Here is a 136,329-nt window from a genome sequence, read left to right as displayed (position 1 = left end):
CACTAATCCGTTCATTATCTCCCCAATTAACTTTTCAAGAAAATATCGCCCTTTATATATCCAAAGTATAGAAGACGAGAGAGGAAGAGAAGGCGTCGGTATTGAATATCTCTAACAACAAGGTCAATTCCCACCATTTCTGACTGGAAGAAAGTGGCCTTCGATCGGTGGGTGTTCTCCGTATGAGTGAAGCACCGATCATTAAGTTGGTTGGAGAACAAACCTTTTTCCGAAACATAAAGAATGAGAGAGAAAAAACGTCACTGTGAGGGGAGAAGAGAGGCGAGGGAGATCAGGCCCACCTCGATCAACTTCAGTACGCTAATGAATAACTTCATGAGATCAGCTCGGAGAAGGTTAAGATGAAAAAAGTTCCATCAATCGTTGTCCGAAAGGCGTCATTGGGGTCGTAACGATGCAGGCATGGATTATCTGATCGACATCATTTGAATAGCACGTCTTATTTACTTGGAGACCCTATTATGATGAATGTGGACACATAATGCTCCAACAGTAGGACATATCATCCGGTTATCATGGTCGGCTCTCCATGACGTCCTCTTTCAGAATCTTCGCTCCCTTCCCATTTGTCCGTTCCATCTACCCGAATTACATGCGCATCGATCAAGCATGCACTGATGTGAAACTTCAACCACGACTGTATGAGCACTAGCAGGAGACCAAGTCACCGTCATGCATGGAGTTTCTCTTCACGTTTGTTAGAGCATCACGTTTTTGTTTTCGCTCTCTTCCTCATTAAAATAGTCGAAAGATAAGTCCAGAGGGACGGATGGATCGCTGAACCGGGGGGAAGATTCGTCAGAATTGAGTTTTCGAGTTTGACTCGCAAGCACGCGACGAAGAAGCTTTCCTCGCCGTTGCACTGAGGTGGGCTCGAAACGGAGACACGCCCTTCACCGGTCGAAACTGGCCTGAGGCGAATATTTCAGAGGATAATCATTGATGCCGGGACCTCCCATCCATCTAATTTGACTTGAATCATTCAAAGCACCGAAATATAGACCCGTGCGTGAAGATAATAATATACTATGTTCGACAAGAATCTAAATTGTTGATCTCTCCCCATTGATGTCATTCACTTGACCATTAAGCTGTTGAGAAAGCAGCTTTGATATTGAGAGGCCTACTATTTCTTTAACGGCGCGCCTGATTGCAATGTTACCTTGGTGACATACGATGCAATTAGCACAAAAAATATTCTTAAAATCATGCCGATGCATTTATAGTTCGAGTATCGGAATGCATTGAGCTCACACACACCCGGTTCATCCAAGAATATGAAAATTCTTTCTCCTGAGCGGGCGATTGAGTAGATACTGATCGCAAATTCAAATGTTTAATCCTCTGCGTTCTCTGTTCCATGGTGCGCAGATGTAGAGATAAACCGATTGTCAACCACTCATTTGCAAGGGAAAAACAGGGAATGGCAGCACAACGAAAAACGAAGTAGAACTGAATTTTCTCTTGCCCCAATCAATCAAAGCCCAGTTTCAAGATTCCCAATTGGAACCCAGACAGTGGAAAAAAGAATTAATTGAATATAATTAGAATTTTGGTAGGAAGATAAGGTAAATTAAAAGAAATAAAGAAAGAAAGAAGGATGACCAAAATGCAGTTGCCATGAACAAAATTTCAACAGGGTGGCTGACCTGTGGGCACCTGCTTACCAAAAAAAAAAATGAAGAAACAGATTAAGGAGAAGAATTAATATGTACACGATCCTAACGCTTTATTTCCGATAATCCGTATGAAGAAAGCTCTCAAATTGCGTTCCTCTCAGCGTCTTTTCAATCTCATTCCAGTTTTCAACTTGATTAGATAAGGAGCCCTTGTGTATCTTGACCTGGCGACTCTTCAGATCCAGGCGTGGAACCTTGAGAAAATCTTGAACATCTAATAATTTCTGCACACAAGAGAAATGGTTCTTCCCTTACTCTTTTCCCGATCAGGATATGTGTCATGAATTAAATTCATCCATACAATCTGGGATGTCAGCAGATAACACAAGCAACAACCAAAAGGAAAACAGTTTTCCTTACAGTGCGGTTCTTCACAACATCCTCATAATAGAGGACGATATGCCTGGTGCTCTTGAAGTACTCCAGGGCTTTCGCTGTCATCTCTTGCACTTGCCTCAGGTCGGCTATAAGCAAGGTAGAATTCAACGAAGGCTTATATCTTGCTAGTATCTCAGCCTGAAAGCATCACACATCCACTAAGTAAGACTCTTTCTCTTTTATGTCGCTTAGAGATATCCATCACAAAATAAGCTTTGTTAGTGTATGTACACAGACGGTTTGAGAGGAAGGGAGGGACAAGACACCTCATGGGGTGAATGCACATGAGATTTGTGAGTGCCATTTAGTAGCTTGGCATCTCGATCATAGGAATTTGCAAGCACTGATATCATTCTGCGCAAAAGATTTCTTCTGAAGAGGAAAATAGCTGAAACACCCCGGTTTCTGAAGTAGTCTACTATTTCTTCATGATGCTGCATCAGACCCTGCATTACGCATTGGTAGAAAAATACCCTTAAATCCCCAGGAGAAAGTCAGGCAACCTCATAAGAAAACAAAAATTCCATCCAGTGCAAGGAAAGAGCAGCTAATAATGGAGGCAGAAAGAAAGTCTCTTACTGTCTCATAAATCATCACAAATAAAAAAGACAACTTCAAGCTATTTAAATAGAGCACAAGGATATGCTTGAATGCCGTGAATTAGCAATCGCACATTGATCAGCAAGTAACAAGGGCCTGGTTTTGCCCATACAGATGTGCGAAAGATAGATGAGGGAAACAAATGACCAATCACATTTGTTCCCATCAAATCAGTTTTACATGAATAGCGGTGTTCTCTGCAGAATCTTAAAGGAGATACAGGATATTCTACACAGAAACTACAACCCTTGCTTTTTATACAACAATATGCTACTTAATGAAGCAAAAAAGGTACATGGCTTACGACAATAACTCTTCTGCAGTATCTACATTTTAATCATCCGAACATTAAAGAAGAAGTGTCCTGATAGGTCTCAACTAATGCAGCCCCAAATATTACTGAGGATCAGAAAAACAAATTGTATCACATCGCATTATCAAGCTAATTAAACCATTTCTACTTTAATGACTGAATTCTTGATTTGGAAGAGCACATACTTGGTGCGCCAAAGTTCCAGAACAGGAAAAGCAATGGCAGAAAAAAGGCTGCAGTTTCTTTTGAATCAAAATAAAAGAAACATCGTGGCTGGAAAAAAGGGTGAAAGGAACATATAAATCATTCCATCTCATGAGAAAATTATAACATTTCTATAAAGCATATCTTCAATTGGCTATTTCCCTTGTAAATGCCATTTTGGCATTCTAGACGCATGGCAATCCTTCTAATCTGAACAGGGGATTCCTGATCAGGTAGTTGGAGGAAACTAAGACGTAAGGTCACTGGAAAATTCCTGGATTGTTTTAGCACATCCATTGAGGATTTATCACGTTCTTTGTTTCTTGAGAATTCAAATCATACTCAGAAAATTTTCTCGAGCATTTGTAACAGAGCAGGAAATTGAAATTTACTCATTGGCCCCTCTCAATGGTATCAATCCTTGGAACCAGGCACCACTTTAATGCACATACTGGCACTGTCACTAAGATTGACCAAGATTTGCCCTGATTTCTTTAAGCAGTATTTCTGGGCATAAAATATCTCAGTTTGTCAAACTAGGAATATCCGAATATCAGAATCTTTATAACGAGCCATCATAAAGTGCGGATGATAAATATAGATAGACAAGATTGAGTATGAGAGGAGATTCTATACCTCTTTGAAAAGAAGTATAAATAACCAACTAGAGAAGCAAAATAAGAATGGAAATTATACTTAATAAGTTTATTCACATTAAAGCACGCATTGTTGACTAGAGAGAATCTGGAATTTGCAGCTGGAATAAGAAAAACCGACAATGCATGATTTGCCAAAAGCTTGTATAACTAGGGCTGGATTATATCTATTAAGAAGTTCGCAGGTGCTACACGGACGGTACAATATCCAAGAGAAATCGGCTTTATTACAGATACATAACGGAGATAAACACTGGAATAAAACAATACTTTATTAGGTGCAATCACCTGATTAAGCATCCATTTTAAGCCAACTGCAGCCGTGCACTCGTTCTTTGACGCGCTACTCATCCAGTCCAGGTTATAAATTTTATCCAAAGTCTCAGTTATCATGGAAATGTTGCTCCTTCTAATCTTAACAGAGAAAATTTCCCCATTCGAGCTAATATTCGTGTGATTGTTCAGCAAAGTCTCGAACCACCCACTACCGGACCTCTGCATCGAGAAAATGGCAAAGTACCGTACAGGATTGCACGAACATTCAGCCCTTTATGCATAAGAAGCAACTGATCAGTAAAAATTACATGAGATCCGAACCCAATCCACCGTATGCAATGACGTACCTACTGTAAGTTTGGGGCTTGGGATAGTGCAGATAAGGAATTTCCCACGGCTCGATCATCGGCTCCGGACACGGACGATTGATCACTTCCACATTCAAAAGGACCGACTTGGTCTGAAAGCCAATTTGCTTGATGCAAATCGAGCAAATGTAAACGCCGCAGATGGTCGCGAAGGCCAGCACAACCATCCGCAGCACCAGCGGGGATTTCTTCACAGACTTGATGCCGAAAGATTCCTGTACATAAAAGCCGACGCAAAACACTTAGGGTTACGCAGCACGTAGGAACTCCATTCATGGGGACTCCCGACAGAAAGAGCAATGCCGGGACGAGGATTTATGCAAGCGGGCGGAGGAACATCGAATCGGACTCGATCGAACGATTTATGGCCAAAAGGGAAAGCCACGGAATCAATCGGGAGCTGGATTCGCTTGCTTTAAATGGATATTAAGGGCAAAAAAAAAAAAAAAAAAAAAAAAAAAAAAAGAAAATTTGCGAGCTAAATTATCAGCTGCTCAGATCAGGGGAAAATAAGAAAATCATCAATCCGCTCGAAAAACGTCGGAGCTCTGCCGACACGGACAAACACCACGTGCTCCGCGCACGAAATCCCGCCGGCGATTTCCGCCGGAGGCACTCCATCGGCCGTACCTTGGTGAAGGAACAGAGATCGTCGGCCATCGTCGCGGGAGCTCGAGGAAGCAGAACGAAAAAGCATCTGGCAGCTCGGGGAGTCTTCTCTCCTTCCTTTCTTCCTCCTTGGTTATCCGAAGCTCGCTCTCTTTTTTCCCTTTCGAAATGTCCTCAGGCTTCCTTCCCCCTCATTTTCTCGAGAAAATACGGGAGCGCGGAGAGAGAGAGAGAGAGAGAGAGGGAGAGAAACAGAAAGAGAGAGAAAGGAGGGGGCAGCTTTTTTCTCGTGAAGGAGTGAGGGGAATGATTAGGTGCACCGAGGCGAGGACCGTTGCCCGCTCACTTCGCTTTGTTGCTGCTTCTCGGATTTTTAACAGATCTCTGTTTCGCAATCTGAAGTAGTAGGTTTTTTTTTTTTTTTTTTTGGTCTGAGAAGCAGTAGTTCGTTCGTTCTGTTTTTTCTTTTCCGTTTTTTCTTTTGTTTTTGTGAGCTGTGTGGCAACAGCTCGAGAAAGGAACGAGAACGAAGGGGGGAAAAGAGACGGTGCAGGACGACGTCGTTTTCTTCCTCGTGCCACGTCGGCGTTGATTCTCTCGGTCCTCTTTTTTTTAGTTAAAATGTCCGGAGCACCACCTGACCGTGCGGCAATTTGGGCTTGACTTTTCCCTTTTTCGGGGTAATTTTTTACTGTTTGCCGATCGATTGCGTGGAAAACTAGCGTCTTCTCTCTCACGTTGTCCCGCTTTGAATGATTCAATCGCTCGTGGAAAAGTGGCTCGATTTTTCTCCTTTTAGGCGCAAATATTTTATTGTGGTTAAATGGCCAGTACCGTTGTCACACAACATTGATCGAAATAATTAGACAAAATCTTAATACTCATGAATATGGGATATGATTGTGAATGATGAATAATCTCCTACCCATCTAAATAAAGGTCGAAATCCAACTTTCAATTTTATGGATAAAGACGTGATAATAGATAGAAAACCCTATGGTATTAATCTTTATATATATTAATAACAAAGTCGCCTGGGAATTTAGATCTAGAAATGAAGCAAAAACAAAATTCAGCGTCTGTTTGTCGTGGGAGGTTAAAGAGAAAAAGGGGAAGAGGACCACCATAAAGAGATTTTCCCATTTCCATCCGCACTTTTCTTTAGATCGCTTCAAGCACACTCGATGGCCTTTTCATAATGCTTTCCGATTTGAAAATAGCAACAGAAAAGAAGGGGAAGGAAAAAACATAGACGATTGCGGAAAGATCCGCTCGGGATACAAAAACTTCCCACGGGTCCGACGAGACTTTTGGGCCTTCCCTGACAAAGACGAAAAGGTCGTGACCAGCCGAGGCTTTCTTCTGAGTAGGTAATTACGTCTGGGCTTCGCTCCAACCAAACATGTCCTGCCCGATCCAACCAACCAAACTTGAGAAAATATTAAACTTGGCCCGTTCCCCACGTTGAGGTGACACGTCAACCGTTTCGCCGTTGACCACGGCACGTCGCCGAAACCAAGGCAAAGACACCAAAACACGACATCCCCCGACCCGACCCAGTTCCGTCCCCCTCCCTATTGACTCCAACAGACGATCTCCAGCTGCTCTCTCACTCGCTCTCGCCAACCATGGACTCGACCCCCGGCGCCGGCGAAATCGCCTTCGACTGTCCCTTCTTCCGGATCTACAAGGACGGCCGAATCGACAGGTTCCAGGGCACCGACACCGTCCCCGCCTCCCTCGACCCCCATACCGGCGTCCAATCCAAGGACGTCCGGTTCTCCTCCGACCCCGACCTCTCGGTCCGCCTCTTCCTACCCGGGCACTCCGATCCGGCCCGCAAGCTCCCCCTCCTCGTCTACATCCACGGCGGAGCCTACTGCATCGAGTCCCCCTTCTCCGCCATCTACACCAGGCACCTCAACACCGTCGCCTCCGCCGCCGGGGTTGTCGCCGTCTCCGTGGATTACCGGTGGGCGCCGGAGCACCTGCTTCCCGCCGCCTACGACGACGCGTGGGCCGCGGTCCGGTGGGTCGCCGCGCAGGCCCTGGGGGAGAGAGGGGCCGAGGCCGAGCCGTGGCTCCGCGACCACGCCGATTTCGATCGGGTGTTCCTCGCCGGCGACAGCGCCGGGGGCAACATCGCTCATCACGTGGCCACGCGGGCCGGGGTGGAGGGGCTGCCGGGGCTGAGGATCGCGGGCGTGGCTCTGTTGCAGCCGTTTTTCAGGAACGACGGGCCGGATAAGCTGATGGAGATCATATACCCTTCGAGCTCGGGCGCGACGGACCCGCGGACGAACCCGGCGTACGACCCGAACTTGAAGAAAATGGCGGCGCAGAAGGCGCTTGTGTTCGTGGCGGAGAGGGACCATCTGAAGGAGAGGGGGCGGTCGTACTACGAGGCGTTGAAGAAGAGCGGGTGGGAGGGGGTGGTGGAGATTGTGGAGACTGAAGGAGAGGATCACGTGTTTCACCTGTTCAAGCCGGGTTCCGACAAGGCCGCGGAACTGGTGAAGAAGTTTGCTTCTTTCCTGAATCAAGATTCGGGAGCGAGGCAGTGTCTGTAATTCGTCGTTAAGCGTCTACCTGATCTTGGTTGGGTTAATAATAAGTCATCGATCATCAGTTGACAGTCGTCGGAAGTGAGAATTGTTCTGAAGTGTCTTTTGTTGTTGTGTTATCTTTTCAGTTCTGACTCGTGTCTGCGTTACTAGATCAAAGCTTTGGTGGGTCGAGTCTGCTCTGTTACTTCTTTATCCCCTTGCTGAGAACAGGGATGTTCGATCGCACGAGAAGCTTAATTCATGTATGCATGTGTTTTATCAGCTTCTAAATACCACATTCGTGTGATGTTCTACATGAAGTGAATTCAAGGATGATGACTACCGCATTCTCTATCTCGTTCCCCGTGTGTGGAACTATTATTGCTCGTTGCCATCGGGACGAACAAAGATGTAATATTCATTTTGAGCCCTTTGTGGATGTGGATGATCCTTTCGTCCAAGCGGCAATGTGCTCGGGAACTTGGATTGGGATAGGCAAGAGTTCTATCGAGGAGCAGATTGTCAGCTGCAACTATTAGATTAGGTCAGGAACCAGATGCTTCTCCCACCTAAAATGCCTCGAGAGTCTAAAATTCTGTTGGCGCATGATGTAGAGAGATGCCACTTTAACTCAGATGGAGTTTCATTTTCTCTAGGCTCTCTACTCAAGTGAACTCTCAATACAACGTATGAATCTTTTATGCGTCAAATTCCTAGGGAAATAATTGACGAGGGTGTAGAATTTGGTTGAATCAGAGCAGGTAACTTCCCACCTCAACGAAGTTTCCTCCTTCATAGGAACTCCTGACTCCAACTTTGACCGACGGGTGAGTACTACATTGGGGGTCCCACTGTCCACTTCCCTACTCAATTATTACCTGGCCTCCTCCTTCCTCAACCTCACTTCGTCGAGCCTCGTCCATCCCCAAATGGCTTCGGAAACCGACGAGGTGGTCAGAGAGTTCCGGTTCTTCAAAGTCTACAAGGACGGCCGCGTCGAACTCTTCAGGCCTCCCGTCGAGAAGATCCCGCCCTCCGATGATCCTAACACCGGCGTCCGATCCAAGGACGTCGTCATCTCATCGGACCCGCCCGTGTCCGCTCGGATCTTCTTGCCCCGCATCTCCGACCCGGGCCGGAAGCTCCCCCTCCTCTTCTACATTCACGGCGGCGGGTTCTGCATGCAATCCCCCTTCTCCCATCGCCACCACAACTTCGCCAGCACCGTCGCGGCTGAGGCCGGGGCGATCGCCGTTTCCGTGAGTACGGGCTCTTCCCGGCTCGGCCCATACCGGCCTGCTACGAGGACTCGTGGGCCGCGCTCCGGTGGGTCGCGGGCCACGCCGACGGAGACGGGCCCGACCCGTGGCTGAACGAGCACGCCGACTTCGGGCGGGTCTTCATCGGCGGCAACAGCGCCGGGGGGAACATATCGCACACGCTGGCCGCCCGGGTCGGGTCGATGGGGCTGGCGGCGGGCGTGAGGGTGGTGGGGGTCATACTCGTGCACCCGTACTTCGGTGGCACCGAGGACGACCATATGTGGCTGTACATGTGCCCGGCGAACGGCGGGCTGTCGGACCCAAGGCTGAAGCCGGCGAAGGAGGACCTGGCGAGGCTGGGGTGCGAGAAGGTGCTGGTGTTCGTGGCGGAGAAGGATCACCTGAGGGAGGTGGCGATTGGGTACTGCCAGGAGTTGAAGAAGAGTGGGTGGAGAGGGAGCGTGGAATTGGTGGAGCACGTTGGGGTCGAGCATTCCTTTCACCTGGCCGATCCCGAGTACGAGAAGGCCGTGGAATTGAAGGACAAGTTCGTCTCCTTCATCAAGCATAATTGATCTCGATTACGTTGTCGTAATTAACTACAAAACATCGTTTTGAACTCGTTATAATCCAGAGTATATGCCTTTTTGTCTTTTCAATCAAGCCTTCCAAATTTTTATTTTTCAATTGGGTCTTTAAATTGTGTTCTTTTCCCAATCACGTCTCCACGCTCTGCCTTTGATGTTCCATCTCAACGCCGCTCCTCCGTCGCGGTCGCCGCCGTCACTGTGGTACCCCCCTCTCTCTCCCCATCTGTGTATTTGTTCACTAAGGTTGTTAGACGACGTTGTCTCCGAAGTTGGGGCCCTCCCTCGACCTTACATTGACCACAATCTAAACCGCGGCCGCCGTACTCCGAAATGATCAAAAACCAAAACCACTAAACCTACCGATGTGCCAATTCAGTCCTAAACTTTTTTTTTGCAATTTAGTCCTAAACTTTTTTATAAATATGCCAATTTAGTCCTTGGCCAAAATCGGAATGAGTGAATGGCCGGCCGAGAGCTGGCCGGAAACCGATTTTTAAATAATTTTTTAATTTTTTTCGATTTTTTTAATTTTTTCGATTTTTTTGATTTTTACCTCCTTCTTCTACGGCCGGCGAGGCCGACTCGCCTCGCCACCGGCGAGGCTCGCCCGCCGCCACCGGCGAAGGCGAGCCTCGCCCGGCCAAGGCGAGGCTCGGCCTCGCTCGGCCATGGCGAGGCGAGCCTCGCCGGATCTCGGTTACGGCCAGTGGCCGGCAAGCCGCCGTCGCCGCGGCCCGGCGAGGCCGAGCCTCGCCTTGGCCGGGCGAGGCCGCCGTCGCAGATCCGGCGAGGCCGAGCCTCGCCTGGCCGGGCGACGGCGGCCTCGCGTCGGGCGAGGCTCGCCTTCGCCGGTGGTCGGCGAGGTCAGCCTCGCCGGCCAGAGGAAGAAGAATGAGGAAAAAAATAAAAATAAAAAATTCGAAAAAAAATTCGAAAAAAATTAAAAAAATCGAAAAAAAATTATTAAAAAATTGGTTCGCCATTTGTCTCCACGGCGTCCACGCCTGGGCCCGGCCCTCCGCCGGCCAATTTTGGCCTCTAAAGACTGAATTGGCATATTTATAAAAGGTTTAGGACTAAATTGCAAAAAAAAAAAGTTTAGGACTGAATTGGCACAATTGCAATAGGTTTAGGATAATTCTCCCAAAACCACTATAAGAGCACCACCATAAGCTCGAACATCGCCATCACTGTCAAAGTACGTAACCACAGACTGCCAAGAAACGAGAGGAACATCACCACATAATCAAAATTCAACCTTGGCAACAATGTCCAAGCCTATCAACTTGCGAAGCTACAACGCATTCGAACTCATCGAAATTAATCAGCGTGTCTTGGAAAACTCGAGCTTCGTTCTCTGAATTTCATCTACAATCCAATAAAAAAAAGACATTGACACAAAAATGGTAGACAAGATGCAAAAGCGTATGTAAGGCTGAAAATTAGAATATTCGAAAAGATAAGTTAGGGCACAAATTTACAATACCAATCTTGCGACAAGTTCATACTTGCCATTGTCACCCACAAAATCAGATGAATCAAACTATTTTTGAGATATTGATTACAACATGATCGATTCATTATGACTAAGATGAAATGAGCAACATGATGAGCTAAATTACATATATATAGCATTGAGTAGTAAGGAAGTACTAAATAAGGACGACCTTGGCATCATTTGCGCATGGTGACCGGTGTTCTCAATAGTTAACATGCTCGATTAGAAGAAAAGCATTGATCCTCTTTGATAATCCAATTAAAGGCAATTTGCTCCGGACGGGAAACCTCGATTGTAACCCTCATTCTAAGCAAGCTAGTCTCATTGGAAGAGGCAACGACCTCACCATCACCCGAGCACGAAATTCCAAGTGATCCACAGCAACATCTAATGGCTTGATCTGTCCAAACAGGAGGCGGACATCATTCAACCGACAAGAGATAACCTAATTCAAGAGGTAATATACCCACACTCCAAAGCCAACAAAAATAAGAGTAATGACATGGTACCTACTTGAAGCACACAATCTCAAATATAATCAATATTGACCCATTATCAAATATATCTGATAAACCGTAATCTGATTGAATGATCAAACTTTTAAAATTCATCACGTATATATACATATCTAAACTCAATTGAACCCAACAACTATCCATAGGCATATAAATCTATCTCATCTCATACCCGTAAGTCCAACTAACAAAAGATTGCCAACATAGCACTCTCGTCCTACTTGCCCACTAACTAAAAAACCTAAAAAACATTTAAAACAAATGCTATGGGCAACATTATACATAATGTATCTAATCCTTTTCATTTTTTCAAAATATGAAATTAAAAATTCAATGAGTAGATAGCATTACTTACTTAGGAATGTCCAATACCAAACAACATAACTATTCGAGCCAACAATCTAACAATCTTGTCAATTAAATGAGAATTGTAAAACACTATTTTAGCTATTGAATTGACTAAACTATGCTTATTCATCTATTAATTGACTCCTACGCAATAACGAAAGGCTCACTGCAGCATGTGTTCACTATTGTCCCTTACGAGCTGCTTGTGCATCAAACTTATTCATGTCACAACTCTCTCCATGGAACTTCAACTCTAGCAAATCTACTATCAAACAAAAGCACTTTCGAGATACTTAGATATCTTAAGCTTGACTCCCAAGACAGTGAAAGACAAGCCAAAATCGTCACTAAAATAGGAACTTTGCTATTGTTCCAACATGTACGCCTAGCTTTTAAAATTTGTTTCAAACAAATCGTAAGTCTAAATCAAGTTTTGTAAAATCTCAGGGCTGCACAACACCTTAAAATATCAATCCTCCATAATTTCTCATCTTAACTCCTAGATTTAACTCACCAGCTCAACAAGGATCCAAAATTAGGACTCGGTGTTGAAAATCTCTCTAATTAGATGAACAAAGGGTGAAAATCCTTATGGACACCGCAAAATGAAGTTAATCCAGCTTGAAGAGATCTTCCAACGTGTGATGAAAAACCCTTTTTTCCTTCTTTCTCTCTTTTATATTCTTTCTTCTTTTCCCTTAGTAGGTGCACCTATCTTTTGTAACTCTTCTTTTTCTTTGTCTTTTTCAATTCTTTTTAAAACCCCACCTCTTTTAACTATCAATTCATTTCGCTAAAAATATGGCGTTTTGAGCAAATATTTTTCAGAAAAATATAATTATTTTTAGATATTTGACTAAAACCTAAAAATAAAGTGAAATTTTTTTACTGTTCAGTAAGTAAAATCTTTTGTACATGCACTTTTTAAATAATTTTTTTATATTTTATATTTTAAAATCGATTTTTTAGTTATTTTTAATTTTTAAAAATCAATTTAATTTTCTTTTCCTTTTCTTTTCTTTCCTTTTATCTTTTTCTTCTTTGGCCAATCACCAGCCACGACAACAAACATCAACTTGTCTAAGGCAAGCTCGAGCTTGCTGCTTGCCGACCTTAGGCCTCGCCAAATCAGCCACTAGTTCACCTATTTGGTGAGCGACAAGCTTGATCTCACTAACCTCAGGCCTCGCTAGATCGGCAAGCCAGAGGCTCATGTCACCGCTAATTCGCCGATCTAGTGAGCGGCGAGCTTAAGGTCGGTGAGCCTTGAGCTCGCCTATGGCGGTCGGCGGCCATAGCTATGGCCAACGACAGACCGAAGAAGAAGGTCGAAAAAGAAGAAGAAATAGAAATAGAAAAATAATTAAAAATTCGAATTTTTAAAAAAGAAATAAAAGAAAGAAGAGGGGCTAATAGAGTATGAGATAAGAGAGAGTGAGTAAATAAACTATTTTACTCAATTTGAGAAGTGGAAAACGTTTTTACCTATTTTAGAAGACTTTTTTTTTTATGGAAAATATTTTCCCTAACTAATTAATTTTCCGTGAAATGAACACCGAAAAATTCGGAAAATATTTTCCTAATAGTTGTTTTCTACAAAACGAACAGAATCAATAAGTCAAAAGAAGGTAATATTACAAAGATATCCTATAAATTATGCTCCCCATCCTAGCTTTAATATCATCAACAGTCCCTTTTTATAAAAATCAAAATCGTTTATTTATTGTTTTCTTTTCGAAAGCGTCAAATAATTCCGAAAAGGGGTCATCATCCTCCCTAAGTCGATTTAAGGGCGGAATTTACTAAGGTGGTGTTTACACCGCTGAGTATCACTTAATGCGAACTTTTTTTTTCCCTCCCAAACCAAAGCTGGAAATTTTGCTGGCCGGAGATTTCTCTTTATTTTCCCAAAACCAAAATTGACGACCTGACTTTATCTAAATCTCAAAATACTATTGGTAGTTTCATTGAACCAAGTTATAAGTTGACGTGGCATGCATTTTTGTTAACATCAAATAAAAAATTGCTACAATTTGTGGACATAATCCCACTCCGTTCCAAGCCATACATAGTAGGAGCGTACATGCTAAAGACCAATTTTGAAAAATTAATACTAGGAACCACTCATTAATTGCATGAATCCATTTAGGATCTGGATCGCTGGTCCAATCCGATTCCTGAGTTGATCCATGAAATTGGTCAAGAAACTTTTTCCTCCGTTTTTTTTTATCTTATTCTATTTCTTTCTCAAATTCTTCATCCTATTACCAAGAAATAGGATATTAAACCCAGAATGCCACAGCTCTCGAAATATTATACACTCAAACAAAAGACCCATCGTTAGACCTCCATCTCTGGTTGCCTTCGACCACCATATGGGAATTTGCCGGCATTCATCCTCATCATCATCCATTCAAGACTTATGATTGTAGCCACATCACAAACACAAGGGACATGAGACATGGCCAAAGCACAAAGCAAAGGTAACCAAAGATTGAAGAGATACAGACTTAGTAGAGATGGAATATAATTGAAAATATACACAGTAATCCACAAAAAACTTATACCGCACACCATATATTCATGTACTCCTTTTGACAATTCAGAATCATAGATTAATCCTAACAAATTCGGTTTAGGTTTCTTCAAACACGTGGTGGACATGGACCGAGAGAGAGATGTTGCACATCTTTTGTACTCAAATTCAGGAATATCTCAAAATCAAAAATTAATTCTGACAAATTTTTTTAATATTGAAATTAATATATTATTATGATATAATCAGTCCAATCAAGATGGACAAGTGGGTAGGTTCGGCCATAAAATCAGCAACCAGATCAGTACTCACCGATTTTTAATCGGATCGGTTTCCTTAATTCTGGTCTGATCCCAAACGATTTGGACGGTTCTCGGTTCTTTTACACAGCACACAGCTTAATATGCAGCCGTCCACAAGGGGCTCTCGGATTTCCACATCTGGCCGACCGACACGAGTGTCAGCGTCACCCTGTCAGATTTTCAAATTTACCCCCAATCTCTCTCTCTCTCTCTCTAATAATTTGCCCTTTTACCTTCGTCCCTGCGCTTTCTTCCCTCCTTTCGATGAACAACGAAGCCACTAGCCCACTACAAGTTGCTAGCACAGTTCGTGCTCGACCACTCGTTTCTTTTGCGCATTTCTTACCGAGCACTCTTTTTTACCTTTATTCTGGGAAAAATTACAAATTTCGGTCCTTGAGCCCAAGCTTCGTGAACGAGAAGCCCGACCTCCTCCTTCCTCAATCTCATTTCGTCGCTCCCCCAAAGATGGCTGCGGAAGCCAACGAGGTGGTCGAAGAGTTCCCGTTCTTCAGAGTCTACAAGGACGGCCGCGTGGAACTCTTCGGACCTCCGGTCGAGAAGATCCCGCCCTCCCATGATCCCAACACCGGCGTCCGCTCCAAGGACGTCGTCATCTCATCGGACCCCCCCGTGTCCGCTCGGATCTTCTTGCCCCGCGTCTCCGGCCCCGGCCCGAAGCTCCCCCTCCTCTTCTACCTTCACGGCGGCGGCTTCTGCATACAATCCGCCTTCTCCCTCGACCACCACAACTTCGTCAGCACCGTCGCGGCTGAGCCGGCGCGATCGCCGTTTCTGTCGAGTACATGCTCTTCCCGGCTCGGCCCCTACCCGCCTGCTACGAGGACTCGTGGGCCGCGCTCCAGTGGGTCGCGGGCCACGCCGATGGAGACGGGCCCGACCCGTGGCTGAACGAGCACGCCGACTTCGGGCGGGTCTTCGTCGGCGGGAACAGCGCCGGGGGGAACATATCGCACACGCTGGCCGCCCGGGTCGGGTCGATGGTGTTAGAGAATCAAGATCAGAAGCCAAGTCTGCAATATTGAGAAGTCAATCACAGGAGGTGAAGTCCTCGACAATTATAGATGTGGATCACCAGAAGGCAGTCAAGAAGCAAAAAGAGTTGAAGAAATTGATAACTCATGGATAATGAGTTTCATCAACGGTGGAGATCATACAGATGTCAAAGACACGGATTACCAAAGTCTCAAGATTGCTGAGTCTCAAGATTGCTGCGGATTACCAAAGTCTCAAGATTGCTGTTCTGTTTTGCTTAGCTGTAAAGTTTGTTAGCGAAAGTTAGTTAGTTTGTTTTTCTAGTTGTTAGTCCTCTGTTTTCCGCATATATACAGAGAGGTATTGTAATCGGTTGATGATTATGGAGAACATCTTCTTTTGTTCAATTGAATGGAAATACAGAATCGAAAACTTCTTCACAGATCATCTACTGTCATTCTTCATCTTCATCTTCTGTATGAACAGCGCCGGGGGAACATATCGCACACGCTGGCCGCCCGGGTCGGGTCGATGGGGCTGCCGGCGGGCGTGAGGGTGGTGGGGGTCATACTCGTGCACCCGTACTTCGGCACCGGGAACGACGAGATGTGGCTGTACATGTGCCCGACGAACGGAGGGCCGTCGGATCCAAGGCTGAAGCCGGCGGAGGAGGACCTGGCGAGGCTCGGGTGCGAGAAGGTGTTGGTGTTCGTGGCGGAGAAGGATCGCCTGAAGGAGGTTGGGATTGGGTACTGCGTGGAGTTGAAGAAGAGTGGATGGAGAGGGAGTGTGGAGCTGGTGGAGAGCGTCGGGGAAGGGCACTGCTTTTACCTGTTGGATCCGAAGAGCGAGAAGGCCGGGGAGTTGAGGGACAAGTTCGCCTCCTTCATCAAGCACACCTGATCCATCAGGCCAGGAAATTCGAATAACGTTCGATGTGTGGGATCGATTGGGTCTCATTGTTTAGTTGTTTCAATGGCTCGTGTGAGATGAAATTGGATGTCTCGACAATCTCGTTTATTTATCTAGTAATTTGGCTGGTCGTCAGCTTAAGCTCGAACAGCATGGCCGCCTCGATCATAGAGCTTGAACTCACGGCCATGACGGGATGGTCAACAACCTATGTGTCTCTCTCAATTTCGTCGTCGTTTAAGATTCACGTTGCCCGAGGTGATTAGTTCCTTCGGTTGGGTGAGGAACCAAAATTCATCACGACATACAAGATCAAAACCCTTTATTCTACTAGATGGACCACCTGAAATCTCACGAGCGAATAGAGAGGTTGATCTACATTGAATCTCTCACCTAAATCGTCCCATTGGTCCTCTTGAGGAGAGGTAGGTTCAAGTTTTGGAATCTCTTGTTAAATCATACAAATTAGTCATAATCCACCCCCGCAAATGTGATCATGCAATTGCTTGGGCATTTACCATGAGAAGAAAAAGGAAAAGTGTTTTGTTTAAGCCATGCTTGATGAGGCCACTCTGGCTTGGGCAAGAGTCGGCCTCCCCAAATCTAGTTTAGGCAAGCTAAACTCTCAAGAGGGCTTGCCCTTGCCCTAGTGAGGCTATGGGTAGTCGGCCACCGTTTGTAGCTAGTGGTTGGCCATAAGTAAAAGGAAGAAGAAAGCTTAAAAAAAAAGAAAGAAAGAATAAAAACAAAATAAAAATAAAAGTTATTAAAATATAATTAGAAATTGGTAAAATTAAAATATTTAGAACTAAATTGATAAAAGTATCATAAAATTAAGGCTTTTTTGACAATTTCGCAAATAACTAATTGCTTATGACTATGAAGTGTTGCAATTAATATCGAGTTAATACTACAAAAAATCTCAAAGACAAATTTATCTCAAATTAAATTTTGAATTATTAAAAACCTTAAATTGGTATTGTGACAAATTTACCTTAAATCTCATAAAAAGTCTTAAATTGATATATTTGTGATAAATATATCATTTATTAATTTATGTTAAATTAAATTAATATCACCTATAACAAATGAAAGGCAAAACTTCAAATTAATAAATTTGATAATAAGATTTAACGAAAATTAATATAAGATAGATTTGTCACAAATATAGCAATTTAAGATTTTGGTAAATTACTTATCGTCTTGATAACGATAGTTTGGGCTTTCTCCTCGCATGAAGGGGAAGAGTTCGAATCCCTCAGGTCATTGGAATCTTAAATGGGACGCCGGGGGTGATGGGTCCTCCCGCTTACGTGTTCCTCAGATTTACTATCCGGCAGCCCGCTATACCTGGATAAATATATATATTCGATAAATTTATCTTTATGATTTTTTTTTTCATGATAATAGCCCATTAAAATAAAGAATTGTTAGGAGTCACTTTCCCCATGCCCAATCTGACCGGTAGCTGAAGAACGTCAGATGTCCACTCACTCCTGATCAGCATCTCTCATGCTTGACACCTCGCTTTCCTCGTGGAAATCGACAAAAGTAACACGAAAACAATAAAAGCTTAACCGGCCTCGTTCCTCTCCATCATAACAAGGACCTCCTTCCTCCATCTCGATCCTCGTCCCTCGCCCGCATCGCTCCCCAGAAATGGCTTCAGAGAGCAGTGAGGTGGTCTTGGAGTACCCATTCTTCAAAGTCTACAAGGACGGCCACTTGGAATTCCGCTTTCCGCCGGTCGCGAAGATCCCGCCCTCCGATGACCCCGACACCGGCGTCCGGTCCAAGGACGTCGTCATCTCCTTGGACCCTCCCGTCTCCGCCCGCATCTTCCTGCCCCGCATCCCCGACCCGGCCCGGAAACTCCCCCTCCTCTTCTACGTCCACGGCGGCGGGTTCTCCATTGAGTCGGCCTTCTCCCGCAACTACCACAACTTCGTCAGCACGGTCGCGGCGGAGGCCGGCGCGATCGCCGTCTCGGTCGAGTACGGGCTCTTCCCGTCTCGCCCCATACCGGCCTGCTACGACGACTCCTGGGCCGCGCTCCGGTGGGTGGCGGGCCACGCCGGCGGGGACGGGGCGGAGCCGTGGCTGAACGAGCACGCCGACTTCGGGCGGGTCTTCATCGGCGGGGACAGCGCCGGCGGCAACATATCGCACACGCTGGCCGCCCGGGTCGGGTCGATCGGGCTGCCGCAGGGGGTGAAGGTGGTGGGGGTCATATTGGTGCACCCGTACTTCGGCGGGACGGACGACGACCAGATGTGGCTGTACATGTGCCCCGCGAACGCCGGGCTGTCGGATCCGAGGCTGAAGCCGGCGAAGGAGGACCTGGCGAGGCTGGGGTGCGAGAAGTTGTTGATGTTCGTGGCGGAGAAGGATCACCTGATGAAGGTCGGAATTGGGTACCACGAGGAGTTGAAGAAGAGTGGATGGAAAGGGAGTGTGGAGCTGGTGAAGAATGTTGGAGAACAGCACTGCTTTCACCTGTTCGATCCCAAGTACGAGAAGGCGGTGGAGTTGAAGGACAAGTTCGTCTCCTTCATCAAGAACAACTGATTGATCTGAGCCGTGAAATTTGAGTAATGTTTCATGCGCGGGATCATTTAATTCTCGCTGCTTGGCTGGTTTCTATGGCTTGTCGTGGTGAATGTGGATGATTGGATATCTACCAATCCTTGTAAGTCCATCTAATAATTTCCGAGATCTTTTGTTGGTATTTTGTTTATAAAATAAATTACGTGGTGCATTATCCCATATCGGAAGAATGTGAGTGTGTTTGTTGTGTTCTGTTAAAGTTATGATTATTTCATTATTAGTTAATTTTGAATCTATTGTTTTGGTCTAACAGTTATTAGGCGTTCTTATAATCTTTAAAATGTTTTGTTTGTTTGGACATAACTTCTTGACATTTGAAAAGTTGGGTCTGTTCAAACATAACTTTTATAACTTTTACAGCTTGGAAAGGTTATATCTATTCAAATATATTTGTATTTGAATATAAGTTCATGAGAAGTCATAAAACTTGTCATGAAAGTACAATTAAATCCTAAAATTTGAAAAAAATTGCAATCAAAATTTAAAACTTTTCAAATTGGTTCAATCGAAATGCTGACATGTCTTGTTTTATTACTTTCTTAATACACATGATGATGATGTGGTGCCCACCAAGTGCCATTTTAGAAAAATATTAAAATATGAGAAAATATAAACAAATTTAGATTAAAAAATAAAAAGGTAAAAATTGAAAAAGAAAATGAAGAAGAATAAGAAAAAGCAAACTCAAGCTATGGTCAAGCCCTCGTTGATGGTTGCGACCACTATCACTAGGAAGGGGCGATAAAGGTTGCTCGGTGACCCTCACTGGCCTTGAACGAGGCGTTGGTGGCCCCTAAAGAGGGCCTACTAGCCCGAATTTTGAGAAGGTGAGGGTCAGCACTAGAGAGGGCTGTCAACCATCACTTAGATTTGGGGTAAGGGTCATGTTGTCCCCTACCCTCACCCTAAATGTGGACCAGCAGGCCCTGGGGGCAATGAGGGTTGTTGAGCTTTGGGAAGGCCCGAGCGAACTTTGCTGGCCCTTCTCGGCAGCTATGGTAGTGGCCAACAATAAGAGCTTGGCCAAGCTGCAAGTAAGAATTCTTTTTTAATTGTCTTATTTATTTTTAAACTATTTTTGTTTGTATTTTTTAAATTTTTCTGACATGGCACTTGATGAGTGCCACGCCATTGCCATGTGTCTTAAGAAAATAATAAAATAAAACATGTTTGCATCTTTCATTAACTAATTGGACGAAATTGACGAAAGGATTCGATTAAATTAATTAAACAAGTTTTAAGACTTTATTGTAATTTTTGCAAGTTGCAGGACTCAATTGTATATTCTTGACAAGTTTTAAAATTTCTAATGCACATATCTCAATATATTTTCTATTCAACATTTCTATTCAATACTTTCAACTTCTAATTGTTTCCTTTTGAGAGATTTTGGAAAAATACTAGAATTGTCATACAATATTGTTATCGAGATTTTATTGTATCATAGAGGATTTTTGCAAATAACCATTAGTAACATTGCAAGGCAATTAATTCCTTAAAAAAGTGTTATCACGGCTCCAAATCTGACTTCATTGTTTTTTAAAAGGTTGTATCTGTTCAAATATTTCTTTTTCAACATTTTTATTCAATACTTCCAATTTCCAATTTCATTTTCTTTCTAATATATGCAACTATAGTTTTCAATTGTTTCATTTTGAGAGATCTTGGAGAAATATCGAAATTGCTATTTATATTCTCATTGAGACTTAAGTATTTTCTAGTAACTATTAGAAACATTGTAGGGCAAGTAACTCCTTAAAAAGAATATTATTACACCTCAAAGTTTGACTTTGTTGTTCTTCTCAATTGGTCGATTTTCCCATCATCTTGTACCATGACGAATGTCCGATTAGCCATCCATCTATAGTCTACATTCATCATTTATTCTATAATCTCTACGGTGGGCTTCATTGATTCGATGCTGCGCAATCATCCCAATCAAAATCAAATAGAATGATACTAAAACTGGTCGAAGATAATCCCAAACCGAGACGTCTCATGTATAAATGGCCGAAAGAAAACTAAAAATGGGGTTTGGCTTGAGTTTCAGATCGTTTCTCGGGTATCAATTGATCTGTCGGGCATCAATCTCAATCCGTCACTCCCCCAAATGGCATCGGAAGCCAACGGGCTGCTGAAAGAGTTCCCATTCTTCAAAGTCTAGAGGGACAGCCGCCTGGAGGAGCTCTTCGGACCTCCAGTCGAGAAGATCCCGCTCTCCTCCGATGATCCCAACTCCGGTATCGGTTCCAAGGATGTCATCATCTCATTGGACCGATAGTGTCCGGTCAGATCTTCTTGCCTCGCGTCTCCGACCTAGACCGGAAGCTCCCCTTCCTCTTCTACCATCACGGCGGCAGCTTCTGCCTTCTCCCTCGACCACCACAACTTCGTCAGCACCGTTGCGGGTGAGGCCTGTGTGATCGCCCTTTCTATTGAGTATGGGCTCTTCCCAGCTCGCCCCATACCAGCCTGCTACGAAGACTCATGGGTCGCAAGCCGAGCCGATGGAGATGAGGCTGAACGAGCACGCCGACCTGAGGCGGGTCACGTGCTGGCCGTCCTGGTCTGGTCGATTGGGCCCTGCCAGCAGGCGTGAGGGTGGTGGGGGTCATACTCGTGCACCCGTACTTTGCTGGCATTGGGAACGGCCAGATATGGCTGTACATGAGCCCGACGAACGGTGGGCTATCAGATCCAAGGCTGAAACCGGCGGAGGAGGAAGAGCATCGCTTTTACCCGTTCGATCCGAAGAGCGAGAAGGCCGTGGAGTTGAAGGACACCTGGACAAGTTCGTCTCCTTCATCAAGCACAACTAATTCATCACGCCAGGAAATTCAAATAATGTTTGATGTGGGGGATCAATTAGGTCTCATTGTTTAAAAGTTTCAATGGATTGGGTGTGACGAACCTGGATGACTGGATGTCTTAACAATCTTGTTAGTTTAATCTACTAATGTGGCCATGGTGAGCTTGAGCTTGAACAACATCGCCACCTCCATTGTCTCGGCAGCAATGAGACTCTCTCAATCTTGCTATTTCTTTAGATTTTATGTTGCTCGATGAGATGCTCATTTGGTACCTTATAATATTTTTAGCGAACTATAAGACGACACGTGTATTCCCACAGTCTATATTATAGGATATTTTTCAGAGAGTAAAGAGACAATGTTGATAGAATCAAGATCAAAACCAATTGTCTCAATTTTTCCACAGGATTTTCTTTTTTCCAGTAATGTGGATCACCATAAGGCAATCAAAAAAAAAGCTGAAGAAAGACAATGTGGATGACTTTATCGACAAAAGCAAAGTCAAAGACCACCAAGAAATTACTGTTATATTCAGTTTGTCTTCCAAAAGACTAAAAGAACATAATGATTCAGAAGCTGTATTTTTCATCTCTGCTATCATTCTTCATCTTCATCTTTTAAATAAGTTCTCAGAAGCCATCTCTGCCCTTTAAATACCAAGTCTCTCCATTGCTCTTCTCCGATGACCAACTTAAAATTTCGATGGCTAATCGGTGTCGCAAGCTTGAAAATCATTTTTCTTGCAAACAGGAAGTATTGCAACGTACTGCAATTAAAATGAAATTGTTAGGAATCACTCTGCCAAATCCCAATTTGACCGACAGATGAAGAACATCAGATGTCCATATAAACGTAAGCTACATTTATCACGCTCGACACCGTCCTTTCCGCGTGGAAGGGGACAGAAAAGAAAGGTTAAAGAAATAGAAACTTCAGCACCGTCGCGTTTTCCTCCATTTATATATCACCCCCTTCATCTCAGCCCTCGCATCGCTCCCCAAAAATGGCTTCGGAGAGCAGTGAGGTGGTCAAGGAGTTCCGATTCTTCAGAGTCTTCAAGGATGGCCGCTTGGAATTCTTCATGCCTCCCGTCGAGAAGATCCCGCCCTTCGATGACCCCAACACCGGCGTCCGATCCAAGGACGTCGTCATCTCCTTGGACCCGCCCGTCTCCGCCCGGATCTTCCTGCCCCCGATCTCCGACCCGGCCCGGAAGCTCCCCCTCCTCTTCTACGTCCACGGCGGCGGGTTCTCCATGCTGTCCGCGTTCGCCCGCAGCTACCACAACTTCGTCAGCACGGTCGCGGCCGAGGCCGGCGCGATCGCCGTCTCCGTCGAGTACGGGCTCTTCCCGTCTCGCCCCGTCCCGGCCTGCTACGACGACTCCTGGGCCGCGCTCCGGTGGGTGGCGGGCCACGCCGGCGGGGACGGGGCGGAGCCGTGGCTGAACGAGCACGCCGACTTCGGGCGGGTCTTCATCGGCGGGGACAGCGCCGGGGGCAACATCTCGCACACGCTGGCGGCCCGGGTCGGGTCGATCGGGCTGCCGCAGGGGGTGAGGGCGGCGGGGGTCATATTGGTGCATCCGTACTTCGGCGGGACGGACGACGACCAGATGTGGCTGCACATGTGCCCCACGAACGGCGGGCTGTCGGATCCGAGGCTGAAGCCGGCGAAGGAGGACCTGGCGAGGCTGGGGTGCGAGAAGGTGTTGGTGTTCGTGGCGGAGAAGGATCACCTGATGGATGTCGGAATCGGGTACTACGAGGAGCTGAAGAAGAGCGGATGGAAAGGGAGTGTGGAGATGGTGAAGAATGTCGGGGAAGAGCACTGCTTTCACATCCACAATCCCATGTACGAGAAGGCGGTGGAGTTGAAGGACAAGTTCGTCTCCTTCATCAAGAACAACTGATTGAGATCTGATTCTGTGCCATGAAATTCGGGTAATGTTTGATCCGCGGGATCGATTGATTCTCACCGTTCGGCTTTGTTTCAATGGCTTGTCGTGATGAATCTGAATAACTGGATATCTATCGATCCTTGTAAGTTCCTCTAGTAATTTGAATTTGACTGATCTTCTGCCAGCTGCGAATATCAGATTATCCAGCCATTTGTAGCCTACGCTCTGTATCTGTTTTCTAGTCTCTACAGCGGGTTTCATTAATTCGGTACTGCCTATTCGGAGACAATTATCCGAATCAAATAGAATGATGCTGAAACTGATCGAACATAATCCCGAACCGAGAAACTGAAAATGGGTTTTGGGGTTAGCATGTGATCCCTTTTTTTCTTTCTTCCATTTAGATAAATGGATCACCTCAAATTTAAAGTGCGGATTATAATGGGTTTTAAAGTTTAAAACCTAAAATGAATGGATTTTAGTGGATCTGTTATAAACCTGCTTGCGACCCATTTAATAAAGAGATCAGAATCAGTTCACTTTGATCCTTCTTGGCTAGTCTCTTCTCTACCCCTTTTCGATTTCGTGACTCGCGACCTTCTCCTATCGTTCGCTTTGCCTCCGCCAGCATTAGTTTTCTTCAACCTGTAGCTCGTAATTTCACACTTCAGTGGCAAATTGCACTTCTCTTCCCGAAGGTATGGCTTAACTTCTCTTTGTTTTTTCTCGCAAAAACGCAATTGCTGGTTGTTATTGAAAGGTCTGCGTTTGATTTCTTTGTCCTTTTCTCCCTTTAGAGCAAAAAACAGAAGAAAAAAGAAAAAACACCTTCTTGAATTGCACTCAAAATGTTCCCAATCAATCTCAAAGTCGCTCCAAATCCATAGCTTTTCATTCTTGGAGATATAAATTAAAACTATGTGTTTTGCATTTTGGTTCTAAGTTTGCGCTTGAGAACGCTCAAGTAATTCTTGATCATGGACAAGCTTGGCACTCGGTGAGTTCCGATTTTTCAATGCTCTGTGCATTTTGAGATATCGTTCATGTGTAAATAGTTGTGCTTTCTTCTTTTGAACAGTCGTTGTAGATTAGATTAAGCTTTGAGCAAATTCAAGAAAAAGCTCCAATTTTATGGCAGGAACTCTAAGTCCATTGTTCTATTTAATTGAATGAAATTTGATGATTTTTCGTTTGTGTAGGGGGAGTCATGGAAATCGTTACGATAATTTAACTGTCGCATGACAGTGACCTTTTGCTTTTGTAATGGATTATGCATTGTGTTTTCTTTCTTCCTTTTATATTGGGAGTGTCCCTATATGTGAAGCGAAGGCCTATTCTTTTGCTTTTATACAGAGGTTAGAGACACCGTAGCTTCTTTGAGTGCTAAAAGTCTATTGGCCTAAGGTGAATAAATTTGGAAAATGATAAAAAAAGATAAAATAGCATGGATGATTTTTTTTTCAAGAGAAATGTAAGTCGGGCTTTCATCAAGCCGAACACCTTAAGATCGCTAGTATATATTTAAAAAATACAAAACAAAACAAAACAAAGCATGAACCCATTTTATGATTTCTAGATGGGTCAGGTCGGAATTCACTACCACCTTTGCCTTCTCGTCCATAATCGGATCCAGAACTCTTTTACCAACTCGACAAGTCGGCTCATGGAACCACCATTCTTTAAAGACAATAATTTAAAGAGAAAAGTTGCTAAAAAATGGAGTACCTTCACTTCAAGAAATTCAGTGGTTTTGGAGCACCTTCCTTCTACATCTGGTCAGTTCAGTAATGCTAATGACACAGGTGAGATTTTTCCACCTTCCATGAGGATATTGCAAACACTTGAAACTCCAAACAAGAATAATATTGGTCGGAATATCCAAGACTTGTTTGGCCTTGTTAATAAAAATAATCAGAATAATGCTTGTCAAAATAATTGAAATGGGATTGATGACTTGGCAAATCAGAAAGATCGGCAAATAGGACCGATGCCAAATGCTGAGAATAAAGGCCACTTGGTGCAACCATACCACCAAATGCGATAAATATCCCATGTAGGTCAAATGTGCTGATTAATTCCAATATGGATGATCAAACACAACCAACATTTCCACCTAGGAGCATAAAGGCCAATATAACGAATAGCGGGCCTCAGAATTGTTGAGGTTGTACTATAATAGATAGGTATGGATAAGGGGAACGTTAGGCCCGTCCACAAGAAAGTATGTCCTGAATGGGTCAACAACCAGCCTTTTCAAAGGGGTTCAAAATATCAAACTCGCCTTCTTTACTAAGAAAGATGGCCAATCAACCGTTGAACATATTTGCAGCTTAATGTGGTGAAGTAGAAACTAACGAGTTCTTAGGAATTAGACTATTTCTTTTGTCTTTATCACAAATCACCTTTACATGGTACACTAACTTATCACCTAATTCGATGTATAAATAGACAGAGATGGAAAGACAATTCCATTATTAGTTTTATAGAATGATACGTTAGATAACCGTGATACGTTAGATAACCGTAGTAGATTTAGCTAAATTCTATCACCATAATAGTGAATTGGTTGATTGATTTATCTTTCGATTTAAAAAAAAAATAGAAATAGATGCCTTACTTCACTCTCGGAAGAAGAGTTGGTAGATTTAGCTTTCAATGGTTTGAAATTTAATTGGAGGGAAAAACTTCGAAGGGCAAACTTTAATTGATTTGTTCCAACTGACTATAACAGCGTACAATTATGAATACTTGTTGAAAAAAACAAAAATGCAACGTAAAGACTTTAAGCAAAGTGTAGCTTTCATTGAAAACTATGAATCTAAGACTATGAATCTAAAAGTGAATTAGACCAATAGGAGAACATTAAAGTTATTGTGGCTATAATGATGCCCGACAAGTCATATTGTTGTCCAACTTTAAAACCCCGTTAAGGTTATAAAAAAAAAAATCATGACTCCTAAAGATACTCGAATTTCACATTCGATGTTCATAGATTAGATGAGATTTTAGGCTTCATCTTAAAAGAAGGCCTAATAAAATTAACAGAGGTCCAAATTAGCTCAAATAAAGAATTTTGGTAAATAAGAATTTTGCAAGTGACATAATTCTTAGAGTCATAATATAGAGAACTGCATTGTCCTTAAGAAAAAGATTCTGGAGATTATTCGATAAGGAAAAATAAGGTTGGCCAATGATGAAATAAGAGTGAAAATGGAAATCGATGTCGATTGTTGGCCCTTGACCATTATAACAATACATTAAAAAGAATGATAACGGAGAATAATTTGGATGAGTTTTTTTGTGAAACAAAGATAAATTAAGGATGTTAACGCGTCCTATGAAGTGAACTTCAAATTTATAGGTAAATGTGTCGTGTTGAAATCAGTTTGAGGTTGTCACTTGTCAGGATTACTCCCTGGATGCGCAATTTGAGCGACGCGTGAAGATATTTCCCTTGGGTCAACGAAAAAGGAGAGGAAAATCAAAAAGTCTTCATCGCCATCGCTTTCTCCATTGTTTACAACGACCTGCTTCCTCTGTTTCAATCCTCGTATCGTACTTGCCATCATCACTCCCCAAAAATGGCTTCAGACAGCAAGGAGGTGGTCAAGGAGTTCCCGTTCTTCAAAGTCTACAAGGATGGCCGCTTGGAATTCCTCATGCCTCCCGTCGAGAAGATCCCTCCCTCCGATGACCCCGACACCGGCGTCCGGTCCAAGGACGTCGTCATCTCCTTGGACCCTCCCGTCTCCGCCCGGATCTTCCTGCCCCGCATCCCCGACCCGGCCCGGAAACTCCCCCTCCTCTTCTACACCCACGGCGGCGGGTTCTGCACGCAGTCCGCCTTCTCTCGCAAATACCACGACTTGGTCAGCACGGTCGCGGCCGAGGCCGGGGCGATCGCCGTCTCCGTCGAGTACGGGCTCTTCCCGTCTCGCCCCATACCGGCCTGCTACGACGACTCCTGGGCCGCGCTCCGGTGGGTGGCGGGCCACGCCGGCGGGGACGGGGCGGAGCCGTGGCTGAACGAGCACGCCGACTTCGGGCGGGTCTTCATGGGCGGCGAGAGCGCCGGGGGGAACATACCGCACACGCTGGCCGCCCGGGTCGGGTCGATCGGGCTGCCGCAGGGCGTGAAGGTGGTGGGGATCGTATTGGTGCACCCGTTTTTCGGCGGGACGGTCGACGACCAGATGTGGATGCACATGTGCCCGACGAACGGCGGGCTGTCGGATCCGAGGCTGAAGCCGGCGAGGGAGGACCTGGCGAGGCTGGGGTGCGAGAAGGTGCTGGTGTTCGTGGCGGAGAAGGATCACCTGAGGGAGGCTGGAATTGGGTACTACGAGGAGCTGAAGAAGAGTGGATGGAGAGGGAGCGCGGAGCTGGTGGAGAATGTCTGGGAAGAGCACTGCTTTCACCTGCGCGATCCCAAGCACGAGAAGGCCGTGGAGTTGAGGGACAAGATCGTCTCCTTCATCAAACACAACTGATTAATCTCAGCCATGAAATTCGAGTGATGTTTGATCCGCGGGATCAATTTACTCTCCCTGTTTAGGTTCTTTCTAATGGCTCGCGCGTGATGAATCTGGATGATTGGATATCTACCTATCTTTGTAAGTTTCTCTAATAATCTAATGGGTTGATATTCCTTTTGCAGCCTACACTTAGTATCCGTTTTCTAGTGTCCACGGTGAATACATTGTTTGGTACTTCATATTTAAAAGAAGTCATATCCATCGTGCAAACTGATATTAAAAAGTAATAAACGCTCATAAAGTGGCAACAACAATATATAAATGATTTGGCGGTATCGTGGGGGGAAAATGGATAAAATATGTTGTGGGGGAACATGAATCGTTAACCAAGCATCAATGCTATTGTAATTGGTTTGTATATAATGCTCATTTTGCTATTGTAAATCCCTAATCAAAGATGATCCCAAGTTGAGATGTGCCAGTAGTATATGGCCAAAACAACACAAATATGAGTTTCAGTTGAGTTCTCAAATTGTTTCTTGGGGTATCCAATCATTCTGTTTAGGCATCTATGGAACCACAGGTGAAATTGTAATCACCACCATTTTGCTTTCGGTTAAGTGAAGTCCACACAAAAGAACTGTAACGAACATGCAAAATCGGGTCTAACCACCACGGAAACAGGACGACCCTGACCCGATCATTATCGGGCCGGATACCCACCCACCACCCAGTCATTTTGCCCATTAGGCCGATCCGAATCTGAGCCCACCTTCGTCTCCCCCAAAACAGTCGCAGAAAGAACCGCACCAAACTCAATCCTGCTCCCCTGCTTCCGCCGCCTCAGCCGCCCGAAAATGGCGTACCTCTGTCGCCCCATCTCTCTCCTCCTCCTCCTCAGACAAAACCGCATCTCATTCCCTTCCCGCTTCAGTCCCCTCCCCAACTCTATCTCTAATCCACCTCGAAGAATCCGTTGCCGCAGCATCAGCAGCGGCGCCGTCGCCGGCGAAGTAGCCCACGAGTTCCGATTCTTCCGGGTGTACAGAGACGGCCGGGTGGAGAAATTCCACCAGACCCGCAAGATCCCTCCCTTCGACGACCCGGTCACCGGGGTCCGATCCAAGGACGTCGTCATTTCGCCCGAACCCCCCGTATCCGCCCGCATTTTCCTTCCCGAGATCCGCGACCCGAATTCCAAGCTCCCCGTGCTGCTCTACGTCCACGGCGGCGGGTTCTCCTTCGAATCCGCCTTCTCCCCCGACATCCACAACTACGTCAGCTCCATCGCCGCCAAGGCCGAGGCGATCGCCGTCTCGGTCGAGTACCGGCTGGCCCCGGAGCACCCGATCCCGGCTTGCTACGACGACTCCTGGGCCGCGCTCCGGTGGGTCGCGGCCCACGCGGGCGGGGCCGGGCCCGACGCGTGGCTCAACCGCCACGCCGACCTGGGCCGCCTCTTCGTCGCCGGGGACAGCGCCGGGGGAACATCGCGCACGAGTTGGCGGTCCGGGTCGGGGCGGGCGGGTTGCCCGGGGACGTCGGGCTGGCCGGGATGGTGCTGGTGCACCCGTACTTCGGCGGGACGGAGGACGACGCGATGTGGCTGTACATGTGCCCGGAGAACGGCGGGCTGGAGGACCGGAGGCTGAGGCCGGCGGCGGAGGATCTGGGCCGGGTCGGGTGCGAGAGGGTGCTGGTCTTCGTGGCGGAGAAGGACCACCTGAGACGGATCGGGGCGTGGTACGCGGAGGAGCTGCGGCGGAGCGAGTGGGGAGGGAAGAGCGTGGAGCTGGTGGAGAACTTCGGTGAAGAGCATTGTTTCCACATAAGTGATCTCAGGTACGAGAAAGCTGCTGAGTTGGTGGACAAATTTTCATCCTTCATCAAGCAAAGTTGATTAGTTCGTTCTCATTGGAAATGCTATATTTAGTTGGTTTGGTGCAATCATTGCTCAAACCTAAGTTATATTTAGATGGTTTGAATTTATTTATTTCTAAAAATTATCATTTATATCATTTGAAATAATAAATTAAAATATTTGATATTGAGATATTAAAATGAAAAATATTTAATTATTGATGATATTTTATATTTTAATTTGTTTGTAAATGATAAAAATATTTCTCATTTATTTATTTTTATAGGATATACAAGTGTTCATAAGTATAGTTTTTAGGAGAATATTTTTTAAATTATTCATTTACTTGAAATAAATTACCCTTACGTGAACTTGATTATAAAGCTAGATCAAAGCTTGCCGATAAACCTACCTTTATTAGAGTTTTGGGGCTCTCGAATTTAGTGATTTTGCCATTTAGATGCATAGAAAAAAGGAACGTTTTCATTATTTAGATTGCTTATAATAGGCGGTTAAAAATGATGGAGGAATAGACTCAATAATAGAAAATCGGTTTCACTTAAAAAACAAAGACAAGAAAGAAACATAGGTGTTTCATTCTTTTGAAAAGTCTTCCAAAGAGAAACGCAAGTGCAACTACAGGTCCTCCTCTCTCTGTCCCTGAAGATGACAGAAATGCTTTCGAATCAACTTCCTACAAAGGGACAACAAGAAGCATTTCGCCAGCAATTAGTATTCTATACATGAATGGCGATTTGTGCTCGGTTGCATTCGGGAGGTGTCCTTTTCGCTGCGAAGGTGAGTTTTTTGAGTCCAACCTAACGGATTTCCAAATCAAATCCCATTTCCATGAATTCGCATAAGAATCGCGACATTTTGTTTTCTTGCTCCGTCAAATATTAAGCATTGGTCCATGAAAACGGAATACAACTAGTTCGATTTAAGCCTGTCGGATCAAATCGTACGGAACTCAGACACTTAGAAACTTTGAATGGTACTACCAGCAAAACCTCCGAACCAGATTCTTGCGAAAAGCAGAAGCAGCCAAAGCCATGTGCAGCAGAATTAGGTCGACGAGGCACGGTGGAAGGTGGTGGTTTTCAGACCCAAGAACTGAAACTGTGGATCCCTCCAATGGCCTCATTGCCGAACGCATCAACTCGCCCGAGTCTAACAAGGAGAATGCTAGCAGGTGCGTTCACTAATTTGTTCCTAAATAACAATATCAGTTGGTAAACACCCTGCTACAAACATATTTCAATGCCATTTTCATTGGACCCACGGAATCGGGTCCATTTTGCTCATTCCTGATGTACATGGTTAATGGTTAAGATGGACATGGTTCAATGAATTCAACTCCAGATCCTGAACCAAAAAAATAAAAATAAAAATTGATGAAAATATATTCCGGTGTTCTCTTGTAGTGGAGGCTAAACTTATAGAAAGGCTATAAACATATTTCAATGTCATTTTTTTCCATGGAATCGGGTTGGATTATGTCCATGGAATGGACATGGTCCATTTCGCTCATTGATTATGTGACCGGCCCAACCCTGCCGGCCCTGGTCCGGTTCCCAAGGGGACTGGGTCGGTCCTGGTCTGGAATTCTAGGACCAACACCGTGCGGGGTTGGCCCTCTGGTCCCGAGTTTTGGGTCGGTCAACCCCTGACGTCACTCGTATATTATATTATATTATATTATTTATAATTATTTTATATATTCAAACCTAAGTAAAATGTCATGGTTTAATGGTTAAGATGGACATGAGGACCAAGGTTCAATGTATTCAAGTAAATCTGATCACGGCTACGTTCTCTTCCACAATTTGCCAAAAAAAAAAAAAAAAAAAACTGATCGAAAAAATCCATTCTGAATATATATTGGTATTTATAGTTTAGTTGCACTCTTATAGTGTAATTTGAATTTGAGGCTAAAAAACAAGACTTATAATAAGGCTAGGGTCGGTCTCGGTCCTAAAAAATTGAGATTTCAATGCCAATTTTCATTGGATCAAAATCCATTCCGGTGTTCTCTTATAGTGGAGGCTAGACTTATAATAAGGCTAGAAACAGATTTCAATGCCATTTTCATTGGATCCACGGAATTGGGTCCATTTCGCTCATTAATCATATACATGGTTAATGGTTAAAATGGACATGATTCAAGGAATTCAACCCCGATGATCTTGAACCAAAAAAAGAAAAGATGATGAAAATCCATTCTGGTGTTCTCCTATAGCGGAGGCTAGACTTATAATAAGGTTAGAAACATATTTCAATGCAATTTTCATTGGATCCACAGAATCGGGTCCATTTCACTCATTGATTATATACATGACATGGTTAATGGTTAAGATGGACACACATCAATGAATTCAATTCCAATGCCCCTAAAAAAAAAAAAATTGGTGACAATCCATTCCAATGTTCTCTTATAGTGGAGGCTAGACTTATAAAATTGGGTCATAGACCTCTTTTTAACCCATAATATGATGGTTTGAATTATCATATGGACTAGTTAAATTTAAAAAATATGTTTAAAATGGCAAAACCCAAAAAAATATAAATGTTAAATGGGTTTGTGTTTACCTCAACCCACATTTATGACTCTTTTTTCATCTTTTATTAGAAAATAATGGTCTCATTGGGGTATTCTAAGTTTAGAGAAGTCTTGGTGGACCCGCAAAATGGGCCTAACTTTATCCTTGTTAAAAATATTGAGAAATATCGAGACTATTTCTTTTTTCCCACCATTACTTTTTATTTTTATTAATATCATAAATTTCATCCATTAGTTATTGAATGGTTATTGGAATATATTTTTCCTTGATTGTATTCGGCATTGAAACTTTTATGTGATATTCTAATATTAATTCTTGTTATTGCAATCAATGATCATTATAAATCATCTTATTCAAAATCTAACTTCCATGTAATTAAAAATTCAATTCCTCCACGTTGCCAACTATATATATTGTGAATGAATACAAAAATTGAAAAATTTATGCTATGTTAAAAGCTAATTCTTTAGAATTTTATAGTCGAAATAGAGATTTTTATCTAATGAACATATACAAATGAAGAGCTTAGAGTGAGTTAACTAGATGAATATGGATTTTTATGGGTTAAATTAAATATGAAAATATTTTAGTAATATGAATTGAGAAAGGGTCGGATCGAATTAAATTTGTATTATATATAAATAGGTCAAAAATGGTTAAATAGATTTTGGATTTGGCCATTTTTGACTCTGACTCACTTGTTTGATAGTCACAAGGAGCCTTTTAGTTCTATCTCAAAATACTTTTCTTTGATGCAGAAAGCTAGCCAATTTCCTTTTTGTTTTTTTTGGTCCAAGAAAGCTTTTTTTTTTTTTTTTTTGGTCGGTAGTCAAAGAAAGCTAGTTCAACAGGTAAGTAATTTTCAAAATCCTGTTCTAGAAGACCATAGAAAACCGGAACGAGATCCTCCGACCGTCCGATCGCGTCTAAAATTCTTCACAACGTGCCTCCTCGATTATTTGGATGGCATGTCGTCCGTCCCGCATATCATACGCACTTACGTCATCCCCAAGAGGACTGGGCCCCATCCACGTGACCGATATTTTCAATCGGAGAATTTTCTCCTTCAATCGGCAACCACGCACGCTCACTCTCCAACAACGAGAACAGTCAGTCGTACCACCAAAAGCAAAAACAAAAGCACCACCATTCTCCATTCTCCATTCTCCATTCTCCCGCGCCCACGCCCTAAAAAAAAAAATCAATGGCTTCCGAGATTTCCCAGGACTTCTCCCCCTTCCTCCGCATCTACAAGGACGGCCGCATCGAGCGCCTCATCGGCACCGCCACCGTCCCCGCCTCCCTCGACGCCCCCACCGGCGTCGCCTCCAAGACGTCCCCTCTCCTCCCACCCCGCCTTCTCCGCCCGCCTCTACCTCCCCGCCACTGCCCCCGCCCCGGGAAGCTCCCCCTCCTCGTCTACTTCCACGGCGGCGGCTTCTGCGTCGAGACCGCCAGCTCCCCGACGTACCACAACTACCTGAACGCCGTCGCCTCCGAGGCCGGCGTCGTCGTCGTCTCCGTCGACTACCGCCGCGCCCCGAGGAGCCCCTCCCCGCCGCCTACGACGACTCCTGGGCCGCCCTCCAGTGGGTGGCCTCCCACGCCGCCGGGGACGGCCCCGACGAGTGGCTCAACGAGCGCGCCGACTTGAAGAGGGTGTTCCTCGCCGGCGACAGCGCGGGGGCCAACATAGCGCACCACATGGGGCTGAGGATCGGGCCCGACAGGCTGGACGGCCTGGCGGTGGCGGGGATCGTGCTGGTGCACCCCTTCTTCTGGGGGAGCGAGCCGGTGGGGACGGAGACGGCGGACGCCGGGAGGCAGGCGTGGACGGTCAAGTTCCTGGAGGTGTTGTGCCCGACGATCAGCGGGGCCGACGACCCGATCATCAACCCGGGTGCGGATCCGCGGCTCGGGGCCTTGGGGTGCGACAAGGTGCTGGTGTTCGTGGCGGAGAAGGACGGGCTGAGGAGCAGGGGTTGGTACTACGAGGAGGTGCTGAAGAAGAGCGGGTGGAGCGGCAGGTCGGAGGTGGTGGAGACGAAGGGCGAGGATCACGTGTTCCATCTGATGAATCCGAGCTGCGATAACGCCCTGGAATTGATGAAGAGATTGGTCAAGTTCTTGAACGAGTGAAAAACATGGCGTCGCCGGTTTGGTAAAACGATTGGTACGGTGGTTCGTCGCTTTTGTACGCCTTTTTATTTTGTCTTATGGACTCTGCTTATTTATGGTTTCGTCTTGGTAAATTACTGGACATGTTTAGCTTTGTCGAGGTGATAGATTCCGACGCTGCTGATGTGATGCGATGGTAACTTTCGAGTTCAATAAGATTGCTTGTCTTGTGCAAATTTTTGTCGGTCAGTCCTATGTTGTCCGCGGTAGAGGCGAACGCTGCCGTGGTGGTGGTGGTGGTCGCCACTATCAAGCAACCCGCGGTCGAAAAACTTTCTCGGGTCGAAGATCTGAGACCTGCGCAGGAGGTTTTTCGTCCAAAGGTAACCATCCGCGATGGTTGCTCTCCTCTGGTCACTGGTCACGTGGATCATAGCGGGGGAGGTTTCTTGCCCGAATTCAGTCGCGGTCATCCAGTCGCGATAGAGGCAACCACCACCACCACACCTCTAATCGCAGCCACCTCAGCGATCGATGTGGTCGCCGTGTGGTCGCAAGAGATTAACCTTTTCATTTTCTTTTGATTTAGTAAAAAAAAATTTCAATCCTATCTTAGATAGTCTATGCGCGTGATGAGACTCTACGCAATTCAAGGAACTTCTTATGACTCTATCCTAAAATCTCTCCTAACCCTGTAGAAAGACGAACATGCATTCTGTGCCCAAAAAAAAAAAAAAAAAAAAAAAAAAAGGTAATATGGTACATGCATTCTCTCTCCTCTCGGATGGAATGTACTTCCGGCTGCATGAACTTTTCCAATTTTTATATTAAAGGACGGAAAAGAAAGGTAATCTGGCTTTTCCACCGGGATACTTTTTGTGCACAGTATTCTTCTTCATGACTAATTGATCATGGTTGAAGTTTGAACATCTTTTCGTAACTTCCATTACTTTGTGAGAAAAAAGCAAGCCTGCGAAAAAGAAAAAAAAAAAAAAAAAGGAAGAGGAGGAAAGTATAAATTGGATATGAGATTTTTTTTTTTTAAACCATAATTTTAGAATGCTATATGTAACATTTGAAATTTATTCGCTGTGACTAGCTAAAGAGATATATTTTTCGCTAGAAATCCTTGAAATATTTATTGAATCAAAACACAAGTGGCAATTAATTGATAAGTATTTGAATATAATTGGTTGCTTTGATATTTACATAATCTTTTCTCAAGTTTTATTTTGATCAATGCGCAGGAGTTGACACATCAAGTATGTTTAATAAGTCAATTACGAGCTTTACAAAGATCCACACTATTTCATTGAGAGAGAAGTAATGTCTACAAGTAATGCATCTCAAGTCAATAACAAGCGATCGTATCAATAAGTCAAAATTAGTTCGACAAATGGAGGGCTCCCCGTTATTTTTGTTTTAAAGTTTAAGCAAAGTAATCACTCGAAACCCAAAGATCTCTTACTTTGTCGGCACAATTAAGTTCGACAAATGGGATAAAACTCTCTGTCGGTCCGACCAATTTTCTTTTTATTCAACCCCGCTTTCAAGCATTCGCCCTCTAAACGGGCGACACGTGGAATTTAGAGAAAGTCGTGCAATCGAATTTATGTTACTCATTACCCCTAACGATTGTTCATCAATCGGACGATGGCCATCCGCCCCACCGCCTTGATCCTCAAAAGCCCTGCAACATCGAGAGAGCGCCTTCTTTCCCCATAACCGAAAATAGGAAAAGCCCCCAGAGAGGGAGAGAGAGAGAGGGGGAGAGAGATGGCAGATCTCGTGATCAAGTACGAGAGAATTGCAACGGAGCCTGCTCCTCCCACGCCCTGCAAAAGTACGTCCAAGAGAGCCATGTCACTCGTCGCCTCCGAAGAACCGCCGGGGCCGCCTCCTTCGGCTCCCGCCGTCGCCACCGGCCCCCCTATCTCCGCTTCGCCGGAGGGACCGCCGCCGCCCGGTCGCGGCGACCGCCCCTCCTGCTGCCGGTGCGGCCAGCTCCCCTCCGCCGTCAAATCCAGGGGAAACTCGAACAAGAGGAAGCGATCATCAGGTTCAGAGGTAACTACGGAACTTTTGAACTTCCGAAAGGTCGTTCCGTTTTTCTCTCGCCTAGTAATAACGGTCTCGAGTAGATTTTGTTTTTCTTCCTCAAAAGGAAAGCAAATGCATATCTCTGATCCAGGAGAAAGTACTGTCTCCTTCCTTGAATCGCTCGGGATTAGATCTTTTTCTCGCCCGGAATTTACGGATTCTGACCTATCGTGGGGGAACCTTTGTCATGTTTCTCTTCATCCGCTTCAAAATACGAGGGGTGTATAGTTTCCATTAGCGATTTGGCAAACGCAATCTTGCCGAATAATTTTCGAAACTCCATTTCCGGTTTCTTTCCATCATCGTGATCGTAGGGCTCTGCTTCACTGGATCTTCTTGGCCAGCAAGTGCGATTCTATCTGTTTTCCCAACGGCTCACACCGTCTTAAAAATTTGTGAACGTACCGTTGCAGGCCGAGAATTTGAAAATTGAAAGCGAGGACAAGACGTGCGCCGACGGCAACCTCAGGTTTATATTCTCCATCGTTTCTTTTCTGTTCTTTTGCTTCCATCGGGATACGAATCTCTCTTGGGTACGCATGGCTGAAGCTGAAATCCTCTCTCGTTCTACACCTCGCAGCAGAGAAACTCCAGCGTCGCTGGATGCCCGCAGAAGACAACCGGAGACGCAACCTCCGCCGGCACCCGGCGCCGACGCGGCGAAGGTGAAGTCGACACGCGCGGCGGAGATCGAGGCCTATTTGTCCGCCGCGGAGAGGGAGCAGCAGAGGCGGTTCGCGGAGAGGTGAGTGTGCGCAGGATAAGCAGTGCGCAGTTTAGCTTTCGCTTGGAGGTTTCATTACTCGAAACGAACTTAACAAACCCGTTTATTCCTTCCCTTTTCTTTTCCTTTTCCCTTTCTTTTTTTGGGGTTTCTTCTTCCCCAATTCGGCAGGTACAATTACGACGTCGTCAACGACGCGCCGCTCGAAGGTCGTTACGAGTGGATCCCCCTCAACGTGGGTGCGGTGGAGGAGACGCTAAAGTGACTGGCGATGGTACGAAATTAGAGAACGGCGAAGGAAACTCGCCACGCGATCGCTTCCTCCCTACCCTGGTAAAGGATGTACAGTCTTTCTTTTCGTGCTTCATGGAAGATGTCCCAAGTTGTTTTTCGTTTCAGTACATAGATCGACACGTACCAAAACGAAACCAACGGATGATGCCTTTCGTTACTAACATCCACACGATACCGATGTTCTGGCTTCTTTGACACTGCGTCTTTTTTTCTGGAAATGTTATACTTCGGATTCGTCTCTTTCTGCAGTCTACTATCGCTGTTACTCGTATTTTCTTGCCTTTGCTCCGATGCGTGTTTACGTGCCTGCTCGATTCACCTTCATTTTTTTGGGTCTTGGGGAGTTACTTGATGGGTAGAATCGAAGCGAGCACAGATCGCTAGGTAGGGGAATTGGAATGGTGGTGGTCTGGCGTCCTCCCGGATCGGATCGCTTTGGATCTGATGGCCGGTTGGCAGGTTGTGGGGATTGGGGGATGGAATGTTGCTTCGGGGGAAGCACGTGGTGCTCGAGTTGGCCACCGTTTTGTTGATTTCCATGCCGGTTTTGGTGGAATTTAGGCGTTCCACTGGCCTTCAAGCGACACCTTCCCAATTCCCACGGTTCTTCTGTGACCGTCCTTTTGTGTCACTGAAATAGAGGTTAGATTATAAAAATGTGCGAAAATCAAGGGTAAGCGTGCGGATTTCTTGACTTTTCTTTTGACGTATTCGCGCTCGATATAAATATAAAATTTTGCAACGATACGTTAGGATATGAATTTGTGACTTGAATTTGGCTTGTGATAGTATGGGTTTGTGGTAAGTGATGGGAGAAAATTGATTTGCTATGTAATGGGGAATCTCATTCTCAATTTTTGAAAATTTCTCTTTGAACAGAATATTTCTTCTATGCATTTTCTCTTTTGGGGTAATTAAATTTTGTAGCGTGGAGATAGGAGGCCAAATTGGTCCTGACATAACTAAAAGTCGAAAAAGGCACACATTTTTTAAACTCGATATAGAGAGTAATGAAGTTAAAATCTGGGAGATCTATAACAGATGAAATAATCTTTGGCTAGAAAAACAACATATGAAGATAGTACCAACAACAGCAGCACCTAAGTTGGGAAAAGTTCATGCATATGCATAAAGATGGACATTCCAGGCTTCCAGCACATGTAGGTTGTATTCCTTTTTTTTTTTTTTTTTTTTTTTTTGGGTTATAATGGAGGTTCTATTCTTATTGTCTAGTAATATTTTGGAGGTATTCAATCCAGATGTAACAAAAACCCTCAAAGCCAAAGTTCCCTTCCACTTTGAGACCTTGCATAAGGGCCCAACTACTAAAACCTCCACTAGTTTTTCGTGCCCTAAATTCAATTTTGATGCACTATTTTAATATTTATCCAAACTCTAAATGTTTTTTCGTCATTATCCCGCTGCCCCGTGTTCTATTGGAAAAGCTGTCGATTGCTAAAGTGATGCTGCAATGGAATGACTATGGATGAACATGGATGTAATTCAAAGTGCATGAAATGATCTTCGGGATGAATAATTAGTTTAGGGGATCATAATTTTTTTTTTGGAGCAACAATGCTAGATGTTTCCATAGTAAGTTAAGTTTGATATTATCATCACGTCATCCCAAATTTCAATGATCACCTAGCTATATACTAATCATAAGGTGAAATCAAATTCAATATGATTTCAATAAGGTGAGAAACAATCTGAGTTAAGAAAAAAGAACGGAAATTGTTTTGAAGATTATAATGGAGTCAAGTGAGTCCATCAACATCAATAGCCTTTCAAAGTGTTCAAAATATGAGGTTTCCGTTCATTTAATTTGACACCACCGCGTGGGAAGTATTATCATTGACAACACTTGACTTGTCACAATTGGTTTGAGTGGATGGGAATGTCATGTGTCAAGAGCACTACTCTTTTTGTGAAAAAAAAAAACAATTCGACTTTTTACCTAAGTAGAGCCAAGCGGAAAATGCTATATTTTGCCCAAAATCAAACTGTTCCATAAGCCCAGCAACCACATAGCATCTCGCTGGCCTTTGATGACAAAAGAAAAGTTGGCCCGATCTCTCAAGCGCGGCCTTTCGAAGTTGAAGAGGAGACTTGTGTTGATAAGGAATCTCCGAAGGTGCGAACATACCATGTTCCACAAGGCGGCTAGGCTAACACGCGATGGTGACGCGAGATGTGCGAGAATTCGAGTCACGTAAAATGATGTTTCCGACAGCATATGCAGTCGCTACATGAGATTATTCTCCCCAGTGTCATCTTGTTCGACTTTAATATTGATCTTCGGCCTGTTATTTAGGACGAGATCGTGTGTCGGGTTGCTGGTTCAAACTCCAGCGCTTAAAATGGCTGCAAAAAATCCATTATGGAAGAGCTACCAAAGATTAGGCGAAGTTGCTCGCATCGAGAAAAAGGATTAGGGTCAGGTATGTCCCTCAAATTTATTTTGTTGTAAGTTAAAACTCTCAACTGACACTACTAATAAAATATGTAGATACTCATACTTTATTGACGGAATTATGTGCCCACTTGCAATTGTTAAAAGTATGTGATAATTTGCTTTTAAATTCATGGCTATAAAATCGCTATTTCATTGTAAGTTGATTGAATTAATAAGTCATCAATGACTTTTCATTTGTCATCGATATGTGAAATTTTAATATCGATTACTCGAATATACTATGCACGGAACAAAACCCAGACATTGCCGCCCACGAAATTTTATAAATCTGCTAGGCCAAATGGACTGGTCTTTTTGATATATGTATATAACGTAAAGCAAGAAAGATGCGCAGATATTTCTAAGGTCCATTTAAATAATTAATAACTTGCGTAATAAGGAGTGTAACAGCCACCACTAATTGGCTTTTTATATGGGCTCCCCTTTCTTGTCCTGTGGGAATCTTTTTCTCCATGCTGCATCCTTGCTCTTGAAGCAAAGCAATAAAGATGCCCTCTTTTGACCCATTTCCCACACGTCTCCCCCTCCAAATGCCAAGTTCACTTATTTATAGGAAAATTAAATTTGGTTAGCCGCCGAGATCCAACAAAACGAGATTTTCAATTGGTAAATCCCACAAAAAAAATCAAAAAAGAAACAGAAAAAGAAAATCACGGTAAAAAATTGAACCAACAATGCTATTCTGAAGATATAGAATCTATTCGGTCTCCTCCTAAAACTATTCCTTCCTAACGAAGCTCTTTAAATTTAATTGTGCACCCAATTAGTTTATTATATTTATCTATTTTGGAGTAGAGATAATGGATGAAATTATACCTTGTCATTGGCTGCCAACTTTCTTTTCATGCATAACCCCCAAACCAAGCTATTGGGTATGGTGCATACAGTGCATTAGAAATCAAAAGTTGTTCTTTTTTGAGTACTAGGAAAAGTTTTGATGACAAAACATAAATTAAGTTGTAACTTTTTCAGGTTGAGAATCGCAAATAGGGGTGTTTTTATCATTTCGAAGCATGATTAATTCCAAAATTACACGTCGAATGGCCGGCAAATGAGTGAAACGACTAGGGATTAATTATTTTTTTCGTACGAAGACCAGGGATAAGGCGACATATATTAAACGTAATCTAAAAAACGTGTACAAAATCAATCTAGAGGAGGGGGAGCAAACCCCAGAGGCGGAACCCGACACGGAACCCAAAAACCCAAAAAAGCACCCCAAAAAGAAATCCCGTCAATCAAATCGAAATAAAAACATCGACCGACGACATTAACAAAAGCCCATCGATCGATCGATCAATCAATCACCTGCTTAATCTCATCCTTCTTCTCCGTCGTCGTCCTCCTCCCAGCATTCCAGGAAGCGATCAGCGCCCCCGGTTCTTCGCTCCCGATTCGCGCTCTGCATGGAGGCGGCTCTCGTCCCGGACCTCCGAAACCCTAGCTCCTCGCCCGCGACGCCCCTGAATTGAGCCCCCCTCGTCTCTCTCGGGGCGGCGCCGCCGCGGAATCATCGGAGGAGGGGGGGAATTTTATCGCCGAGGAGGGGGAGATGTTGCGGTGGGGCATAGCGAAGTCGGCGGAGGCCGTGTTCTCGCGGTGGGCCGTGAAGAGGGTCTGCAAGTTCCTCCTGAAGAAGAAGCTGGGGCAGCTCCTCTTGGGCGACATCGATTTGGACCAGCTCGATGTCCAGCTGAGGGAGGGCACGATTCAGCTCAACGATGTCGCGCTCAACGTCGACTATCTTAACAAGAAGGTGTGCGCCCTTGAGTTTGCTTGAATTTCTATTTATGTTGGCGAATAGAATGGAAGCTTTTGTTCTGTTTTATTGGCTAGAAAGTTTGAATTGTGCTCGCCCGGGTCTGATTCTGCATTGAGGGCGTGAAATTTGTCCCGTTAGAAGTGGAAGTAGAACCCTTTTTGTTTCTTCATGATCTCAGTAGCTCTTATGGCCAATTTAATATCGCATCGATTATTCTGAAAATGTTGATGTTTAAGGGTTGGGAGTTCTCGGTATACTGATGGATTCTTGAGGAAAGTGAAATAATTGGACAGGGCTATCTGCCGGTTCCTGATAGATAATGGCCTCCGACTTGTATTTATGATTTCTGACGCTTAGATTTTGTTGCTGATAAAAAGCGAGCTGCTTGAGCCTTTAGTGTAGACGCTGCATGTTATTATGGAATGACCTGCTTGCCATTACAGGAGGATTGAACATTATTTTCTTATATTGAATGACTAAGTTAGTGCTGTAGTTGAACATTGTGAAAGAGTGACATTTTGCATAAGCATCGAGTTTGCTCTCTAGGTAAAGCCAGTTCTTATATGTTCTTCTTTCCAGTTTGGTGCAGCATCTTCATTAATGATAAAAGAAGGATCTATTGGCTCTCTATTAGTTAGAATGCCTTGGAACGGTAAAGGGTGCCAGGTGGAGGTTGACGAATTTGAATTGGTGCTGGCACCTTATGTGGATAACTGTACGTCAGATGCAGTTGGTTCTCAAGGTTCCTGCCCGGATGATAACCAGAGTGTCTGTCCCAGCCAGAGCAAGCTGGAGAAAGAGACGATGGGGAATGCAGCTATACCTTCTTCAGGAGATGTTCACGAAGGAGTTAAGGCAATTGCAAAGATGGTGAAATGGTTGCTTACAAGTTTTAATGTAACGATAAAGAAAGCCATTGTTGCATTTGATCCATATTCGAGCCAAAATGGAGGAGAATATACACATCACAGATCTATGGTTTTTCGAGTTGCGGAATTGGTGTGTGGAACGTGTGTTTCAGAGGATTCTCATTTGATGGGTAACATAGGCGCTGAGAACTTCCTTGGAATCAGTCGCCTGACAAACTATGTAACATTTCGAGGAGCGATTCTCGAGCTGCTTCACATGGATGATGTTGATAGGCAAATATGCCCTCCAAGTGTATCAGGGACAGATTCTGGAGAATTACTTTCAAAATTACCACCAGTAAGTTCTACGGTGCCAATAATGATCGGTAGAGAAGGAGGATTTTCAGGGACTATAAAGTTAAGTATTCCTTGGAAGAATGGTTCCTTAGACATCAGAAAAGTGGATGCAGATGTTTCTATAGATCCTGTAGAGTTACGGTTCCAACCTAGTACAATCAAATGGTTTTTGTTTTCATGGGGAACATTTGTTAATTTGGGTAAGGATCGTCAATGTGGTATGCAGCATGATTCAGCAAATAATGTTCATTTCAGTTCCGCATCTGGTAGCCCTTCAGCAGCGACTGGGTCGTGTGAAGTTGCCACTAACAAAGCATCACCACTCTATGGTGGCTTATCTGTGGAGCTATCTTCCTCTCTGAGGCGGGGAATGGGGTCTGATCTCCACTTACCAAATGTCATCTCAGATTGGGTTCCTTTTGTTGCGGCTAAGGAGGAAGATGATTTTGGTGCAAGGTTGGACATTTTTCCTGTTGTTTTATTCATTTTGTGCTTATGGCCTGCTGGGGTGGATTAATAAATGCAGCAATTCTTCATTTGTCTTAAGTTGGCAATCTCGATCTTGTTTCTAACACATGCTTTTGATAAGATATACCTCTCCTGGGGAAATACATGCACAATAGTAGCAATACCCAACTTGCAAATTTCTGTGAAGGGACGTATAACTCCATCATTTAGCCAGTGAAGGAAATGGCGGTGGCTTATGAACTAAATTAGTTGTCCTACAAATTTCACCCTCTACTTGGTTTCGACATCTTGCTTCTCTCTATTTAGAATGCCAACACGTTTGGCATCCTTGTCCTTCTTTTTTTAAAAGTCTTTACAGTGAGAAATAGTTTCGGGATAATTTGAATGACTTTAATGTGCCTTTTGTATCCTCTTTGGCTTTTGTGCAGCGTGGATCAATTTTTTGAGTGCTTCGATGAAATCAGAAATTCTCAGTCAGCCCTAGGTGGGAGTGGGATGTGGAACTGGACATGTTCTGTTTTCAGCGCAATAACTGCAGCCTCCAATTTGGCTTCTGGGTCGGTGCTTATACCTTCTGGTATGTTTGTTTTGAGCTATAGCTATTATAGTATCTGATTGATTGCTTTATGTTGGGCAGGTGCCTGTAAGAAAATAGCTTATGTCAAAAGAAAGTAGACTGCTTTACTGTCAAGTTAGCTGTAAACCTCTTCCATTAGGAAACGGTCAAAAGATTCTTCTATTTATACATAGTGGATATAGCATTTGTGGTGCAATTGAACCTTCTCATTACTCTTTTTCAATGACGGTAAACGAATTATATCTTGCTCAGAAGAAATGCCTGAGAATGGAAGACAATCTCATAGAGCAAATGCCTGACAAAGTTCCACTTTTGATTGTCAAATTATGTGCAGAACAGCAGCATGTAGAAACTAATGTCGGAGTGTCTATTGCTGGAATGTCTCTTATGTTCTCTCTCCATGATGAAGATGAGGGGAATTTCCAGGAGTTGGGCAATGACCTAGAAAAAGTTGGCTTTGATTATCATTGTCTAGGTGCAGAATGCAGGAATGTATCTTTAATGGTCCAGGTAAGAATGAGGATTTTTGAAATTGTATGCCTTCTTCTTTCAGATTCTGGGCTATACACTGTTTATTCTGCCTAATTCCACTAGACTAATTTAAACTATTTGAAAGATTAACAGATACGTCCTCAAGATATGAAGTTTGAAGGAACAGTGAAACATATTGAGGTGAATGAATATGTAAGTCATCGAGAAAATGGCATGTTCTTTGGTGACGAGAAAATTAAGTGCGGAATAGGTGGCCAAAGCACTTGTATTCGGCGGCTGCAAGCAGAAGTTCTAGGCACTCTTCCTCCGCGTGCCTCTTATATGGATGTTCCTGAAAATGATCTGGTTGGGGAATCTGCTCCAAAAGTTCCATTTGCAAAGCGGAATGATGTGATCAGAATAATGCTGCTTAGAACTTCCGGACTTGTTCGTTTCCAATTAGCCAGTAATTCTTGCCTGTCTGATGGAAGCTCAAGAGGGCCATCGTCGTTCTCATTATCACTGCCACCAATTGTTTTTTGGGTTAACTTCCGGCTTATCCTCAAGCTGCTGGCTTTTGTGAAGGAAATGGAGAAGTTTCTCGATGTAAATGACTTCATGAATAACTCTCAATCTGAAGTTAAGCAAGTATCTCCTGAGGATTTGAACAGAGGGCCTAGAACTTGTATTAAAACCACATCTTCGAGAGAGAGACTACAGGGTGTCCTATCAATCTCTGATGCAAGAGTTATTCTCTGCTTTCCTCTTGATGGCAGAAATGACATAGGGAGCTATTTTGATTGGGATCAGTTCATTGCTCTTGACTTTTATTCTCCTCTTTCTACAAGAGAAGGGAAGGGCGATAGTTTAAAACCCTTTTGCAATTCAGATTCCAAGAAAAGGTTTTCTTCGATGGTCACAACTTCTGTGCATCTGAATGCCTGTAACCTTGACATGTATCTAGTCAGTACCGCATGTGAAGAGGTTGATGGTGGGGGTAAGTCCTGCTGCACTGCTAAAGGGTGTAAACTTTCTTCTCTGAAGATTCTGTCTGTTGCCAACTACACACCTTCTTCCATCCTCAGTATGATTTGGCAGGAGGGTCCTGTTACTGGTGCTTGGGTCGCGGAGAGAGCAAAGTCTTTAGCTGTTTCAGAGGAGAGGAGCAGAAATAAGTTCATGGGAAAAGGATATGAGTTTGCCTCCGTAACAACACTGAGAGATTCTGGTGATACTGCTTCCGAAATACGTCAAGAGATAATTATGAGCTCAAGTTTCCTTATGCATTTGCATTTATCCTCTGTTGCAGTTACTCTCCAGAGCCATGAATACAGAGTCTTCAACTGTCTTTTAAGTCAAGTGATAAAAGGGTTTAGTAGAGTGGCTTCTGAGGATGGTGATTCTTTGAAAGAAATTTCTGTAGGTCAGACATCAATACTCATCGAGTGTGATTCTGTAGAGATTGTTATTCACCCTGATAAGATTGACAACATCAAAAGCTCAATACAGAATGAACTTCCTGGGTCATGGTGTCAGCTCAAATTGAAAATTAGAAGGTTTGAATTACTGAATGTCTCAGATATCGGGGGTATTAATGGCGCCAATTTTTTTTGGCTGGCTCATGGGGAAGGCGAGTTGTGGGGTTCAATCACTGGTGTACCAGATGAAGAGTTTCTTTTGATCTCATGTTGCAATTCAACAATGAAACGGGGTGATGGGGGAGGTTCCAATGCTTTATCTACTGGATCAGCTGGTTCTGACTTTGTATACATGTGGGATCCGGTGAATTTCCATGGATTTTTGTCCATCACTGTCAGATGTGGCACGTTTGTTGCTATAGGTGGTCGATTGGATTGGTTTGATGCAATATCATCCTTCTTTACTTTGCCAGCTTCTGAAACTGAAGGTTCTGGTGAATGTTCTTCATTGAAAGGAAATGGCCAACAGCTTCCTGGATCTTCTTTTTCTTTAAACTTGGTCGACACAGGTTTGAGCTATGAACCTTATCTAAAGAACCTGATGCTCACCTCGCAAAATGTTGACCTTGGATTCAGTCATTCAAGTGTCAAGTCATCCTTGGAAAACCATTATGTTGCCTGTATTATAGCTGCATCTTGCTTCAGTATTTCTAATGCGACTTCTGGAGAATCCATTGACAGTGATCACGATATAAGAGTGCAAGATCTTGGGCTTCTCCTTTGCTCAGCATCAGAACTCCAGCTTCTCGGTGGCACTTACAGTGTGAAAAATCTTTGCGAGATTGGCTTCGTTAAAGTTGCTCGGGAGGCATTTGTCCTGGCAAATTTGAGGACTAACTGCAGCAATGGCACTTTGTGGGAGCTAGAATGTTCTAATTCTCAAATTGTTGTGGAGACATGTCGTGATTCAACTTTGGCTCTGATACAATTGGTCACACAACTTTCACAGCTTTTTGCTCCTGATTTGGAAGAATCTCTTGTTCACTTGCAGAGTAGGTGGGATAACGTTCAAAAGGAACAAGAGAGGAACCATTTGAAAGCTGAAGTAAGAACTTCTGTTGGTGATCTTGCCCCATCAACTCCTGAGGCGCACTCTTCGAGTGCAAATGCGGAGAGTCAAGCCTTGATGATTGGATTGATGGATGAGATATGTGAGGATGCTTTTTCTTCAGATGAGAGTAAGACTTGCCAATATGATTCTGAATCAAACGAGGACAGCTTTCTTGGAGAGAAATGTGATTTTGATACTGCAGCTCCTGAAACATTATCTCAAGATCTATTAGTAAGTGGGTCAGTGCCTTTGGTAGGATTGGAAAGCAGTCAGGCCTCATTTATTCAGAAAGGTTACTTTCCTGAATTTATAGAAGGCTATTGTATATCAGACCTATGCCCTCTATCAGAGTTATCTGCAGGCAGAGATCTTTCAGGGAATAGTGTCAAATGCACAATTGGAACTGGAGAAAATGTTAATGCTGGAAGAGGCGACAGTGGATGGTATAGAGATAATTCTTTAAGAATTCTTGATAACCATATGGTAGACATCTGTGAGATCTCCAGCACGAAACAATCAGCAGAAAGCAAACGTTGTAGTACTAGTTCTGAAGATACTGATATTCCTGGAAAGCTTGTGGGCCAAGTGACTGTCAGGAACATAAATGTCATATGGAGAATGTTTGCTGGTGCCGACTGGGATAACTCTAAAGTGACTGATGAACATTCTGGAAAAACTTGCTGGCGGGATACGAGAATATGCCTAGAACTTGCTCTATCTGGGATTGAATGTCAGTATGACATCTATCCGGTCGGTGGATTTTGCGTGTCTAAGCTTTCTTTCTCTCTGCAGGATGTCCATCTTTATGATAGAAGCAAAGATGCACCACTTAGACAGGTAATACTGGAAGTTTGACTCCTAAAGAATTACTCTGATTCTTTTCTTGTGTGCAATTCTAAATTTTTCATTGTTGAACTTCAAGGTGCTTGGATATCATAACTCAAAAGATCATCCCAGAGAATCATCTTCCAAGGCTTTTAAGCTCGATTTGGAAGCTGTGAGACCTGACCCTTTGATTCCTCTCGAGGAGTATCGGTAAAAAGGCTTTGAACTCATTTTATTTTAGTTTTTAATTATCCTGTGACTGACATATGGTATGCTATTCTGTTGATAGGCATATTGGTAAAAGCCTTTGTATAACTTGTTTTGTGCATATTTGTGGTTCTGTCTTCCACTGGGTTGATCTGCTTGGGATTTAATGACAGTATCTGTAGATAATTTTGTGCGCTTTAATCTTTATGGATTCCAGTGGTTTCATCTGGATATTTATAATGAGATTGAGCGGTGACAAACTCCCTTAATATATATAATTTAAGATTTACTCTCAACTTCGACAACAACAAACTAGGCCTTATCCATTAGGTGGGGGAGGGCAAATGTTCCACTTTGGACAAATACCTTTCTGGTATATTTTGGTGGAAATGTCCTTTATGTGGCTCATAAGCTAGATAGAGTATAGTATACAGAAGGTTTAGTGATGCATGGTGGAACGACTTGGTTGGATTAGTTATGCTGATGATGCCATTGCAACTTGGAGTTTGTGGGTTGCATATGCTAGAGATGAGATGACCCTGTGCAGTCCAGGATCTGGGAGCCTTGTTCAAAGGAAAGCCCTTTCGTCAAGTGCAGTGATCATGTTAGAAGAGTTCTGATGCTAGTTCAGTAGGAGTTTTTGTACTGTATAGCTGCCAAAGTTAGTTGGTAGCCTACTCACTGGTGCATAAGTTGGTTTTAGTCTTTACTGGTGTTGGTTTCACTTTGGTTTAGAATGTTTTTCGACTTTAATAGTGCATTGCTTCCCTCAGTTAAAGACAAAGCACGTATTCCTCCTCACTTGCTGTTCCTAATTTGACAAAGTCAATCTTTAGAAAAGAGGAAATCCTCTGTTGCGTATTTGTTCTTTCGCATTTGTTTGGGGGCACTGCAGGGATTCATTGATCATATGTATGCGCATTTTCTTATCAACCAGAGTTAGTGCATGCAGTGTTTGTGTCGTGCTCTCAAGTGTTGAGATATGTGTGCATGATGTCTGGGGTTTGAATCCATTTCTGATTCTAGAATCCTTAGCTGGTGCTTTTAATGTTATGCTGACAATCTGACAAACTGCTTTTTGCTGGTCCTCTTCTCCTTGTCATGCTCAAGTATTATTATATTACCTACTTAGACTTATCACATATTAATTGTTCGTGTATCTTTAGGTTGTGCATTGCTCTACTTCCTTTGCGATTGCACCTCCATCAGCGCCAGCTTGATTTCCTCGTTTCTTTTCGGAAATGAGGACCTTTCGCAGGACTGGTCTTCAGGTGTTCAAAATGATCTGGGTGGATCAGAAGTGTTGCCACAAAATGCCCAATGTGCTCCTATGTGGAATGCAGTTGTTGATGAGGCATTGCTTCCATATTTTCAGGTAAATGCATCCTTTCTGCTAAGTGCTCTTATTGTGGCCCTTGATGTTGTTAGCTAGAATAACTCCACATGTTGCTTTTCTGAATGCTGTCCTTAGTCCTTACCTTTTGCCTATGTGGAAGCATTAAATTTACCTCATGAGTCTTGATCTCGTCTTGGGTTTGGTTATGTACACCCGGGTCACCATTGGGCTGTTTTTGCAAATAATCCATAGTGGAAGCAGAGATACTTACCATATGACTAGACAAATACAATCGCCTATTGAGAAGAAACTGTTCTTCAGCTGTCTGCCTGTATACTCCTTGCATTTTTTGCTTTGTTCACATGGGCAGCTTTCATTATGTGCACCTTTTCTTTCATATAGTGAAACTTTCAACTAATACATCATGTTCTGAACAGAAATTTGACATAAAGCCTTTCAGTGTTCGGGTTGATTACATTCCGCAGCGTGTGGATTTAGCTGCACTAGGAGGTGGGAAGTATGTAGAGCTTGTAAACCTGGTTCCCTGGAAGGTAGGTCTTTACTGTCATGAGCTCAATGAGATTTTGTCTTTTGAATTGCTCTCCCGGGATAAAGCACTTTTATATGTCGTGGCTTCTTATGTGGCATATGGCCAAGTTTGTTGTTGATCTGGTACTTTACTGTCTTCATTTTAGCCCAAATGATAATTGTGGTTCTTTTCCTTTGGTGAATGATCTCATTGTTGTCCTAATGAAATGTAAGCATCCTTGTCCGCTTTTCACTTGCTCTTGTCTGATGTTCTTGGCCAAAGTGGTAATGCATGTACATGTAACCATCCCTCTTTTTTTCTCATGTTTCTTTTGATAGGTAATTTTCTTTCTTGTGTTATTATTTTCTTTGGGTAAAAATTGATTCATAAATGTGTGAATCTAACACTGGGTATGTCTTGTCTATGGATGCCAAAGAGATGCTTCCTTAGTGTTAGTAGTCACAATTTGGATTCTTTGTTTTGTCCTGAGATTGGTTATAAGGAATCCTGAGACCATCACATTTGCTTCTGTTGCTGCTGCAGCTGCTGCTGCTGCTGCTTGTTTTGCAATTTTTAAGCTCATTCTGCCATGTAATTTGTGCTCCAGGGAATTGAGCTACATCTCAAGCCCGTACAAGCTGTTGGTGTGTATGGCTGGAATAATGTTTGTGAAACAATCATAGGGGAATGGTTGGAAGATATATCTCAAAATCAGGTTTCATTATGATTTTTTCTGCTTGGTATAAATTTTTGTTTGTTTTTCTACCTTGCCTTTTGATATACTCTTGAATGTATAAACACGTGTAGATTCATAAAGTACTACATGGCCTGCCTACCATCCGGTCCTTGATTTCTGTCGGAAGTGCTGCTGCAAAGTTGGTTTCTTGCCCAGTTGAGAATTACAAGAAGGATCGTAGAGTGCTCAAGGGATTGCAAAGAGGTAAAGCTGCAAACAAAATCTGATTGGAAGCTTTGAGAAATAAGGAGCACAGTGTTTCCCCCTTCCAATAGACAGAATTTCTTATTAAAATGGACAGTAATAGCTGGAATTCTCTTAAGGAAGGTCAAATGCAAAAATCTTCATGTCTTTTTTAATAATTCTTTTCGTGTGACAATCTTACGTTAGAAATTTTCCTTATGTAATGCATTTTGGTGGAGCATTTGGATTAACGATTTTCTTGTTTGTTAGCTTATTGTGTCTCCCTCTTTCTATTCTTTAGCTAAATGCTTTTCCGCATGTTATGCTAAATATTATGGTAATTTAAAGAGGACATAAGTTCAGCCTCTAACGAAGCTTGTTGTTTGTGTTTCTCTATTTTATATTCTCTAGTCATGTTATTTGCCCAGTAGTCTTACTAATCATCTTCATCCAGGCACAGTAGCATTTCTAAGAAGCATATCTCTTGAAGCTGTTGGGCTAGGGGTACATTTGGCAGCAGGTGCTCATGATATCTTGCTGCAAGCAGAGTATATTCTTGCACGTATTCCACCTTCTCCGTGGGCTTTGCAAAGTAGAGCGAATGCAAATGTCAGATCTAATCAGCCTAAGAATGCTCAGCATGGAATAAAGCAGGTTTATATTTATTTGATGATTTATGGTTTACCTTTTGAATATTCTGGTGCAGCTTGTACATAACTGCTTAAGTTTCTTACTTGAATTGTTCATTCAAATCTACGAGTGAGGATTCATGGTATGTCATGCCTGTACTGGTGATGGCATCTCAGTTGATTCTGATGTTTAGATTTCCTTTGATTTGATAGCTTCAGTGCCTCACAGCTATATCCAATCTTCCTTTTGGCTGTGGTCTCATTAGTTGTGTTCAAACAATGTGTTGTGTTGTAAGCACCCCATGTAAGTTAATCTTTTCTCTGTTAGTTGATGACAACGCATGTTTGTGAGACCATCGAAGCATTCCTGACTTTGAATAATAATCTGGTCAAAGTCTTTGGTTACCATCGAGTTGCTATTGTAACGAATTGACCTTCTATTGTGTTGTTAATATTCTGCAAGTCAGAGGGCATGGGACCTTGCTTTACTAATGCGATTGGATATCACTTGCCATATACAAGGATTCTTATGTCTATTCATTAGTTTATTTTTCTTTTTTGGGCCCATATATCTATTCGATTATGACTTTGGCGAGAATATGAAACATGTGCTTAATTCTTGTTTTACATTAGCCTAAATGATGTGTACTCCATGCAGGCTTACGAATGTATTAGTGATGGCTTGGGCAAGTCTGCTTCTGCGCTGGTTCAAACCCCCTTGAAGAAATACCAGCGAGGAGCTGGTGCTGGAGCAGCTATATCGACTGCTTTCCGGGCAGTTCCTGCAGCCACCATAGCTCCAGTGTCTGCTTGTGCAAGTGCTTTACATTATGCTCTTCTTGGCATCAGAAATAGGTTACTTAAAGACCCTCTTTATATTAATTCTTTGTTATATAATTTTATGTTGAGACAATGGTTAATTTGTTGTCTAATGATCTCAGCCTTGATCCAGAGCACAAAAAGGAGTCTATAGAGAAATATATGGATCCTAATCAGCCGCAAGAGTAGATTCATAAGTGAGTCGGTATCTTTCAGTTGGAATATATCGATATATAGCAGTTCTAAAATTTCAACTTCTTATTCAACATGCAGGATTGAAGATTGAAGAAATATTGACAAGTTTCCTTACTGGGAGAAAGGGGACTGTGGAAGGGCTGTTCACTTGTCTAGACCAATCCCAAACTGTGAGTTGACTTATCTAAATTTTCTCATCGTTCATGATTTATGGCGGTAGTAGGTTCATAGCAGAAAGTTCGTCTTGAATGTGTTCTCTGACTTGGTGTCAACTTGATACTCTTACTTAAGTTTTTATTCTTGGCTATTTTCTTGGTTAGCACTGTACTTCAGCACCTCATGAACAAACTTATTGGTTGCAGGTAACATAGAGTGGATTACTGTCAACATTCTTTTTGCTCCCACAATACAAGAGGGAGGATCATTCCTTTATCTGCGATTGTGTACATTCTTATTGCTTAGGAAGTGTAAATATTTTTTGTATCCTAGTTTCACCCACATAGGAGGGCCTTGTAATTGCAATGCCTTGATTTGCATAGTTGTACATAAACAGTTGCCCATTCTTTCCAAAGCCTTAATGTAATGTATGATAGACAGTTTGTCATAATATCAAAATGTTATTTTTGATGCCACAGTTCTTCGTACCGTAACTGAGGACTTGTCAGTTTTGTTGGAGTATGTATCGATCCTTGGAGCATATCGCACATTGGAAAGGGTGCGTCTGGGGAATTTCTGTCAATTACTTGAGAAATACATGGCTTGCCGTGATAATGCTTTCGTTTGATGACAAAGCTGTCTTCTTGCGGCCATAGTGCATGTACGGATGTTTTGTTGTAGGCACTTCCCATGGAAAATGTGTTGATTTGCTCAAGATTTGCGGACAGCAAGTGCTTGATTCGTGATGTGTTCGATGCACTCCGTGAAAAAGGATACGAAGGCCAGCACTTCGAACTATTATACTTGGCATTCTAGTCGTACTAGCCTACTAGGAACTATTTGTTTTGGTCAACCATTTTGGTCTTGTTTAAAGAATTATGTCCATAACTGGCAACGGATTCCGGTTCCGTTAAGAAGAAAGTCCGATCGGTCATTATTTTGAAGAAGTTAGTGGTCGTTTTCTTGAGGTTGATTGTGTTATTTTTTGTACTTCCATGTCTACCGGGTGGATTTAGTCACTAGTATGATTAAAACTGGATAATTCAGTCACAACAACCGGAAAAAAAGAAAAAGAGAAAAAGAAAAATAAATGAGACTTCAATGCATAGAATTAACGAATGAAAAGTGATGGAAGGTGAATTAATGCTCGAGGAAAAGAATTTCCATTAGATCAAATAAATCAAAAATCAAAAACAGAAGTTAGAAAGTGCTTTCTACATATTCACCCGGACATAGCACGGTTGTGATAATTCACAAGCAAATAGACAAACGAGGCGCCTAGGGAAACCCTTCTGATGTCTCTCTCTTTGGTTTTCTTTCCTCTGCCCCAACTTGTTTTGCATCTGATCCTGCAAGAGCAGATGGTAAATTAGATAACTCAGTGTAGAAAATGAAGTACGAGGTCAAAACATAAGTACTGGCCATTCATCCTCGTTCTCGAAAAAGGAAGGTTTTCTAGTTCTATACACAAAATACTGTAAATGCCATGCAACAAACTGTATTATTCATATGAAACAGCTCTCCGAATTCCCTTCTTTTAAGAGGGAAGCTCAAGTTTCTGGTCTTAGTTGTGTCAACTTAATTGTTTCCGAAGATTAGAGACAACTCGATAAAAACATTTGGAATGAGAGATATTTAGAATGTGTGACTAGAAAAATGAAATGAGATATCCAAAGTCATTTTACTTGGCCCAAAAAATTTTCAAATTGGAATCAACCTCACGTACTGTTTTAATTGAGAGATTGTTTTCCCTCTTTGATTGCTGCAAACACCTTTTTGAGATCAACTTTTCAGGGAACACTCCCAAACATTACCTGTTGCTACTTCTTGTTGGTATAGGCAAAGATGGAAGCCTTGTCCTCCACCACTTTCTCTAGGGAACTTTCGCTCCTATCCCCTTTCTTAGATGCGAAGTGACTCCTCTTCAAGCCCCACCTCTCTCTCCACCGGCCCGGACTACTGGTCAACCTTGGCAATGCATCATTCGAGTCATCGTCATCAACAAGCAGCTCATCCCGAAGCGTCATCTTCCTCAAGGAGTTGGCCCCATTGCTCTTTAGAGGCAGTAACTTGCCCTTGGAGAAGATCTCATCGGCAGGTATCATGGAGTTGTTGTTCACCGAGAACTCGAAATCTGAAGAGACCGGTGCTTCCTTATAGCTTCTGCCTTCATGCCTGATGGGTGGTTGTTGTTGTGTGTCTGCAAAATCATGGGAAAATGAAATCCTTGGGCCCAACATGGTGGAGGAAGCATAGAAACCTTCCTGCTCATTGTTGAACATGTTTAAGCATGCACTCTAGGAGACAAGAAGATTCAAAGATCTAGGGCTAATAGCTAAGTTATTAATGTCTAAATTCCCTGTTAGAATTCACATGCCTATGTTAGACTTATATAGTGAGTGAGCTTGTTTTCGGGAGTCTGTCTAGGAGACAGCTCATGTTACTTAGATTTGTCCACATTGTGATAAAAAAGATGAAGGTCATAGCTTGCCCCTTTCCAATACCATATTTTAAATGGACCGTGCATTCACTATCTGAACAGCTTTATCTCCCTTTTCTGGATGACTTATAAAAACTTTTGAGAGTGACTACATAATATTTACTTCCCTGCCTCTTCAATTGATATATCCGATTAAAGGGTCAAAATTCTTATGATCATGTCGTGTTGGTATTGGCATTCTTAAAACTATGAAAGGATCAATTTCAGAAGACGTAATGTATAATAGATCGATTAAATTGTGTAATTTGTCAGTTTAATTTGCTCTGCAAATTTGAAATAGAGTAAAGTAGTCATACTAGCAGTCACTCCTCTAGCCAGCTTTTAAGTTGTAAAAACCAACTTGCAGCATCGAACCAAAGGACAGGTTTAAATTACACATGCACTCCTTAAGATAAATTGACAGTACAGAAACATTCTTTATGTTTGCACAATAACATTGATCTCTGTTAGAAGTTTTTGAACTTGCTGCAAATATAAAAAATCTACGGCATAGCTGCTCTCTGACAGGGTAAAATTGATCTCGAAAACACAAGAGTGTTCACATATTATATTAGCTGATGTCTAATGTGAATCCAGTAAAGTGAATGCAAAGTCTTTTGGAACCATATTCAATTTGACTTCTCTGTTCCCTTGTGTTCTGCTTGCTTAGCTGGCTCGTGAGTAGCGAGAAGAATGCTAGATTTGCATGAAGAAGAAGGGAACGAAAGAAACAAAAAGATCAGACAAGAGAAAAGCAAAACCGTGGGTAGCAAAGAGACAGGGATTACCTTAGATGCCTTCTTGCATTATATATGACCATCCTAGACAATTATTTTCAAAGTATTACTGTCCATAAATACCTTCATCAGGCTCAAAACGCTCATAAATCAAACAAGATTCCTACAGATGAACGAAACCATCTAAAAAGCCAACTGATAGAATAATTTTGATAGTTTCACTTCCTTGGATCCTCATTGTCTGCTCTCATGACAGCAAAGACCTGTCCTAGTTGCATGTCTCTTTTGCTTCTTCGTCTTTGTCCTCACAAGTTTCTGGATCACCCCTTCTAAATCCTCATCTCCAAGAATCAAAGGCTTTTTCATCAATCTGATTTCAGAGGATTTTATGATAGAGCCTATCTTTCCATGAGCTGCAATCTCTTCCTTTTGCGGCTTCAATGATTTAAGACAAATGTTATGCTCTTTCTCATGTCACCATGACATTGTCGAGGTACTTTTATGCACTAGATACACCTGACAACTGCTATACATAAGAAACCTTCCTTAGGCGGGACTTATTCATTTTCCACTTGATCAGATCGTTCTTGTTCGCCGAATACACATGCAACAACAGTGAGTTCATGTAAGTACCAATCCTTCTAGAGAAGGCCAACTCAGCCTAGGACTCTCCCTACTTCAATCTCCACAACCGCGACCCAAACACTAGCCATGAACGGCACATGCGTACTCGGAGTGGTTCACTATCAGAATGAGTTTAAAAATCATGAAGCTTACTGGATTCTTTACCGACACTAAACCAAGCAAAAAGCCAAAACCAAAACCCCCTTTTACTTAGAAGTGCGAATTGACTACTATTTTTCTTGATCTCTCTTGCAGAGAACTTAAATTCTAATACAGTTTTTTTTTTTTTTATAGTCGTAATGATCCTCACATGCAGTTTAAAGTTCCCAACATTTTTCAATTGCTCACTCATGGGACAGGTGGCATGATTCCCAAGTAAGAAATGCTTCATCCTTATTCGGCCAAGCTCACAAGGAGCGAAAGAAGCTAAGTTTGACTATAGACAGTGTCTGTCTTGGTCTCCCATTTGGTTAGCAACGCCTCCATAGTTTAATCCTAAACAGCACAAAACAAAATTTCTTAAAAAGCTGAAGGCTCGGTTTACAATGTCAGATCAGATGGAAAACACAGTCCTTGAGTTTTACTTAATTAGTCGGGTGCTTTGAATGTAGCTCAAGTTCCACATATGGCTATTGAGATTTGAATAGTTTTTTTCTCCACTTTTGCTCATTATATACCTAAGAAAGTATATTTATTTGAATGGGGTCTGGTCTTTGCGTGGAACTAGAAGATAAGAATGCTATTTCATTAGTTTCCACGAGCATTATTTGCGCAAAATATGATATTAATATGATTATAATTCCATTGACCAATGAAGGTCAATCTGTCATGATGCTTTCCCCACGTTGTCTGAGGCTCCTACTTTTTATTCATACGAGAGGTTTGCCTTTTCCTTGACTTTTTTCTTTTTGCCTGTCCAAAGTAACTTTCAAAAATGAATATTTGCATGCTCTTCCGTGCTTGTGATTACAAATGAAAGCTGCCATTAGCGATTTACTTAACCCAGAAATTAAAGGAAAACAAGAAGCTGAAGTGATGGAATTTTGACAGCTCTGTTTCAACTATGAGTCTGCCAAAGGAGGGATTCGGTTTTATCGAGTTTTGATGAAATTGAGTATGGCCCAAGATCCAATTCACTGATTTCTTTACTGGGCCTTGACAGATTAGTAGTTTTTTCTCAAGTGGCTCGTTAGACTTGTTGGCCCAGAAATGGGTTATCTAACTAACATAGCCCAATATCTCAAACTAGAAATTGTCCGATTTCTTGCCCATATTGTAAGAGCATTTTTCTCTCAATAACTTTTGCAAATGGGGAAAATTCTCCAAAAAGTCCTAAACCTATGTACTTTTACCAATTCAGCTCTAAACATTTCAATTTTTCTAATTAATGATCCATTCGTTTCGCGGAAAATGGGTCATTTTGAGAAAATATTTTCAAAAGTCATTTTCTAGGAAAATAATAATATTTTCTGGTGTTCGGCTAAAACCTGAAAATGTTTCGGAAAATATTTTCGGTGTTTGGTAAAGAAAATATTTTCTAAGACTTCATTAGTTAGGCATGCATCACTTACCGACCTATAAATCCATCAAATATAAACTTGCCTTTAAATCCAAGCAAACTCACTTCATATCTTTGTTCCCTCATTGTTGTCAAACGCTCATCTACTCTAAAAAAAGTGTTTGTACGGATTTTAAAAAGAACCAAAGGGGAAAAGAAGCAAAGCATGTACAACCCTCATGAGAATCTTCTAGTTAAGTGGCATGTTCTCCCTGCGTCTTTTGTGTTCTAATAAACAAAAGAAAAAATAAGCAAAGCATATAGAGCCCTTTGCTTGAGCAATGTACAACTGCAAGGTAGAACAAATAAAGAAAAGGATAAGCAAGAGTGCAAAGCGTGAGCTTGAGATTGATGAGCTCAAGGTTTGCCTGGCAACGGTCGACGACTAGCCAAGTAAGAAGAAGATGGGAAACAAAGAAAAGAAAAAGAAAAAAAGAGAATAAGAAAAAAGAAAAAAAGAGAACGAAAATTAAAAATAATTTGAATTAAAAAAGAAAAAAAGAAAATTTAAAAAATAATTCAAACAAAAAAGAAAAGAAGAAAAAGAAAGAGGATGAGGAAGTGAGGATTTGTAGATGTGTGAGATAAAAGAGATCAAGTGAGGAAAATGTTTTCCACTTTTCAAAACTGGAAAAAATTTCCTTTAATTTATAAATTTTTTTTTCCATTCATGAAAAACATTTTTCCCAAGGAATTCATTTTCCATGAAATGAACGTTGTCGAAAATTCGGAAAACATTTTCCCGAAATTATTTTCCGCGAAACGAATGGAAGCCTTAGTATATAAAATCTAATTTGATTTTTAGTGCACTCCCTTTAAGTATTTTTATTTTTTATTTTTTAAAAAATAGAATTTTAATTATTTCTTTTTCTTTTCCCCTCCTTCTTCTCCCACTTGTTGGCGATGGCCATCATGGTTGGTAGTAGGTGAGCTTAAGTCTCACCACAAGCCAACGAGACTTGAGCTCACCCGATTTTGGCAAGTGAGCCTCACCATCCTCTTGTGAGGCTTCACTTCACTAGATTTGGTGGGGTCGAGCTCACCCCAGTGCTACTGAGCTCAAGGTTGGCCATATCGAGGAGGCTAGACTCTTGCCAACATATAGGCTAGCACGGTTGAGGCTTACTAGTGCAATTAGCGATTGGGCAAGGGCCATGAACCTCACCTATTGCGGCGAGGGTCAATCGTTGGACTTCGTTGGGAAAAAAAGGTAAAAGAAAGAAAGAAAATAATAAAGAAGAAAATAACATAAAAGATTATTAAAAAATAAAAGTTCTAAAAATTGCTCAAGAGGATGATATCTCATTAATAAGTTGACTCAATTAGTAATCTTTATAAGTTATATGAGTTGTAAATGGGTTTAAAGACAAATCCATTTACAACCTATATATCATTAGACTTACATATAATCTAAATCCATTTATTAAAACTTAACTAACCTACATATCCATGTCAATGTAAATGGATTCAAAATGGGTTTTCATTTTGACATATCTAGTCGATGTTGATGTGGACGATTTTAATATTTTTGATTTTTTTAAAATTATTTTTTCCTCTTTTCACTCTTCTTTCTTTTTCTCTTTTTTCTCTCTACTAGCCACCATCGTGGCCGGACCTTACTTTCCCCAGCCTGTGAGGGTTGCCCTTGTTAGGTGAGGTGAGGGTTGCCCTTGTTCAATCCCATGAGGGTGTCCCTCACCTAAGGTCGGTGACCTCCGCCCTCCATTGATGAGGTTCAATGGTGGCTGGTAGAGGAAAAGGGGAAAAAAGGGTAAAGGAAAAAAAAAAAAAAAGAGAAGGAAAATAGAGAGAGAAAAAAAGGAGAAGTAAAAAAAAATTATAAAAATTTGAAAAATATTAAAATATTATTGGAAATTATCTACATCAGTGTCCATTATTCTTCATTGCATAAGCGACATCCATGTTAGCAATTTCCGATTAGAATTGGCTGGATTGACTAAAGTGGTAAAAAGCGAAAAATTTATGATTGAATTAACAAAATTGAAAAATTTAAAACTGAATTGATAAAAATATAATAGATTTAGAACTTTTTAGATAATTTTTCCTTTGCAAATAGAAGAGCTTAACTATGGTCTGAACCATCTATGCTGCCCGCTGCATAACCAATTGACATGCCAATTTGATATGGTTGGCATAGAGACACCATCTTATTCCTAAGTTCAAGTTAAGGCCAAATGCCATGAACTGGTCCGTGCTTTTGCCCATCAAACAGGAGACTTCCAATTATTCTGCAGCAAAAGAAAGACACTCAGCTGGCAGCCCGATTCTTGCGGCCTGCCCAAAGTGCGCAGGTTTTGTCGTGAAAGTATGGCACAGGTCATTTCAGGGTCGGTGGGATCCATGCTCTTTTTCATTTATTCGTCATAAACTTGTCAACAATCACTTTATCCTAATCGGAAACTCATTTGAAAGTCTAGCTAATTTTTTCATTAGTGGATCAATGATTAATTGCATCACTGGAGGTTTAGTTAAGTTGGTTCTTCTCAAGATTGACTTATACAAGTTTATGCTACTTACTCCAAACAATCTTTGTGTAACATGAAACGCTTTTCTTAAATGACGCTACAAACAAGAAAAGATTAATCAATTAAGTTAGCAGATGATCATGCCATCTACCAATTACAGATAACCAGCTGACAGCCAACTCCTAGTCTTCTCAACGTGCTTTTATTTGCCAGTTGGATGCTGTCATAGTCAGGAGTCAAGTCAATAATAATATTTTTTCTTTTGAACAAGTAAATAATAATTGAAATATGAGAAGGTGCATCTGTTCTTCCAATAGCAAAATAAAGAACAATTTCGCAGCAGTTGCTTCCCTTTTACTGGTTAGCCTGTCTACCTTGATCTTATCAAGAATGACAAATGCTGTTGAATTTGCCAGTCGATGGCATTTACATCAGAAATTGAAGTCGACCGAACTGAATGAAGAACAAGTAGCAAAATAAAGAACAATTTCGCAGCAGTTGCTTCCCTTTTACTGGTTAGCCTGTCTACCTTGATCTTATCAAGAATGACGAATGCTGTTGAATTTGCCAGTCGATGGCATTCCGAACTGAATGAACGTCTGGCCATCAAAGTCGATATTGCAGAAAGATCATACGATTTGGGTTTTAAAATTACGGATCAAAGGACGTGATCAAGACAAAGAAGTCAAACAAGGTGCAGAAAATGCAGTATATACCTTTTTCCATATTGGGTGGGAGAGTTGGAAGGTTGGTTGATGATATACACCAGAAATGTAAAGTTACTTAAGACAACATCTTGCACTGCATTCAGAAATGACATCACATAAATGACGTAATAGGCCATTGATCCCGGTCTGGGTTGACCCAAGAACAGTACTCCAAAGGTCTTTGTGTTCACACACTTAACAACCAGATATTGACAGGATCCTGTTCACATGAAGCCTAAATAAAACAAAGAAGACTTTCAATGATTCTCAGCCGTTTGATTCTTACAGTTCGAGAAAAAACACGGCCCCCAATGCTTGGACAAGCCCTCCGTATCAATAATTCAATGCAGGACAAAAAAAAGGTGGGTGGCAAGATGCAACACATCTTCCTTCACTTTACTAAGCAAGGCATCTTGACCAAGACCAGTACTAGGATTTAATTAGTTCACACTTGGAATGGATTCACTAGTTGCAGTTTCCATCAAGCAGCGTCTTTGGCCTTGCAATATATTTAAAGACCTCAACTGTTCAGACTCTTCATAAGTTGAGCGGTGAGCTGAGTTGCATCCGCGATTATCATCATTCAAGAATTCAGATCACAGGTTGCATACAAACAGATCAATATGTATCCCTCGCCCAACGAGCCTCCGAAGTACAGTGTAGAGGGCCATCCGGGTCATCACGTTCCCACTTCTGGGTATCCCAACCCGATGACGAGCTCAGTCCAAGCAGTTGCTCCTCCATACCCTGCCTCCAATTTCCAGCCTCATGCGGCTGCTGGCAAATGGTCCACTAATCTTTGCCATTGTTGCGATGATCCTGCAAATTGTGAGCCCGTGTGAAGAATTGTTTTATTGAATCTAAAGGATTTAATTTCAGCTATATCGACTACTTCATAGTGTATCCTAACAAGAATTTCCGTTCTTGCTTTCTTGTCCTAGGTATAATCACTTGCTTTTGCCCTTGCATCACATTCGGGCAGATTTCTGAGATAGTGGACAGAGGTTCCACAAGTAAGCCTTGCAATTGATGATGATCTCTCTAGCAATATAATGTTACTTGGACATATTTTTCTAGGTTTCTATTACTAGATATTGATGTTTGCAATCGCATGACTTTTAGATTGTGCTGCGAATGGCACGGTGTACGGGCTACTGGCGATGACCGGATTTGCATGCCTATACTCATGCTTTTACCGATCAAGGCTGAGGGGGCAATATGACTTGGCAGAGGATCCATGTGTTGATTGCTTAGTTCATTTCTTCTGTGAAGCTTGTGCTTTGTGTCAAGAATACAGAGAGCTCAGGAACCGGGGCTATGATATGGGAATCGGTAATTCACTTCCATCCATTACCTTTTTGTATTCAGAAGTTATCTTAGCCGGAGCGTCCGAAATGTATTCTGATAAAATGCAAGGTAATTTAAATCATAGGCAAGCCCGGGCAGTATTTACGCTGATCAGGTTTAATTTCAACCTATGAGACATTGCTGCCACATCTTTCCAGTTCTGTGCTAGCCTCGATCAATGGGAAAAGTGATCTTGCATCCCTATGCTTAAGCATGGATATCCTTAGGCGTGGACAACAAATTCTTTCTGGAGTTAGGATTGTAACATCCAGCTTCAACGAAATTAAGACTAGGCAATAGGCCTTCTCTGATGTAGACTTCTCACCTGCAGCTCTATGTCATAGATGATGATGAAAGCAGAAACAAAACATAAGTCAACTTGGACTTACTATATGCTTGATTAGTTCCTTCCCAAAAGTCACTGGCATTGTTGCTGCCTCATATTTTGACGCATGATAGGACGATCAATGTTTACTTCCGTATGTCTTGTTCATCTAAAGTGTTCTCCATGGGTTTCTGCATTGAGATTCAGTGAAATTTTTGAAATTCATAAGTTGACTTGCAAATTCTCTGCTTTTTGAATGGATGAAGGATGGGAAGCCAACGTGGATAGACAGAAGAGGGGCGTTATGGTGCCTCCTGTTATGGGTCAGAGCATGACAAGATGAAAACTACTTGTCCTGATGAATGTCCATTATTATCTTTGAAGTGGGATGAAGAAAGAAGGAAAGAGAAGAAATTCTACATCAGTTAATGTCTTACTACAGTTGCTTTTACTGCCTTGTTAGGGGATATTAAGATTGGTTCCAAAATCATCGTGCACATAGCAGCTGCTCTCAGTGTTCTTGTACTCTGTCAATTGTCAATCGTTGATTTGTATATGTGTTTGAGACAAGTGAATCCGATGAAGAGAAATAATGATTGTGGTTGCATTTTCCTGTGTTAGGTTGGGTGTCTTTAATAATGAACTTGTATCTCTTCATTCTACAAATGTTTTCCCTGCAGTATCAATGGAGTTAGCTCATTGTGTGCGGGAAAATTTGATTATTTGAGTATATGAAGTGGCTTGCCAGACAAGACTCAAGAATTGATAGTTAGACTATAATCAATCGTCTTTAATAAGTTACATGAGTATTGGTGGCATTATCGCTTTAGCATACAGTCCCGTTGACCCCTCTCTTTTGCCACGGTATGAAGAGAACCAAGACGGCTCCATCAGTCCTCTGATATTTCCCAGAGAACTCTATTAATGGCATTATCAGCATTAGCATACAATCCTGTCATTCAATTAGTGTCATGTTAAATTGCAAAGACCTCCCATTTTCTATCTTGAGCTTGTAAGCAGAGCAATGGCAATTGATCCAGATGCTACAGCAATCGCGCTATCATCATCTTGATTCTGACCAATCATTTCCAGGAGAAACCCTGATAAAGGAGAAAATTTTCAGTTATCAAGTCACTCAAGAGGCTGAATTTAAATTGCTATCTATCCAAATGATCCATGGAAGAAGATATGTGCACGTTCTTACTGTAGATTTATGCCATTTTTGTCCTGTAGGGCATCGGGAATGCTACCATTTAACTTATTGTTCTGCAGTAATCTGTGAAAATGAAAGAAAGTCACTAGAATTCATATGATCTTATGGAAATTCTGTGGAAAGATACTGAAAGCTAGTTTCTCTTCCACAATGCTGAAACTTACATCTCACGAAGATTTGGTAGTTGGCCCAGCGATTCAGGAAGCGATCCTTCAAATTTGTTATTCTCCAAATGCCTATGTGAGATGGTGCAAACGAAGATAAATTTAGTTGCCCGTAAATGGGGGAACGTGATTAGGATGGATAATTATTTTAGGGCAACATACAACGTTTGAAGTGCCTTCAATGACGCCATCTTTGGGATGGTCCCCGACAGTTCATTCCCTCCTAACCAGCTAAAAAGCAAGTAATCAAATTACCAAGTGGCGGGAATGAATGAAAATAGAATATGCCGTGGACAGAAAGGAGAAAGTTACTTACAGATTCTTGAGTGCCGTTAAGTTGGATATACTTGGCGGCAATGACCCAGACAATCCAGCATTTGTTAAGTTCCTTCAAATGGTTCGTGCATTTCTACTTTCAGTGAACTTGGAATCTTATAAAAGAAAGAGCTGGTGGCCAGCAGAGTAAAGTTAAGATTTTTACACATTCACAATCTGATGAACTTACAGAGTGATGACTCGGGCTAGCTTTCCTTGAGAACATGTGACTCCAGTCCACGAGTGCTGTTGAGGTAGGCATGGATCGCCGTTCCAATCAGAAGGTGGGTTGTTCAAGCTTCTCGCTAGTTCTTCCATGGCCATCACTATTGAACACAAAATAAGCTACTATATTTACATGACCACGAGAAGATGGTACCTCTTACTTGGCAAAAACATCAGAAAAATAGGCCATGCCGCAATGCTAGATTATAAGTTCAAGACATGTACCATCTCTTGTGAGAGTTCTCCCTGCTAGGGGCAGTATCTGCAAGACCTCGCCTGCATTGATCAACGGCCCAACAGGTATCCCATCCCCTGGAGTCAAGGAGATTTCGGTCTGCCCTGAGAGAGGCCATTGTGTTGCGTAAACCGTCACTCCACTGGTTGTGACATTGAGCTCAGAGTAGAACTTCTTGCCATTTATGGACACGTCGAAGACCCTCCAGCTGTAGGGGCTCGGCGATCTGTTATCTTGGAAGTAGAGAGAAATATAGTAAATGCTGCTAGGGAGAGATACCGGTGGCCACTGGACTTTAAGGGTCTTCCCTCTGCTTGTCGTGATTGCCGTGGCAAATGCGTTTGCTGGTGGGAGATTCCAGAAATCAGAAGTGTCCACTTTGGACTGGCTCTTGACGACAGGGTTTACGCTCATGAACGGTTGCCAGAAACGGTTGAATTCGTCGTCTGGATACCTAGGTTTGCACAAATTAGTACATCAAAATATCAGAAAGACCCTCAAGCTTCAGTTTCAACTTTCTTCCGTCTCTTTTTCAAAGAAACAAATGCGGCATGAAATGAATCCTACAATTTAAACTGACAATACCTATCCCGTCTAACCTATTCTTCCATAACATTCTCCTAAAAGTAGCTCCAAGATGATTGCGACCTGACCTTCCCAGTCTGTGCTAGTCCTTAATTAATTATACTAAAAACAACACCAATTCTGAGTGTTCTTACGCAGGAAATTTTGATTTCCTTCATTCGTAGTCTGAACATTAGCTTCTCCGTGCCAGTTTTAAAAATCAGCTAGCAATGTTTGCAAACGCTTCAACAATTGGGAATAGAAAGCAGTAGAAATGCAGGGCAAAACATTTGTAATGAACTAGTGGGAACCAGGAATGAATTTAATAAGGACGACGTTATACTTCTCACCGAATTATGTCCTCGCTATCACCAAAACTGCTCCGAGCAACTGTGCTAAGCGCATGCTTCTTGAAGTCGTTGCTGTTATACACGGAATCATCAAGATACTCAACTTCTAGGACCGAAATAAACGGGTCGGAAACTGTATGCTCGGTCCTCGCGAGGCAGATGCTCAATGTCTTCCCCAAAGCAGCCACATAGATCTCGTAGTAGGAGCTGAGTCCATTGGCATAATCCTCCGTGGTATTGACCGTACTCCACTTGGTACCGTCCACAATCTGGTCGAAAACTGGGGGCTCCTTCCCTCCATCGAAACCTCCATAGAAGTACGTCGTCTTCACGAGGTATTTCCCGCCTTTGATGACCGGGATCACGTAACAGTATTTCCGCGCCGACTTGTCAGGGAAGTATCTCAATGTGGTCAATTCAGGCAACACATTGGGAGTCTTGATGGCGGTTTTGTTCCCCACGGAGATGAAGCCGTCGTCCAGAATGTACTTGAGGCTGCCTGAGGATGACTCTTCTGATGCTCCACAGTCGATCAGAAAGCCTGCATTTTGGCCATTCATGGATGAACCAATAGGACCCAAGAATCATGGGATTCAAGAACCCTCTTGTTTCCTTGTCATAAAAGGGGAGAAATGTTCGAATTTCATATCTTTCCTTGGATTAAACGTTCACAAATATATGGAATTATTCCCCAAAATTGATGAACATACAGAAGAAAATGTGCTTATTCAGAAGAGAGATCCATTTTTCCATGTTTATGTGATTGGAATTGTATCATAAGATATGTGTTGAGAGGTTACCTCTGGGGGCAGGGCTTGAATGAGCAAAGAGAGGGATGCTAACAAGCCACAGGAGGAAGATGGAGAGGCACATCTTTCTCTTGGGAAAGTAGTTTCCCGGAAAAAGAAAAAGATTGATGGAAAATGGGAAGTTCTATTTTCTGGGAGGGAGGAGGGAGAGAGAGAGAGAGAGAGAGAGAGAGAGAGAGAGAAGGAAGGTGATGGACATGGCCAGGATTGTCGAGGCAGGTTGGTGGACACGTCAATGGCTGTGCTTGAAGATAGAAACTAAAAATTGAAGGGGAGATATATAGATTGATGGGACAAAGCTTGATTGGCTTTCGTCAATGTCATGGAGGGCATTGGATCTTGATTTTGCTTTCTTTCCTTTGTCATTGTTGCCATCATCACCATCCCGTGATCTATATTATTAAGAATATTTTGTCGTATTCAGTTGTTATTATAAATGTTATTATCAATTTTTATTTTTACTTAAATTTATGAAAGTTGATTACTATTTTTCATGATCGAAAAATCCATGAACACTCATCCTGTTGCGTGTTTACATGCTTATATGTCAACAAAAATTCAGATGCAACGGATAAATAATCCATCATCAATTATGTTCGTAAATCAATCGATTTAATTATGTCAAAGCACAATTTGGATAATTTATAATATTTATTTATTAAAAATCGTTAACTTGCATAGAGGAGCGCCTGTAGCTCAGTGGATAGAGCGTCTGTTTCCTAAGCAGAAAGTCGTAGGTTCGACCCCTACCTGGCGCGGAATCAAGTGAAAGCATGTCCCCTTTTTTTTGGGTCGCGTTGACTTCGGAGCCACGTGGTGCCCTACGAAAGGCGGATGCAGCGTCTGGTCGTAAACTGGAGACACATGCGATAAGAAAAACCCCCGCGATCTCCTCTCCTGTTTTTGGCTCGAAAAACCCTAGCTTTTGTCGGATTGAGGGAGCTCGGTTTGGGAACCTCAGCGCCACCGCCGGTGCTGCAGCCATGAAAGCCTTCGACATAAGCAATGGCGACACCCTCTCCGTCGCCCTTTTCACCGACGTCACCAATTCCAAGTACCTCTCTCTCTCTCTCTCTCTCTCGTCCATTCGGTGTCTGCTTCTCGTTTCTTGAAAGAATCGGCAAAGACGTAGACGTATCGTACATCTGGAAACCGTGGAACTCTCTTGGCTCGCCGGGTTGCGTTGATTCTGGACCGTTTGTGCGTCAGAAATGGAGGGAGGAACTTTAAGAAACATTCGACTGCTCTTTTTTCTGGTGATTTCATGGCATGCGCTGAGAGAAAGCTCGGTGATGGTTCTAGTTATTGTTGTTGGGCTTAGAAATTAAGGGGAGCGGAGAGGAGAAGAGCGAGTAGAATTGTGAAGATTACGGAGATAATAATAGTAGCGGCGATAATTAGGCGGAGAGGGCGGAATCGGAGACGGCAGCTGAGGTTTAGCCTGCCAGTAGGATGGGATGTTCTTTTGGTGGCGGTAACCTAAAGAAGTCGAGCCGGTCAATGCCATGTCCTCGGCAGATTTAGGTCCCTGGAAGTGTTCACCAGTCACTTTAAAAACTTCTTATTTCTCATCTAGACCGACGATTTTACAGTCTCCCCGATAGCATCGAATTGGTGTGTTTGATGGATTTCCACTGTTTGGCTATTTTCCAAAGATATCGACCCATTATTTTCCTACGTGAGCCATAGGAAGTTCTGTATTCCTCTTTTACTTTCAGCCAATACAGCATCTGAAGGTGGAAATGAATGTATATGCATTGTTTATCCTCTTATTTGTCTACCTGTTGTCTAGGATGCTCAACTGAATTATCACTCATTTGCCACCGGCCGCTCTTTTTTTCTAGCCCTCATTGAAATTAGTTAGCTGGATTTAACTTCTTTAGGTTGCGTTCAGTTGGTGGGTATTTTCTGTCCATATTTGCAATGCACCATGAGCTTACTTGAAGAATAAGGCTCTTTTAAAGGACTTGACATCCTTTTGTCAAAATGCAGGGAACTTTTGGATTCCATGCAGGCTGGAACTTTGGAACCAGAGGTTGCTTTTCTTAATGCTCTGCTGGTATGTGTTATGTGGGCATGACTTCGAATTTTTATGATGTTTCTTCTCCACATGTTGTGCTTAGCATTGTTTCTTACGGAAATTATGTTTGACAGATTCCCGATATCTTCCCTGTTCTAGCCGCTGCACATAAGACTCTTCTATCCAATTCTCGAGGTTCACTGACTACCCGCACTCTCCATTCGGAGCTTGTTTACAACTATTCAGGGTCTAAGCATGTATGTAAGCTTGTTTTTTTTTTCTTTTTTGTCACGCTACTTTCACCTGGGAAAAAATAATGAAGAGTGAAAGTTTTCTTCTGCTTTATTGAAAGTTAGCGTGGTTGCTAACCTCTCGGTGATTTCAATTTTGTTAGATTACAGAATCCTTGAAACGATGTGGCATCTCGGACAGCTCAACCTATGTTCTTGCTGCTCGTTTCAACGGATCACCTGATGTGGTATCTTGTTCTATCATTTGGTTTTGCTGCAAATATCTTGAATTTTTCATTGAATTAGGCCATGACAGCAATTTTGGCCATGACTTCATTCCCGCCTTGTACTGTCAGATGAAGGCCATTGCTGCACTTATCAGTGGGAAAGAAATTAAGTTGGAAGAACTGGAAGGGAAAGCAAACGTAGCCCAGATACAGAAGGTGTGCCAGTTCGTTCTTTTAATATGCTATAGACTACTAGCAGCTTTTCGTTTTGTCAGTATTTTGATACTCACCTAGCTAAACAATCCAAAACTTTTATTCACTGCAGCACTACAAGATACCTGGCCCAGAATTGGGAATATCGTCACTCGCAGATGCCATTACCTGCCGCATTGCCGCAAGGGACGCCTTATGAAAGCAGACGCGACTTCCTGCTTGTCTGTTCCCACTCCAGATGTTTCCTTTGCACACTAGTCTTTAGATATTGAGATATGGAGAGAATGCCGAGTGCTGCGAAAAAAAAGTTACTATGTTTAAACAGATATTAGAATCAGAATGTTGCTGTGAATATTGCTGCAATGCAAATTATGGCCACTGGAGTGCATGATTTTCTCTGTGTCAATCATGTGTTTTTCCTCTGAAAGAAATTTGGCTCTTATCTGCAAATCACGCATGTGCTAGTGAGCTTGAAATCCTCTATGCGAAATGCTCATTTGCGGCCCACGAATGTTGTCATGGACTGGCCCAATTAGAAGACGGACCTGATTGGGCAATTCGGGCCGGCCCAGAACAGCAATCCCGGCCCAGGCAATGAAATGAAAGGCTAAGCCAGACGACGCCGAGCTGGAAAGCGCGCCTGTGACGTGTCCGGCTCGCGGAAGGAAAGGGGGGCACCCCGGGAAAGGAGCGGTCGGTAAAGAGACGGGGCTACCCCTACTTTGCACTTTGCTTTGCAGCGAAGCAAACGCCGGCGTTTGGCCGACGCTACTCGGTCACAGCCCGTGATTCTAGCTTTCCTATTTATGCCCCCCGCGGCTGTAACTAACTATCATTTCTCTCGAAATCCTCTCCAATCCTCTCCCTTCGTCAACGCGAAATCAGTCATTTTCGTTTTTCAATTCCCGAGAAAACTGACAGTCGAATCGCCATGGGAGGCTCGCACAGCCGCGAAGATCTCGAGATCGATTCCTCCGACGAGGAGGACGCCGGCGGCGACTACGATTCCGGTCGAGAAGAATACGAGGACGCCGAGGAAGGGCACCACCGCCGGAAGGAGCCTCACCGGGCCGCCGCCTCCTCTTCGTCCTCGGGTACTACTTCTCAATCCCTGAGCTCGCTCGACGAGATCGACGCGAGGCTGAAGGCTCTCAAGGTCAAGTACCCGGCGGCGTCGCGGCCGCCCAATTCGGTCAAGCTCTACCTCCACATCGGCGGGAACACGCCCAAGGCGAAGTGGATCGTCTCCGATAAGTTGACGTCTTATAAGTTCGTGAGGACGTCTAGAGTCGGCGGCGGCAGCGGCGGCGGCGACGACGATGATGATTACGAGGAGGAAGAAGAGGAGGAGGCGGTCGGCGGTGGAGAGGGGTCCTGGTGGGCTTTGAAGGTGGGGTCGAAGGTGCGCGTTAGGGTTTCCAGTGATATGCAGTTGAAGATGTTCGGCGAGCAGAGGCGCGTGGATTTTGTGAGTAATGGTGTCTGGGCGATGAAGTTTTTCACTAACGAGGAGTATCGGAGCTTCGTGACGAGGTTTCAGGATTGTTTGTTTGAGAATGTGTACGGGCTGAGGGCAACTGAGGAGAATAAAGTGAAGGTTTATGGGAAGGAGTTCCTTGGGTGGGTTAAGCCCGAGGTGGCGGACGATTCGGTGTGGGAGGACGCGGAGAATGATCTGAGGAAGAGCCCCGAGCTGTCGTCGCGTGAGCATCCGAATCCGGACTTGATGGAAGAGTTTGAGGAGGCTGCAAATGGCGGAATCCAGAGTTTGACTCTCGGCGCATTGGATAATAGCTTCTTAGTCAATGATGTGGGTGTTCAGGTGTATAGGAATTCGGCGCATGGGATTAGAGGGAAAGGCGTTTATGTGAAATACGACAGTGGGAACAAGAAAGCGGGTTCTAGCTTGTCGGAGACGACCCCAAAGAAGGCTATGTTAATGAGGGGAGAGACTAATATGATGTTGATGAGTCCTTTGAAGGAAGGGAAACCCCATGCTTCGGGGCTTCAGCAATTGGATATTGAGACGGGGAAGATTGTGACTGAATGGAAGTTCGAGAAGGATGGGGCAGATATTACGATGACAGATATTACAAATGACACTAAAGGCTCACAGCTGGATCCCTCAGAATCGACATTTTTAGGGTTGGACGATAATAGGCTCTGTCAGTGGGATATGAGAGATAGGAGAGGGATTGTGCAAAATATTGCGAGTTCGAATTCTCCTGTTTTGCACTGGACTCAGGGTCACCAGTTTTCACGGGGAACGAACTTCCAGTGCTTTGCGACCACTGGGGATGGCTCAATTGTTGTTGGTTCCATTGATGGTAAGATAAGGTTGTACTCCAAGACTTCAATGAGGCAGGCCAAAACTGCATTTCCCGGGCTTGGTTCTCCGATTACAAATGTTGATGTGACTTACGATGGAAAGTGGGTGCTGGGAACAACGGACACGTACTTGATTCTTATATGCACTCTGTTCACCGACAAAGATGGGAGGACAAAAATTGGATTTACTGGTCGCATGGGAAACAAGATTCCAGCTCCTCGACTGTTGAAGCTGACTCCATTGGATTCACATTTGGCCGGCGGGAACAATAAGTTCCATGGTGGCCACTTCTCATGGGTAAACCTCATTTCTTTCTTTTATTCTTACCTTGTGCAGTAGAGTCGCCTTTGATTCATCTACAAATGAATGCATTGGTGGATAGTGTTATTTGTAGTTCCACTATCTGTCCCATTTTAGGCTTTGGATATATGGGTCTCTGTGATTTGTTCACTTAGCAATCATTTATCAAGCTATCATGAGCTTTTGCATCATGCAGTCCATATCTCTGTGAATAGAAATTTTGTTGCAACGCTTATTCTTGTGGTTCAGTCAAATCCATTAAAAATTCTGGGGAAGTTGGAAGCTTTCTATTTCAATATGCTGCCATCATCTATTAACTTGTCAAGAAGGCAGGCTGTCTTACTGTTTGGGTATGAGAACTAACGCGTTATAGCTGGATCTATGTTCCAGACTTAACTTTATGTTTATGCATTGATAGTGTTTTTTGGGCTGTCATTTCTTTTATTACCGAAAATGCATCTGTATGCACTTGAATATAACTTCACGTATTTTTTTATCTAATTTTTTGAATTGTTTTTTGTTTCAGGTTACCGAGAATGGTAAACAAGAAAGGCATCTAGTAGCAACGGTGGGAAAATTCAGCGTGATATGGGACTTCCAGCAAGTGAAGAACAGCGCACACCAGTGCTACCAGAATCAGCAAGGCCTTAAAAGCTGTTATTGTTACAAGATTGTGCTGAAGGATGAATCCATAGTTGAAAGCCGCTTCATGCACGACAAGTTCGCTGTCAGCGACTCTCCAGAAGCTCCATTAGTGGTGGCGACCCCCATGAAAGTTAGCTCCATCAGTCTCTCTGGCAGGAGATAGTACAGTCTGTTGATTTCCGAATCATGTATAGAATAGAAGTTTCTTTTGTTGCCTTGTAGCGCGCAAATTATGTAATTAGATCTCCTTTTTCTTCTTTTTCTTTTTTGAGTTTATCCTGCTCTGACTTTTGAGTTGTGATGCATAAAGTTTGCTTGTACCTTGCTGACTTACCTCTCCTTTCCCCCAGTGTGAATGAAGATGACTTAAAACGTTTGTCTGAAGATTTGAGAGTGGTGATGAAATTTTATTTGAAGTTTTAAACAAACACGAGGGTCCTGTTGAGAGGAAGATTCGATGAAGTCTTAAGCTATTCATCGCTTGAATAAATGCTTCCAGGAAAACCTGCTATCCCGAGCTCCAGAAAAGAAGCCAAAACGCCTCTCGGTTTTCGCTTGTGACAGATCAAGTCCTATCCGAATGCCTGGTAGCTAACAAATTCCACGCTATATACCAAGGAAATCGTCCAATTCCATGAGAGCTTGCTCGTCTCAATAAGCAACGCCGTGATCTCTTGGTCAGTGCAAGCTATAAGACCAAGCAAAGCTGAAATCTTCACGCACGTTCCTCGTATGCATGCAACTATCTCAATAGGCAAATGATTATTCAGAATGCACAATTAGGATTGAACAACGGAACTCAAGGGGAGTGCCATTCCATTATGAAATGGTAACTTCCACACTGTTCCAAAATGAAAACTTAAATGCGCTTGGTCTCCCACTGTCGTGCCATGCCTAGATTTGTAAATTATTTCAACTGCATAACCTCTAGCTACGATGAACTCTGAGCATAATACAGGGCAATTGTTGTAAAAAGACAAATGCTTACACTCATCAAAATTACAGCCAAATGCTCAATTTATGGCAGTGGTTGTCCCAAATGGAAAGCTCCTCTTGGAAGTGAACAAAAATAACTCAAAAAAGCTAATCGCCATCCAGGAGCTCTTTGTTGTCTTCCCACTAGTTCTCATGAACCTTACAAAACAGACCATCCACGTTCTTTAGGATGAGTCCTAATAACAAGGCAAAAATGAAAGAGAAAAGAAGATCCATGCTATTCACAATGTCCCTAGCGCCCTATACATTACTTTATGGCACGAGCATCCCAAGTCCTGATTGATGAGGCAAAAAAAGGGTGAAGGAACTCCGGATCAAGCATATTCAAATCTGACCCTGTCCACCTTCCTCCTTGAGAACTCTACCATCTCAGCCTTACTCACCACAGCACTGAAAGTTTTCAGCTCAAATGGGGCCACTGCAAGTATGATCTGAGGCTTCAATCCCTCCTCAAATCTAAATGCACAAATCACCTCATCTGCCAACAGGGAAGGAACAAAAGTTGCTAGTCTATGAAACTGTACCTCATATTCTGCCACTGTCAAGTTATTTTGTTTCTGATTGATTAAGTCTCTTTCCATATGAAGGTGCAAGTACTTTGAGTCACTGCCCTCTGGATTATATGAATCCTGTTCTCGCTGGGGTACCTCGATGGCATGCCTCTTCTTTTGCACATCATCCCCATCCCCTTCTACCTCATGGAGGCATTTCTCAACTAAAGAAGCTTTTCTCATAATATCCCTATACACCTTCAGTTTGAACAGCATCACCAATGCCTTAATTTGAGGCCTCAATCCCCCTTAAAAACTTTGAGCAAGGACCTCATCACTGTCCACCCATGGTGGCACAAACCTCGCCAGTTTACTAAATTGAGCTTCATACTGAATACAGTCAATTTCTTCTGCTTCAGGTTGATGAGATCTTCCGCCATTTGAACACTGTTTGGGATGTACTGTGCACAGAAAGCATTTTCAAAGCTATCCCAAGTACATGGCTCTGTGCCCTGTTTGCACTTACTTTTCTCAAGCTGCCACCAGATGATGGCAGTCCCGCTCAACCTATAGGTGGCATGATTCACTCTCTTCATCAGAGCATCCAAATACATTGAAAAGTTCATTTTAATTAACCAAGCCACAGCCTCTGAGTGGTTGGCACCCCCAAAAAAAGTCGGTGGATTTAGTTTTGCGAAGTTATTACGATGCTCTTGCCACCTGCACTGAGCTTGAATACCAGCACACTGTTGTTGTATCTCCTGAGATACATCCCTTTGATTTGCAGTCTGCACAGGTCTGGCCCCAGCTAGCTGCCGCCACCCTGCTCGTGTCTAACAGTATTGTTGACTGAATGCATCTCGTGATGCATGGGAATTTCCTTGAGCTGCAGCTGACCTTCCAGTCTGAGGTGCCATCTCAAACTAGAACCAAAACCGTCAAAGCAGATTTATCATAGAACTCAGATGTAACAAAGAAAATAGCAATGAAAATTTTCAACAATTGAAAAGACTCTAATCAAGCTAATATTCACTGACGGTAGTGACTAAACATTGCCCCAGAAAAAATGCCATTAGCTGTAACTCATCTATAATTAGCCTTGCAGAGAGTAATCTCACGAGAAGAAGAAATAGCAGTGACCAAAATCGCTCTGCCAGATCTAGCCATATCTAGCCATATCTAGAAGTGAGGAAAATCAACATGATTGAGAAAGGGTATGTGATTTAACTAGAGTAAAATAGTTGCTCTACTGACATAAACAAGGATTACAACAATTTGTAGCCCATCATGTTTCAGAACAATTACTATCAACTAAACTAAAATGATTATTAGAAAGTTTCACCATACATATTCATTCCGCTTCAACTGGTGAGCTCTATTTACCGGTGATAATCTCCTCATTAAGACAATTCATATCTTAAAAAAGAAAAAGAGATTAAATAAAGCATCCACTCATTAGATCTATAAAAGGAATTACAATACATAATAAGATATAAACATTACTTACCCACTGCATTCTCCATGTGGTCATCAACATTAACCAGCACAAGAACGGCTCTCAACCACTCTTTGAGTGCAAATCATAACTTCCACTACCTTGGGCTTTGAAAGAATTCAAGCATACAACTCGATAAATTAAAAGTCAACTCTAAAGCAATAGTAATTACAAGAATAGAAAAAATATCCCAAGCATCAAAGATAGGATTTTATTTTAAGCCACTAGTCTTCCACCAAATCTAAAGGTCAAGATCAAAATTATTTTCATTTTTATTTTAGAGATACTGATCAAGCTTAGATTTGTTGTCATCACACACTTTTTGGTTAGAGTGCATAAAGGTTTTTCACCAAGCTTGGATGTCATACTTCTTGCTACATTCATTACCATCAGCATTGGCTTTAGAACCATTGCTACTAGCATTCAAACTTTGGACACTAAAATTTCAATCACTCGAAGCAAGAGAAGATTGCTCATAAGATTCATGCAAATGAATGTGCCTTTCACCTTAATAATGTATCTCATTAATTTTCGATTCATCATCAGAAATTTTTCCATACAAATGATTTACACAATGCAACTTTTTTGTAGGATCCAACGCATCTACAATCACCAACATCATATTCACTTTATCCAAACTCTCAAAACATTTGTCAAATTTCCCTTTCATTTTCGTACCCATAGCTTGAAGTTTAGAATTCAAAGCATCCAATGCATATTTGAAATATTTTTACAAAAGAGCTATATCTCAAAATAATAATTTGAAGCACCGTATAAACTCTCAAACATTTAATTGGTGGCATTATAGAAAATTTTTGGAAATTCTAAAGGAATAATCATATTTTCCCAATTATCATCTTTAGGAAGATCATGGTTAAGCTCAATTACAAAATATAAATCATCTTCTTCCATTTTTCAAAAGCTTTTCTAAACTTTATCGTCGTATCTAACAAAAAGTAAGTGGAGTCTCATTTAGTGATGACATCAAGAATAACCAAACCCTTGTAAACGACCTTTTCACTCTCAATAAAAGATCGAAATGTTGACTCTCATGAGAGATTTGCTTACATACCTAATCACGTTTCGAATATGTGCAATAGATTCGTGTACCATAATCAAGTCATCTTTCACAATCAAGTTCAACTAAGCGGTGCACCTCGTGTAAAAGAGTACCATTTTAGATCAACAACCTTCTCTTGAAAGTTTTTCCTTTAAATAACTAATAGCAATATAATTTGAACTAGTATTATCCATGTTGATTGTGGTCCTTTTTTTCTATTCTTCATTTGTAAATGCATTTCTTCACCATTTTCCTAATCTCCCTACATCTATAACTATGCATTATCACAAAATTGATAATTCTTTTATGTAACTTCCAATTTTCATCAATAAAATATACAGTAAAACAAATAATTCAGGTTTTGAATAAAGCTTTATGTATTAGTTATGAGTGTAATCCTAAAATTAAGTTTATAAAAAGTAAGTCTTCAAACAAGTTCTTTTATAGAAATACAACTTCATGCAATCTCTAGTCACTATAAAATATGAAATATGTTTGAAGAGAGGTTGTAACTCAGTGACAAACTCATGCAATATAATATGCTCAACTAAGAAAAAAGGTTGTTCATCAACGATGATGAACCAATCAAGCATATGCCTAAAACATTATTGATTAAATGTTTCTATTGATAAGACACTATCAATACTAAAACCCCTGTCCTACCAGTCACATCTATATTATGTAGTGCAAAGAATTTTTAACTCTTATTTACATTTGAGGAAACTTTTTACATGCTGTTAAGTGTTTTCTCATTGTAAAAGTACCGTTAACAGCACGGCACTTATACACACCTATAATGAATGCACTTCACCTAATATGCTTTTCCATTCTCATCTTTGATTCTTGATTCCAACAATCGAATGTATATTTCTTACCACAGGGAGGAAAACGAGAATCAAGTACCTTGGTTATCACACTCATGGTTGAGGATGGCTCTTCTTCACTTTCATTGCCCGACAATTCCAATTCGGTGATTGGAGTCATCTCCTCACATCTCTCCTCCTCCATTGACATGTTATCTTGGTATATTAACTTCACACATACACAGAAATAATAGAATGTAACCAGAAATTTCAAAATAAAGTCAAACATTAACAAAATAGCACAACAAATTTCAAGCCCAAGTAGCATTTAGCTCTTGAATCTAATACTTCAAGTGTAGCACTTAGCTCGAGATCCAAATCACCAAAAATCAATCCCCAAAAGATGCATAGTCGCTATGAGTCCCGACAACTTTTAAGATGGCAACGCTTGTCTTAGAGATGGATAATGCTAACATGAGACAATGTTTTAAAAATTGGATCACACAAAGATACATTTACTGATCAAACACATCATTTTCATTAGGTCACCCTAAATGTAATTAAGCACGTGAAGTACCTTCATACACTTTGTTTCTCATTTATGAGAGTTGCATTACATAACATTGTCACAGGGTCATTATGGCACTAAGGAAAAAAAAGAAATAAGCAAACAACATGAGAACAGAATAGCCATTACCATACCTTAGTTGCAATTAATTGTCAAATTAGAGTGCTAAAAAAAAAAAAAAGCTCAGAATTCGATAACATATCCAATATTGGCCAAGTACAGAAATCAAGCATCAAAATCCCTAAAGGGACTCTGGTTATCGCGATTAGGATAATGTCACAATCAGATATTTTATAACAGTGATTCAAATACTTTTGATTTAGGACAATGAAACTTCACCCAATTTATAGATCTCAAAAAACTCCAACCAAGAGTAGGCTATGGAATCAACCAACACCAAACCCAACGACAATTGTGTTGGCAGTAGACCAGGAGTAGCTTAGAACTAAAATCCAACATCGCAATCACAAACCCAAAACAACATGTGCGCAAATTTCAACAGCTAGAGAAGGGGGGGGGGGGGAGGAGGATTTCACCAAACTCCTCGGGTCTGAGCTGAGGCCAGCGGCAGTGACAGCAAACGAAGGGCTCAGCGACCATTAAGAAGGGAAACAAAGTGAGTCGGAGAAGAAAGATAGAGATGAGATGCAGCGTCATGGAAGGGCTTAGCGTCACAGAAAAGAAAGACAAAGATGAGAAGTGGAAAGGAAACACACCGCAGAAAACAAAGTGAGTCGGTCCAATTCCCTTCGCGGTTCCAGTTCCTTAAAAAGTGGAAGCGGGAACTAGAACATCTCTCCCTAGAACCTGGAATTGGACCAATTATCCGGTTCTTGGTTTTACCTTGGAACTATACTCATCCCTTGTCATCAGACACTGGACTTTGTACCAAATCATCATCACATAGAACCGCATAAGGGAACACATGCTGCAACGACCAAATCATTTCGGATTATGAAAATACCAAATTTGCGTCCTGTCTCGACACAATCCCACAAAGCAGAGTTTCACCTGCCTAAAGAGCTCGTAAAATATATAGCTAGATTGCGTTTCTTTTCCCCTTTCTAAAACATGGGGTGTCCACATTTGTCAGAATACCTGATTAATGCCAACGGACACGAAAAGCATCCGAGAGAATAAAATGAAGGAACGGATGCGGCTACGAATGAATTAATCCCCATCACGACACGATCAAATTCGAGCCCTTTCAAACCCAGAATCAGAACAAAAAAGCAGAGCATCACCCGCCCAAAAAGCCGCCGCCCCGGAGACACGACATGGCTTATGGGTTCCCCTAAAACGGAAGAAAGGGCAAAGAAAGCGACGAACTTCGACCCACGAACCAAAAACACAAATTTTTTTTAAAAAGAAACATCTTGCAAATGCCCTAGATCAACCACATAAGCGCGAAGCACCGGCTCTATTTCTTCCCAATGAAAGCGTAGCAGCAACCCAAAACTCGGGAGAGAACGGGAAACGAAAGGGCCAGTCACCAAGCGTACAGCGAGAAACATCCGCACGCGGAGTCGAAGAACATCAACGCGGAGAGAATCTACTCACAGTGCACCCAGCTCGGCTCGCGGAAGGACCTGGAGAAGAAGAGCAACTCTTAACCGCGGAATGGAAGCGAGAGGAAGAAGGTGATCGGTGGTGGGTTTCGGAGAGCGGCGACGCAGTGGTCGAGCTTCGAACGCGAGCGATTCTACCCCGTCGTCGGATCGTATTTCTACAGTGCGCAGATCACTTCCTCGGACAAGAGAAGGCGCCCGCCTCGGGTTTAGCACAAAAAGAAGAAGAAGAACGAGGAGGAGGAGGCCCGAAAATCCAGAATTGATTTTTATTTATTTATTATTCTATTATTTAATTGCAGCGGGGGCGAAACAGGATAGAAAGAGGCGAGTGACGTGGAGATTTTGTTTTTATAATTCTATTATTTAATTGCGGCGGGGGCGAAACAAGCTGGAAGGAGGCGAGTGACATGGAGTGGAGAGATGCCTTGTCAGTTCCCGTTGGTTGTCGCCAGACAAAAAACGCGATACGCGACACGCCGTCTGACCAAAAACGCAGTCAAAGAGGTTCCCACGTCGCATTTAGTCAGAGCCTTCGCGTCTTTGACATTCGATCCAGCACACATTTATGGCAAGCAAACAGCAGGCGAGGAGAGCTGACGTCACTCCATCGGTCATTTTGCCGAAACCGGACGCTCTGGCCTTTTGAGAACTGGATAATATACTCTTTGTCTTATTCCCCACCATTTTCGTCACGTTTATTTCGCGCACGATTTCGCATTTGATCTAAGCAATTCGTCACATTGGAGCTGTAACTCTTCTACGTAATCATGCAGGGTGTAGTTAGTAGTTCAGGAAGAAAGAGCAATCAGAACGAATAGATCTCTCCCATTGAGCAATACTAAAACTGTGCTCGTACAAGTCGAAGGATCGTCGAAGATCGAAGAAAGATCGTCGACGATTGACGTTGAATGATGTGAACTGATTATACAATACGGCGAATTCATGAATCAAATGAGCGCACCGCCGGCCCGTTCGAGTCCGACGAATCGCCTCCCATGTCCATCCACATCGTCCACTGCCTCTCCATCTCGTCGTTATTGAACGTGTTCCAGAAGTCGTCTGCTTCCGTCTCCACCTTTCCCTTCCCCTTGTTCTCCTCCGAGTTCGACCGCATCGCCGAACTGTTATTATCCGAGCTCGAAGCCATCGGGTCTTGTCTCTGAGGAAGCGGCGCCGGGGGCGGGGGCGGCGGTGGCGGCAGCAAGAGCGAGTGGTCCTCGTGCGGGAAGTTGAGCTTCGCGCGCGCCCCGCGGAACTCGGTGGCCGCCTTGTCGTAGGCCCGCGCGGCCTCGTCCGCCGTGTTGAACGTCCCGAGCCAGACCCGGACGGCCCGCCTCGGGTCCCGGATCTCCGCCGCCCACTTCCCCCATGGCCGCTGCCTTACGCCCCGGTACTTCTTCTTACCCGCCACACGCGACGAGGACGACTGCCTCTTCTTGGTGGAGTTGCCGCTGCTATTCCTGTCATCTGCTTGGTCGGCGACGGGGGTGAAGAAGTTGCAACCGAGGCAGCCGCTGATCCTGCACACCTGGCACGTCTCGAGGTCGGAGAGGGCCACGAAGTCGCTGCCCCAGTAGTAGTTATCGCCGGCGGTGGTGGCGGAGGCGGAGGTGGGAGGGAGGTAAGGGACCGGGTCGGAGGGGGTGGAGCCGGAGACGACGTTCTTGAGGGCGGCGACCATGATGGAGAGCTCTTGCTCGTGGGTGAGGCGGCGCGGCGGCGGAGACGGCGGCTGCCCGGCTGATTCTGGGAGCCTCAGCCTGCGCATCTCTCTCTCTCTTGCTCTCTCTCTCTCTATCTCTAGCTTGTCTGCTCTGGTGAATTCTGCTCTTCTTCTGCTGCTGCTTCTGCTTCTGCTTCTGCAGGAATGAGAGAGTGATACGAGGTGGGGGAGGGTCAACGGGTTTATATACGCTGTGGTTGCCAGCTGGAACACCGCTCACACACGGTTTGGAATGTGGGAAAGTATTAGTGTTTTATTTGTTTAATGGGCCCGCACGTGCCGTAAACCGAGCATGTGGCGATATGACGTGGTTCAGGTGTAGGGCATTGGAGTGGGGCCCGGAAGTTTCGCGGCCCTTCCTCCTCCTCGGAAGCGATGGGTTGCTGACGGTTGTGCTGACGTCGGAGGTCAGGTCAGTGGGGCCCCTTCAAGAACAGGCCACCGGCTTAAGAGTTTTGGATTCTTTTCTTTTCTTTTCTTTTCTTTAATAGAATGGAGAAGAGTTTTTGGAAGAAATTCCAGGGAATCCATTTGATGCCGCGGATTATAATGTGAACGGCATTAAATCTTCATTCGATCAATATAGGTTATTCACGCTGTAATTTTTCTTTTGCTCACGCGCAATTTTTTTTTTTTCTTCTTTTTTGGTATTGTGTTTGATGAATCTATGAGTTATATTCCTCGTCAAACTATGCCTCTATTTGAGGGAAAATTAAAAGTAAGAGTTTGAAATTGAGCAATTTTCACAAAAAAAAAAAAATGGGCTTAGAATGGATTTTATCCCAATTAAAGGTTTGACAATTTAGTCTTAAATAACAATTTGAACTCCGCAGCCAGTATTTTCTAGCGAACAAAGTAGGGCAATTTTGTCCAAATTTTTTATAATGTTGCCTAAACCCTAAAAATCAGAAAGCCGCAAATTGAATTCACTAGTTCATGAAGGAGAGGGCAAGATATGAAATTTTGGTGGGTCTGCATTTGCCATCCTTTGGATAAGGCATTTTCTGGTGTGAAGTATGTAGTTTCCACCGGGCAGCGGGTGGTTCTCTTCATTCTCTGTCATCAGGGGCTCGTGTACCTTTCACCACTGAATGTGGATGCTTTCAAAGTTTACCAAGTGTTGTAAGTTCTTCGAGTCGAGGTTCCAGCCTTGATGAATGTAATGATATGGCGGTAGTTCCTATTTGGGGAGAGGGCACGTGCGATGGTGTTCTATGGAAAATCGAGGAATCCACGGAATCATAATTCGGTTTAGGGTTTTTTATTTTAAATATATTACCCATTCTTTATCCATAAATTTCTGAGAAAAATTATCCTTACTCTTTTTTGGTCGGTAAATTGTCCTTTTCCTAACTGCAGAAAAAAGCCAAAAAATGACTTTTCTAATTCAAGTTGAGCTAAGAAAAGAATTAAGGGACGCACAGACCATTGTAAACGAGGGCCTTGGACCGAGTCAGGTGCAGCTGAGTCCAGACTCATGCCTAACTCGGTTTCCGCACGAATCAGCGCTGACGAGAAACGGATGAGGTTTTGACCGAATCTTAAACCGTCCAACGGCCTACCTAGCCACACGGCGCCAGTTGTATATTGGCGGAGTTCCAATCGATGTTCGAGAGCTCTTCTTATCATTATCTGGCGCTTTCCAGATCGGCCATTCAGAACGAGGAATATCCTCTCGAGGAATTGACCAGTGACCTGTAACCGGCAAATACCGGCCATAAAGTCCAGATGCCGACAGCAGAGGGTCTGCAGCACATAAAGGACGTCTAGGTGGACCATCCTTGTTCATTAGAGGTGCGCCCCAATCCGATGTCCCCACCTAAATATCAAGATACAACACGTAGCTTTTCTCAGAAAGTACCGAGTGGTCGCCACAAATAAAAAAGTCACACCGAGTCCGCAAGGAATCGCCTCGACTTCGCCCTGAAGCACCACCGCGTGCTAATGCACCAAGTACAGATCATTTTCCGATGCTTCCATGCAGGCTCAGCGAAGCATGACTGGGCCGTCGAATGTCTTCTCAACACACTCTCTCTCTCTCTTCGCCTCAGTACACTGAACTGATAACAAAACCATAAATTATGCACTGAAAAATCATGAAGTGGGAGATGAAGGAAAAAACAACTCTCCCAAAAGGACGCCGGTTGTCTCTTCCTGTCCATGTTGGGATAATCTCAATTAATTGAATCTGTCTATCACATGAGTGGAAGGAGATTACACAAGGAATAACCTATGATTTATATACCCCAAGGGGAAAGAAAATAAAAGATTTTTCCTCCGTTACCCTACCTGTCCCAAAAGGGGCCGAACAAAAATCAGGGACCATAGAATTTTCAACTCTTGCAATCAATGACAAATGGCCGACCAACAAGAACAAGAGAGGCAACGATGCCACGCTCCCGTAACTAGCTTCCTCATCAGGAACACATTTGGATGAGCCAAGACTTCCATCTAGTCATCATCCTCCGAATCTGCATTCCAATCGGGGAAAAGTGAGATAATTTGGCAAGAAGAGGCTTGGAATTTTTTTCCTTCCACAACAATATAAACTGAAAAGAGATTGATCAAAGATGTGACAAACTCATAATCAAAGTAACCCATGAGTTACCATTTCAGTTCGTTAGCACTTCCCCATTTACCAATACGCCTCTCAAATAAACCAATGGCATTATCTAATGGCAGTACGGTAGGAGAATAGATAAGCAACATAGCAATAAATATGCCACTTCATAAAGCACAATGAGCAGTACACTATTTTTCCTCAAGAGGTAGAACAGAAGCAATTGCACTATACTAGTTATATGAAAATTTTCCAAACCTTTTCTAGATAAATTTCACTTAGTCATAAGCATCGATATTGGTCAACTCAATTCAATCAATTTTTTTTTATCCAATGAAGTTTTAGTAGGCGTTCAAGCATAACAGAGGATCGTTGAATGTATTGCATCACCACTAGAATAAAACAATGTCAGACTAAAACTAGATGGACTTTAAAATGCTAACCAGATCTAATATCTTCTCCCACTTTGCCTCTGTTTCTTAGCTGCTTCATTATCATTGCGAATATAAGAACCCACCAGTAAATATGGAACACAAGCAGAGTCAGAAGCATCGTATTGAAGATGTAGTACATTGCACTGCCATAGGTTTCTGATAGGGGCAAAACTTCACATAGGTGATAGCTGGTCATTGAAAAGCAAAAAGCACAAGGTATTAGAAGCCATTGAAGATGAGCTAAAAGAAAAATCAGTAACCAGTGGATGCAACCTTGATGCTTTGATGATCCAAAAGGGGAAGAATATAAGCCTTAGTACAAGCCATGAGATGGCAAATAATGCAAAGCACAGGCTTGCTCTGAACTCCTTCTCAGAATACTTAAAGACTTTTGCAGCTTCCATCAGAACATCACTGGCATCATGCAGGGCAAGAATAATAGAGCCTACCCGGAAAAACCTGTTTCACCAATAAACAGCTTTTGTTAACTTTCTTCTTCAAATAGCCATAAAGCATGACTCGAAACATCAACCAACTGAAAATATACTAGAAAACTTCTTGAAGACCAGTGTGCACACAATTTTCTTGTGTGCCATGGAAAGCTCTATGCTTCAATACCGCTAAGTAGTCCTTTCCGATGGCTCCTCCAGAATCTGGCGGAGGTCCACCATACAGGGTGAAGAGAATCCCCAATGTTGTCCACCTTTCAATTCATTGATTGGTAAGAATGTCAACTCCCCAAACCCCAAAAGCTAATTTCTCCGCATGAAAACATTCAACTCAGGTACAGGGATTGCAGCTCCTGGGGCGGATTCAAAGCTCAGACTTCCTTTATCAGTTTTTAGTAAAGTAAAAGCATTCAAGAAACTCAGTGGGAAAATGACCAAATAGTGGGCACTATAATTTGCTATGGCCTGGAGATGACTTAGTTTAATATGGTAATGTAAGCCACACAATGCTTAAACTAAGACTGCAGATTTCTTGAACTAACATTCTGTAACAAGGAAAGGTCCCAAGATCTAAAAATAATGTGGCAGACTCCAGTCCCTCCACATCCTTCTCTGATTTCTCAATAAATTGGCATTCTAAGGAAAAATTGTTTGATTATATGGTCCAGCTCATCCATATGAAGCTAATGTAACCGGTGAACAAGACTCCTTTTTAGAAAAATCCAACAAATACATGTCATAAGCTATGAAAATTGATGCAGATTGACCATTTTTATAGGATGAAAGAGATAATACAATTTTACCAAAAAAAAAAAAAAACAGAGAAAATACAATATTTTCTTTTCCATGCAAGAGACGTCCCCACCTACAAGAAGGGCATTACAGGACAAACATGCTCACGGAAAGAACATATTATGAAACAAGGTAAGGTCCACCCCAGTGGAAGGCTAAAGCTAGGAAACTGAGAGATTACTTCACAATTGATGAGCACCATCTCACCAGTGCTAGTAAAATGGTGTTCTAGCTCTGGACATAACAAGGAATTACTGAGAAAGTGAGAGCCTACCTCGTCAAGAAGGAATAACCAATCAAGATGACAGTTATTACATGATGAGACATCATGACAGCAAAATCCTTTCTTCGAGTCTCCCATGTAAGTAGGGCAGCGATGCTGTAGATGTAGAAACCACATTGGCACATGTAGAAAAGCCTAAGAGAAAGCCTGACACACAGAAACAAATGGATAGTTAATATGATTATCTGATCTCAATTTTATTTTCTGACAAGTTTGATGTAGACTTTCAAGTTTCACTTTGGACATTGAATTCATTTTGAAAAGTCAAGAGAGGGCCAAAACAGCAGCCTTGCTCTTCTCAATGGTCAAGAAGGATGGAAGATAAAGAGAGTATCTGATGTCTTAAGTGCACCTCATCAGGGTAACCTAGGTCCCGGCCTAGAGCATGTCCGCAAAAAAAACATATCATGCAGGAACCTTTTTTTCTAAGAGGAAAGAACAGTAAGCAATATAATGACCTAATTTGAGAATCTCCATCACACATCTCAGTTTAGGTTCTAAGACGTCAAAAATAGCTATCTGCCGATCTAAGGTGAATAGTGGCCAACTATGAACTTGTTGATCCTATGCCTACTTGAAATGAAATGAGAAAATAATTTGTAGCCTCCAGGGTTCGTGTGCCATTTCTTCTTTTCTTTTTCTTTTTTTTTTCAGAAATTATGGTGTAAAAGGACATTTATATCAGCAGGGCAATAAAGGAAATCATATGTAAGCTTATCCAAAGGGGATTTTGCCTTTCTCATAAAAAGATTTGGACATGCCAACTTGAAGGTCCACTCGTAAAAGCCAAGCATAAAATCTATTCTCACAAACTTTAGCTTGTGCTTTGGATTTGGAGTGGCAAATACTTAAATTATTCTTTCTAAGTAAGATTATCTCATTTCCTGTTTGGTATCCAGACCACTATTCTAATAAAAATACAGCCAAAAACATGACATAGCTCAACTAACAAGTTAGTAATCGAAGCTACAGCAATTTCAACTCCTGCCAAAACGTGGGGATGTTAAATCCCCTCGAGCAATTTGAATAAGTTTTTGGTCAATAATCAAGTCTTTAGCATAGAAGGCTCTGCTATTCCCATGTACTGTGTAGGGATCCAAAGAGAGAACTGCAGATGATCACAAGAGGATATTTAGCTAAAATGTAAGGCACGTTTGAATCTGGCACATACTCTTCCAACAAAGCAATAAAGTTTGATGCATGCTAAAATCTGTTGAGTGAGGCTCCTATTGCTGGAATGATTGATCAATTTCAGTTTTTCAAGCAAACGAATTACTCACTTCAGTTCTTGATTGGGCCAGCCTCTGAAATACTCTTTTGTGTCTCTAAACCATGGCTCTTCGTAGGCGATCGACAGAACAAACACTTCAACAGTAGCATAGTACGTTAACTTCCACATAGATTCCGAGATCTTACTGACCTTCGCTTGAATAGCCTCGTCCATCTTAAGTGGAGTAGGACCATCGCGCAGCAACCAGATGGCAAGCCTCTTAATTCATAGATAAAAGGAAGTGAGCATGGTGAAAGATTTCAAAAAGGAGGAAGCATCACTCAATCAGATTTTTTTCTGATCTATTGCTTTAAATTCTATTGTCAGATCCAAGACAATAGGCATCTCTTATATTACTTAGATCTCCAAGTAATGCACATGAGATCAACGTGGCTTGGTAGGGTAAACGACCAGCAGAAGTCCACCTTAACGGTCATAATTCTACGGGGACAAAATGATCTCGAAATGTTCTCTCTCGTAAAGCTTAAGAACCAGAACTAGTGTTTCCAAGGCTAAATAATCAACTTCTGCAAGAGATTTTGCCTCTACAGAGGATCAATAGAATGACTTTTTTCTTCAATGGATAATGGAGTACTTTATCGACAACCATCCGACCATTATCCATGCGTGGAGGACATACACAGGAGAAAAATGCTCGTAAAGGAAGATGCACAGATACTTCTCAAAGCGAGAGAGACCGGCAAAAGCGCTTCCAAAATGCTAGTAACGACTGAGTCCTACTTGATCAGACAAGATTGCGAACTCAATCTAAGAGATTAAAGGAAGAGCAACACTGAATCTACACCTAAAGAGACCTGATCCGAGCGCATCTAAAAACGAAGTCCTTATCCAGTCCACACTAGCTTCAAATATACAGTGACAGCACCACGCGGAAGCACAAGCAAACACACAACAACAGCACGAATAAACACCGTCGAGAGCTCAACAAGTTCGAAAAAACGCCATGCGCTCAGAGTGCAGGGGCCACTGGAAAGCTTACTCGGAAGAGGAATCTGTCGAAGAAGAAGCGAGCGGCGACGAAGGCGACGGCGAAGTAGATTGCGATGAGGAAATCGACAGCGCTAGGCGCGTTCGGGTCCATGTTCACCAGAGAGGGAGCGGAACCAGCCTGAACCGCTCAATCAGCAGATCGAGTCCCCCCCGAGCCCCTCCGTCCGCATCCCGGAGCGCTTCCCTCGGGAGAGGGCAATGCCGAGCGGGGCGGCGGATCTCCGGCTCGCCGTAGTCCACCGGAGCTGAACACCGGCGGCGCCGCCGAGAGATCGGCGGCAGCGGATCCGGCGACGGCCGAGGGGGAACGAGATTTGACTCCTGTCCTCCGGTCTTTTCGTTTTCTTTTTCCACTGAAGTGACGCCGAGTTGATCCCGGCTCGTCGCCACTCGCCCGAACGCGACCGAGTTGGCGACCGAGTTGGCGCAAATGGCGAGGCTCCACGGCCTCGACTTCGCCTCCCCGCTTAAAGAAGCGAGATGCGTGGAGCTCAACTCTCCGCCTACCTCGGGAGGAGGAATGTCCCATTTTGGATAAATTTAAGAAATATTGGTGCATGTGGTGCAATATGTCATTAAACTTTTAATTCTTTTATTGTGGCCACTCAAGTTTAATCTAATCGTCCTTGATTTGTCATAAATGTATCAATTTAGGGTTTTTTTTTTTTTTGCAAGTATTTTTAAATAATCTGAAGATTAGATTTAATAAAAGTTCAATGTATCAAAAGTTTATAGACTAAATCAAACAAATCAAAATCTTACGAACGATATGATATATTAAACTAAAGTTAATGACATTTCCTACAAAAACAAAAGTTAATGACTACATTAAACAAAATAAAAATTTATGGATGATGTTATACATTGAACAAAAGTTCTTGTATCAAATTTTTTTTTTTGCAATATGTCATTAAATTATTAATTCCTTTATTATGGTTAGTGAACTTCGATCTGTCCTTGAATTTTTTTGCAAGTATTTTTATATAATCGGAGAATTAGATTTAATAAAAGTTCAATATACCAAAAGTTTATAGAATAAATCGAATAAATCAAAATCCAATGAATTATACTGTATATTGAACTAAAATTAAATAATCACTGGGGTTGCTCCAGTGGCCACCATTCTAACATGGAAAAATGAGATGGGGGTTCAAATTCCCACATTCTCAAGAGGTTGGGATGATGATAATATAGTTTCAGGAGTGGGTTTGATTTTGATTCTCAGGGCAAAAGTTTAAGAGTGAGAATTAGAATAAAAATAGAGTAGGACTGGAAAAAAAAAAAAGGTTAAGTTAATGGCATTTCCAACCAAAAAAAGCAAAAGTTAATGACTACATTAAATAAAGTAAAAAGTTATGGACAAAAATTTGTGTATCGAAAATTCAAAGAACATATCAAATAAATTAAAAATTCAAAAATGATGTTAAATAAATTTAAATTTTAAGAATCATGTTGAAAAGTTGAGAATTGATTTATGTCGTTTCCCTAAATTCAGTTTTTTTTTTTTTGCTTTCCCTAAATTCAATTGAGCATCGAAAATAGTTATGGGCTGCCAAAACGCTCCCGTTTAAAAGCGACGAAGGGAATGGACCCGGGCCCCACCCGGAAAATTCAAATCTTAGGTCAAGACCGCCATTGAAAGAGATTCTCCGAACTCTGCTTCTTCCTCTGCTTCGGGAGGACACCTGACGCTCTCTCTCTCATCGCGAGCATGGCGGAGAGCGGCGCCGCCCAACCGCACCACGACGATCTCTTCTCCACCGTGATCTCCGACATCAGGACCTACGCCGGCAATGACCCGCTTCTCCCCTGGCTCCGGTAAACGCCAGATTGTACCCCCTCCCCGTCCCTCCGTACTGTTCCGTATTCCTGGATCGCGTTCCTCATTCGCTAGAACTGTAGATTGACGCCTTTCGATGTTTCGATGTCGTGGCAGCGGGATCAGGAGGATGAAGGAGCGCCTTCCGACGCTGGTCCTGAAGGAGAAGCTCCCCAGGTTCCTCCAGAAGTGCGCCGAGAAGTTCCAGTCGGACCGCCGCTACAGGAACGACTTGCGTTACCTTCGCGTTTGGTTGCAGTTGGTAAAATTCCTTTTTCTTTTTAAGGAGCAGGCTAAGGATGCCTGAATGCTAGTGACATGTGCATATGTTGGGAACGAATTACGAGAATCGTTAGTTTCTCCTTGCTTTCTTTCCATGAATGTAGCAAGTCTTGCTCAAAGTAAGCCAAGTTCGTTGTTTTATCGTGTGAAAATGCATTCACAAGATCGAGTCTTCTTTTATCGTTGATCAGATCATGTCTATTAGATTTCGTTGTCGATAAATGTGCAGATGGATTATGTCGATGATCCGAAGGTACTTTTGAGGGCAATGGAGATGAATCGCATTGGGATGAAGCGGTCTCTCTTCTACCAGGCATATGCTCTTTACTTTGAGAAGATGAAGAAGTTCGAGGAAGCTGACAAGATTTATCATTTAGGAGTGCAGAAGTAAGCTTTTGCCCTGTTTTTTTTTTTTACCTCTATTGGATGCATGGTTAGCCAGCAGAAAAACAAGGAGATAGCTTGTTAACAAGCAACGAGTATTTCACAACACAAACTGTGGAGCTGTGCTAGTGTAGCAAATTGGCAGAACCATCGTTAGCCATTTTGTGTATGGATAATTCGGTTTTGAGGTACAACTTTCTGGAGATTTTACTCTTCTTGGCTTCTTTTATAACTGTTGAGCAGCCTTGCCGAGCCGGTGGATGAGCTGCAGAAATCGTACGAGCAATTTCTCCATCGATTGGAGAGACACAAGATTAAGAGGATCCAGGTAACGTATGTTCTTCTCTTGATGTTGCTTGTTGGAGCTTTAAGCAATCCTTCTCATGGTCATAGTCATCTAATAAACGGCAGATGTTCCACAGCATCAAGAAAGGAAAGCCACCAAAGAAAACATTTGCCACTCTTATGGAAGGCATGATGGGACATGCCATGACAATAACATTAAGAAATCAGTTCCTCAGGACCAAAATGTAGATGTGGACCAAATTTGGGAGGAAAAGTCTCAAAATGGTAAGCTACTGGCACAATCGAGAACTGATGTGGTTGTGGGGAAGGAAGGGAGTGGGAGGATGGAACTTAGAAAAGCATCAAAGCCGCTATTGACAGAGGAAAAGAAAGTGGATGAACCTGCCATATCTTGCCGTGATACTGTAGCGGTAGATACTGCCCTTCTTGGAAAGCCTGAGGCAGAAGACGCATGCCATCATGGACTGGTGGAACCAACAGTAAACATGAAGGAGGCAATGAATGCCATCAACAGCATGTTCAGTGAGCCAATTGAGATGCCAGTTGGCAGAGGATCGCTTAGGAGCCACAAGAGGGAAAAGCAGAGTTCCAGCAGCAATTTCAAGGTTTTTATTGATGAAAACCCAGAGAAGCAAGTTGATGCATCTCAAGGTCAGAAATGGGATAAGAGTTGTTCACTTCAGCACACAAGATCCACACTTGCTCAGCCTCAAGAGGAAGGATTTCAAATATACATTGATGAGGAAGGAAATGATGATGGAAAGGAGAATGGAGACTCAGAGCAGGATCAAGCACAAAATGTCTCTAATTCGCATGCGAATGCTTTCGTGTTCCTTCGACCAAAAGATCTTGCTTCTGAAAACTCTGATGAGCTAGGTATAGCAAGCTCATCCAGAGGAAGTTCAGAGAGGATACAGTCGTTCGCAAGTTTGTTGGTTCAACCATAATAGATGAGCCAGTGGTGGAGAATGCTTGCCACCATGGCCTAGTAGAACCCACAATCAACTTGAAAGAGGCCATGGAGGACATAAATAACATGTTTGGAAAGCCAATAGAATTTGTAAGATCTAGAAGATCAAAGAAGCGGGAAAAAACATTGGCGAAGGAGGATTATAATAGCGGATTTCTGATACTTCCTGATGATGAATTGGAACATCAACTGGCTGTGGATCCAGGAATATCGGCAGTGAAAGCTCTCGACGGGGAAAAAGATATAGGTTTTTCAATCCTCTCAGATGACGTAGAACATCCTAAACACAAGTTGGCACCACAACCATCCAGCAAAATAAGAGAAAGTGACTTGTTTGAGCCAACCAACTTTACTAAGCAGGCCATGGATGATATCAACAAGATGTTTGGAATGCCACTGGATTTCTAAGAAACTCTTGTGCTGATTCAGATGATACCTGCCTCCACCTCGGATTGGTTGTGTTCTGCCGTGTTTAAGCTTTTTTATATGCTGGATGACGAGCGTATTGCATTGTCAAATTGTTGAATGGAGTTTATATCGGTAACTCTTTTTATTTATTTACACTTTCTATTAAACTATACTTCTGTCCGAGTGGCTAACTGCAAGAGCTGATGTGATCTAAGGTTTTGTCAGAAAGCTTGGTATCTTTATTTCGAAGATCAAAGTGGGAATACATAATTGATTCCTGATAATTTTTTCGCTTTCTTTGAGTAATTGCATGAATTGACTCAAATACGTGGTGAATAAAAGGGGCAGACATCTATGTTAGCAAATTTTCCGGGATTGGAAGTCCAATCAAGCAAATTCTTAGTTTGATGATCACGGAGCAGAAGTGACGAGTAACTGAATGGAGGTGATTTTTCCCCCTTCCCTTATCTGATCCTAAAAATAATGGTGCTTGAAAATTAAAGCTGGAGAAGTAAACTGTATAAGGTGACTCAAATACCAGTGGAAAAGCCTCCACACATCAAGCTTGCCCTCTCGCGCTTGCGCCTTTTCACACTGACAAGCAATCATAACAGCGAAAATTAGTCTTATTAGGTTGATACATCATGAATATTTCTCATCTTTTCCCAGGGCTGACACTTTATTCAGAGCGGAAAAATCACACCTTTTGTTCCCACAGTGAACCAAAAATTGGTTTTCAAAAGAACTCTCCGGCTAGCAAGGCGACTACTGATACCAATCATTTGGCAATTGATAAGTTCACTGAAAATTATGTGGGGTTCCCCATGTTGAGTATAGTTTGCAATCTCTTCAATTATTAGCATCCCACCAGAGGTTCTTGTATCGACAGCATGTCGATCTCTACACAGCATACAATCAATCTTCGGCTTCTTCCCTCTCTCTGAGAACAGCTCCGAATTGTTTCACCAGTATGTCAACAACTAAGGGCACCACATCTTTACAAGGAACGCCTTTCTTATAAACATCTCCTAAGTGCGAGTCACTCCCAATTCTACCACCCAAGAAAACATCCACCCCCTCACAAGTCTTCCCATTCTCATCCCTTGTCATGCACCCCATGAACCCAATATCAGCAACTTGTACTTGTCCACAAGTGTTGGGACATCCGGTCCAGTGCATCCTCACAGGTCTGGTCACGGAAACAAGCCTTTCCACTTCCTCAGTCACCTTCAGAGCCCTAGCCTTTGTCTCAATTATGGCTTGACCACAGAACTGGTTGCCGGTACACGCAACAAGTCCTTTCATGAGAAGAGGTGGACTGGGGGAAAATCTGTTCTTCAAGAGAGGCTCATTGAGCAAGGTTCCAATTCTTGAGTTCTCGATGTTTGGAATGACAATGTTCTGTTCCACAGTGAGCCGGAGTTCACCGGATCCGTACTTGTCAGCTATCCGAGCTAGCTCGTCCATGTCATCTGCTTGGATCCGACCAACTGGAATATGAAGTCCAACAAAGCTAAAGCCTTCTTGCTTCTGTGGATGGACCCCTAGGTAATCCCTCCTCTCCCATTGCTTGTGAACCAGGTCCTCGGGGGATGCTCTTTCTAGTATCTGGTGGGGCATTCTCTTTACTACCTCTGACCTGAATCCTTCAATACCCTGCATTTATTTTGGAGATTCACATGTTCATCAGATTAACAAGATGAATATACTAATATTTTTTAACCAGTAAGACCTCTCAGAAGAAAAATAGAACATCCAATTTGAATTAACCCCATCATTCCTTACCAGTTCATCAATTAACCACATCATTCTTGTCTTCTGCCTGTTTCCTCTGGTTCCGAGATCCCTGTAGGCCTCAAGAATAGCTTTGCACACAGGGATTACATCATCTGGTGAGACCCAGGCATCGAGAGGAATTGCCTCCTCGCAACGCTTGGGGCTAAAGAATCCACCAACCAGCAAATTGAATCCAAATTGTCCATTCTTCATTGCAGGCATGTAGGCAAGGTCATTGATGTGAGGATGCTCATAGAGATCATGAGAACCAATCACACAAACATTCCATTTCCGAGGCCTGGACAATATTGATGCACATGAGCTTGTTGATTAAAACATTGTAAAGTCAAAAACTTTCCAACTAAGTCATTTTAGTAGCTCTACTAACCAATATATGCACTACTTAGGACGCGCATGATAAAATTTCTACTTCCCTATTTCTCTATTTTTCTGTTCTCCAAAACAGGTTTGGAACAGAATTCCGTTTGGTTTGATTTTTGTTCTAGAAATAAATTTGAAGAAAAAATCATAAGCTAAAATTTTTAACTTCTCAATCTCTAAAATGGAAATTGAGAAATCAATTTCTGGCCAAAAATCAATTTCTGTTCCAGAAATTTTGTCATGCGCACTCTTAATTGCCACCAATTTTCAGTAACATGATAGCTAGTTACCCCTGAAGTGAGTCGGTCATAACAAAGTAAGATCATGCTAAAGAATGTCAAAGCTATAAACTGAAACGGAAAGAACTCACAAGTTTGTAATGGCAAGATTTCCACGGAAATTCCCGGTGATGAATTGGGACAGTAGGTTAGTATAAGGCCGTGTATCGACTATCTCATCAGGATCGATTCCTGCCAGGGGGTTTCCAACAGGATTCCTCACATTGTCCATGCCACTTTGGAGGCTGGTCAAGCCAACTCCAGCCAAGCCCTTGAGTATTTCCGGAACATCGGGCAAAACCACCCCTCTGATCTGCCAGTTCTGCCTGGTGGTCACATCTGCGCACCCGTCTCTTCCATATTTCCTGATGACGCTTGCCAAGTATCGGGTTTGTGCGCTTGTTGTCACCCCATTTGGCAGCTTCAGCCTCATCATGAATCTACCATCTAAACACCAAAAACGCAAATTATAACGAGACTAGATTAACACTTCAGGTGACCTGGCCATTTTTTCAGCAAACTATTTGCAAGTATTATATCCTTTATTATCCCTAAGGTCGGTACTTTGGTAAAGACTGGCCTATCAATTTTCTTACTTTTGCAGGGTCACATAAATGTCGAAGATTTTCTGCAGCTGACGTGCCACACATTTCCTTAAGAATTCAAACAAAGCGAATATCAGTGCTGATGCGTAGAAGAGGAAGAGTAATTTCTTAGCTTGTAAGGTTATTCAGATTGAATTGGACACGAGCTCTTATGAAGAGGAGGATTAATCAACCCTCAATACCAAAGCTCATATGTGTATTGCTAATCACCAACACCTTGACCTACATATCTTCAAGCACTATTTTCCTCCGCTAAGAATGACTACTTCTATTATCTTGTCGTGTCTTTGTTCCTTAAGTGCATCAAAAGTCCTAAGCAACTCAATAGAGCATATAAGGAAAGGAAACATAGGCAGATCATAATGGAATACAAATATGTGAAATATGGTGCTGACTCACATTGATGCTTCCTCCTATGAAACAAGCCAAGCCACTTGAGCCTTACATCGATATCATTCTTGGTGACCTTAGCCTTGTCGATATCTTCCATCGACATCTTAGCAAGCTCTTCAATGCCATTCTCCATGAACAGCTTCATTGGCTCTTTCTCAATCTTCACCTTCTCCTGAGGATTGATGCCCTGCCTAAACTTCTCCTTCAGCACCCAATACCCATCTCTCTCCTCCACCCTTGGCTCCAGCCTCACCGCGTCCGCCCCCACCCCCGGCGGAGGTGGGGCAGCCGTTGGGGTGGCATCTGTGGACACCCTTGTCCGGGAGAGAGAAGCCGAACTCTTCTGACATGGCAAGGGAGATGAGAGAAAGCGGATGGACATGGAAGACATGTTGCAATGCTTATGTGTTGCTCAAGATCAAGAACTTGTTGTTTGTGATGTGCTTCAATGGAGTGAGATCTAGATGTTAGCATTTTCAAGGCCTTATGAAGCTTATTGTTGGGACCTTAGGAGAGGTGGAAAGGAGAGGAAGAGAAGCTCTGATTGAATGGCCTCTTGGGTGTTGCTAAAGGTCATTCATTATTTTTCCTTTTTTTGGTCCCCTTGAGGTCAGACGGAGAATGCACGGTGAGCAAAGGGATAAAATGTTTGTGTTGTCCTTATTACTGCATGGTATTATCCAAGTACTTCCTGTATTTTTTATTGCCGCTTCATTTTGCTTCTTTGGTCTTTACTATATCAGGGTCAGGAGGAGGTGGCTGCTGCTTGGGCTGCAGGATCAAGTGACTTTTGCTATTGGTCAAGGGGTCATTTTAAAACTAGCTAAGCTTCGTTTAGTTTCTCCATTAGTATTTGTAAAAGGAGGTGATGAAGCCACTCGTGAGAGACCAACCAGTGGGCCAATAGTCATTTGTCGATTCTGGTTTTCCGACATAAGATTTCGCGTCTCGCCAACTCGTTTTGATCAACTGATTTGGCCTTTTGAGTCTGCTCTTCCTCTGGACTGTCCCACCATGGGGGAAACAAAACCAGAGAAATCTTCATCAGTGAGAGTGTGATTTATTCTGGTGGTCTAGCCTGAGAAAAAGGACAAAAAGAAAAGACAAGCAATAGTTCCCTGCCCACGACTTATTGACCAATCAGGATGTGATCACAATCTTCTCCAGTAAAATTTTCTCTAGCTGACTTCAAAATGGTCGATGATCACTTTCAGTTCAGTCTGTAAGAGAGTCCAAATGACAATGCTCTCTACTTTGGGATTTCCCCCCTCATTTTCCAGCTCATTCAAAATTATTAACTCTCAGCTCCAGTATCTCCCAAGCAAAGTGACAATCTCTCCATGCAGCAAAACTTTCTGTATTTTTCTGGGTACTATTTCATTATTCTCACCAACGTCTTACAATCGCGATATAATTAGATTATGAAAATGATAATCTTCGTTCGCTTCGGGTCCAACCTAAGCAAGCGATTAAAAGGCTCAATCCTAACTTAATTGAAAATCTCGAGGCATGCGTGAGTATCGACATATAAAAATAAAGACCACATCAAATGGCCGTCCTTGCAATGCAAATGGACAGGCGCAGGAGACTCTTGTAGGAGGAAAGTTCCTGGCCGTGGTGAGGTTCCTTCTTAACCGAAAATCAATCAGGTTATGAAAAGGACAGCCCCCCTTGGCTCGGGGAGAGGGCAACATAAGAGAAAAGGCGGCGACTCGAGAAAATCATGACCGCGGTTTCGAGGGAGCCAATGGTTTGAGGGACACGTGGGCTTAGGCAGGAATTGAGAAGCTGTGCACCTTTTCAAAGCAGCCAAAGGTCACCCCCTGCAATAGCCGCCACACACAGAAATCTCACAACATGTGGCACACTGACTTCAATGAGTAGGAGATAATCCAAGGGACAAGGAAAGGAGTAGCTCCCCGCCTGCTCGTAAGGTCAATTTCACGAGTCGAGGGAGAGTTTGACTGATGTAAAATGAAAATTCCATGGTTTGACAGATTGCTAGATGAGAGGATGGATACTGATTGGTTCCTGAACTATGGAGGCATGAATTGTCTTGGTCTTGGGATTAAAGAAAAGGGTTTAGGCTAATTTAATGCGACGAGTTGGATGTAGCGTCTGCTTCCTCTTCTTCCTTGTCGTTAGCCCACCATTAAAATAATCGCCGAGGTTTAAGCAGCAGCAGCAGCAATTCTAAGTACGATGATTCCTGGAAGTTAGATGCGCACATGGGAAGATTCTATTCATCCGTTGCTAAGTTCGATTTGGCCCGATAATGTCCTTGGTAAAATCATAAAATGATCAACTTTTGGTTATTAGTTATAAAGTGACAACCTCAATTGATGAAAACAGTCTTATTAAAATAGTCAACAACCGAAAGAATCCATAATTTGCCAATGAAATAGACAATACACAATGTGAAAGTTATTGCGGAGGATTTTCATCAAAACTTGGAAGGTTGATCGACCAAGCCATCGACAGTGGCCAATCGACATAAAAACTAACTAATATGTGGTTACATTTATTGCCGCTATTTTAGGATTTGTATAACTTTTTGTAGATAAGTGTTGCTAGATCAATAACCACTATATGCAATAGTTTGCAGAGAGTTATAAATACCCAATGTGTTCATTATAAAGAATCTCCAATCAATCTAAGAAATCGACGTTTTCCTGTAAATTTACTTTTATCTTCACTTTCTTGTAATTTTACATGACTAGCGACGACTACTTCTAATTTACGTACCTTTAATTTTCTTGTTATTCACTTTTTTATCCAAAATTAATAAACTATTCATGTCGATCCATCCAGGTTCAAGGGATATTCCACCGTTTTTGTGCACCCATCCATGTTCTTGAAAGGACATATCATCATTTGTGGTGGGACGGTCCTCTGGTCAAGTCCGGGTGGAATCTCTCCGGATCTAAACGGTCCTTTGATAAAAGTCCAGGAGGAATCTCTTCGGATCTAAATGGAATATGATTTCAACCACAGGAGAAAAGTCAGACTCTGCAACGCGCCCACTTCAACATTGACCTGATCAACGATGGAGCACTGGATGGAATTTTGGACCTAAAAGTTTTTGTGGGTTCTGACAGATAAGCTTTTCTATGCAACATGTCCGGACTCGAGCGGGCCTGACGGACCTAAGTCAGGGAAACTTCGATACCGCACCCATTAAATTGTGCTTTGGACCCGGTGTGCTTGAGCAGCCCAAGTGAGCCACAAGGACCCTGATTAGGTCTGGCTCCAACTATGATAAAAGGAACAAGTTTTCGGGGATCCGACTTCATTTATTTTTCGAAAAATGAATAATTTAAAAATTATTTTCCTAAAAGAAGATCGCTTATATTACTTCCAACTATTTCCCCTTAATCCATTTTCCCTTCTCTGAGGTGTTCCTCATATGATTAAGGCCTATTTGTTAATATTTCTGTTTCTTTGTTTTTCTTTTTTTTAGTTTCTTGGAACAAAAAAAGAACAAATAACGTCAACTAATTTTTCTATTTTTCGGGATAGAAAAATAACCGGTAAATAGATTTGGAATAGAAATAAGAAATAGAAAAAAATAACTTTCTTGTTTCTTAGAACAATTTCTAGAAATAAGTCATTTTTTTTGTTTTTTTTTTTCTTATTTCTTGCCTTTTCTATTCCCGCCATCCGCTACCCCCAATCGATCACTAGCCATCGCCGCCGACGGTGGTCACCAATTGCCGACCAGCAGTTGGTCCATTGCTATCGGTTGTCGGCCACTGGGAGAAAGAAGAAGCAAAAAGGAAAAAAAATGAAAGATCTAAAAAAATATTAAAAAATGAAAAGAGATTCTAAGTTTCAAAAAAAGAAAAGTTGTATCAAATGTATTTATATCCTTAGAAACGCATTCTTTTATTCAAAACGCATTCTTTTATTCAAAAATCATTCCGGAGAATAGAAAAAAAAAAAAAAAAGACTTTTTGAAAAGAAATTATTACTAACCCTTAGAAACTTTCAAATATACTTTGCCCCTGACCTAAGTTCAACTCCAACGGTCAATCTCAAAGGCAAAGCATAGTATCAACACATCAACCTGGATATCGAAAGGCCCCAATATGTAGACTCTGGTGGAGCAGGTCCATCACTGTTCCAGTTCATAGCTACTTAGGACAGAAAAAATATAGGAAGATCAAAATTTGAACCGTGAATCTCTGTATTGCCACACCTCAAAGAGTCAAAGAAATACATCAAAGGTTATGACCCGAGAATTAATCTAACGCCCTTCACCGAAATAACCTAGATCCAGCTTCTGTCATAGGCAAACACAATGATCAAATATCTGAGCTTGCCGCAGCTGGCCCGATAAATACTCCGTCAGTTCTCTGCTAAATTTATCGCTCCATCCATCACTTGCATAAGCACGATATGCAAAAGAGGATGGTGCACCGGGAGGCATCGATCTGATTAATTTCATATTCACCTCCTCGCAAATTCCCACAGCAGGAAGTGCACAAATGGCCCACTCTGCTAAACTGTAGCCAGGATAAGAAACTACTTAGACAAAAATCACTTCAAACTTCGCACATGGGTTGCTTTGCACGTGACTCCTTAGGGCTGCGTCGTTTTCGAATTTGAACGTATACAGAGCCTGCCTCTGCGTCATGCCAACAGGGTATACTCTGTAAATTTTAAGTTCATTCCCTCCTCTTATGCTTTCAGGTCTTTCTTCCTTCCAAATTGGCACATGGTTCATAGAAGTGAACTTTGTCCAAATTGCAGACTCCAGGGCCTCCAGCGTGAGTTTTCTGTATGAGCATTTAAATATCTTGAAAATTCTTCCGGCATGTCAACAAGAAACACCAAGGAAGACTAACAAAGGGATGAACCGATAGATTTATCTTACAAGTCAGATGTATAGAGAAATTGCTGCTGTGCTGCAATTGTTTTATGCATATCAAGGCACTTACCTCAAGTAAATGGATACCATCTCGAACCTCCCTCTTTCTCTCACGAACAAATGGTATACGGTTTTTGAGCCTCGAGTACACTTGCATGGACGATTCTTGAAACCTGCACTTTTCTCTTCTTTCTCTCTAATCGTGGTAGCAAGATGTATGCAAAGACGGCATGATGAGTGAACTGCTGCCATATCCACGAGGGCCTTGAAAGAATCGGATGGACCCTCATACTTCCACCTAATAGAGCCACATTCATATTAGAAGTCCTCCAGGAACAATATTAGTTGCAATTCCAAACCACAGAAGAACTCCAGCCACATATCCTCAGAATCAGACAAAATGAGCATTTCAGAAAAGAAATGAAACAATCAGAAGTTATTATGTGCACAGGCATTTGTTCTTTTTTTTATTTTATTTTATTTATTTTTTTGGGGGGTTGGTTTGTTGTTAAAGAGTACCTTAATGATTTGTTGTATGCAACAGGATTCTCTGAGAGGTACTTCATTGTCTTGGCAACTTCTGGAGCATCTTTTAACTCCTTGATATGTAAATATGAACCGGGAGCTGGTGCAAAATCCTGAATGTTTGGTGCACCAATAACCACAGGAACAGAACCTGCAGAATTCATTATTTCACAACTATTTCAGCATTGCAACACAGTTAATAGGTAATCGACTTCCTCAAATTTCACAAACAGACAATATGTTTGCCAATGTCTGTATGGGACAAACTTGCTCAATGGACCAAATAGTCTAAGCGATTGACCCGATGAGAAAAAGTTGTGTACTGAAATCTGGATAACTTGGCATTCCAATTTGGGAAATGCCAAAAAGAGATAATCACTGAGGAGATCAAATGGGAGAAAGGGTCAACTTTTCAACAAAAATATATCGATCAGGAGAACGTAAAAAGACAATAAACACCATTTACCGGCAACAAGCGATTGGAAGAATTTCTCAGTGACGTAATCTTCTTCATTAGAATTTTCAAAAGCAAAACTAAACTTGTAGCGCCTCAGAGCTTCCACTTTGTCCACTGCAAAATAAAATAAACACAGTTACAGAAGATATCAATAGCTCCATCCAACTCTGTTCTCTTTTAAAATATCACTGGTCAAAATAACAAGCAGATATAGGATTCTCGCACATTTGAGTGCCAACACTTCATGCAGGACGATATGCTTTTCAACTTTTGGACTCATTAGGAGCTCAATTTCTCACAGTAATCTCATTAGGTTGGTTAGAGAGTTGATTGGTGCTGGCCCTACTCTTTAAAACAAATCTTCACGGCTCATGTTCCATATGAAATATTCAGAGATGAATTGTTCAGATGTTAAAATGCATAAGCGAAATGCACAGATTCATGGAACAGCATAGACCTAATCACATTATTCTAACAGAAGTGTAAGTTTGCTTGTGACATTCCAAATCCATTGTTTGTCATGTGAACAAGGCCAAAAAGGAAGCTGCCAGGATTTAAAGGAAGAGATGCTTTCCAGTGTAGTCACAATGACAATCTTTCCGCACACAATGTTATACAACCTAAACTAACAAAATATTTCTATTATATAACAGTTGATATTTTCAGATTGAGCAGCTAAAAATAATAGCGCTCACCTCTCCCGTCTCGGTTCCTATGGCAGCCACCATATGAATCTATTTTTATTTTAGCCTTTTCAAGAATCTCAAGAGCTTGCAACCTAAAATTTCGAGCCCCGCAATTAGAAATAAAGGCAGCTGCAATGGCATTCTCAGTCTTTGGCTGCACAGGAGCCATAATATCATACTCAGCCCATGAAAAATACCCAACTGGAACATCAGAGGATAGGCTAGTTGTCATCACAATATCAATACCCCTCCTGAAACACAAAACATCTAAGATCACGATACAGAAAGATAACAAGAAAAGGAATGGAGAGCAATGCATGCAACCCAGTCATTCTGCTAGCATGAAAATCCAGCGCATGTACATAGAGGCAGCATCAGTCATAATCGCATGATCTATAAAAAAAAAAAAAAGATAATAATTATAATGTATCTTGTCTGATTAATCTATTAACAATTCGTGTCCCTTCCGTCACCTGTTCTTATCTTAATAACAGCAAAAGTTTGACCTCATGGATCGGTAAAACAAACACAATGATTTCGCAATTATGCATGTTAATATGACCAATTCCTAACTCTAATTCACTGCATGAGATTGTTTGGCAGAGATCTGAGTAATTCTGAGTTTAGATCTAATAATCAGGTAACCACTTACGGATCATGGAGTTTGGTTTGATGTAGCAGTTTTATTAGGTGGAAATTACTTATCAGATACTTGGTGATAAATGAGATTTACAATTGTGAAATACACAAACTTGCCCCTCGTTAGTGAAATAACTACTTGCACACTATTCAGAATTACACACTTTTGACCATCTTCCCATGCTATATGCTGGTAGCAGCCTAAGACCCAAGGCTACATCTTCGTGGAGCTCCACGGGCATCATAAATGAAAATATCAGATAACACATGACAAGCAAATGATTCAGTTCTAAACAACAGACTCAACCATTTACCTCCCCCCTTCTCTCTCCTCTCTCTCTGCATAATGGATAAGCGTTTATGCATGGGGCAAATTATACCAAGTTCATTGCTTCCCTTAATTCTTAAAAAAAGCTTATATCGCATCAGCATCTGCCCAACATATATAAAGGAACTCCAATATAGAAACTACACAATATTCTAGAGCCTACAACACCTTTCAATAGTACTATCAAGTCAACTTAGATAGTGCTTACCCACCGTCGTGCCTGAGCAATATTATTTTCTGCATAATACTGTGAAGACTCCATCGATCTAAGTATAGTAGCTGTTCCGGCTTGCCCATGTGATCCAATCTGCGCATCAGGTTTCTTATCTGAACCGTACCCAAACTTACATCCAACAGCGCATGTCTTCCAATCCTGTGTTAAAGGATGCCAAGGGATTTCTACAATTTAGAATGATATCGTATGCATAGAGACAGAATGTTAATTAAGGATTCCAACCAAAACACACTGAAAACTCATGATAGTATTTCCTAGAAACAGAGTTGAACCACAACTATTCAAGCATGGAGAGGAACTCCAACATCTCAAGTGTAATGCTCAAACACATAGCTAAAACTAATCCAGCTTGAAGGGAGTGGAACTAGAGTTTTTGCTTGAGTTACTAATTGCACCAGCTAAAGGAAGCAGAGAGGAGAGGAGATTTAGAAACATCAACTGCCAAACTTGAACATCCCCACATATGCAACTTCAATGCCATGTTATAGCGGCAGTTTTCCTTCTCGAATGCTCAGTTTTCCAAAAACTCACTTCACATAGACATGGACCAGTACAAGTGAAGTCAACATGGAAGACAGCAAAGATAAGACTAAAGAGGTACAATTCCTAGCCTTCATCTTTCTCGTGTCTGTATATCATGACTCAGTAGCTAAGCATTTATTTCTTGCTGGTCCTTTCCAAGTCAGTTTCAGAAAAATCTTAATTTCCAAGAATCCAAACTCCACAAACTATTCAATCGACGCACTATATGTCGCCAAACGCACAAAAATAAAGCATCTCCTACAGTTACTCATTCTCTTTACGACGACATGCAGAAAAATTAATGAACTTTATGGATCAAACAAGAATCAATTCGACATTAAACAAACAAAAACAAACATAGACCGAACCTCGTTCTGACCAGAAACCAAAATAGGGTCCTTGTGAAAATCCCTAGAATAGACCACAGCATCCTCTTTCTCCAACCACTCCTCGCAGCTCTCCTCCTCCGACCCCAAATTCCGGTCTTCGCCCTCCTTTGCGACGGAGAAATCGTCGCTGTTCATGGGCAGCTCGCCTCCGGGATGCGAGCGATGGAACACGTCGGCCCAAGAATCGACCAGGGCGGCGTTCTTGGCCATGTCGAGCCGACCCAGGAACGCGATCTCCGCGAGCACCACGAGAATCACGAAGAGGGGCATCAAGTTGGTCCATTTCTTCTTGGGCGCCGCCAGATTCCCGTTGGCGATGGGCAGGGACGAGTCGGGCCGGGAGAATCTGTGATTGGAAGCAAGATTCGCCGGCTTCTCCATCTCCGAAAGCTCGAGAGAGATCGACGCGGCGACTTCAAGGAAGAGAGCCCGACGGGTGGTCTCGGGATGATTCTCCTCGTCTCCTCTTCGATATCATCGGTCGATCAGAGACGGGAGCGGGCGCTGCTCTGGGGGAGGGTCAAGAGCACGACCGAGCAGGGATTTTCTTTTGTCCGCGGAAGTCAATGAAAGCCGAGGAATTGGATTGAATATTCAAATGACGCGCATAAAATATACGCGCACTGTTCGCAGTTCTCAGTTCTCAGCTGCACGCAAAGCGGAAGTTCCCCGGCTCGGTCGGGGCATTATTCGCCCCCCAAAAAAGACGTAGAAAGTAAAGGATCACGTAGGTCTACCGGTCACTCAGCAAAAGAGATTAAAAAAAAAAAAACAAAAAACAGAAGCCTGGAAAATCGAGTAGGTAAGGCCTGTGGTACCTGAGATCTGAAGTTTCGGGGATGTCTTATATAGTAGGTTTGGCGATGGATGGTCTGTTCATCATGACGACAACGCTTGAACTTGCTCTATCTATCCATTAGTTGGAAAGGAAGGTGGAGTAGGTCAGTTTTTGAGAGATCACTGACGTGATTTATCGCGGCTTCTGATAGCGCAGCCACATGCCGTGGCTTCGCGTGTTAACCCAATCCGCTTCTTTTGCATCATTACTTCGGTAACTTCGGAAATCGGTCTTTCTAGATCATCCAATGATCTATCGTTGTTAAGAAAGATAATTTGTTAATGGAGAGAAATAAGAGAGGGGTATCATACTAAGCACGAATGCCATTCTTCGTAACAAATCTTACACGGGTGTTTTAGAAATTAGCCAAGAAGATTTCATGACCGTAATGGTGATGGATTGACTTAATTAAGGGCCTATTTGGTAATATCTATTTATGTTCCTCGAAATTATAATTTCCATTCTTTTATTCCAAGAAAAGAAGAAAGCATAATAACGTGTTTAGTAAAACTTTTGTTCTCGGGAATAAATTTGAAACAAAAAAAAGAAGTAGAAAAAAATAACTTCTTCTTGTTCTCGATAACAATTTTTAAAATGAGTTTTTCTCTCTCTTCTTTTTTTCTTTTTCTCTTTCTTTTCTTCTTCTTCCTTTTGGCTGATCGCCTGCCTTGGCCATGGCCAGCACCGGTGACAGGACAAACAAAGAGCTGGCAACCTTGCTGGAGCATCGCTGGACCTCGGAGACGTCGAGCCTCGCCCAACCGTGGCCGCGCGAGGCCCAGCCTTACCAAATCTAGGTGAGCTCGACCTCGCCTAGCCCAAGCAAGGAGGCTCGCCAAGCTAGGGAGGCCGAGGCCCGAGCGAGGTTGGCCTCCGGCGAGGTTGCCCAGCCAAAAGAAAAAAGAAAAAGGAAAAAAAATAAATGAATTAAAATAAATTAAAATAAATAAATAAACCTAAAAATTTTACCAAACGTATTTTTATTTTGGGAATATAAATTTTGAAGAAGTTACCAAACGTATTTTTGCTCATAAATTGTTCCCAAAAATAGTAACAAAAAAAAAAATCATTTCTCATCGAAAATTATTCTCTGAACAAAATGGTTACTAAATGCACCCTAGGCGTGCTACAATCACAATGCTTCTACTACCCATTTGTATAAATATTCGGAGAAAAATTGGCTTGCCCATTGCATTATTGTAGGTCAAGATTTTCAGGAACACACATCACAAAACATTGGCTTTCACAACGGAATGAAACATTACACCGGCGGATGTTCGTGCGCATGTTTCATCACTTAGCTGGGACACAACGTTTGAGCGAATGTATAGATTTCTTGGTGAGATCGATCCATCGACTCGTCATGAAGAGCAGAACATCTGGTGACTGAACTGGGCCTGGAACCTGGCCCATTTCTCCTGGCAGACATGCTCGAGGACTTCTGGGCTTCGTTCCTGGGCGCAAGAAACCCACCCTTGTTCGAGCGGGTCCAATCCAAGACTTTTTGCATCTTTCCGTATTGGCACGTCTTGGCCCAGTTTAGCAGCGGCATGGAGCTCCCATTTAGGACGGGAGGCACGACATTCCTCAGCCCCCAACCAACAAAAAAACCAAAGTTCCATTCTTCAATTGTTGGAGTTAATGTTTATGTTCGAGCATGCCCAACTTAGAATTTTTGTGAGAAATCGCAATGCCGAGTAGCCTTAGAGAACAGGTAAACTAAATCCAGTTTTTCTTTAATCCTCATGTTCCAGATAATTTCACCTCTATTATCCTATCAAAGGCATGTCAATTCTATAGAATTTGCACTGAAGCATATTGCGGTTTGAGTTGGCTGAATTCTAGGGGTGTGCATGGTCCGGGTGGGCGGTTCCCGACCTAGAACCGGGAACCGCCCGCTAAAGATCGATTCCGAAAAATTGGAACCGGGATCCACTTGTTGCATGGATCCACCCGAAACCGGACCGTCGGTCCGGGTCCTGGTTCCCGGTGGATCCATGAAACCGATCTTGACACAAAATAATTTTGATTTTCAACATAGAACACTACGTGACATCAAAGCAAGCCAAAAAAGAAAAACTAAATTTAAGTACGTGGAGATGCGGATGGCGGGAGAAGTAAACGCAGTGAAATGACGATAGGATTAGGAGCCGAAGACGAAGGGAGTGAGATGAGATTTAGGGTTTCTTTTAGTATTTTTTTAATATTAAAAAGGTTCCGATCCGGTCCGGGTGGACAGCGGGTGGATTCGCCATGGAACCGGGAACCGGACTGGTTCCCTCAAGAACCGCCGGTTCCCGGCGATTCCGGTCCGGTTCCCGGCGGTCCGGCGGTTCCCTGGGTATTTTGCACACTCCTTTTGGTTCGAGTCATCTTAATAAATCTATTAATCTCAACCTCTATTGTATTTATTGTTTTGCCATATTTATCAGGAATTCAAAACAATTTTTTTTTTTTTGCGATACATTCAATATTTCCCCTAACAAGAACATTGATTATATACAAACCAAACAATTTTGCCTCTTTTGTCCTATCAAAGGCATGGTGAATCTAGAGGATTTGCAAAAAACTATATTGTGATTTGAGTCATCACAATCAGTCCGTTAACCTCAACCTCTAGCTTATTTTTTTATTTTTTCATATTTATCAAAACAATATATTTGTGATATATCCGATATTTCCTATAACAAGAACATTGAGTATATATGACAATTCCACCTTTATTGTCCAACCAAAGCATTGGATCGGCTTGAATTTGAAATTAGTCCGTTAACCTCAACCCCTATCGCATTTATTGTTTTGCCATATTTATCAAGATTTCAAAACAATTTTTATTTTTATTTTTGGTAATATATCCGATATTTCCTCTAATGAGAACATTGACCATATACGAACAACATCCCCACGCAAACCTAACTTTATTCTGCCAGCTAATTATTTTGCCAAAAAAATCCAAAAAAATTAATATGTCTTACCATTCTTATGCTCCCAAAAAGGAAAATAAAATCTGTATCTCGAAATTACAGAGTTGCTCGACAGCCCCAATTGACAGCCCTCCTCCTCCTCTATTCATCCTCATCATGAGATTCAAAAAGAGATTTCGCACTTTACAGATAATAATACCCGGACAAGAATGAATTTCATTGGTGTATAGCTGAGGTCCCGAAATTGGGAAGAAAAATGATAAGGGAGAAAAGGAATGTTTTGGAACGAATTTTGACTGAGAAAATCAAATCAGAGCCTATCGACTATTGTATACCAATCAATTCCTATATACAACACTTGGGTTCTGGCGCAGATCAATGTGGGGAAGGAGAAGAAGATTGCCGCACCGAACACGCCACGATCTGCGCCCACTGCCGCAGCCTCGTCTTTACCGTCTCCGGATCGTCACCTTCAGTTCGGCACCGAGAAAAAGCGTTAGGAAAAGGAAGGATTACGTGCCTTTACGTTCGGCTCATCGATCTGCAAATTACCTGGATCGTATATGGAGCCGGTGCTCTCGGCGTCGTTGTCCGAGACCAGCGAGGACAGCGACAGGGACGACTCGGCCGACGACGACCTCGACAGGCTCCGGTGGTACTGCTTGTTGACCGCATGGTAGAGCTCCAGGGCCGGGAAGGTGTCGGAGAGCTTCGGGTCGATGCGGGGCGAGTCGAACCCGAACCCCAGCTCGATGCAGCCCTTCAGCTCGTCCAGGTCGTCGTCCGTCACGCTCGCGCGCCGGCCCTTGAAGCTCCCCTTCCGCCGCTGCCACGCCTCCTCCCGGAGCACGTCCGGGGACCACGAGTGCTGCTTGTGGAGCGGCCGCTGGGGCGGCGGCGGGGGCGGCCCCGCGCTGGGCTTCGACATGGCGGCGGGTGGGCTGCTGCCGCCGGGGAGGGGAGGAGTCTCGGAAGTTGGAAAAGAAAACCTTAAAAACAACCGAGATTTAAGGATGTCGCTGTTGGGCGAGGGAGGCTTTATAGGGATGTGCAGGATTTAGTTGCCGTTTTTGACAACGGGAGGGGTCGAGAAATTTGGGGGATGTGCAATCGAAGTGATGTTGCCAACTTATCATGACCGAACCAGGATTTGGTAGCCTTGTTAATTCGTTATGGCCACGTTGGTTTGTTCGAGGGACAAGCTGTGTCTTCCTTGGACTTGCCATAATTTGATCACCGGCATTATTCCCCTTCTTTTTTTTTTCGAATTTCCGAATCCCCTAGGCCATATTATAATTAATTGCAGTGGCTTTATAATATGCACTTGCCTCGGAAAAGTGAAGTGACGTGATAATTGTACTATATATGTGACTCGAGTCATTTGAATAAAAATTAGAATTACTTTTAACCCTTGTATTGTTTTTAAGGGGAAATTGTACAATCGATTATGTACTTCGTTAATATACTTTTCAACTTTCCTGATTAAATCCTAAAACCTTTGCATGAAATTATGATAGTTTTTTAAACTAATTTTCGTCGGAAATTATTGATAAGTGGAATGGCCGAGGCGATGACTTTGGCTGACAAGTTCGAGATTTTAGACGGAAATTAACTAGAAAGATTATTTTTGATATTTTTGAATTTCTCATGAAAAACTATGATCAAATTGACAAAACTGTAAAAAATTTGACCGAATCCCATTTGGTAATTTTCCTATTATTTTTACAGATATTGCATGTCGTCATAATCTTCTTTATTGATTAAGGGTGTCCATCTAAGTCTCGAACTAACCCTTCAAATTATTTTCTTATCAAAGGGCGACATTATAAATGTATTCAAAAATTCTAATGAACTAGTCCACGGCATGTACAGCTCGATCAACTTTATCTTTTCTTTTTTTCTAAAGAAAAGTATATCGACAGATCGATTCTGATGCGCCGAAATTAGGGCTAAACTTAAGGAAAGATAGGAAGAAAGAGAGAGAGAGAGAGACGGAAGTCAATGACGTGTCGTGGGGTGTCGTTTTCGCTAGTGTTTTTGCTTGACATGTAAGCTGAGAATTGGTTCCAGTACCTTCTGTCCAGACCAGCAAGTTGACCCCGTTTTCTGCTTGCTGAGCTGTGAATCCGGTGGCCTCCCCTGTAAAATAATCCTCGATTTGCTTTTTTTTTTATTCTTTAATTTTCCTCCCTCTTCAATTTAAATAACAAATCCCTAATGATTTTTTAATGGGAACAAAAATAAAATTGATAGATAAGTCTGTGCTCTAAAAATTAGCCCGAGCGGTATCTTTTTTTTTTCGAGTGATTTGGGTTTCATCTCATTAATTCTTGAGATTTATGGAAATTTTGTTAGCCATGATCCAATTAAGTTGGACCCTGACTCAAAAGGTGGCATGAGGGATTGATAGCAAATTGTACATAATGATTTTTTGTGGCATGGGATTGATTGTTGAGTTCACGTTATAACTCCCGTTCTAATTTCGTATAATTCCTAATAATTGCTACTCAAGCCCACCTATTTCCTATCCTCGAACCAAGTAATTCAAGTAGATCCAGTCACTAGGCTTCAGTTTCAAGTAGTCAACTTCATCATACGAATGAGACAGTCGTTTTTCACGATATATATTGCCTACTTACGGAGAATTCTCAAAATATAGAGAAAAACCAAGCCAAGGCAACCCGTGCATTTATTTAAATGATTAATACCACGGAAAATCTCAATCAATGTATTTGTGATAAATTTATCGCAAATTAAACTAAAAAAAATGATACACCGGTGACAAATTTACTCTACATTAATTTTCGTTAAATTTTACTGTCAAATTACTGAATTGAATAATACGTGATAGCTGACGAGTATATTTATTTGGATCAAATTATTAAGTTGGATGACATGTGTTAATTGACACGTATACTTATTTGGGGTTGTATCATCCATTTGTTACTAACGTATTTTACACAACATTAATCCAAAAATTAATTGAGATTAAATTTGTCACAAATGTACTCATTTAGGGCTTTCAATAGTACGTGATAGCAGATGAGTATATTTATTTGGATCAAATTATTAAGTTGGATGACATGTGTTAATTGACACGTATACTTATTTGGGGTTGTATCATCCATTTGTTACTAACGTATTTTACACAACATTAATCCAAAAATTAATTGAGATTAAATTTGTCACAAATGTACTCATTTATTACGTGATAGCAGATGAGTATATTTATTTGGATCAAATTATTAAGTTGGATGACATGTGTTAATTGACACGTATACTTATTTGGGGTTGTATCATCCATTTGTTACTAACGTATTTTACACAACATTAATCCAAAAATTAATTGAGATTAAATTTGTCACAAATGTACTCATTTAGGGCTTTCAATAGTATGTGATAACTGACGAGTATATTTATTTGGATCAAATTATTAAGTTGGATGACATGTGTTAATTGACACGTATACTTATTTGGGGTTGTATCATCCATTTGTTACTAATGTATTTTACACAACATTAATCCAGAAATTAATTGAGATTAAATTTGTCACAAATGTACTCATTTAGGGCTTTCAATAGTTAAAAAATTAATTTGTGATAAATTTGTTACAAATGTACTAGTTTGGAGTTTTTGGTGGTAAAATGAATTAGCTTAGGGATAAATTTATTATAAGTGTATCGGTTTGGGGTTTCCCATAGTGTTAATCCTTATTTAAACTCCATTTGTTTTATAGAAATTAATGGTTTCAAATATTTTTTCTTAAAAATGACTGCTTAAAATAACCAATCAATGGAAACATGTTTGCATTACGACAATAATTAATGTATAAATATTTTCGTGGATAATAAAAATAGTTTTCATTCATTCATTATTGTAAGAGATTATTTTTAAGAAAATATACTTTCAAATCATTTATTCTTTGCAAAATTTTCAAAGTAATTTCCAAGGATGTGTCTACTTGTGGATGCTTGAGAATGGGTAGACAATTTCCAGAATAATGACTTGAACTCTGTTATAAAACCATCTACATTTTCTCTATTATATATATATATATATCTTTGTATATATGTACATCATACACAGGTCAAGAATTTGGTGAGATATTTTGATACAGCCCACCTATATAAGTCAGAATTCCTGATTCTAGAGCAAGCACCCATCACCACGTAGCTCGAGGCCACCAGGATATGATAGATAATTCAGCATGATTGATTCTATTTATATCTACTATCTATACTAGATAAAACATAAAAAAATATCAAGATATTTCTACAATAAAATAAGATATTGACATGGCCTCGGATATCAGCACTGCACATGTAATGTGGCTCGCAGCGCACGCCAAAGTCCCCAGTCCCATTAATTAGATCGGGACGTGTTGATGAAAAATTAACAAACCTTGCTTCTCGCTTTCATCTATTTAGAGAACATTCTCTCGTCTCGTGGCGTATCAACCAAATGAAACTTGCTTACGACCCATCACATCATCGAAAGGAAGATGCATCCAACTTCCGAAGCATCTGCTCTGCATATATTCCTATAACTTGAAAATGTCCATGACGCTCTTCGATTAAATCCATGTATTTAATACCATGGCAAACCCTTTGTAGGCGTCACGATTTATATTATAGCGATGGAAATATTAGGTAATCTCCCCACTGTATTGGATGGCCAAGATCGTCCCAGTCAACAATACCTATTCTCTCCTCATCACTCAATACCTAAATGAAGACGACACTATTTTTTTCTTAATAAAGGCCTGTTTGGAAAAATTTGTTTCTATTCCTCGGAACAAAAATTTATGTTCTTTTGTTGTTTTATGGAACGGAAAAAGAATAGAATTCTATTTGGTAAAACTTTTGTTCTTGGGAACAAAAAAATAGATAATAGATTTTGAACAGAAACAAAAAGTAGAAAAATTAACTTCTTATTCCTGGAAACAATTTCTAGAATCCATTTCTCTCTCTCTCTTATTTTTTCTTATTTCTTCTTCTTCTTCTTCTTCTTCTTCTTCCTTTTGGCCGGACGCCAGCCTTGGCCATGATTGGCATCGGCAATCGGCCTGCGCCGACCCTTGAAGACGTCGAGCCACCTTCAGGACGGCGTCACCTGGCGGTGGTAGGTGAGGCCGAGCCTCACCGGTGGGTGGGGAGCTCGGCCTCACCAGATTTGGGCGAGGTCGACCTCATGCAGCTTGGCCGAGGCAGAGCCTCGCCTTGGCCAAATGTCGCCCAATTCTATCTCGGGAATAAAAATTTTGAGAAGTTACTAAACACATTTTTTTGTTCAGAAATTGTTCTCAAGAATAAAAATAGAAAAAATTATTTCTCATAAAAAATTGTTTCACAAAATAGAATCGTTATCAAACGCGCCTTAAGTAAGCTACGTTGGCAAAAACACACGGTGTGGCAATCTATTTGACGGAGGCCTTGCATCAACTCACATTCAAAAAGTCAATCCACTCAATAAGAAGACGATGAAATGGTTTAGGTACTTGCTTGAAAGATGGAAAGAAGTTCCCATTATGCACTTGAAGTGCCAAACCTTTCTAGATTTTTCAAAATATCTTAATCGAGTTATAATTACTAACAAGCGACAATTTACAATTTTGTGACAGGTTAATCTAACTTTACTTTTCATTTAAATTTTTTGAGACGTAGAATTTTGGTTCTATTGCATTATTGATCATCGTACAATTAAGATGTTGAGGTGGCTCTCTTGAAATCATATGGCTCCAAATCTATCGTGGTGGGTGCTAACTCCCGCTATTTCACCATCTCTAGGCATGGGCATAATTGTGGTAGGAATTTTGATTTAAGCATATCCTTAAAAGACTTCATCTTGATTTAATCCATATATCAAAACTTTTAAGATGTAAAGAACATGGAGGGTATTCCCTCCTCTTGAGGAAGACAAATATACAAAATGAAACTTGGGAGATGTTGAGCATGCCAGTACTAACACGTGAAATTGAGGAATGCAGTCTTATAAGTCCACTAGAATTGCATGCCAAGCTTGATAGCCCCAACATGGAAACACAAGTCACCTGCTGAGGTTATCCTGTAACCAAATAATTGTACGGTTAAGATGTAGTGGTGGGTCTCTTGAGATCATGCGGCTGTAAGTCTATCATGGTGGGTGCCAACTCCTCTGCAAGTTCACCATCTCTAGGCATGGGCGTGATTGTGGGCAGAAGTTCCGCACGTTCAGCCCTCGTGCTGCTCCACGGTCTGCTCAGCAGCAATAACGTCATGGTGACATTTCCCAATTTCGAAGATCGATGACCTGTCAGTCCTTGGCCTAGCATTCCGTTCATTGTTCAAAGCAATTCTCAGTGGTGGATTTAAGGCAAAAACAGTCGAAACCGACAAACTTGTTGCCAATCAATCTCTAGTTTGTTTGCAGAGGTTGTCGACATAGCACGCTGGATGTCGCCAGATAGAGATAAGAGAGAGAGCACTGACGTCCCAATGGCCCACCCCGTTCCAACAGTCTCTAACTCCAATCATTTTTCTCGACGAGAACCGAAAAAATCTTACACAGGTCATAATATATGAATTTATCTCTCAATCTTTTAATTGAATTAATTGAATTATAAATATTTTTATATTTATACTAATTCAATCTATTTGATCAATTTATATTGAAAATTGCTTACGTTGACAACGACTGCCTCACATGATAAAGCCTACGTTAATGTAGGCATATAATAATAATTTTTTGTCTTTCTTTCTGTTTTTTTTTCATTGCTAGTGGCCAGGCCCTCATCAAATCAAGGCAAAGGTCGCCTTGCGCAAAGCAACGGGACCACAAAGGCCCTAGACAAGGGCTTTTGCGGCCTTGCTTGCAGTGTTGGTAAAGGAAAAAGAAAAAAGAAAGAAAAGAAAAATATTATTAAAAAATGTCTACTCGGTATACACGTTAGCGATTTCCATGTCATCCTACTACGTTCTACATATGACAGCCCCATTTGTTTCGCAGATTATATTTTCCTCATTTTCTGACGTTTGTTTTACTTAGACAAATGAGTCGACAGAAAATGTTTTTGTGGTCAATGATAAACTATGCATAGATTCTGGAAAATGTTTTCTTTTTAAAAAAGTTGAAAAATATTTTCCAAACTACAATTTTTCATGCTTGAACCTGAAAGTTTATGTTTGAATACCGGAACCCGAACGCTAGTTCCAAAGTCTCCAACACCTGGGTTGGGTCCATCAAGGTTGGGCCCGTGTCCGTTAAGGCTTGGATTAGGTCTCCGACACTCGAACACAAGTCCATTGAGACAAAACTTGAGACGTTGGTTCCCAGGCTTGGGCTCCCACCACCTAGGCCCGAGTCCCCTACACTGATGCTTAGGTCCATTGAGGGTAGGCCCGAACCCTTGGTGCTTATGCCCTATACCTCGACACCCTAGACTGCATCCATAAAAGTGGGGCTTAGGCCTTGACGCTTGAGCTCTAGTCCCTTGCACTCAAGCTCGAGTCCACAAAGGTTGTGCGTGAGTTGTTCGTGCTCGAGCTCGAGTCATTAACTAATGAAACGTCCATTCTTAATTTTTTTTAAAATTGAATTTTCAATTATTTTTATTTTTAAAAATGTTGGATTCAAATTATTAATTTTTTTTTTTTTAAAAATTTTGTTTCCTTTTCTTTTGCTTCTTCTCGGCCTATCACCGACCATGGTGACAATAAGCAATCAATCACAGACGAGCTTGTTGCTCACCAATCTAGTAAGGCTCGAGCTCATTAATCAAATTTAAATTGATTCGATTAAAAAATTTATGATTAAATCGATATAAAAGGTAATGTTTAAAACTTTTTTAGTACTTTTTCATTTCTCTCCAAAGGACCATGAACACCTCGACTAATTCACTTCCGCAGTGCTCTTAAACGTGGGCTCCTCGATGTCAACTTGTCGCATTCATAATTTTACTTTTGGAACTCTCTCAAACCTACCACGCTGGCCGGTGCTTTCTCGAACATCGTTTTACACGTAATAAAACCTCAATGCGCATCGCATTAGATCTTTTCTCTCATCCGTCCCAATCTTTTTCGGATCTGCCATGTCGCCCGATAAGGACTTGCTTTTCAAACGGTGAGGCAAGGGGCCACGCTTCTCCCTCTCATTGGTCGGCAAGTCACATCGCCATCAAGTCCAAACGCCTCCGCTATTGGTCCACGTCGCGAATCCTCTATGGCTCTCCGGCTTTAAATAAAAAAAGAAAAGCAGGAAAAATCTCCCAATTTTTTTATAAGCCTCGGAAAGCTCGACAGCCAACCCCCCCTTAAATGGCGACTCGTGTCCGGAGCCCCAGAGGAAGTTCGACACTTGTCATCTCCCAGCGCGACTCGCAGATTCGGTTCGATCTCGGAGGGGAAATCCAACTTGCCCGAAATAGCAATCGCAGGTAAAAACCGTCACCCTCCCCCTCCCTTCGCAAGTCCAACTTGATTCTACATTTGGAAATGGCGGGGTCGCGTTTTTCTTGCTGGTTCTTGGTTGCCGAGCTCGGGTTTTTACAGTTGCTATCTGGGCTGACGCGACGCCGTCGGGGAAAATGGTTTTACTGAAGTTGGGAATTGCTAAAATTAGTGTTCTTTCTTGAATCCAACCCCTGGTTTGCGGATTTTCGAGTGATGAGTTCGAGGTGTGGAGTTAGAGGAGGTTCTGGGTCGCGCTGTTTTGCAGATTTCCAACGGTTTTTTTTATCTCTTATGGCGTCTTGTCTAGTTTAGCTCGAGTTGATGAGCCGGTTCGAAAAGCGGTCGGCGTCTTCCTGCAATGAAGTTGAGGGACACGTCTCGTGGGTCTGGTAATTCGTGCCGTGTGCTGCTCGAGAGTCTCGTCGTCTGAGATTTCTATACTCTATGCGTACTTTGGACTTAATTTGATTTTCTTCTTTTATGCTCGAAAGCTTCTTGATGATTTGTCTATTCTCAAGTTTAGAATGTTTTGTCGGATGGAAACGAACCGAGGTGTTTCCTGCCGGTTGAAAAGCACTTGCTCTCCCCGTTGGCACTTTTTTTTTATAATGATTTGATAAGCATCTTCTTCCTAGAACTGAACCTTAAAGATGTGTGAATAGTATGTCACGGACTCAGTCTGTCTAGCTTTTATTTTTCGTGGCTGATTCATGACATGAGTGGAAGAAAACGAATTAAATATTGAGGACTGATCCAATTCGCTTGGATGGGCGTGTAAAAATTCTAGCTTGCAGAATGGGTCCTCAAATGAACTTCCGAAACTTGGCCGATGTGCCAGCAGCCGAAAGAAGCACCGGAGGGCAACCAGGAATTCCCCCATTATCTCGACAATCCTCAGTATATTCCTTGACTTTCAATGAGTTTCAGAACACATGGAGTGGACTTTCTAAGGATATTGGATCCATCAACATGGATGAGTTCCTGAAGAACATATGGACAGCTGAGGAGAGCCAACTACAGCTACAAGACATGGCGCCTTCTGGTAATGGAGGGGAAGGAGGTGGTCAAGTAGGGAATTTGCTGAGACAGGGGTCATTGACTCTGTCGCGGACTATTAGTCAAAAAACAGTTGATGAAGTGTGGAGAGAATTATTCAAAGAGACGGAGGATGTGAAAGAAGGGAGTAGAGAAGGAGGTGACATAAATTTGCCACAGAGGCAACGGACTTTGGGAGAGATGACATTGGAGGAGTTCCTAGTGAGAGCCGGCGTTGTGAGGGAGGACACACAAATGATGGCAAGGCCTGGCGACAATGGAGTTCATGAAGAAATGTCACAATTCACTAGTAATGGTCTCGCCAGTAGTGCGGCTGCTGGAAACGATTTCATATTCTCTAGTAAGCCTGCTGGTTCATCGTTAGATTTTATTGGAACTAGACCTACTCAGCTACAGCAACAACCACAGCCACAGCCGCTTGAACCACCGGCTCCGCTTTTTCCAAAGCCGGAAACTGTGTCATTTGCAACCTCCGTGCATCTACCAAATACAGCTCATATAGCAAGTCCAGGGTCAAGGGAAGCGATTGGAATCACGCACTCATCGTTCAACAAAGCATTAGTTCACAGTGGTGCTATGCAGGCTGGAGGACTGTGCTTGGGGGATTTGGGCCGAGCAGGTTTCGCTGTTGAATCTCCAGCAAAACTGGTATCACCGGATGCAATTTCCAACAATAGTACAGATGTATCCTCGTTGTCACCAGTTCCTTATGCTTTTGGCCGTGGAAGAAGATCCAAAGATGGATTGGAGAAAGCAATTGAGCGAAGGCACAGGAGAATGATAAAAAATAGGGAGTCTGCTGCCAGGTCAAGGGCTCGCAAGCAGGTGAGGATGCTAAAAAATTGCTCTTCTTTGATTAAGCTCTTCACTAGACTAGGAAAGCTCACTGGCTAGGTCTTGCTAGCCCATTTTTTTTTAAATCAACCAGCAAAATATGATGTTTTTAGCTACTAAGAAGTCCAAGGAAACATTATATAATGAAAGCCGAAGAAAGAGTTAAGATCCCGCTGTGGTGATGTGCTTGGGAATCTCATGTATGTAGCCTGGAACCTGCACATGCTGTCATCCTATTTTTCAGCTAACGTGGTTTGCTCCTCTGCTGAGGAGTTGCTGGAACTATCGTCTTAGAATCATCAAGAGTGCAGTTAAAGAATATTTACTCTTTTGAAAGTTTCTTTGAGAGGAACAAGTATCGTTCATTTGTTTGTGACCGTTGAACTCCTTAAAAGATAAGCGGTTTTGCTAGATGCTATTTAGATACATAGATGCATATTTCATACGGCACCATGGTTTAAATGTGTCTTCTGCTTGAAATAAGTATAGCTTTCAGACTAGGCTTTAATTTTCAGGTGATTTTACTAAGAAATGGACCTATAGCTCATCCCCCTAGTCTCTTTAATTTCTGGCAGGCCTATAATATGGAACTGGAAGCAGAAATCGCAAGACTGAAAGAGATAAATCAGGAACTACTTAGAAAACAGGTAATTCACCCAACCTGAGATGCTGTCGCAGGCAAACTGCAGATCACTATTTTCTTTTCTTCCCGTCGTGACAAATATTTTCTATATTTACAGGCTGAATTTATGGAAATGCAGAAAAATCAGGTATGTCTAGCTTCCGCTTATAGTCCTCATCTGAACCTATTGCTTCTATCACGACTAAGCAAATGAGCAGATAAGACATTCGTGGGCATCAAATTCTTTATCCATGCAAGTTAGTAATTGCCTATATCCTTGAGGTATTAATAAACCTGGTAGGAATGTTGAAGCGGCAACTTGGCCGACCAGGACCTGCACGTATATAGTATCTTTCTACTTCGTAAATGGGTGTTGTCGTGTCATAATATACTGCACGGCAGCATACTCTGTTTATGCCCATTGATCGTTAAACTATCTAAATCATCTTCACGCAACAGAAACCGAGAAACTTTCCATGTGCAAGACAGAGTAAGCTGCTAACTTTTACTAAATTGTTTGGTTCCAGAGGACTTGCCAGGAGCGCAAGTGCCATGGGCCCTGGGTGTGTCCTTCAATAATCAATTAATAAATGATGAGCATATCATTTGTCATAAAGATTATGCGGTGAATCTGCCATACACTTAGACTCGGGGCCAAAAATTTGGTGTACCAAAAAGTCCTCAAGAAAAATTAGTTGAACAATCTGCATTGATGAACTTATCCCTATTGAATAGAACTTCAGTGAAGCATTCATAATCCATAAATTTGAGGCTCATAGTCTGCTTGTTTTGCGGTGGAGGGCCTGATGATCACCTTCGGATATGTTGTGAACAGATCTCGCAGAAGGTGAATGGACTGTACCGGGAAGATAAGAGGCAATGTTGCTTGAAGAGGACGCTGACAGGTCCGTGGTAGATTTGATGGATCGGACAGCATGTATTTAGTTTGAACCGATTGCTAGAGCGTGGCATTGTGTTTTTCGCTGCACATCGTTGCTTATTCCAATCTTGTATCGCAAAGGATGCGTATCACTTGTAATAAGAGCAACGGCACTTGATTTGTTTCGAGTAATTAGCAAACTTTTTGCATGGTAATTATAAGGTGTATTAAGGTTTTTGCCTTTCCGACGGAGGTGAGGTTATCCACGAGAAATGATCCCGGGAATAATCACGCATCGAGTGGATCATCGCTCCTTTCGCCATGTTCTCTTTTGACTGTGAAAATGGACATAGATCAAGGAGATTGGCAGCGAACCAGAGCAATCTCTGTCCAAATTGATCCTTCCTAGAGGAAAGACGCGAAGGGAAAATCATCGTCAGGAGCTTGGGGAAAAGTACTTATTTCTATGTACGCAGGACCGAAACAAGACGTGAAATTCACACTATGCGCGGAGGAAGAGCATACTTGGTATGATGGTCTTTCTATGCAAAGTATCATTTATCAGGTCTTCAAGAAAAAGTCATGAAGCATAGGCTAGATTTGGGCCCTGGGTATCTAAAATTGTATCTTCGAACTCCAAAAAATATTTTGACATTATGGCCCGCGAAAAATTATATGGCGTTTATTCACGGGACCTTTGCATGCTGTCTGCGCGGGACATCCTCATTGCCATTTCGCTCATCCAGGCTAGGGAAGTTTTTGTGGGGATAGATAATATATATAGAGAGAGACCTTTCACACCGTGAAGCGCCCGTGGCCTAATGGATAAGGCGTCTGACTTCTAATCAGACGATTGTGGGTTCGAGTCCCACCGGGCGTGACCTTTGAGACTCGGTTCAGTCTTTTCAATTTTTTGGGGTCTTCTTCTTCTTCTTCTTCTTCTTCTTCGTATTTCATTTCACTGACAAGAATCAGCAACAATCGGATTTAGTAAATAGGTCTAGAAACCGTTCCAGCTTCTCAATAGGGCTTTTGCTTCTTCAATAAATGTTTCTAATAAAATATATAATTCCTTGAAATTTAGGTTTATTCATTTTTATATAAGTATGTAACTCAATGAGAAATTTTCTTATTTGTCCAATTTCTAATGAATTAAGATAACCATTCATTTTCATATAAATAGTCATTATCTTTATTTATTTATTTATTTATTATTATGAGAGGAATTGATTGGGATTGATTTGATTTTTTGGGTCTTCTTCTTCTTGTTCGTTTTCATTTCATTAATAAGATTCAGCAACAGGAATAAAAGATAACCATTCATTTTCGTATAAATAGTCATTATCTGTTTTTTTATTATGAGAGGAGCCAATTGGGATTGATTTAATTTTTTGGGTCTTCTTCTTCTTGTTCCTTTTCATTTCATTAAAAAGATTCAGCAATGGGAACAAAAGATAACCATTCATTTTCCTATGAATAGTCATTCTATGTTCTTTTATTATGAGAGGAGCTGATTGAGATTGATTTAATTTTTTGGGCCTTTCTTCTTCTTGTTCGTTTTCATTTCATTAACAAGATTCAGCAACAGGAACAAGCCGTGGATTCAATAAACAAGTCTAGAAACGTTCTTTATGTTCTTGGATAGCTTCTTTCAATAAGACTTCCGTTTCTTCGGTAAATGTTTTAGTAAATATATAATTTCTTGGAATTGAAGTTTATTCATTTTTTATGTAACCAAGTAACTCAATGAGAAATTTCCTTACCTGTCCAATTATTAATGAATTAAGATAACCATTCATTTCCGTATGAATAGTCATTATCAGTTCTTCCACTATGACAGGAGCTGATTAAGATTCATTAAGTAATTCGCGTGACCGATCAGGACGGTGGTCCGGTCCGGTCTGTCTCCTAGGCTCTTCGCTCGGGAAGAAGGATGATGAAGAGCTGCTAATGTGGGGAGGACTATGGCGACGTTTCGACTATCGAAGTAGCTGAGTACACAAAACACGTGGAGAAGAGCGATTGGAAACTTTTGTTTCTTTCCAAGGTTATGGGGAGGACAATAAAACCGGGAACCACTCCTCCTGCTCTCCAGGTGATGACGGCGGTCATCTTTGTCGATCAGTAATTGTGGGCCGGCACAGGAGTAACTGCGTGTGGCCATGAATGGACTCAGTGACGGCGACCGTCACGAACAAGGACGATAAGAAAATCGCTATCCGTGCACAAAAACAGGGGACCACCCTGACTTCACTTGTCAAGAGTACTTTTCTCTTCTGGATAACCTGCAATGGCAGAACATGCCCGGGTCCCATTTTTATGTGGGCTTGGTTTGTAGCGTTTGATCGGACACAAGAAAGAGGCAAAGACATGATCTTCATATCGCGAGAAGCAATCGGTATGGACTCTCCATGTGTAAAGAGTTCTAGCTGTGTAATGACGACATACCGAGTGCGATGGCAGGGGAGGTGCTGAGAGGGAGTACTAGGATTGTGACGTGAGTGGCTTGAATTCTATTAGTCCTCTTGATTGATATCTGCAATGCAAGGCCTAATTCCTTGATGTTGTACAGTTCCAGATAATCTGGAGGTGTCCTGGAATCCGCTGTGAATACCCTCCATCGCCGCATCAACTTTCCATGGCCGATGACCACTCTGCTGGTGAGCCTCTGCTGCAGAACCTTACCGATGCACAGAACGAGAATCTGCCTCGCTCCGCCTTCGCCACTGTGCTTGTCAAATGGGTTTTCGGCATCGCCATGTGGCTCATCCTCGGTTTCTGGGTCGTGGTTTTCTTTCTTTTCCCCTCAGATGCCGGGACTGAGTTCCTGGAGAGTTGGACCAGCGCAACCACCGGAAGCTTGTACGGAACTACAGGTTCGGCTATTTTGATCACTCCTCGATCCTGAACTCAGCCTGCTAGCAACGATTGTCACATTAATGGTGCTTGAAACACCCAGCAGGGAGCTACTTCTTGTTGTGTAGCGGTCCGATTCTCATCATCACCTTTCTTGCCATAGCAAGTCTTATGGTTGATGGGAAGAAAGAGCTCCAGTTGTATGTTAAACCTCTAGCCAGTGTCCCTTTTTTGTCCCCGCATTTTTCACTGAACAAATTCACTTCCTCATACATCACCATTGAACATGAGATCTCAGGAAGACGACTAGCAGATACCCAAGGATTCGATTGCGGACATTTCCCATCCTGGTTGGTGGACCGTTCGGAGTTGTCTCAGCAGCTGAGTTTATTGGGATTTGCCTCTTTGCTGTGTTCACTATTTGGGCTTTATATGCTTACACCATGCAGAATCTCAACGTGTTATCGGAGCTCTCATTATCTTCCGAAGGGAAATGGTATTCCTTGTTCTAGCTTAAAATCATAGTGAAATTACGTGTAAAAAACCTCAAGTGTTATTGTGGTATGCGTCTTCTTGATTCTTAGTAAACAAGGCCGTTCCACTGGGTACTTTATTGTTCTTTGCAGGATTTTGATGCTTATACTCACTGGACTTCGCTTTGGTTCCATCGGGTTATACTGCTTGGCGTTTCTCTTCCTCCCAATTTCTAGGGGATCTGTTCTTCTTAGTATCATAGATGTCCCCTTTGAGCAAGCAACCCGGTATCATATCTGGCTTGGACATCTGACAATGTCCCTCTTCACTCTCCATGGGCTATGCTTCGTAGTTGCATGGGCGATGGAAGGTCAACTGCTAGATGAAGTGAGCCCTGGCGATATGCTTTTGCTTAAATGATTGTCTTTTCCTCTCTCCAATTGGCTTTATCTTTGTCATTCTTTTCGTTTCCTGTTTAAGGATCTGAGCATCGTAAGTGCTAGTCAAGACAGAACACGACATGAGAATGCACGCACAAATTTATGGCTCTCTTATAAGATGTATCTTAATATGTGATCGGTATCTGTCGTAATTTCCATTAAAAATTTCCGTAATCAAATATAATCGGACTTGATTATGCTGAAGTTCTTAGTCCATGACTCAGAATGTCTTCTCCAGATACTGCAGTGGGCAGATGAAGGTATTGCCGTTCTACCCGGGGTTATCAGCCTGTTGGCTGGTCTACTGATGTGGGTGACTACGTTGCCTCTGGTGAGGAAGAAAAACTTTGAGTTGTTCTACTATACACACCAGCTCTATGCTGTCTTCGTCATCTTTCTGGCTCTGCATGTCGGAGATTTTATCTTCAGTATAGCTGCAGGAGGGATTTTCCTCTACGTGATCGACCGGTTTCTCAGATTCTGCCAATCGCGAAGGACTGTGGATGTTATATCCGCGACCTGCCTCCCTGGCGGAAGTGTAGAATTGGTCTTCTCAAAGCCAGCAAGTACTAATAATTCTCATTTTCTTCATCGGCGGATCGTTAATTAGTTCCCTGTACCCTATTGGAGAATGTTCTACTATTTGAGTCTGTATTCTCTTGGTGATGCAGATCTGCGGTACACTGCCCTGAGTTTCATCTTCCTTCAGATTCGGGAATTGTCATGGCTTCAGTGGCATCCTTTTAGTGTTTCTTCTAGTCCTTTGGCTGGAAGTAAACACATCTCTGTCCTCATAAAGGTCCTAGGGGAGTGGACCTCCAACTTGAAGGGCAAGGTATTGCATATGTCCGGCACAGAAGGAGAATATGGACTCCGCAGTCAATCTCGGTCCAAGATAACAGCTTCTGTTGAAGGGCCTTACGGGCATGAAATCCCTTACCATCTGACGTATGTCTTATGATCTACTAGTACATCTTTCGTGATTAAGGGCGAGAATACAATAACGCATTAAACCATCAGCGATGAGTAAAACTAGGCAAAGTTGGACCCTTTTCATTTGAAAGAACCTATTCTGACCTTCATGAAAATAATCAGTGCTTCTAGATTAGGAAGTATTTTAAGATTGTTTCCATTTGATTTGGTTTTTACCATCAGGATCGTAAGTTCCATCTCTTTGTGACTATTGTCTCCCCTCTTTTTAGCGGATTCATACTTGAATTATTTGCTCTGGTAGATATGAGAATCTCATTCTGGTAGCTGGAGGCAGTGGGATATCCCCCTTTCTGGCTGTCTTGAGTGACATACTCCATCTTACAAATCAAGGGAAACCATGCTTACCAAAGAATGTCCTGTTGATTTGGGCCATAAGAAAATCCAATGAGCTTCGTCTGCTATCCACTCTAAATATGGAGTCGATCTGCCCTAACTTTTCCGATAAGCTGGACCTCGAAGTTCGTGTCTATGTCACCAGGGAATCGCATCCTCCACTGGTAAAGCTGACTTGTGTCTTTGACATACAATTTGCCTTAAATCCATGAACTGGAGAGCTAAGTGTGGTTATGATGCAGGAAGAAGGGAACATTGGCGAGGACATTAGCACTTCCGTGTCTCCTTTACTAAGGGGAAGTGGCATGTCCGTTCTAGTTGGTACGGGAAACCGTATATGGTCCGGAGCTCATGTCATCTCATCTGCGGTTGGCTTTGCTGTATTGATGGCCCTGCTGGACATCTTCTACATAAACCCTTTGAACATAGCCACATGGTGGTACAAAGGCCTCTTGCTTGTAGGATGCATGATCGGCAGTGCAATCATATTTGGAGGCCCTGTCATCTATTTATGGCATCGCTGGGAAAAAAGAGCAGTTGTTGCAGAGGAAGCCGATGATCGTGAGAAGGATGATGGGTCGCAGCAGAGTGAACATTTCAAGACAATGCAGGAAGGCGTAGTCCCAAAAGATCGCCCTGTTGCAAGGACTACACATTACGGCGCCAGACCAAACTTTGAAGGTACAATTTGCCATGTCATTCGGGAGACGATGTACTTGTTTTAGATGGAAATGATCTCACTCTCGGTAGTACTTAAAGAACTCAGCCCTTATTGATGCTTATGCTGGAACAATATGATCCCCATTCCCATCCTTGCACAGAAATCTTCACATCCGTGTCTGAGCGCTGGGGCAAAGTCGATATTGGCGTGATAGTGTGCGGTCCAGCAACTCTTCAGTCGAGCGTTGCCAAGCAGTGCAGGTCACAGAACTTGAGGAGGGGAGCGCTTCACCCGGTATTCCATTACAACAGCCACAGTTTCGATCTGTAGCTACCCTGTCAATGCTTTTCAATCTTGTCCGCGCCAAACTTGTGACTGATCCAATCCAGGAGCATTGATAAGCCTAGAGTAACTCATGAACAATCTTATAGGATCGGATATCGTTGTAATGTGGCGTGATGCAGTATTACGATGCTTGGTTAGATGATTTGTGTGCTCTGAATCTAAAATGCGAGACACCCAGATGAATGTTGGTGGACATTATTTCACTGATGCATTACGTGGCTGTACACTTCATGCGTTGATCTCTAATCCTCTTCTCTAATTCATAATTTTTCTTTATATGCTCAAAGGAGATTTTTTAAGACAGAATATTATTAAGATGTTGGGAACAATCTCAAATATTTTTTTGTTATTAGAATTTAGAATCCACCACTTCAAATATTTAAAACTGTTTGAAATTGGATAACTTTTTCTTTAAATTTCAAAAATGAAAATAACGTTTGGGAGAGCAGTGTCTTTCTCCCTGAGTCAATAAAAGGGCCCATTATTCTTCATATATTTAGTGAAAAAGTAAGCTATTGAGTTTTCGGTCAAACCTTTAGTATAATAAGTTTGGGATGATGACATATGTAATTTATGAAATTTGGCCCAACGTATTTTGTATTCCTTGAACTTTTAATTTATTCAATTTGATCCCTTAACTTTACTCTAATGTATAATGTGGTTTATGAACTTTTAATTTGTTTAGTGTGATCTCCAAACTTTTGCTATATATTCAATTTAGTTCTGAATTATGTGAAAATGTTCAATATTTTCCTTTTATTAATTCAAATTTAGGAACAACATTGAACATTTTCATGTAGTTCAACGATTAAATTAAACATGTACCCAAAGTTCATATATCACATTGAATAATTTAAAAATTCAGAAACAACAATACAGATTAAGTAAAAGCTTAGGGACCATATTAAATAAATTAAAAGTTAATGAATCACATTACACGTTGAGTTAAAGTTTAGGGGTCATTTTCTCTAAAAATAAAGTATCCTTAAGAAATGTAATAAAAGTTGCTAAAATATAAGAGCAGTTTTTACTTTTTGTGTTAGATATGAGAAAAGTTGGTAATTTAATGGGAAAAAAATAAACGTTGGTGTGTAACTCAAAAAAGAGGTGATTAGTTGAGAACTTGATGACAGAAAAGCTGATAATTACTTGATTGATAATTTCTAAAAAAAATTAGATTATTTCCAAGAAGTTCATATAAAAGTAGTAAACTAAGGATGCGTTTGGTAATATTTCTGTTCTGGGGAATAATTTTTGAACAGAATTAGTTTTTTTTTTTGTTTCTATTCCCAGGAATAATTTTTGAGTATAAGAACATGCTTGATAACTGCATAAAATTTCTATTCTCGGAAAAGAAATGTGTTTGGTAAAACCGTATAATTTTTTTTTTTTAGTTTTTTTTAATATTTTTATTATATTTTCCTTTTTTTCTTCTTTCTTTTTTCTTTTCTCTCCTTCTTCCTCTTTGTGGTCGATTGCTAGCGGTCGGCGGTCGGCTGGCCGAGGTTCGGCAAGAGCCAGCGAGCTCGCTGGAGCCTCACTTGATCACTAGTGAGACTCAGCCTTGCCTAGGTTGGGTGAGCGCGAGGCCAACCTTACGCCGGCTGGTGAGGCCCAGCCTTGCTGTGGCGTGGCATCTCTAGGGGCCGACGACCCTCTGGCAAGGTCGCCGGCCCTCGTTTGGCCGGTCGTCGGCGTAGACCATGGCTGGCCAAAGGAAAAAAGGAAAAAGAAGAAAAGAGAAGAAAAAAGGAGAGAGAGAAAAATAGTTTCTTGGAATTGTTCCCGAGAATAAAAAGTAACTTTTTTCTACTTCTTATTTATGTTCCAAATTTGTTTCCGGAAACAAAAAAATGGATTTTTCCCAGGAATAAAAGTTTTACCAAATACGTTTATGTTCTTTTTTTTGTTTTCCGGAATAAAAGAACAAAATTTTTTGTTCCAAGGAACAAAAACATTTTTTATCAAACAAGGCCTAAGTAGAAAAGTAAGTAAGTTAAGAAAGAACATATGATACTCGGTTAACTAGTTGTATGGAAGTTTGTAATGCAAAATTAGTTGATAATTTAATTGAAGAAAATTTCTCTAAACCAAGTAAATAAAAAAGATTGCTAATTTTATATAAGAGTTGGTAAGATAGGTAAACAAAAGTTTATAAACAATAAAATAAATTTTCTTTGTTAGAGATAAGAGATGAAGTTATCTATTTTCTCTTTTATAGGTAAGTTAAACTTCGTTTCGTCACAAACTCTTTGGGGATGACTATCTACAAGCCAATTGATGCCAATTGAGCTGATGCTAAAGCACAAGCATCAATTATATGTTGAGTTGTGTGGCATCACTCCGATATTACTTGTAGAAGATCAAGTGGAAACTAACTCGCAATAACATTCTTGATATTACAAGCAAGAGACTAAATATGTCACACCCCAAATCCTATAGGGATGAGGGAGTGACACGGCGATCCTTTCTTCAAAAGATGCAGCCTCAAAGTATACCCCAAATATCCGACTCTGAATAATTCCTGCAATATTGCTCGTGTTCTATCGGTCACTAATTGAGGCACCTGAAAAATATGATAAGAAGAAATTAATGAGCTACCATGGCCCAATGAGTAAACGTTTTTTCAAGCGAATCAAGCAATCACTATACATATTTAAAATACAAATATAACTCATTTTCGCCAAATCTAAAGATTTAACAAACCTTCAAGACCAAAATATAATATTTCTTACTTTAACATAATATATTCAAAGTAGAAATATTCAAGATAATAACAAGCAAACACCAATAGTCTAGCCCATTAGTCAATCTCATAAAAAATTACATGTTAATGATCCATTCTATTGATTAATCTCATGCCACATATTAATGGTTTATCCCATTGATCCATCTCATATGAAACCATACGACGATGGTCCATCCATCGAACTATGGTCACGGCATAATGCCTAATGAGAAGGTGACCAGAATTCCCCCTCTTGGTTAGGTTTCCACTTATTATTAGTTGGTGGCTCGGTTTGCAGGGATATCCTAGATTAATATGCACATACCCACACACCCCTCAATAGGTCACAAAGACACTGAGCATAAACCATCAACTCAATCTCCAGTAATCCACAAGCAAAATCATTTCATATATCAAAATGAGTTTCCCAAACCAATTCAAAATCCATTTCATAAACTAATTCACAATTCAAGCATTCAATATATAGATATCAAAGCACCTTTTCAAACCATATTAATCATAAACTTTTTAAGATACCTTTATAAAAGGTTTTACAAACCATTTATAAGCAATCATTCAAGTTGAAGTCAAAATATGACTTCCCCTTTCAAACAATAAAATGGCTATAAAAGTTAGGGGTGTAAGTGGTTCGGTTTGGTTTGGTTTTTTTGGAAAATCGAATTGAATCTAACCAATAAGAAAATTTACTGAACCAAACTGAAATCCGATTTGATTTGGCTCGGTTCGGTTTTTACTTTTTTTTTTTTTTTATAAATTTTAAACTTCTTTTTTTCTTTTCTTCTCTTTCTCTTTTTGTCCTTTGGCGATTGCCCAACCTTCGGCAACCAACCAAAGGCCACGACCGACAAGGGTTGGCCTCGCTAGCCTCAGGCGAGGTCGCTCCTTGCCGATCCCGATGGGGGTGACCCACCTAAGGCCCGCGAGGTCAACCCTCATTGGCCTCTGGTGAGGTTCTACCACACTGGACTTGGCGAGGGCGAGCCTTGCTTGAGGCCAGTGAGGTTGCCCCTTGCCAGATCCTAGTGAGGGCCACTTCGCCTAAGGTCGGTAAGGCCAACCCTTGTTGGTCGTGGCCTTTGGCTTGTCATCGAAGGTTGAACGATCGGCCAGAGGAAACAAAGATAAAGAAACTTAAAAAGAAAAAAATAGAAACATCAAGAAAAGAGTGGATTAAAAATTTAGATTTTATCGGTTTGGTTTGGTTAACTGAATCGATAAAAACCGAACTGATTAAAAAAGTTTCGATTTTCAATATTATCCGAATTGAATAAGAACCAAGCTGAAAAAACCAAACTTTTCGGTACGGTTTTTGACACCCCTAAGTAAAAGCTCGATCTTGTTGTATGCATTCTATTTATTAACTCATAGCATACTTAATATATAATGTTTAAGCAATTCACATAATCCAGCACAGGTTTCAATAGGAGTAGCTGAGGACGGTCGGTCTGGCCCGGTCCGTCTCTTAGCTCTGGAGGAAGGACGATGAAGAGCTGCTGATGTGAGGAGGACTGTGGTGACGTTTCGACTATCAAAGCAGTTGAGTACACAAAATACACGTGGGCAAGAGCGACTGGAAACTTTTGTTTCTATCCAAGCTCATGGGGAGAGTAAGAAAACAGGGACTACTCCTCGGCCACTCCAGGTGATGCACGGTGGTCATCGTTGTCGATCAGTAATTGTTTGCCGGCACGATCGTAACTGCATGTGGCCATGAATTGACTCGGTGACGACGACCATAAAAGACAAGGACGATGCGAATTTTCGTTTCCGGGAATAAAAACAGGAGAACCAGGGGACCACCCTGACTTCTCTGCAGAGTACCCTTCGTCCTGGATAATCAGCGATGGATAAAACATGGCCGGACCCGATTTTTATGTGGGCTTGGTTTGAAAGTGTTTGATCGGACACCAGTAAAGGCAAAGACGTGATTTTTATCTCGTGAAGAGCATTGAGTACAGACTCTTCATTTGTAAAGAGTTCTAGCTGTGTAATGTCGACATCCCGAGTGCGCTGGCAGAGTAGGTGCTGAGAGGGAATACTAAGATTGTGACGTGAGTGGCTTGGATTCTACTTGTCTTCCTGACTGATATTTGCAGTGCAAGGCCGAATCACTCAAAGTTCTACGGTCCCGGATAATCTGAAGGTGTCCTTGAATCCCCGTGTGAATACCCTCCATCGCCGCATCAACTTTCCATGGCCGATGACCACTCTGCCGGTGAGCCTCTGCTGCTGAACCTTACCGTTGATGCACAGTGGTCATCGTTGTCGATCAGTAATTGTTTGCTGGCACGATCGTAACTGCATGTGGCCATGAATTGACTCGGTGACGACGACCATCAAAAACAAGGACCTGCATGTGGCCATGAATTGACTCGGTGACGACGACCATAAAAAACAAGGACGATACGAATTTCTGTTTCCGGGCATAAAAACAAGAGAAACAGGGGACCGCCCTGACTTCTCTGCAGAGTACCCTTCGTCCTGGATAACCAGCGATGGATAAACATGGCCGGACCCGATTTTTATGTGGGCTTGGTTTGAAAGTGTTTGATCGGACACCAGTAAAGGCAAAGACGTGATTTTTATCTCGTGAAGAGCATTGAGTACAGACTCTTCATTTGTAAAGAGTTCTAGCTGTGTAATGTCAACATCCCGAGTGCACTGGCAGAGTAGGTGCTGAGAGGGAATACTAAGATTGTGACGTGAGTGGCTTGGATTCTACTTGTCTTCCTGACTGATATTTGCAGTGCAAGGCCGAATCACTCAAAGTTCTACGGTCCCGGATAATCTGAAGGTGTCCTTGAATCCCCCGTGAATACTCTCCATCGCCGCATCAACTTTCCATGGCCGATGACCACTCTGCTGGTGAGCCTCTGCTGCAGAACCTTACCGATGCCGAGAATGGGAATCCGCCTCATTCCGTCTTTGCCACTGCGTTCATCAAATGGGTTCTTGGTGTCGCCATGTGGCTCGTCCTCGGTTTCTGGGTTGCAGTTTTCTTTCTTTTCCCCTCAGATGCTGGGACTCAGTTCGTAGAGAGTTGGACCAGAGCGACCATGGGAAACGTATTCGGAGTTACAGGTTCGGCTATTTTTATCTCTCCTCGATCCTGAACTCGGCCTGCTAGCTATGATTGTCGTCTTATTGGTGCTTGAACCACCCGGCAGGGAGCTTCTTGTTGTTGTGTAGCGCTCCGATTCTCGTCATTGCGTTTCTTGCCATAGCAAGTCTTATGGTTGATGGGAAGAAAGAGCTCCAATTGTATGTTGAACCTCTAGTCACTGTCCATTTTTTGTCCCCGCATTTTTCACTGAACAAATTCACTTCCTCATACATTGCCATTGAACACGAGATTTCAGGAAGACGACTAGCAAATACCCAAGGATTCGATTGCGGACATTTCCCATCCTGGTTGACGGACCATTTGGAGTTGTCTCAGCAGCTGAGTTCATTGGGATTTGCCTCTTTGTTGTGTTCGCTATTTGGGCTTTATATGCTTACACCATGCAGAATCTCAACGTGTTATCACAGGTCTCATTATCTTCTGAAGGGAAATGGTATTCCTTGTGCTAGCTTAAATCTCCAGTGTTATTGTGGTATGCGTCTTCTCGATTCTTAGTAAATAAGGCCGTTCCACTGGGTACCTTATTGTTCTTTGCAGGAATTTGATGCTTATACTCACGGGACTTCGCTTTGGTTCCATCGGGATATACTTCTTGGCGTTTCTCTTCCTCCCAATTTCTCGAGGATCTGTCCTTCTTAGTATCATAGATATCCCCTTTGAGCAAGCAACCCGGTATCATGTCTGGCTTGGACATCTCACAATGTCTTTCTTCACTCTCCATGGGCTATGCTTCGTAATTGCATGGGCGATGGAAGGTCAACTGCTAGATGAAGTGAGCCCTAGCAATTTGCTTTTGCTTATATGGTTATCTTTTCCTCTCTCCAATTAGCTCTATCTTTGTCATTCTTTTCGTTTCCTGTATAAGGATCTGAGCATCGTAAGTGCTAGTCAAGACAGAACACGAGATGAGAATGCACGCACAAATGTATGACTCTTCTATAAGATGTATCTTAATAAGTGATCAGTGTCTCTGGTAATTTCCATTTAAAATTTCCGTAATCAAATATAATCGGACTTGATTATGCTGAAGTTGTTAGTCCATGACTCAGAATGTCTTCTTCAGATACTGCAGTGGGCAGATGAAGGTATCGCCGTTCTACCTGGGGTTATCAGCCTTTTGGCTGGTCTACTGATGTGGGTGACTACGTTGCCTCTGGTGAGGAAGAAGAAATTTGAGTTGTTCTTCTATACACACCAACTCTATGCTGTCTTCGTCATCTTTCTGGCTCTGCATGTCGGAGATTTTATCTTCAGTATAACTGCTGGGGGGATTTTCCTCTTCGTGATTGACCGGTTTCTCAGATTCTGCCAATCGCGAAGGACAGTGGATGTTATATCCGTGACGTGCCTCCCTGGCGGAAGTGTAGAATTGGTCTTCTCAAAGCCAGCAAGTACTAAAATTCTCATTTTCTTCATCTGTGGATCGTTTTTTAGTTCCTTGTACCCATTAGGAGAATGTTCTACTATTTGAGTCTGTATTCTCTTGGTGATGCAGATCTGCGGTACACTGCCCTGAGTTTCATCTTCCTTCAGATTCGGGAATTGTCATGGCTTCAATGGCATCCTTTCAGTGTTTCTTCTAGTCCTTTGGCTGGAAGGAAACACATCTCTGTCCTCATAAAGGTCTTAGGGGAATGGACCTCCAACTTGAAGAGCAAGGTCTTGCATATGCCTGGCACAGAAGGAGAAAACGGACTCCGTAGCCAATCTCGTTCCAGGATAACAGTCTCTATCGAGGGGCCTTATGGGCATGAAATCCCTTACCATCTGACGTATGTCTTATGATCTGCTAGTACATCTTCGTGAATAAGGGCGAGAAAACTATAACGCATGAAACCATCGGTGATGAGTAAAACTAGGCAAAGTTGGACCCTTCTCATCCTTCATAAAAAAAATTAGTGCTTCTAGATTAGGAAGTATTTTAAGATTGTATCCAATTGAATTGGTTTTTACCATCAGGACCGTAAGTTCCATCTCTTTGTAACTTTTCTCCCCTCTTTTTAGCGGATTGATACTTGAATTATTTGCTCTTGTAGATATGAGAATCTCATTCTGGTAGCTGGAGGCAGTGGGATATCTCCCTTTTTGGCTGTCTTGAGTGACATACTCCATCTTACAAATCAAGGGAAACCATGCTTACCAAAGAATGTCCTGTTGATTTGGGCCATAAGAAGATCCAATGAGCTTCATCTGCTATCCACTCTGGATACGGAGTCAATCTGCCCTAACTTTTCCGATAAGCTGGACCTCGAAGTTCATGTCTATGTCACCAGGGAATCGCATCCTCCACTGGTAAAGCTGACTTGTGTCTTCGACGTACAATTTGCCTCGAGTCCATTAAGTGAAGAGCTAAGTGTTGTTATGATGCAGGAAGAAGGTAACATGGACAAGGGCATTAGCACTTCCGTGTCTCCTCTATTAAGGGGAAGTGGCATGTCCGTTCTAGTTGGACCAGGAAACCGTACATGGTCCGGAGCTTATGTCATCTCCTCTGTGGTTGGCTTTGCTGTATTGATGGCCCTGCTGGACATCTTCTACATAAACCCTTTGAACATAGCCACATGGTGGTACAAAGGACTCTTGCTTGTAGGATGCATGATTGGCAGTGCAATCATATTTGGAGGCCCTGTCATCTATTTATGGCATCGCTGGGAAAAGAGAGCCGTCGCTGCAGAGGAAGATGAGGATGGTAAGAAGGATGACAGGTCGCAGCAGAGTGAACATTTCAAGACAATGCAGGACGATGTAGGCCCAAAAGATCATGCTGTTTCAGGGACTACACATTACGGCGCCAGACCAAACTTTGAAGGTACATTTTGCCATGTCATTTGGGAGACGATATACATGTTTGAGATGGAAATGATCTCACTCTCAGTAGTGCCTAAAGAACTCGGAAGTAGTTAAAGAACTCAGCCCTTATTGATGCTAATGCTGGAACAATATTACCCCCATTTTCATCCTTGCACAGAAATCTTCACATCCATGTCTGAGCGCTGGGGCAAAGTTGATATCGGGGTGATCGTGTGCGGTCCTGCAACTCTTCAGTCGAGCGTTGCCAAGCAGTGCAGGTCACAGAACTTGAGGAGGGGAGCGCTTCACCCAGTCTTCCATTACAACAGCCACAGTTTCGATCTGTAGCTACCCCGTCAATGCTCTTCAATCTCGTCCATGCCAAATTTGTGACTGATCCAATCCAGGAGCATCGATAAGCTTAGAGTACTCATGAACATCGTATAGGATCGGATATCATTGTAATGTGGCGTGATGCAGTATTACGATGCTTGGTTAGATGATTTGTGTGCTCTGAATCTAAAATGCGAGGCACCCAGATGTCCGTTGGTGGACACTGTTTTACTGATGCATTATGTGGCTGTACACTTACTGTGTTGATCTACTAATCCTCTTCTTTAGTTCATTTTTTGTTCTTTATACGCTCAGAGGAGATTTTTAAGACGGAATATTATTAGGATGGTTTGGGAACAATCTCAAATATATTCTTGTAATTAGAATTTAGAATCCACCACTTCAAATATTTAAAACTGTTCGAAATTGGATAGCTTTTTCCTTAAATTTCAAAAATGAAAATAACGTTCGGAAGAGCAATGTCTTGCTCCCTGAGTGAATGAATAAAAGGGCCCATTTATTCTTAATACATCTAGTGAAAAAGTGAGCTATTGAGTTTTCTCTCAAACCTTAGGTATAATAAGTTTGGGATGATGACATATGTAATTTGGGCTAATTCCAAAAAAAA

At 42.2% G+C, this 136,329-nt stretch overlaps 21 protein-coding genes, 3 non-coding genes and 2 pseudogenes across 31 annotated transcripts; 18 read left to right on the top strand and 8 right to left on the bottom strand.

Annotated features, from left to right (window-relative positions):
* Positions 1-1,464: 1,464 nt before the first annotated feature.
* LOC104418753 (nodulation protein H) lies at positions 1,465-5,200 on the bottom strand. The gene is made up of 6 exons (XM_010030190.3): positions 5,126-5,200; positions 4,475-4,710; positions 4,140-4,398; positions 2,345-2,524; positions 2,061-2,216; positions 1,465-1,924 (listed from the first exon to the last, which is right to left on the bottom strand). The coding sequence occupies exons 1-6, from the start codon at positions 5,153-5,155 to the stop codon at positions 1,751-1,753; spliced, it is 1,035 nt and encodes a 344-aa protein (XP_010028492.1). The 5' UTR covers positions 5,156-5,200; the 3' UTR covers positions 1,465-1,750.
* Positions 5,201-6,620: 1,420 nt separating this feature from the next.
* On the top strand, positions 6,621-7,941 carry LOC104418752 (2-hydroxyisoflavanone dehydratase). Its single transcript, XM_010030189.3, has one exon. The coding sequence runs from the start codon at positions 6,733-6,735 to the stop codon at positions 7,672-7,674; it is 942 nt and encodes a 313-aa protein (XP_010028491.2). The 5' UTR covers positions 6,621-6,732; the 3' UTR covers positions 7,675-7,941.
* Positions 7,942-8,123: 182 nt separating this feature from the next.
* On the top strand, positions 8,124-9,599 carry LOC104418751 (annotated as a pseudogene).
* Positions 9,600-14,965: 5,366 nt separating this feature from the next.
* Positions 14,966-16,721, top strand: LOC104431243 (annotated as a pseudogene).
* A 1,449-nt stretch (positions 16,722-18,170) lies between these two features.
* On the top strand, positions 18,171-19,415 carry LOC104431246 (2-hydroxyisoflavanone dehydratase-like). The gene has a single exon (XM_039301426.1). It carries the CDS (start codon positions 18,269-18,271, stop codon positions 19,175-19,177), a length of 909 nt encoding a protein of 302 aa, XP_039157360.1. The 5' UTR covers positions 18,171-18,268; the 3' UTR covers positions 19,178-19,415.
* Positions 19,416-22,938: 3,523 nt separating this feature from the next.
* LOC104418750 (2-hydroxyisoflavanone dehydratase-like) lies at positions 22,939-24,190 on the top strand. The gene has a single exon (XM_010030187.3). It carries the CDS (start codon positions 23,030-23,032, stop codon positions 23,936-23,938), a length of 909 nt encoding a protein of 302 aa, XP_010028489.1. The 5' UTR covers positions 22,939-23,029; the 3' UTR covers positions 23,939-24,190.
* A 3,239-nt stretch (positions 24,191-27,429) lies between these two features.
* LOC104418749 (2-hydroxyisoflavanone dehydratase) lies at positions 27,430-28,553 on the top strand. The gene has a single exon (XM_010030186.3). It carries the CDS (start codon positions 27,508-27,510, stop codon positions 28,414-28,416), a length of 909 nt encoding a protein of 302 aa, XP_010028488.2. The 5' UTR covers positions 27,430-27,507; the 3' UTR covers positions 28,417-28,553.
* Positions 28,554-29,169: 616 nt separating this feature from the next.
* On the top strand, positions 29,170-35,177 carry LOC104418747. Its single transcript, XM_010030183.3, is given in 3 exon segments — positions 29,170-29,880; positions 29,883-30,296; positions 33,755-35,177. Coding segments are annotated over 3 exon segments (2,244 nt in total). The 5' UTR covers positions 29,170-29,258; the 3' UTR covers positions 34,963-35,177.
* Positions 35,178-36,610: 1,433 nt separating this feature from the next.
* Positions 36,611-38,300, top strand: LOC104418746 (cyclin-dependent kinase inhibitor 1). Its single transcript, XM_010030182.3, has 4 exons — positions 36,611-37,008; positions 37,455-37,510; positions 37,622-37,786; positions 37,937-38,300. Exons 1-4 carry the CDS (start codon positions 36,718-36,720, stop codon positions 38,028-38,030), a joined length of 606 nt encoding a protein of 201 aa, XP_010028484.2. The 5' UTR covers positions 36,611-36,717; the 3' UTR covers positions 38,031-38,300.
* Positions 38,301-41,716: 3,416 nt separating this feature from the next.
* Positions 41,717-53,178, top strand: LOC104418744 (autophagy-related protein 2). The gene is given in 15 exon segments (XM_010030181.3): positions 41,717-42,291; positions 42,877-43,958; positions 44,399-44,547; positions 44,882-45,057; positions 45,172-48,384; positions 48,470-48,582; positions 49,746-49,811; positions 49,813-49,954; positions 50,353-50,466; positions 51,052-51,159; positions 51,252-51,384; positions 51,818-52,017; positions 52,651-52,847; positions 52,934-53,008; positions 53,085-53,178. Coding segments are annotated over 14 exon segments (5,964 nt in total). The 5' UTR covers positions 41,717-42,087; the 3' UTR covers positions 53,001-53,008; positions 53,085-53,178.
* Positions 53,179-62,092: 8,914 nt separating this feature from the next.
* Positions 62,093-64,043, top strand: LOC104418741 (protein PLANT CADMIUM RESISTANCE 2). Its single transcript, XM_010030176.3, has 4 exons — positions 62,093-62,581; positions 62,695-62,766; positions 62,876-63,085; positions 63,692-64,043. The coding sequence occupies exons 1-4, from the start codon at positions 62,377-62,379 to the stop codon at positions 63,766-63,768; spliced, it is 564 nt and encodes a 187-aa protein (XP_010028478.2). The 5' UTR covers positions 62,093-62,376; the 3' UTR covers positions 63,769-64,043.
* A 127-nt stretch (positions 64,044-64,170) lies between these two features.
* LOC104418742 (probable LRR receptor-like serine/threonine-protein kinase At1g67720) lies at positions 64,171-67,555 on the bottom strand. 3 transcript variants are annotated; one of them, XM_039301370.1, is made up of 9 exons: positions 67,292-67,555; positions 66,492-67,032; positions 65,568-66,031; positions 65,308-65,443; positions 65,119-65,190; positions 64,968-65,033; positions 64,803-64,874; positions 64,630-64,701; positions 64,171-64,525 (listed from the first exon to the last, which is right to left on the bottom strand). In XM_039301370.1, the coding sequence occupies exons 1-9, from the start codon at positions 67,362-67,364 to the stop codon at positions 64,489-64,491; spliced, it is 1,533 nt and encodes a 510-aa protein (XP_039157304.1). In that variant the 5' UTR covers positions 67,365-67,555; the 3' UTR covers positions 64,171-64,488. The 3 variants fall into 3 exon arrangements, 2 of the variants coding, with proteins under 2 accessions (XP_039157304.1, XP_010028479.1); XM_010030177.3 differs by having other exon boundaries at positions 64,965-65,033; positions 67,292-67,553; XR_005546311.1 differs by lacking the exons at positions 64,171-64,525; positions 64,630-64,701 and having other exon boundaries at positions 64,965-65,025.
* Positions 67,556-67,985: 430 nt separating this feature from the next.
* Positions 67,986-68,058, top strand: TRNAR-CCU. The gene has a single exon. It is a non-coding gene; the product is annotated as a tRNA-Arg (tRNA).
* A 124-nt stretch (positions 68,059-68,182) lies between these two features.
* On the top strand, positions 68,183-70,396 carry LOC104418740 (EKC/KEOPS complex subunit Tprkb). Of its 2 annotated transcripts, XM_010030175.3 has the most exons (6): positions 68,190-68,354; positions 69,293-69,359; positions 69,455-69,577; positions 69,715-69,798; positions 69,907-69,993; positions 70,103-70,396. In XM_010030175.3, exons 1-6 carry the CDS (start codon positions 68,284-68,286, stop codon positions 70,187-70,189), a joined length of 519 nt encoding a protein of 172 aa, XP_010028477.1. In that variant the 5' UTR covers positions 68,190-68,283; the 3' UTR covers positions 70,190-70,396. The 2 variants fall into 2 exon arrangements, with proteins under 2 accessions (XP_010028476.1, XP_010028477.1); XM_010030174.3 differs by having other exon boundaries at positions 68,183-68,354; positions 69,715-69,993.
* A 351-nt stretch (positions 70,397-70,747) lies between these two features.
* LOC104418739 (protein CYPRO4) lies at positions 70,748-73,648 on the top strand. Its single transcript, XM_010030172.3, has 2 exons — positions 70,748-72,616; positions 73,146-73,648. Exons 1-2 carry the CDS (start codon positions 70,922-70,924, stop codon positions 73,425-73,427), a joined length of 1,977 nt encoding a protein of 658 aa, XP_010028474.1. The 5' UTR covers positions 70,748-70,921; the 3' UTR covers positions 73,428-73,648.
* A 526-nt stretch (positions 73,649-74,174) lies between these two features.
* LOC104420521 lies at positions 74,175-80,510 on the bottom strand. Of its 3 annotated transcripts, none has more exons than XR_005546527.1 (3): positions 80,238-80,510; positions 76,259-79,605; positions 74,175-75,674 (listed from the first exon to the last, which is right to left on the bottom strand). It is a non-coding gene; the product is annotated as an uncharacterized LOC104420521 (transcript). The 3 variants fall into 3 exon arrangements; XR_001981392.2 differs by having other exon boundaries at positions 76,259-76,353; positions 78,210-80,509; XR_005546526.1 differs by having other exon boundaries at positions 76,259-80,510.
* A 539-nt stretch (positions 80,511-81,049) lies between these two features.
* LOC108954020 (ethylene-responsive transcription factor ERF109) lies at positions 81,050-82,108 on the bottom strand. The gene has a single exon (XM_018862777.2). It carries the CDS (start codon positions 82,014-82,016, stop codon positions 81,189-81,191), a length of 828 nt encoding a protein of 275 aa, XP_018718322.1. The 5' UTR covers positions 82,017-82,108; the 3' UTR covers positions 81,050-81,188.
* Positions 82,109-84,080: 1,972 nt separating this feature from the next.
* On the bottom strand, positions 84,081-89,271 carry LOC104418738 (LAG1 longevity assurance homolog 2). The gene is made up of 6 exons (XM_010030171.3): positions 88,760-89,271; positions 87,770-87,978; positions 86,481-86,636; positions 85,239-85,424; positions 84,975-85,153; positions 84,081-84,442 (listed from the first exon to the last, which is right to left on the bottom strand). Exons 1-6 carry the CDS (start codon positions 88,859-88,861, stop codon positions 84,423-84,425), a joined length of 852 nt encoding a protein of 283 aa, XP_010028473.1. The 5' UTR covers positions 88,862-89,271; the 3' UTR covers positions 84,081-84,422.
* A 1,118-nt stretch (positions 89,272-90,389) lies between these two features.
* On the top strand, positions 90,390-93,188 carry LOC104418737 (probable inactive serine/threonine-protein kinase bub1). Its single transcript, XM_010030170.3, is given in 6 exon segments — positions 90,390-90,588; positions 90,707-90,851; positions 91,101-91,258; positions 91,499-91,583; positions 91,678-92,455; positions 92,458-93,188. Coding segments are annotated over 6 exon segments (1,755 nt in total). The 5' UTR covers positions 90,390-90,481; the 3' UTR covers positions 92,940-93,188.
* Positions 93,189-93,436: 248 nt separating this feature from the next.
* On the bottom strand, positions 93,437-96,982 carry LOC104418735 (ferredoxin--nitrite reductase, chloroplastic). Its single transcript, XM_010030169.3, has 4 exons — positions 96,379-96,982; positions 95,467-95,821; positions 94,725-95,013; positions 93,437-94,595 (listed from the first exon to the last, which is right to left on the bottom strand). The coding sequence occupies exons 1-4, from the start codon at positions 96,761-96,763 to the stop codon at positions 93,855-93,857; spliced, it is 1,770 nt and encodes a 589-aa protein (XP_010028471.2). The 5' UTR covers positions 96,764-96,982; the 3' UTR covers positions 93,437-93,854.
* Positions 96,983-100,443: 3,461 nt separating this feature from the next.
* LOC104418734 (glycoprotein 3-alpha-L-fucosyltransferase A) lies at positions 100,444-105,834 on the bottom strand. Of its 2 annotated transcripts, none has more exons than XM_039301835.1 (7): positions 105,003-105,834; positions 104,090-104,250; positions 102,920-103,161; positions 102,234-102,338; positions 101,762-101,918; positions 101,313-101,540; positions 100,444-101,162 (listed from the first exon to the last, which is right to left on the bottom strand). In XM_039301835.1, the coding sequence occupies exons 1-7, from the start codon at positions 105,402-105,404 to the stop codon at positions 100,901-100,903; spliced, it is 1,557 nt and encodes a 518-aa protein (XP_039157769.1). In that variant the 5' UTR covers positions 105,405-105,834; the 3' UTR covers positions 100,444-100,900. The 2 variants fall into 2 exon arrangements, with proteins under 2 accessions (XP_039157769.1, XP_010028470.1); XM_010030168.3 differs by having other exon boundaries at positions 100,444-101,150; positions 105,003-105,830.
* A 3,039-nt stretch (positions 105,835-108,873) lies between these two features.
* LOC104418733 lies at positions 108,874-109,866 on the bottom strand. The gene is made up of 2 exons (XM_010030167.3): positions 109,338-109,866; positions 108,874-109,255 (listed from the first exon to the last, which is right to left on the bottom strand). Exons 1-2 carry the CDS (start codon positions 109,711-109,713, stop codon positions 109,161-109,163), a joined length of 471 nt encoding a protein of 156 aa, XP_010028469.2. The 5' UTR covers positions 109,714-109,866; the 3' UTR covers positions 108,874-109,160.
* A 7,172-nt stretch (positions 109,867-117,038) lies between these two features.
* LOC104418732 (ABSCISIC ACID-INSENSITIVE 5-like protein 6) lies at positions 117,039-120,818 on the top strand. Its single transcript, XM_010030166.3, has 5 exons — positions 117,039-117,195; positions 117,999-119,092; positions 119,677-119,748; positions 119,842-119,871; positions 120,559-120,818. The coding sequence occupies exons 2-5, from the start codon at positions 118,007-118,009 to the stop codon at positions 120,637-120,639; spliced, it is 1,269 nt and encodes a 422-aa protein (XP_010028468.2). The 5' UTR covers positions 117,039-117,195; positions 117,999-118,006; the 3' UTR covers positions 120,640-120,818.
* Positions 120,819-121,410: 592 nt separating this feature from the next.
* TRNAR-UCU lies at positions 121,411-121,483 on the top strand. Its single transcript has one exon. It is a non-coding gene; the product is annotated as a tRNA-Arg (tRNA).
* Positions 121,484-122,939: 1,456 nt separating this feature from the next.
* LOC104418731 (ferric reduction oxidase 7, chloroplastic) lies at positions 122,940-126,951 on the top strand. 2 transcript variants are annotated; one of them, XM_039301428.1, is made up of 11 exons: positions 122,940-123,100; positions 123,176-123,263; positions 123,414-123,479; positions 123,566-123,659; positions 123,758-123,955; positions 124,086-124,320; positions 124,612-124,939; positions 125,045-125,321; positions 125,608-125,863; positions 125,942-126,380; positions 126,521-126,951. In XM_039301428.1, exons 2-11 carry the CDS (start codon positions 123,242-123,244, stop codon positions 126,688-126,690), a joined length of 2,085 nt encoding a protein of 694 aa, XP_039157362.1. In that variant the 5' UTR covers positions 122,940-123,100; positions 123,176-123,241; the 3' UTR covers positions 126,691-126,951. The 2 variants fall into 2 exon arrangements, with proteins under 2 accessions (XP_039157362.1, XP_010028466.2); XM_010030164.3 differs by having other exon boundaries at positions 123,176-123,479.
* Positions 126,952-131,902: 4,951 nt separating this feature from the next.
* On the top strand, positions 131,903-136,007 carry LOC104418730 (ferric reduction oxidase 7, chloroplastic). Its single transcript, XM_010030162.3, has 9 exons — positions 131,903-132,535; positions 132,622-132,715; positions 132,814-133,011; positions 133,116-133,350; positions 133,642-133,969; positions 134,074-134,350; positions 134,615-134,870; positions 134,949-135,387; positions 135,547-136,007. The coding sequence occupies exons 1-9, from the start codon at positions 132,298-132,300 to the stop codon at positions 135,714-135,716; spliced, it is 2,235 nt and encodes a 744-aa protein (XP_010028464.1). The 5' UTR covers positions 131,903-132,297; the 3' UTR covers positions 135,717-136,007.
* The last annotated feature ends 322 nt before the right edge of the window (positions 136,008-136,329 follow it).

Source organism: Eucalyptus grandis, chromosome 9 (genome assembly GCF_016545825.1).
Source record: "Eucalyptus grandis isolate ANBG69807.140 chromosome 9, ASM1654582v1, whole genome shotgun sequence".
Taxonomy (NCBI): domain Eukaryota; kingdom Viridiplantae; phylum Streptophyta; class Magnoliopsida; order Myrtales; family Myrtaceae; genus Eucalyptus; species Eucalyptus grandis.
Note: the sequence above shows the minus strand (reverse complement) of the source record. Positions and strands in the feature narration are given on the sequence as shown.

Bases quoted from the DNA above. Each gene is read 5' to 3' on its own strand.
- LOC104418753 (XM_010030190.3), bottom strand. From the start codon at position 5,155: ATGGCCGACGATCTCTGTTCCTTCACCAAG. The intron at 4,711-5,125 runs GTACGGCCGATG...TTTTATGTACAG, and splicing joins ATCTCTGTTCCTTCACCAAG to GAATCTTTCGGCATCAAGTC. The intron at 2,525-4,139 runs GTGATTGCACCT...TGCGTAATGCAG, and splicing joins TAAAATGGATGCTTAATCAG to GGTCTGATGCAGCATCATGA.
- LOC104418752 (XM_010030189.3), top strand. From the start codon at position 6,733: ATGGACTCGACCCCCGGCGCCGGCGAAATCGCCTTCGACTGTCCCTTC.
- LOC104431246 (XM_039301426.1), top strand. From the start codon at position 18,269: ATGGCTTCAGAGAGCAGTGAGGTGGTCTTGGAGTACCCATTCTTCAAA.
- LOC104418750 (XM_010030187.3), top strand. From the start codon at position 23,030: ATGGCTTCGGAGAGCAGTGAGGTGGTCAAGGAGTTCCGATTCTTCAGA.
- LOC104418749 (XM_010030186.3), top strand. From the start codon at position 27,508: ATGGCTTCAGACAGCAAGGAGGTGGTCAAGGAGTTCCCGTTCTTCAAA.
- LOC104418746 (XM_010030182.3), top strand. From the start codon at position 36,718: ATGGCAGATCTCGTGATCAAGTACGAGAGAATTGCAACGGAGCCTGCT. The intron at 37,511-37,621 runs GTTTATATTCTC...TACACCTCGCAG, and splicing joins TGCGCCGACGGCAACCTCAG to CAGAGAAACTCCAGCGTCGC. The intron at 37,787-37,936 runs GTGAGTGTGCGC...CCAATTCGGCAG, and splicing joins CAGAGGCGGTTCGCGGAGAG to GTACAATTACGACGTCGTCA.
- LOC104418741 (XM_010030176.3), top strand. From the start codon at position 62,377: ATGTATCCCTCGCCCAACGAGCCTCCGAAGTACAGTGTAGAGGGCCAT. The intron at 62,767-62,875 runs GTAAGCCTTGCA...CATGACTTTTAG, and splicing joins AGTGGACAGAGGTTCCACAA to ATTGTGCTGCGAATGGCACG. The intron at 63,086-63,691 runs GTAATTCACTTC...GAATGGATGAAG, and splicing joins GGGCTATGATATGGGAATCG to GATGGGAAGCCAACGTGGAT.
- LOC104418742 (XM_010030177.3), bottom strand. From the start codon at position 67,364: ATGTGCCTCTCCATCTTCCTCCTGTGGCTTGTTAGCATCCCTCTCTTT. The intron at 66,032-66,491 runs GTGAGAAGTATA...GTGCAAACCTAG, and splicing joins GATAGCGAGGACATAATTCG to GTATCCAGACGACGAATTCA. The intron at 65,034-65,118 runs GTAAGTAACTTT...CTTGCTTTTTAG, and splicing joins TTAACGGCACTCAAGAATCT to CTGGTTAGGAGGGAATGAAC.
- LOC104418740 (XM_010030174.3), top strand. From the start codon at position 68,284: ATGAAAGCCTTCGACATAAGCAATGGCGACACCCTCTCCGTCGCCCTT. The intron at 69,578-69,714 runs GTATGTAAGCTT...CAATTTTGTTAG, and splicing joins ACTATTCAGGGTCTAAGCAT to ATTACAGAATCCTTGAAACG. The intron at 69,994-70,102 runs GTGTGCCAGTTC...TATTCACTGCAG, and splicing joins ACGTAGCCCAGATACAGAAG to CACTACAAGATACCTGGCCC.
- LOC104418739 (XM_010030172.3), top strand. From the start codon at position 70,922: ATGGGAGGCTCGCACAGCCGCGAAGATCTCGAGATCGATTCCTCCGAC. The intron at 72,617-73,145 runs GTAAACCTCATT...TTTTTGTTTCAG, and splicing joins ATGGTGGCCACTTCTCATGG to GTTACCGAGAATGGTAAACA.
- LOC108954020 (XM_018862777.2), bottom strand. From the start codon at position 82,016: ATGCGCAGGCTGAGGCTCCCAGAATCAGCCGGGCAGCCGCCGTCTCCG.
- LOC104418738 (XM_010030171.3), bottom strand. From the start codon at position 88,861: ATGGACCCGAACGCGCCTAGCGCTGTCGATTTCCTCATCGCAATCTAC. The intron at 87,979-88,759 runs GTAAGCTTTCCA...CTATGAATTAAG, and splicing joins TCGACAGATTCCTCTTCCGA to AGGCTTGCCATCTGGTTGCT. The intron at 85,425-86,480 runs GTAGGCTCTCAC...TTGGTGAAACAG, and splicing joins GGTTATTCCTTCTTGACGAG to GTTTTTCCGGGTAGGCTCTA.
- LOC104418735 (XM_010030169.3), bottom strand. From the start codon at position 96,763: ATGTCTTCCATGTCCATCCGCTTTCTCTCATCTCCCTTGCCATGTCAG. The intron at 95,014-95,466 runs GTGAGTTCTTTC...AATATTGTCCAG, and splicing joins AATCTTGCCATTACAAACTT to GCCTCGGAAATGGAATGTTT. The intron at 94,596-94,724 runs GTAAGGAATGAT...AAATAAATGCAG, and splicing joins TGTGGTTAATTGATGAACTG to GGTATTGAAGGATTCAGGTC.
- LOC104418734 (XM_039301835.1), bottom strand. From the start codon at position 105,404: ATGGAGAAGCCGGCGAATCTTGCTTCCAATCACAGATTCTCCCGGCCC. The intron at 103,162-104,089 runs GTGGGTAAGCAC...TTTGTGTTTCAG, and splicing joins AATATTGCTCAGGCACGACG to GAGGGGTATTGATATTGTGA. The intron at 102,339-102,919 runs GTGAGCGCTATT...TTTATTTTGCAG, and splicing joins TAGGAACCGAGACGGGAGAG to TGGACAAAGTGGAAGCTCTG.
- LOC104418733 (XM_010030167.3), bottom strand. From the start codon at position 109,713: ATGTCGAAGCCCAGCGCGGGGCCGCCCCCGCCGCCGCCCCAGCGGCCG. The intron at 109,256-109,337 runs GTAATTTGCAGA...GCCGAACTGAAG, and splicing joins CGGCTCCATATACGATCCAG to GTGACGATCCGGAGACGGTA.
- LOC104418732 (XM_010030166.3), top strand. From the start codon at position 118,007: ATGGGTCCTCAAATGAACTTCCGAAACTTGGCCGATGTGCCAGCAGCC. The intron at 119,749-119,841 runs GTAATTCACCCA...CTATATTTACAG, and splicing joins AGGAACTACTTAGAAAACAG to GCTGAATTTATGGAAATGCA. The intron at 119,872-120,558 runs GTATGTCTAGCT...TGTTGTGAACAG, and splicing joins TGGAAATGCAGAAAAATCAG to ATCTCGCAGAAGGTGAATGG.
- LOC104418731 (XM_010030164.3), top strand. From the start codon at position 123,242: ATGGCCGATGACCACTCTGCTGGTGAGCCTCTGCTGCAGAACCTTACC. The intron at 123,480-123,565 runs GTTCGGCTATTT...AACACCCAGCAG, and splicing joins AAGCTTGTACGGAACTACAG to GGAGCTACTTCTTGTTGTGT. The intron at 124,321-124,611 runs GTGAGCCCTGGC...TGTCTTCTCCAG, and splicing joins AAGGTCAACTGCTAGATGAA to ATACTGCAGTGGGCAGATGA.
- LOC104418730 (XM_010030162.3), top strand. From the start codon at position 132,298: ATGGCCGATGACCACTCTGCTGGTGAGCCTCTGCTGCAGAACCTTACC. The intron at 133,970-134,073 runs GTACTAAAATTC...TTGGTGATGCAG, and splicing joins GGTCTTCTCAAAGCCAGCAA to ATCTGCGGTACACTGCCCTG. The intron at 135,388-135,546 runs GTACATTTTGCC...ATCCTTGCACAG, and splicing joins CGCCAGACCAAACTTTGAAG to AAATCTTCACATCCATGTCT.